Source organism: Oncorhynchus mykiss, chromosome 10, assembly GCF_013265735.2.
Source record: "Oncorhynchus mykiss isolate Arlee chromosome 10, USDA_OmykA_1.1, whole genome shotgun sequence".
In the NCBI taxonomy this organism is placed as follows: Eukaryota; Metazoa; Chordata; class Actinopteri; order Salmoniformes; family Salmonidae; genus Oncorhynchus; species Oncorhynchus mykiss.
This window is the reverse complement of record NC_048574.1, coordinates 26431230-26575408: the sequence shown is the minus strand read 5'-3', so window position 1 is coordinate 26575408 and position 144179 is coordinate 26431230. Positions and strand designations below refer to the sequence as shown.

Sequence of the window (144179 nt, the reverse complement as noted above, 5' to 3'; positions counted from 1 at the left end):
AGTTTAAACATGTAATAATAATTACACATAGAGAATTGATTTGATAAAATAAGTCTTCACATTTAAGGATACTAAAGACACGACACCTGCATTACAGTCCCCAGCCACTTGGAGCGCCTTATACAGCTCATTGAGTGCAGTCTTAGTGCCAGAATTGGTTTGTGGTGGTAAATAGACAGCTACGAAAAATATAGATGAAAACTTTCTTGGTAAATAGTGTGGTCTACAGCTTATCATGATATACTATTCCTCAGACGAGTAAAACCTTAATATTAGATTTTGTGCACCAGCTGTTATTTACAAATAGACACAGACCGCCACCCCTTGTCTTACCGGAGGCAGCTGCTGATGCACCGAAAACACAGCCCACTGTATGTTATCCATGTCGTCGTTCAGCTACGACTCGATGAAACATAAGATATTACAGTTTTTAATGTCCCGTTGGTAGTATAGTCTTGATCGGAGCTCATCCATTTTATTATCCAATGATTGCACATTGGCTAATAGGACTGATGGTAGAGGCAGATTACGTACACACCGTCGGATCCTTACAAGGCACCCCGACCTACATCCCCTATATCTCTGTCTCTTCTTCATGCGAATGACGGGGATTTGGGCCTTGTCGGGTGTCTGAAGTAAATCCTTTGCGTCTTTGTCCAGTACGAGGTGAGTAATCGCTGTCCTGATATCCAGAAGCTCTTTTTGGTCATAAGAGACCGTGGCAGAAACATATGTGCAAAATTAGTTACAAATAACGTGAAAAAACACACAATAGCACAATTGGTTAGGAGTCCGTAAACGGCGGCCATGTCCTCCGGCGCTATACTACTACACGTCTTAACAACATACACTACCGTTCAAAAGTTCTGGGTCACTTAGAAATGTCCTTGTTTTTGAAAGAAAAGCACATAGTACACATCATTGTACGAGATCTTCAGTTTCTTGGCAATTTCTCGCATGAAATAGTCTTAATTTCTCAGAACAAGAATAGACTCACGAGTTTCAGAAGAAAGGTCTTTGTTTCTGGCCATTTTGAGCCTGTAATCGAACCCACAAATGCTGATGCTCCAGACACTCAACTAGTCTAAAGAAGGCCAGTTCTATTGCTACTTTAATCAGAGCAGTTTTCAGCTGTGCTAACATAATTGCAAAAGGGTTTTCTAATGATTAATTAGCTAATGATTGGATTAGCTAACACAATGTGCCATTGGAAGACAGGAGTGATGGTTGCTGATAATGGGCCTATGTAGATATTCCATAAAAATAAATGAAATAAATCAGCCGTTTCCAACTACAGTAGTCATTTACAACATTAACAATGTCTACACTGTATTACTGATCAATTTGATGTTATTTTAATGGGAAAAAATGCTTTTCTTTCAAAAACAAGGACATTTCTAAGTGACCCCAAACTTTTGAACGATAGTGTTAATTAACCACCACAATCAACCAAAACACTTGCACACCTCATTGAATTCATCCATCATCAGTGTTCTAAACTGCCCTATTGGCACCAGAGATCCAAGATTGAATGATGTTTGTAAATTATTCTAAACATTTGGGGGCTTTAAAACTAAAGACTGATTTACATAGGTTGGTAGAGACACGAGGGCCCAACCCTGTGAGTGAGTTTGGTGCCCCGTATTTGTATACTTTAACAGAGAAGTGAGATATGTTGGAAGCTTGTGCAGAACAGCTTTGTAATCAAAAAGGGAGAAGTGAAGTGATCTATGGAAATTAAGAGAGGTCCAGCCAACCTTCTGATAAAGCATGCAGTGATGAGTATTAAACCTGTCACCTGTGATAAAGCGAAGTGCACTATGGTGTCCTGCATCCAGGAATTTAGAGAAGTGGCTGCTGCATTCTGATAAATGGTGTCACCAAAATCAAAAGCTGGCAGGAAGGTTGCCTGTACAACATGCTTCCTGCTGTTTAGGGAGAGGCATGATCTAGTTAAATAAAATAAGTCTATTTTAAATCTCAGCTTCTTAACTAGCTCATCCGTAGGTTTTTTTTTATTCAAATTTTTGTCAATCCAAAAGCCCAGATATTTATTGGCAGTAATCTGCACAATAAAATAACTATTCGATGCACAAATGTGTAAACCATTTGAAATATTTCTATGAGAATTAGAAAACCACATACATTTAGTTTTTCCTCATTAAGTACCAATTTAAATCAACAAGGCTTTGTGCAAGGCAACAAAATCTGATTGCAGCTCTAACATCCTGGTCAATAGTAGGGGCAAATGAGTACATAACAGTGTCTTATGCATACAGATGAATGTTAGAGATTTTTGCAGAATGACCAATATTATTTATATACAGTAAATATTAAAGAGGACAGGTCCCAAAATCTACCTCTGCGGGACTCCTTTAAAAATATTTAGGCAGCTTGACTTGACACCATCAGAAAGCACACATTGTTTCCTGTCTGACAGATAGTTCTCAAACCACTTGCAAGACGCCTGGTCGAGTCCCACTTCAGACAACCTCTGCATGAGTAGGAGATAGTCGACAGTATCAAAGGCCTTGGATAGGTCTGTAAATATGGCAGCACAGTAATACCTATGATCTAAGCAATTTAACACATCATCAAAGACAAGTGTAACTGCTGAAACGGTGCTATGTCAAGGTCTTAAATCAGGCTGGTGCACATTAACAATATCATTTGTAGTAAAAAAAAAAAATGTTGCTGACAGTTTGCCAATGACTCTAATATTTTTGGAAGGCAAGATAGTTTAGAAATGGAGTGGAAGTTATCTAGGTCAGAAGGATCCCCACTTTGTGAAGGGGGAGGACATGCGCCGCCTTCCAGATCTTAGGAATAGCACCAGAAGTAATTGTTAAATAAATAAAACATGTGGGTCAAATGTTCTACAATGAGGGGGGCAGAAAGCTGCAGTAGAAAGGGAGCAACCATTTTTTTGGCCCTCCAGCACTACTTCCAGCAGCATCTGGTCTCCCATCCAGAGACAGACCAGGACCAATACTGCTTAGCTTCAGAGGCAAGCCAGCAGTGGGATGCAGGGCGGTATGCATGCTGTGAAGTTTTCTTTTTTTAAAGTGCATTATTCTCTGCCATCTGTTTAGAGGTGAATAAAGGACTCCCTCTAGTGGAACATGAGGTATTTTCAGAAACCATTCTCCCAAAAAGATGGTCAGCTTAGACAAACGGTTATTAAAAGCACTACAAATGTTATTTTTGTCTGTTACAGGACCAAAGGCTGTCATAACCTGCTGGGGCAATAAGCTCCTATTACCACCGACGGCTGCAAATATTGAGGTGGCTTATTCTTATGGTAACCCAATACAACCCACTGGGCACAGACGTCAATTCAATGTCTATTTCACATTGGTTCAATGTAATTTCATTGAAATGACGTGGAAACAATGTTGATTCAACCACTGTGTGCCCTGTAGGAAATTAACACAGATTTAGCACTTTATTGCGCACATGTTAGGCTATACATCATGATATAACTTCATTGATTGAACAACATTATTTATTTAAATGTGACTGAAATAGGCCAATAGCCTACTGTTTATGTTTGACTGCAGTCATCTCTGTTTTCATTCGAAGCATCCTTTTATATGTTGCTTATTTGTATCAATTGCAAAGACATTGGCAACATTGTATTTGTAGTCAACTTTGTTCTGAAATTATCAGCAGTCACAGAGAGATGGATAAATCATGTTATTCTATGTTTAGTGGAGATCTTCTGTGTATAAAGTGATGCGAGAGAGCAAAAAAAAGCCTCTAACAACGCACTTGACTGTTCTACAGGTGGTCTGAGCCAGGTGCTAGACCACGATAACAATGGTTTTGGGAAACAGCTCAGAGATTTAACGATGCTCCTACGAAGGTTCTAATGATGCTTTGTGCAAAGCTGTGCAAAGCTGTCATCAAGGCAGAATATAAAAGAATATAAAATATATTTTGATTTGTTTAACACTTTTTTTGGTTACTTCACGACTCCATATGTATTATTTCATAGTTTTGACGTCTTCACTATTTTTCTACAATGTAAAAAATTGCAAAATAAAGAATAACCCTTTAATTAGTAGGTGTGTTCAAACTTTTGACTGGTACAATATAAATATAAACATACATACATATACACATATTTTTTAAATATATTTTCCTTAATTATTTTCCACTAACCCTACCACTCCTCTCCTACTTCAAGCTTAAACAATAACAATATTTATATTTTGTTTGTTTTTACTCCTATTATTCTGCTACCCTCAACCCATCCCCTCTATTTCTGAAGACCATCCAGTTCGATTTCTATTTGCCATATATTTTTAACTGTGCTGTTTCACAAAAGTTCCGAACCTATATACATTTTCTGGACACAGTATACATTATTGTTGTTATTAGTCCCACCCTTCAACTCCACTCAACCCCTCCCATCTATCGCTTAACACCATCTCTTTTGGATTTCTATTTGCCATATATTTTTCAACTGTGCTGTGATGTTTCACGAACGTTCTGAACCTTTCTATTCTCATTGTTTATACAGATTGTAAATTAAAGATACAATTTTTGCTAAAAGTATTATTCTATTATTGATCAATTGACTATGACTTTTCAAATCACCCAGTACTGCTATCTGCAGAGTTAGCTCCAGGTAAATGTTGCAATTATTCTGCCCTTCCTGGACCAAAAACAAGCTATATATGGACAGTCCCAAAACAAATTATCTAATGATTCTGTCTCTTCTAATGATAATGTGTGTGTGTGTGTGTGTGCGCATGTGTGCTGTAGTAGAAGAAACACTGCCTGTCAGGAATGTCTGGCCTAAGCCACAATGGACTGAGCGGAACTGAACTGTGCCATGTAGCCCCGTAGACCCAGAAGAGTTTATTTTAGCCTCGGTCTTTGATTGGACCAATCAGCCTTGATTCTGTTCCACCATGAGAGCCATTACCGGAGCCTGGCTGAGCTCGCTCTCTCTCTCTGTGGGCAGAAGCTCCACTGTATCGACATCTAGGCCTGGGAAGAAGAGCCTCTCTCTACTCTCTTCCCAGCTGTGTATGGTCTGCCAAAGTCAGGAGCAGCCAGGACGATCTGATGTAGGGAATTCAACCAACACTTAGATTAATCCTACTGAGCCTGTCCTTGGTCCTACAATGTCTGTCTATTGATATTGCAACCTTTCTCTGAGTGCATATTGTGTGCACAATGTCATGTGTGTTCAGCTGTATTGTACATATTGTCCCTTCATGGTGCACTTCATTTGGCACTCAATTAGTGTTACCGCTGTTATTTGAGAAAATAGAAACTAATGAGGGATGCCAACAGTGTGAAAAATGCCGTGCCTAGATGACCGTGCCATTCATCTATGGTGCCTGAAATCTAGATAACCGTGTCAGCCAATCTATTGTACCCTTCTGGTGGTTTTAGCGTAACAGACTTTAGCACCCCCCCCCCTCCTCAGATGGCGTCACAGGGTTCCTCTGAGCCTCCATTTTTGGTGCTCTGATTTTTCCTCTGCCACGGGTTACATGCTCCCATTTTTCCAGTGAGACGACTGGCTGGGGCTTCCTTCGCCTCAATCTGCCTGGAGGAAAGGTGAGAGTCTCATTCTAGAGGTGTCTCTGGGTGCATCTCCATAGTCTGAAGTGGTTTCCTCTCCACATTTACTCTCATTCATCTTCCCTAATTAGGAAAAGAACCAGGAACTTCCTTTTGACTGTCCAATTGATTTCCTATCAGTGCAAGAAGGAAATAAGAGGAGGAGAGGAAACCACTATAGTTGGATTTTCTTGGGGATTCGTCATGTCTTCATTCATTTGCTTCATATGTATGAGGCCAATATTGTGCAATGTAAATCACTACATATTATTATTTCCCTTACCCCATATTATGAGTAGACAAGTGATTGTTCTGGTCCCAACCAGAGTTGGAACCAGTTCAGGGAACATTTTGGGAGGAACAGAATCAGCACCACGAAATAAAGTGATCTACTGTATACTGTTTCGGAATATAACTGTTATTTTAAAACCATGGGAAATGGTTAATAACGTAAATTTACATTCCGGGAATTTTTTCCAGTCCCTCAAAAACCACAACAAAGCACCTATGCAAAGCCCTCACTCTGTCACTCTGAAACTTATTCCAGTGTCTGCCTGCCAGCTGAAAATCTTTGCCAGTGTGTGTTCATGTGTAGGCCCCTCCCCCACCGAAGCATAGTCAAATAGCCTGTTGACATTACAAGCGTGATTCAGAAATTAAGTTAATTACTATAGTTACCACATTTCACATTGGATTTATTAACTACAAAAAGGTAAGAAGTTTTTATTTGAATTCTTGTTCCCCTCTGTACACACAAGCTAGCTGGTCCAAGTTCAAAGACATTCAAAGTTGCTTCATAGAAGCCACTCCTCCATAGGTATAATTCTGTGGGCCTAATTCAGATAATACATGAAATAAAAGCTAGATGCCCTGTGCTTTCAGCCAGGCTTACTCTTTCACCCTCTCTCGCACTCTCTCCAGCTGCAAAATTTCAGTTGAATCTCGCGCCCAACACTCATCTGTAAATAGCTTGCGTGCTCCATAGCAAGCTGCACTATCCGCACTGATTGGCAATGAAGTAATTTAATGTTGAATTAATGTAAATTTCACAGGTTTAATGATGATGATTTCAGAGGTTTAAAAAGGAACAGAAAGGAACAATATAAATATTACTTTTTTGGTTCGAACAGTGGAAAGGAACAAAAAAACATAAGGGTTCTGTTCAGAACTAAACGATTGGAAAATAATTTAGGTTCCAACCCCTGGTTCCAACACAATATATTATGGCGGCACCTGCTCTTGAGGTGGAGGCCTAGAGAGGCATATCATAAAGCATTTAAATTGATCTCTGATGCGTACCTACAGTATGTTATACATACACTACAGTGGAGGCTGCTGAAGGATGGACGGCTCATAATAATGTCTGCCATGAAGTCAATGGAGATATATCAACCACATGGAAACCACATCTTTGATGTGTTTGTTACCATTCCATTGACTCCATTCCAGCCATTATTATGAGCCGTCCTCCCCTCAGCAGCCTCCAATGATACACTATAATAAACATACATAACATATCATATCTATCTGGTATCATAGGTGTTGTTCAAAGGGGGGCCCTTGGCTCTATCTGTGATAGTATTACAGATAGACTGTAGTATTATCAAAGAGAAAATGATGATGTATTGTGTAATGCACATGCGTGTCAAGTTTCATTTATCCTACCAGGATACCAATGAGGACACAGGGGAATGGCCCCGCATGGAAAAATCTGATTCGGGCAGGAGAAACCATTAACGCTCAGTCTGTGCTGCTGTCACTTGCCCACAGTATTGCTGTGACAAAGCAAGTAAGGATTTGTAGACCGGGAAAAGGCAATGGGGGATGGGTGTCAGGACTAAAATCCAGGGGGGAGTTGTAGAGCAGTGCATTATGGGTTGAAATACCTCAAACTAACTGGGGGAATCTCCAACGGCTTTCCATCCCAATCCCTGTGTGGCCCAAGGGCAAGAGAGTGTTCTGTTGAATCTGTGAAAACGCTGGCGTGTCTGAGCAAGAAGTAATCTCAGAGCTGTGCTGGTCATTCCTCATTTAAGACAAACTGAAATACTGTCAGGACTACGTACAATAGTCAGCTGACTGAAAAGGTGTGTGTGTGTTGCTATGTCTTAGGGTGTTAAGGTCACTTCTCATCATTGTTGTTTCACACATTTCAAGACAAAATGCTGTATTTGCACGTACTTATTAATAACTCAGGTTCGTTAGCTGTTGCCCGTACTGTACTCCATCTGCTCACCAGTGCATGCATGTCACAACCTACATTTCACATATGAACACTATCTATGCAGGCTGTGTCTGTAATAATACCCTAAAGCTCTGTGGATATCCTACAGAAGTATGTGCAGTTATAGTGCATTTGGAAAGTATTCAGACCCCTTGACTTGTTCCACAATTTGTGACGTTACAGCCTTATTCTAAAATGGATTCAATTGTTTTTTCCCCCTCATCAATTTACACACAATAATCCATAATAATGAAGCAAAAAGCTTTTTTTTTTTTTTTGCAGATATGTAAACATTTAAATAATACATTTACATAAGTATTCAGACCCAGACCCCGGCAGCGATTTCAGCCGCAAGTCCTCTTGGGTATTATGCTACAAGCTTGGCACACCTGTATTTGAGGATTTTCTTGCATTCTTCTCTGCAGATCCTCTCAAGCTCTGTCAGGCTGGATGCGGAGCGTCGCTGCACAGCTATTTTCAGGTCTCACCAGAGATGTTAGATCGGGGTTAAGTCCGGGCTTTGGCTGGGCCACTCAAGGACATTCAGAAACTTGTCCTGAAGCCACACCTTTTTTATTTTTTTTATAATTATTTATTACAAAAAACACAAGGAAGGGGCAACATTAAAGTATTAGAACAGGAAGGACAAACAATACAGCATCACGACACTATCAAACATGTATCAGTCTTTCCACAACAGAGCCATCCTTGTGTGAGGGTGCGTGTGCATGATAGTGATATAAAATATATGTCATAGTTTCCTTTTTCATGATCACAATCTTGTGAAGCCCGAACCCTCCAAGATCCCCCCACAGTTCCCCAATAGCTGTCCCTCAACCATTCGAGACCCCTCCCACAGTCCCACCCCCGGAAGAAAAAAAAGAAAAAATACAATTATTTCCAATCCCCACCCCCAAGAACCCCCCAATGCACCAACAACCAAGATAATTAACTAAAGAGAAAAAAGGAAAAAACAGAAAACAGCAAACAATGCAAAAAAATACAACAAAAGAATACATTTAAAACAAAGGGCATCAAGGACAACTGAAATCATAACATCAATTCCTACTTTATATGTTTGTGTGCATGTCTGGCACTATTACGTGTACAGTATGTGTGTGTTCTTGTATGTGTTTATTTGAATGAGAGTGTGTGTACATGCATGTGTACAAACACCTGTACGGCATCAGCCTCAGGCAAACCGGCATTAGTTGTAAAAACACTGCCACTTAGTGTCATTCAAATGTTATTTTATTATGTTTTATTTGGACTTTTTTCCTCTTTATCTTTTGACCATCATTTTCTCTTTCCTGAAGCCACTCCGGTGTTGCCTTGACTGTGTGCTTAGGGTTGTTAACCTGTTTGAAGATAAACCTGCGCCCCAGTCTCAGGTTCTGAGCGTTCTGGAGCAGGTGTTCATCAAGGATCTCTGTGTACTTTGCTCCGTTCTTCTTTCCCTCAATCCTGACTAGTCTCCCAGTCCCTGCCACTGAAAAACATCCTCACAACATGATGCTCCCACCACCAAGGATGGTGCCAGGTTTCCTCCAGGCTTGGATTTCATCAGACTAAACAATATTGTTTCTTTAGGTGACTTTTGGCAAACTCCAAGCGGGCTGTCATGTGCATTTTACTGAGAAGTGGCTTCGATCTAGCCACTCTACCATAAAGGCCTTATTGGTGGAATGCTGCCGAGATGGTTGTTCTCCCATCACCATTAAGGAACTCTGGAGCAGAGTGACCATCGGGTCCTTCGTCACCTCCCTGGCCAAGGCCCTTCTCCCCCGATAGCTCAGTTTGGCAGGGCGGCCAGCTCTAGGAAGAGTCTTGGTGGTTCCAAACTTCTTAGAATTTAAGAATGATGGAGGCCACTGTGTTCTTGGGGACCTTCAATGCTGCAGACATTTTTGGTACCCTTCCCCATGTCTGTGCTCTGACACAATCCTGTCTCGAAGCTCTAAGGACAATTCCTTTGACCTCATGGCTTGGTTTTTGCTCTGACATGCACTGTCAACTGTGGGACCTTACATAGACAGGTGTGTGCCTTTCTAAATCATGTCCAATCAATTGAATTTATCACAGGTGGACTTAAATCAAGTTGAAGAAACATCTCAAGGATGATCAATGGAAACAGGATGCACCTGAGCTCAATTTCAAGTCTCATGGCAAAGGGTCTAAATACTTACAGTTGAAGATTCCTGACATTTATTAGTACAAATTCCCTGTCTTAGGTCAGTTAAAATCACCACTTGACTTTGAATCCAAGATGGCGTAGCAGTCAGACGTCTTTGTCCTGTCGTGTCCCTTGTATATATTGTTTGACATATTTTTTGTCGCATATCCTTTAAAATATTTTGCTAAACCTCAACATCTAAATACTCTCCTGCAACCCGTCTCACCCAATATGGCGTGGATCTGCTTTTTTCCCCTAAAGTATTTATATTTACTTCGGATCTGGAATCCCTCAACTGAAGCTAGCCAGCTAACTACCAGCTATCAGTCAGCAAACCATTGCCAGCGGTCATCAGCTAACCTTCAGGTCGGAAAGCTCTCGTCAGTTTGAACAACGTGACTCTAAACAGAGTATAACGGACCGGTTATTTTTATCCCCAGATTCCTACCGCAAACTGAACATTTTCATCTGGATCTTCACAACTAGCTAACCACAATCCCGGATGACTACTCCTGGCTAGTGTTTCCATCCCAGAGCAAGCACCAATTAGCTTGAAGCTAGCCCGGCCAGGGCTCCTGTGCTACCACCGAAGTATAGTCCTGGGCTACCACCGAAGTATGCTCCTGTGCTACCACCGAAGTATACTCCTGGGCTACCACCGAAGTATACCTCTGGGCTACAATATCCGGACCCCTTCTACAGCCGGTACGGGGCATGGAACCCCGCAGATCCCCTTAGACTGGAATACCAACATAATCTGCCCGAGGACTCCCAACAGGCCCCTCAGGCGCGACGCCCGCTGAAGGCCCATTATGCTAACCAGCTAGGCCTGCTAGCTACCTAGAGCTACTTAGAACCCTACTAATTCCAAGACTGGTCTATCGACGTCACCACACGAAGAGGCAAAAACAGACTTACCCCCATCGCGACGTCCCCCAAAGGCTAACTTTCTAGCCCCTGCCATCTGCTTGCTTGCTAACCCGGTTGGCTAATTGCTAGCTTGCCGGGCCCGGTCTGCTAACTGCTAGCTTGCCTGCCCGGTCTGCTAACTGCTAGCCCTCGCTAACTGCTTGCTTGCTAACCCGGTCTGCTAACTGCTTGCTAACCCAGCCTGCTAACTGCTTGCTAACCCGGCCTGCTAACTGCTAGCTTGCCCCGGTCTACTAACTGCTGGCTGCCGGCCCCGGCCTGCTAACTGCTAGCTTACCTGCCCGGTCTGTAACTGCTAGCCCATGCTAACTGCTTGCTTGCTAACCCGGCCTGCGAACTGCTAGCTTGCCCCGGTCTACTAGCTGCTAGCTTGTTTAGCCCCAGCCTACTAACTGTTATCTTGTTAGCATCGGCCTGCTAACTGTCTGAATCGCTGTGTCCCCAGCCAGCCCACCCACTCACTGGACCCATGTGTTCACTTGGCTATGCATGCCTCTCTCTAATATCAATATGCCTTGTCCATTACTGTCCTGGTTAGTGATGACTGTCTTATTTCACTGTAGAGCTTCTAGCCCTGCTCAATATGCCTTAACCAACCATGTTGTTCCACCTCCTACATATGCGATGACATCACCTGGTATAAACATCTCTAGAGACTATATCTCTCTCTTCATTACTCAATGCCTAGGTTTACCTCCAATGTACTCACATCCTACCTTACCTTTGTCTGTACACTATGCCTTGAATCTATGCTATAGTGCCCAGAAACCTGCTCTTTTTACTCTCTGTTCTGAACGTGCTAGACGGCCAGTTCGTATAGTCTTAAGCCGTACCCTTACCCTACTTCTCCTCTGTTCCTCTGGTGATGTGGAGGTTAATCCAGGTCCTGCAGTGCCTAGCTCCACTCCCACCCCCCAGGTGCTCTCATTTGTTGACTTCTGTAAACGTACTCCTTAAGTTTGTTTTACTCACTGCTTTAGCACACTCTGCCAACCCAGATGTCTTAGCCGTGTCTGAATCCTGGCTTAGGAAAACCCCCAAAAACCTTGAAACTTCCATTCCTAACTATAACGTTTTCCGCCAAGATAGAACTACCAAAGGGGGAGGTGTTGCAATCTACTGCAAAGATAGTAATACAGAGCTCGGTATTACTATCTAAGTCTGTACCCAAACAATTTGAGCTTCTACCTTTCCAGAAACAAGTCTCTCACTGTTGCCGCTTGCTATAGACCTCTCTCTGCCCCCAACTGTGCCACCGGATACCATATGTGAATTGATTGCCCCCCATCTATCTTCTGAGCTCGTGCTACTAGGTGACCTAAATTGGGACATGCTTAACACTCCGGCCATCCTACAAACTAAGTTTGATGCCCTCAATCTCACACAAATGATCAACGAACCTACCAGGTACAACCCCAAATCAGTAAACACGGGCACCCTCATAGATGTCATCCTAACTAATTCGCCCTCCAAATACACCTCTGCTGTTTTCAATCAAGATCTCAGTGATCACTGCCTCATTGCCTGAATCCGTAATGCGTCTGCGACCAAACAACCACCCCTCATCACTGTCAAACGCTCCCTGAAACACTTCAGTCTAACCAGACACCCAGGTATTTGTAGTTGTCCACGTATTCTAAGTCAGTGCCTTCCAGAGTCGTGATGCTGGACGGGCGTGCAGGTGCGGGCAGTGATCGATTGAATAGCATGCATTTAGTTTTACTTGTGTTTAAGAGCAGTTGGTGGCCACGGAAGGAGACCTCTGACAGTCTCTATGGGTGTGCCACAGGGTTCAATTCTCGGGCCGACTCTCTTTTCTGTATACATCAATGATGCTGCTCTTGCTGCTGGTGATTCTCTGATCCATCTCTACGCAGACAACACCATTCTGTATACTTCTGGCCCCTCCTTGGACACTGTGTTAACTAACCTCCAGACGTGCTTCAATGCCATACAACTCTCCTTCCGTAGCCTCCAACTGCTCTTAAATGCTAGTAAAACCAAATGCATGCTTTTCAACCGTTCACTGCCCACACTCTCCCGCACTTTGATTTGCACTTTTCGCACCAGAGTATGTTCATCTCCAGAAGACAGAGCGCGTCTCCTTCATGAGCGGTATGATGGCAGTTGTCCCATGGTGTTTATACTTGCGTACTATTGTTTGTACAGATGAACGTGGTACCTTCAGGCATTTGGAAATTGCTCCCAAGGATGAACCAGACTTGTGGAGGTCTACAATTTGTTTTCTGAGGTCTTGTCTGATTTCTTTGGATTTTCCCATGATGTCAAGCAAAGAGGCACTGAGTTTGAAGGTAGGCCTTGAAATACATTAACAGGTACACCTCCAATTGACTCAAATTATGTCAATTAGCCTATCAGAAGCTTCTAAAGCCATGGCATCATTTCTGGAATTTTCCAAGCTGTTTAAAGGCACAGTCAACTTAGTGTATGTAAACATCTGACCCACTGGAATTGTGATACAGTGAATTATAAGTGAAATAATCTGTCTGTAAACAATTGTTGGAAAATGTACTTGTGTCATGTGTAACGGATGTGAAACGGCTAGCTTAGTTAGCGGTGCGCGCTAAATAGCTTTTCAATCGGTGACGTCACTTGCTCTGAGACCTTGAAGTAGTAGTTCCCCTTGCTCTGCAAGGGCCGCGGCTTTTGTGGAGCGATAGGTAACGATGCTTCGGAGGGTGACTGTTGATGATGTGTGCAGAGGGTCCCTGGTTCGCGCCCGGGTATGGGCGAGGGGACGGTGTAAAGTTATACTGTTACACATGCACAAAGTAGATGTCCTGCCCGGACTTGCCAAAACTATAGTTTGTTAACAAGAAGTTTGTGGAGCCAAACAGGAAGGATATAACCCCACCCACTTTGCCAAAGCACAGCCCCCACACCACTAGAGGGATATCTTCAACCACCAACTTACCATCCTGAGACAAGGCCGAGTATAGCCCACAAAGATCTCCGCCACGGCACAACCCAAGCCAACCCAGACAGGAAGATCACATCAGTGACTAAACCCACTCAAGTGACGCACCCCTCCTAGGGACGGCATGAAAGAGCACCAGTAAGCCAGTGACTCAGCCCCTGTAATAGTGTTAGAGGCAGATAATCCCAGTGGAAAGAGGGGAACCGGCCAGGCAGAGACAGCAAGGGCGGTTCGTTGCTCCAGAGCCTTTCCGTTCACCTTCACACTCCTGGGCCAGACTACACTCAATCATGTGACCCACAGTAGAGATGAGTCTTCAGTAAAGACTTAAAGGTTGAGACCGAGTTTGCGTCTCTCACATGGGTAGGCAGACCATTCCATAAAAATTGAGCTCTATAGGAGAAAGCCCTGCCTCCAGCTGTTTGCTTAGAAATTCTAGGGACAATTAGGAGGCCTGCGTCTTGGGACCGTAGCGTACGTGTAGGTATGTACGGCAGGACCAAATCAGAAAGATAGGTAGGAGCAAGCCCATGTAATGATTTGTAGGTTACCAGTAAAACCTTGAAATCAGCCCTTGCCTTGACATGAAGCCAGTGTAGGGAGGCTAGCACTGGAGTAATATGATCAAATATTTTGGTTCTAGTCAGGATTCTAGCAGCCGTATTTAGCACTAACGGAAGTGTATTTAGTGCTTTATCCGGGTAGCCGGAAAGTAGAGCATTGCAGTAGTCTAACCTAGAAGTAACAAAAGCGTGGATTAATTTTTCTGCATCATTTTTGGACAGAAAGTTTCTGATTTTTGCAATGTTACGTAGATGGAAAAAAGCTGTCCTTGAAACAGTCTTGATATGTTCGTCAAAAGAGGGATCAAGGTCCAGAGTAACGCCGAGGTCCTTCACAGTTTTATTTGAGACGACTGTACAACCATTAAGATTAATTGTCAGATTCAACAGAAGATCTCTTTGTTTCTTTGGACCTAGAACAAGCATCTCTGTTTTGTCCGAGTTTAAAAGTAGAAAGTTTGCAGCCATCCACTTCCTTATGTCTGAAACACAGGCTTCTAGCGAGTGCAATTTTGGGGCTTCACCATGTTTAATTGAAATGTACAGCTGTGTGTCATCCGCATAGCAGTGAAAGTTAACATTATGTTTTCGAATGACATCCCCAAGAGGTAAAATATATAGTGAAAACAATAGTGGTCCTAAAACGGAACCTTGAGGAACACCGTTGTTACAGTTGATTTGTCAGAGGACAAGCCATTCACAGAGACAAACTAATATCTTTCCGACAGATAAGATCTAAACCAGGCCAGAACTTGTCCGTGTAGACCAATTTGGGTTTCCAATCTCTCCAAAAGAATGTGGTGATCGATGGTATCAAAACCAGCACTAAGGTCTAGGAGCACGAGGACAGATGCAGAGCCTCGGTCTGATGACATTAAAAGGTAATTTACCACCTTCACAAGTGCAGTCTCAGTGCTATGATGGTGTCTAAAACCAGACTGAAGCATTTTGTATACATTTTTTGTCTTCAGGAAGGCAGTGAGTTGCTGTGTAACAGCCTTTTGTATATTTTTTGTGAGGAATGGAAGATTCGATATAGGCCGATAGTTTTTTATATTTTCTGGGTCAAGGTTTGGCTTTTTCAAGAGAGGCTTTATTACTGCCACTTTTAGTGAGTTTGGTACACATCCGGTGGATAGAGAGCCGTTTATTATGTTCAACATAGGAGGGCTAAGCACAGGAAGCAGCTCTTTCAGTAGTTTAGTTGGAATAGGGTCCAGTCTGCAGCTTGAAGGTTTAGAGGCCATGATTATTTTCATCATTGTGTCAAGAGATATAGTACTAAAACACTTGAGTGTCTCTCTTGATCCTAGATCCTGGCAGAGTTTTGCAGACTCAGGACAACTGAGCTTTGAAGGAATACGCAGATTTAAAGAGGAGTCCGTCATTTGCTTTCTAATAATCATGATCTTTTCCTCAAAGAAGTTCATGAATTTATTACTGCTGAAGTGAAAGCCATACTCACTTGGGGAATGCTGCTTTTTAGTTAGCTTTGCGACAGTATCAAAAATACATTTTGGATTGTTCTTATTTTCCTCAATTTAGTTGGAAAAATAGGATGATCGAGCAGCAGTAAGGGCTCTTCGATACTGCACGTTACTGTCTTTCCAAGCTAGTCGGAAGACTTCCAGTTTGGTGTGGCGACATTTCCGTTCCAATTTTATGGAAGCTTGCCTCAGAGCTCGGGTATTTTCTGTATACCAGGGAGCTAGTTTCTTATGAGAAATGTTTTTAGTTTTTAAGGGTGCAACTGCATCTAGGGTATTGCGCAAGGTTAAATTGAGTTCCTCAGCTCGGTGGTTAACTGATTTTTGTCCTCTGACGTCCTTGGGTAGGCAGAGGGAGTCTGGAAGGGCATCAAGGAATCTTTGTGTTGTCTGTGAATTTATAGCACGACTTTTGATGCTCCTTCGTTGGGGTCTGGCCAGATTATTTGTTGCAATTGCAAACGTAATAAAATGGTGGTCCGATAGTCCAGGATTATGAGGAAAAACATTAAGATCCACAACATTTATTCCATGGGACAAAACTAGAGTATGAGTCACTGAGCATGACTGTGACAGTGAGTAGGTCCAGAGACATGTTGGACAAAACCCACTGAGTCGATGATGACTCCGAAAGACTTTTGAAGTGGGTCTGTGGACTTTTCCATGTGAATATTAAAGTCACCGAAAATGTGAATGTTATCTGCTATGACTACAAGGTCCGATAAGAATTCAGGGAACTCAATGAGGAACGCTGTATGTGGCCCAGGAGGCCTGTAAACACTAGCTATAAAAAGTGATTGAAAAGGCTGCATAGATTTCATGACTAGAAGCTCAAAAGACGAAAACGTCTTTTTTTTTTGTAAATTGAAATTTTCTATCGTAAATGTTAGCAACACCTCCGTCACTAGTGTAAACAGGAGGTGAGGCCTCATTAAACACAGTAAATTCATCAGGCTTAAGCCATGTTTCAGTCAGGCCAATCACATCAAGATTATGATCAGTGATAAGTTCATTGACTATAATTGCCTTTGAAGTAAGGGATCTAACATTAAGTAGCCCTATTTTGAGATGTGAGGTATCACGATCTCTTTCAATAATGACAGGAATGGAGGAGGTCTTTATCCTAGTGAGATTGCTAAGGCGAACACCGCCATGTTCAGTTTTTTCCAACCCAGGTCGAGGCACAGACATGGTCTCAATGGGGATAGTTGAGCTGACTACACTGACTGTGCTAGTGGCAGACTCCACTAAGCTGGCAGGCTGGCCAACATTCGGAAACATCCACCCACAAAATAGATCCACCCACAAGTTGATCCAAGGTCAATTTTGTGTTTTTCCCTTGAAATTGATGAGGTTAGGTTTGGGGGTAAGCTGATCATAGATTTGTGTCTACGGACAACCACTATCTGGACAATATGACTCATTCTGAAAATCTTTGCTGTTTAAGACAGAGCATATCTTCAGGGACAAGAACATTATGTCTAAGGTGGTGGCTATTTGTACCATGTCACAATGTAACATGTTTCCCGAGTCAAAGGATCACTTTAGGGATCAAGTTCAGCGCTGACCCAAATCACATAGATACTAGAGGCAGAAGAAAAACAGTAAAACTCATAAAGCAGCCAATAGAAAATAGCCGTCTGAGGGATTAGACTTGGTCATGCAGTCTGGGTCCAGTTTATTTGTGTAAGCCACTCTGGGGCATTGGTAGGGCAGTCGGGCTGCTAATTTTAGAGGGAACATTGATCGGAGGAAGCTGAGTGTTCCAGGATCTGATCTCCCTAGTCACCCCTGCTAGATGATCAGGGTCGGACGGACAGACAGAAAGACGGGCAGACAGAAAGACGGGCGGACGAACAGACAGACAGGCAGACAGAAAAGATACTGTACACACAAACACATGCACACTTAATCACTTAGCTGACCATTGTCCGTCGAAAGCTGAAGACAACATTTGCCAACTGTTTAATGTGTGGACAATTGTTAAAGCACTAGGCTTTTTAAATGTATTATTATTATTATTTCTATTAATAAAATGTTGATTTATCAGGCGGTGCACCCTTACTTCCTCAATGCTTACAATGTTTACAGTCTGTCCAAAATCATTAGAAATGCGAAGAGGCACTGTTTACGTCAATGGAAATCTAGTGTTGATTAAATAATTTAAAAACCTACAATATATTTCAATATTAAATAGAGCTTTTCAATATAAAGGAGATTTGACATATCAAGAAACTCACCTCTACTGCAAAACAGTGAAGGAGGAACTTTCCACTGAAAGTGTAGAAAGTGTGAAGAGTTTGGCGCTCACTGTTTGGTGGTAGAGGTGCATTTCTGGATGCCTCTGCTACTGACTTGTCAGATGCTTGAGTTGAGAGTAATCCCAGACACAGCAAATGAAGTGGTTCTGAGGGAGTCCATTTAGTTTGTCAGGCATACGGAGATTGCTGTTGGAGAGCCTGAAACACAAGCTTTCATCTTCCCTCCACTCTGTTGTTTTCCCTCTCTTTAGTGGCACTGACATAGCCAGGCTGCAGGCGTCTGTCTTAAGGTCAGGAGTCTTGGTGTGAGCAGAGTGCAACAAAGCCACAAGCACAATGTTTAGAGGAGTGGTGAATCTTCTCATATGTGTACAATAGCTTTGACTGTAATTGCACATATAATACTATAACCAACTACGATGTTCCAGGTGGAGTGGATATCCAGCACAGGAGATCAAAGTTGGTTGATCACCTGAATAAGATTGCAATGATCACCGCCATGATTATTTGTGTGTGAATATTACACTACAACTTAGTGTGAACAGTGTGTTACAGGGAACTCGTAAAATAAAGAAAGCAACAGAAATAAACACTCTGAAAAAGGGCTCCTTGGACAATGGTATGGGTTGCCATGGTAATTTTGCTAACTTTTTAGGAGAATCAATCCAAAGTTGAGCTAATTATACTATCGGGATCACTAGAGCACTAGAGATTGCATCAGGTTGATAAGAGCAAAATCCATATCTACGTACTACTTTGAGAAAATACTCTTCAGTACTGGTAAAATCTCTCCTTGGAATCGGGTCTACTTCCAAAACCCTATCCAAACAATTGTAATACCTTGAATCTGGTGTGATTTTTTCTGGTTGTTTGAATAATTAATCTTTCTCAGGGTCATTAATCACACAACATGCAGCCTTCGCTAGATAGTTTCCGTAGATTTGTCTGTTCAATTATTTTATTTTTATTTTTATTTTTATTTCACCTTAATTTAACCAGGTAGGCAAGTTGAGAACAAGTTCTCATTTACAACTGCGACCTGGCCACGATAAAGCATAGCAGTGTGAACAGACAACAAGTTACACATGGAGTAAACAATAAACAAGTCAATAACACAGTAGAAAAAAAGAAAGAGTCTATATGCATTGTGTGTAAAAGGCATGAGGAGGTAGGTGAATAATTACAATTTAGCATATTAACACTGGAGTGATAAATGATCAGATGGTCATGTGCAGGTAGAGATACTGGTGTGCAAAAGAGCAGAAAAGTAAATAAATAAAAACAGTATGGGGATGAGGTAGGTAAATTGGGTGGGCTATTTACCGATGAACGGTTAGCTGCTCAGATAGCAGATGTTTAAAGTTGGTGAAGGAGATAAAAGTCTCCAACTTCAGCGATTTTTGCAATTCGTTCCAGTCACAGGCAGCAGAGAACTGGAAGGAAAGGCGGGCAAATGAGGTGTTGGCTTTAGGGATGATCAGTGAGATACACCTGCTGGAGCGCGTGCTACGGGTGGGTGTTGCCATCGTGACCAGTGAACTGAGATAAGGCGGAGCTTTACCTAGCATGGACTTGTAGATGACCTGGAGCCAGTGGGTCTGGCGACGAATATGTAGTCAGGGCCAGCCGACTAGAGCATACAGGTCACAGTGGTGGGTGGTATAAGGTGCTTTAGTAAAAAAACGGATGGCACTGTGATAAAATGCATCCAGTTTGCCGAGTAGAGTATTGGAAGCTATTTTGTAGATGACATCGCCGAAGTCGAGGATCGTTAGGATAGTCAGTTTTACTAGGGTAAGTTTGGCGACGTGAGCGAAGGAGGCTTTGTTGTGAAATAGAAAGCCGACTCTAGATTTGATTTTAGATTGGAGATGTTTGATATGAGTCTGGAAGGAGAGTTTACAGTCTAGCCAGACACCTAGGTACTTATAGATTTCCACGTATTCTAGGTCGGAACCATCCAGAGTGGTGATGCTAGTCGGGCGTGCGGGTGCAGGCAGCGAACGGTGGAAAAGCAGGCATTTGGTTTTACTAGCGTTTAAGAGAAGTTGGAGGCCACGGAAGGAGTGTTGTATGGCATCGAAGCTCGTTTGGAGGTTAGATAGCACAGTGTCCAAGGAAGGGCCAGAAGTACACAGAATGGTGTCGTCTGCGTAGAGGTGGATCAGGGAATCGCCCGCAGCAAAAGCAACATCATTGATATATACAGAGAAAAGAGTAGGCCCGAGAATTTAACCCTGTGGCACCCCCATAGAGACTGCCAGAGGACCGGACAACATGCCCTAGAATTTGACACACTGAACTCTGCCTGCAAAGTAGTTGGTGAACCAGGCAAGGCAGTCATTCGAAAAACAGAGGCTACTGAGTCTGCCGATAAGAATATGATGATTGACAAAGTCGAAAGCTTTGGGCAGGTTGATGAAGACGGCTGCACAGTACTGTCTTTTATCGATGACGGTTATGATATCTTTTAGTACCTTGAGCGTGGCTGAGGTGCACCCGTGACCGGCTCGGAAACCAGATTACACAGCGGAGAAGGTACAGTGGGATTCGAGATGGTCAGTGATCTGTTTGTTGACTTGGCTTTCGAAGACCTTAGATAGGCAGGGCAGGATGGATATAGGTCTGTAACAGTTTGGGTCCAGGGTGTCTCCCCCTTTGAAGAGGGGGATGACCGCGGCAGCTTTCCAATCCTTGGGGGTCTCAGACGATACAAAAGAGAGGTTGAACAGGCTGGTAATAGGGTTTGCGACAATGGCGGCGGATAGTTTCAGAAATAGAGAGTCCAGATTGTCAAGCCCAACTGATTTGTATGGGTCCAGGTTTTGCAGCTCTTTCAGAACATCTGCTATCTGGATTTGGGTAAAGGAGAAGCTGCGGAGGCTTGGGCGAGTAGCTGCGGGGGGGCGGAGCTGTTGGCCGAGGTTGGAGTAGCCAGGAGGAAGGCATGGCCAGCCGTTGAGAAATGCTTGTTGAAGTTTTCGATTATCATGGATTTATCGGTGGTGACCGTGTTTCCTAGCCTCAGTGCAGTGGGCAGCTGGGAGGAGGTGCTCTTGTTCTCCATGGACTTTACAGTGTCCCATAACTGTTTGGAGTTAGAGCTACAGGATGCACATTTCTGCTTGAAAAAGCTGCCCTTTGCTTTCCTGACTGACTGCGTGTATTGGTTCCTGACTTCCCTGAACAGTTGCATATCGCGGGGACTATTCGATGCTATTGCAGTCCGCCACAGGATGTTTTTGTGCTGGTCGAGGGCAGTCAGGTCTGGAGTGAACCAAGGGCTATATTTGTTCTTAGTTCTGCATTTTTTGAACGAAGCATGCTTATCTAAGATGGTGAGGAAGTTACTTTTAAAGAATGACCAGGCATCCTCAACTGTCGGGATGAGGTCAATATCCTTCCAGGACACCCGGGCCAGGTCGATTAGAAAAGCCTGCCCGCAGAAGTGTTTTAGGGAGCGTTTGACAGTGATGAGGGGTGGTCGTTTGACCGCGGACCCGTAGCGGATACAGGCAATTAGGCAGTGATCGCTGAGATCCTGATTGAAGACAGTGGAGGTGTATTTGGAGGGCCAGTTGGTCAGGATAATGTCTATGAGGGTGCCCATGTTTACAGATTTAGGGTTGTACCTTGTAGGTTCCTTGATGATTTGTGTGAGATTGAGGGCATTGAGCTTGGATTGTAGGACTGCCGGGGTGTTAAGCATATCCCAGGTTAGGTCACCTACCAGAACAAACTCTGAAGCTAGATGGGGGGCGATCAATTCACAAATGGTGTCTAGGGCACAGCTGGGAGCTGAGGGGGGTCGGTAGCAGGCGGCAACAGTGAGAGACTTATTTCTGGAGAGATTAATTTTTTTAAATTAGAAGTTCGAACTGTTTGGATATGGACCAGAAAAGTATGACATTACTTTAAAGGCTATCTCTGCAGTAGACTGCAACTCCTCCCCCTTTGGCAGTTCTATCTTGACGGAAAATGTTATAGTTGGGTATGAAAATCTCAGGATTCAGACACGACAAGGACATCAGTGTTGGCAGAGTGTGCTAAAGCAGTTAGTAAAACAAATTTAGGGAGGAGGCTTCTGATGTTGACATGCATGAAACCAAGGCTTTTTTGATCACAGGAGTCAACAAATGAGGGTGCCTGGGGACATGCAGGGCCTGAGTTTACCTCCACATCAACCGCGGAACATAGGAGGAGCAGGATGAGGGTGCGGATAAAGGCTATCAAAACTGGTCGCCTAGAGCGTTTGGGACAAAGAATAAAAGTAGCAGATTTCTGGGCGTGGTAGAATATATTCAGGGCATAATGCGTAGACAGGGGTACGGTGGGGTGCGGGTACAGCGAAGGTAAGCCCAGGCACTGGGTGATGATAAGAGAGGTTCTATTTCTGGACATTCTGGTTGTAATGGGTGAGGTCACCGCATGTGTGGGAGGTGGGACAAAGGAGGTATCAGAGGTATGAAGAGTGGAACTAGGGTCTCCATTGTAAACTAAAACAATGACAACTAACCTGAACAACAGTCTACAAGGCATATTGACATTTGAGACATACAGCGAGGCATAAAGTAATCGCAGGTGTTGATTGGGAGAGCTAGCTAAAACAACAGTTGAGACAACAACAGCTAATCAGCTAACACAACAACAGCAGGTAAAATGGCGATGACTAGGCAGAGAGGGTCGGATTAACTACACACAGAGCCTGAGTTCGCGGCTGGGGCGAACAGAAAAACAAAATAATAAACAGAATGGAGTACTGTGATTAATGGGCAGTCCAGCAGGCATCAGCTATGTAGCAAATTGATCATAGTGTCCAGGGACAGCAGTAGATGGAACAGGGAAGCCGCCACTACGCTAGCAAGCGGGCGACACGGCATTTAAAGTTAGTAGCCCGGGGCTAGTAGAAGCGTCTGCTCCGACGGAGGCCGGTTGAAGGCACAGCGGATGGAGTATTCGTCGGCAGACCAGTCGTGGTGGTGCGGCGGGGCGCCGTGTTGACAGAGAATCCAAGCCAGATGGCGAAAGAGGTATTGTAGAATTTAGTTTGCTTGCCGGGAGATGCGCTTGGCTCACGGCTAACTGGTGCTAGCTTCGTGGCAGTGGCGTTAGCCGCTATAGCCAATCGGTAGCAGTGTTAACCGGTGCCAAGGTCCAGAGTTTACAGCAAGGATCCGGTGGAGAATTGGGCTCTAGCCGTGTATGAGTGGGGTTCTGGTGAACAGCTGAGTAGGCCGGGAGGTGGGCCTCAGGGATAGCTTCGGTACTGGGTGCCACGTGAGTGCAAGCTAGCTCTGAGCTAGGTAGCTGCAAGCTGTGAGCTAGCTAGCTGCAAGCTGTGAGCTAGCTAGCTGCAAGCTAGCTGTGAAGATCAGAAGTAGTGGTCCAGGGATTACGGCAGGAATCCGGCGTTGTTGTGGAGACACATTCCGATACTGGTAGGCTGGCGATTATTATCCAGGCTAAAAACAGGGCTAGTATCTGTGCAGAAGGTAAAAGCCGCTAGCAGTGGCTAACAATGACTAAATAGCTTGTAGCTAATTAGCTGGTTAGCTTCTGGAGGTTCTTGAATGTGTTCTAAAATTAAAAATAATAGCGATTTCGTATCACATTGGGTGAGGCAGGTTACCGGACGGTATAATCAAATTAAAAATTGAAAAGAGATTTAAATCAAATTGAAATATATATACAAAAAATACGAAAAATACAAAAGTACACGAGAGGACGAACAAAACACGTCTTCACTGCTACGCCATCTTGGATCAGTCTTATTACTTTTCTTGCTGATAAATGACTAAGCCCCTTCTAAAAGTTGAAAGTTATGTTTATCGACAGGTTGGATCAGTTTAGATCAATTCAGCCATGAGTTTGTTTAATATTGTAATACTGTGTTTTCTGACATAGGGTATGCCACAAGAAGGGCAGTTATTAAACTATTCAGAAATATAAACATGATTATGAAACCATATTTCTTTAGCTACAGTAAATTAACTGAATACATTTTTTTGGGGACTTCTGGGAATTCTGTGGTACTGTTATATCAATTTGCTAATGGTATGCTAATCAGGTTTGTACATCAACATCTCTGAATCCTTTTCTCAACAGTTGATGTAAATGTTTTGTTATTGGTAGTATTCTGTCCATATACTGTACTATATATGTTGGTCTATAAATATCTGGTGAACAACATGTAAATGGTTGCAACTGTAGGCTACTGTAAACTGTGATTAACAGCCATATGTCCAAGCTAGCCTTACCATTTCTGTATTTAATTTTTTCTTTTTATTTATTAACCCATCTACCTCCCACCTCTTCAGAAGAAACATATATTGTTTGTTTTTTACAGCTTTTCTGCTACATACACAGTGGGGCAAAAAAGTATTTAGTCAGCCACCAATTGTGCAAGTTCTCCCACTTAAAAAGATGAGAGAGGCCTGTCATAGGTACACTTCCACTATGACAGACAAAATGAGGAAAAAAATCCAGAAAAATCACATTGTAGGATTTTTAATGAATTTATTTGCAAATTATGGTGGAAAATAAGGTCACCTACAAACAATCAAGATTTCACAGACCTGTAGCTTCTTCTTTAAGAGGCTCCTCTGTCATCCACTCGTTACCTGTATTAATGGCACCTGTTAGAACTTGTTATCAGTATAAAAGACACCTGTCCACAACCTCAAACAGTCACACTCCAAACTCCACTATGGCCAAGACCAAAGAGCTGTCAAAGGACACCAGAAACAAAATTGTAGACCTGCACCAGGCTGGGAAGACTGATTCTGCAATAGGTAAGCAGCTTGGTTTGAAGAAATCAACTGTGGGAGCAATTATTAGGAAATGGAAGACATACAAGACCACTGATAATCTCCCTCGATCTGGGGCTCCACGCAAGATCTCATCCCGTGGGGTCAAAATGATCACAAGAACGGTGAGCAAAAATCCCAGAACCACACGGGGGGACCTAGTGAATGACCTGCAGAGAGCTGGGACCAAAGTAACAAAGCCTACCATCAGTAACACACTACGCCGCCAGGGACTCAAATCCTACAGTGCCAGATGTGTCCCCCTGCTTAAGCCAGTACATGTCCAGGCCCGTCTGAAGTTTGCTAGAGAGCATTTGGATGAATGTCATATGGTCAGATGAAACCAAAATATAACTTTTGGGGAAAAACTCAACTCGTCGTGTTTGGAGCACAAAGAATGCTGAGTTGCATCCAAAGAACACCATACCTACTGTGAAGCATGGGGGTGGAAACATCATGCTTTGGGGCTGTTTTTCTGCAAAGGGACCAGGATGACTGATCCGTGTAAAGGAAAGAATGAATGGGGCCATGTATCGTGAGATTTTGAGTGAAAACCTTCTTCCATCAGCAAGGGCATTGAAGATGAAACGTGGCTGGGTCTTTCAGCATGACAATGATCCCAAACACACCGCCCGGGCAACGAAGGAGTGGCTTCGTAAGAAGCATTTCAAGGTCCTGGAGTGGCCTAGCCAGTCTCCAGATCTCAACCCCATAGAAAATCTTTGGAGGGAGTTGAAAGTCCGTGTTGCCCAACAACAGCCCCAAAACATCACCGCTCTAGAGGAGATCTGCATGGAGGAATGGGCCAAAATACCAGCAACAGTGTGTGAAAACCTTGAGAAGACTTACAGAAAACATTTGACCTCTGTCATTGCCATTGTATATAACAAAGTATTGAGATAAACTTTTGTTATTGACCAAATACTTATTTTCCACCATAATTTGCAAATAAATTCATTAAAAATCCTACAATGTGATTTTCTGGATTTTTTTTCCCTCATTTTGTCTGTCATAGTTGAAGCGTACCTATGATGAAAATTACAGGCCTCTCTCATATTTTTAAGTGGGAGAACTTGCACAAATGGTGGCTGACTAAATACTTTTTTGCCCCACTGTACATACATTTTACATACACATTTTGCATACACATTTAACATACATGGTAGTTTTCTATAAAGCAATCACATAACAATAATACATAAGATATTTAATCCCACCCCTCAGCCACTCTCAGCCCATCCCACCTTTCACCCTAGACCACTCTTGTTTGGTTTCCATGTATTTTTCAATTTTCCTGTGATGTTTTACATTTTTACCTTTCTAATCATATAGTATCCACAGATTGTGAGCTAAAGATGAAAACCTTTCCTAAGAGTATTATTATGTTATTTATTGTCTGACTTTGGCTTCCCAAATCACCAAGCTAACTTTGCCTATTACAGCTCTGCACACAGGGTCGTGGTTCACTGAATATGCTCCCAGCATGCTCCAGCTACAGATGTAGGATCTTAATTTGGTCTCTGTTTTGTTGCTGAGAATTTAATTGCAATGCAGGAACTGCAAACTTGTAGTGTATTTGAGTTTTAAAATGGATTCTAAAGTTTGTAATTTCCATTTTGAAATGTCATAATTTATCAACACCTTAAAAAAAAATGTCCATTCATTATAATTCACATAGTTATTAACATTTCCAGTTGCTGCGGGCTTATTTTCCTGCTGTAGAGAACTGGCTAAAATTAAGATCCTACATCTGTACAGAGAGCTTTTTCAGGGCCACAGACAATGGGAGGTATTCTGTTTTGTCTCGCTACAATCAAAAGTGTTTTAGCTGAACTGAGTCTACTGCACTGTGCTGTCCGTGTGTTTGTGTGTGTACACAAGGTACAGAAGTGGGTGTCTTTTGTGTTCACATGTGTGTGTGTGTTTGTTTGTGTGTGTGTGTGTTTGAGTGTGTGTGCAAATGTGTGTATTTTTCAGAAGTTGTGTCTTTCTGTGACAGTTACAGTAGTTCCTTTCTGCATCATGCTATGAAAAGCAGGTCACATAAAGTACATAGACCTGGACTAGATCAGGCTTATGACTGCACTGTGGTGTGAAGTTCTGAGCTATCTGACTGACAGTGTGTGTGTGGAGGAGGGTATAGTATTTCCTGGGGTACGTGACTGGGGGAGAGAGATAGCTGTCCTCATTTTATTTAACGGCAGCGACAGGCAGGCCCCCGTCTGAAAATAGCTCTGTAACTAGAACATGAAATTGTCATTTATGTCCTTCTTTACTCATGCAGTCTTAATCACACACAATAGCAGTTTATCAAGTAGTTTTAAATAATGCACACGTGAAAAATGGCATAAAGTACAGTGTTGGCTCCAGCCTTATAGACCATCCTGTTGTCCCTGTGGATAATAATACATACGGTAAACACTGTCTACCTCCCGTTGGTAAATAGTGTCTACCTGTCTGGAGGGAAAACCGTTAACACAAGGCTGAGGCTGAAAATGCAATGTAAAGCTAACATAAGGTCAAAATGTTCTTTCTTTCCGAGGCAGGGAGTAAACTCAGTCTGCTCTCCTAATTCTTATGTGGAAAGATGTGTGTGTGACTATTCTTTTTCTTTGTTAAGTCAGAACAGGTATACGTAACAATATGTTTCCAGACTTTAAAAGATTTCTCTGGAAGTGTTATGTGTGTGTGTGTCTGCATTTGTGCATTTTTTCATGAGATTTTCAAACAGTGGGGGGTCAGAGAGGAGGGCATGATCTGTGAAATGCTCAAAACAACTAAGACAACTAGCTTTTGGAAAGTCAAAGATGGTCGAGGACCTTTTACGAAAAGATTATGCAACATATCACAGAGCTAATTAGACTGATACACAAACTAATAGAATGTTTTCACAAAACATGAAAAGCATACAGAATGCAAATATCTATCCAGACACAAGCATCCTCAAACAAATATTTGATCTCTTCTCTATTAAGGATTCTATCTCAATCCCCAAATTCGTTGCAGATTAAGTCAAATCAAATCAAATCAAATGCATTTATATAGCCCTTCGTACATCAGCTGATATCTCAAAGTGCTGTACAGAAACCCAGCCTAAAACCCCAAACAGCAAGCAATGCAGGTGTAGAAGCACGGTGGCTAGGAAAAACTCCCTAAAAAGGCCAAAACCTAGGAAGAAACCTAGAGAGGAAGGCTATGTGGGGTGGCCAGTCCTCTTCTGGCTGTGGTCCTAGGGCTCAGGTCCTCTGAGAGAGAGAAAGAAAGAGAGAATTAGAGAGAGCACATGTGGGGTGGCCAGTCCTCTTCTGGCTGTGCCGGGTGGAGATTATAACGGAACATGGCCAAGATGTTCAAATGTTCATAAATGACCAGCACGGTCGAATAATAATAAGGCAGAACAGTTGAAACTGGAGCAGCAGCACGTCCAGGTGGACTGGGGACAGCAAGGAGTCATCGTGTCAGGTAGTCCTGGGGCATGGTCCTAGGGCTCAGGTCCTCCGAGAGAGAGAAAGAAAGAGAGAAGGAGAGAATTAGAGAACGCACACTTAGATTCACACAGGACACCGAAAAGGACAGGAGAAGTACTCCAGATATAACAAACTGACCCTAGCCCCCCGACACATAAACTACTGCAGCATAAATACTGGAGGCTGAGACAGAAGTACCCACTGGCCAGGCCTCTCCCTGACCCCAAAGCCATAATCAAACTGTTGCTAAATTCTGCCGGCCCATGGGAAGGATATACACTGCCAGGTCTCTGACCTCCTCCCTATAGGCTGTCTCATAGTTGTCGGTGATCAGGCCTACCACTGTTGTGTCGTCAGCTAACTTAATGATGGTGTTGGAGTCGTGCTTGGCCACACAGTCGTGGGTGAACAGGGAGTATAGGAGTGGACTAAGCAGGCACCCCTGAGGGGCCCACGTGTTGAGAATCAGCGTGGGAGATGTGTTGTTGCCTACCCTTACCACCTGGGGGCGGCCCGTCAGGAAGTCCAGGATCCAATTGCAGAGGGAGGTGTTTAGTCCCAGGGTCCTTAGCTTAGTGATGAGCTTTGTGGGCACTATGGTGTTGAACGCTGAGCTGTAGTCAATGAATAGCATTCTCACATAGGTGTTCCTTTTGTCCAAGTGGGAAAGGGCAGTTTGGTGTGCGATTTAAGATTGCGTCATCTGTTGGGGCGGTAGGCGAATTGGAGTGGGTCTAGGGTTTCTGGGATGATGGTGTTGATGTGAGCCATGACCAGCCTTTCAAAGCACTTCATGGCTACAGACGTGAGTGCTACGGGGCAGTAGTCACAGGTTACCTTCACTATTTTGGGCACAAGGACTATGGTGGTCTGCTTGGAACATGTTGGTATTACAGACTCATTATACCCTGATGAAGACAGCTTGTCTGCCGAAACGTTGGACATACATTTTTTTGCATCTGAGCTCCTAGAGTGTGCTGCTCTCCTTTATTTTAAGTGTTCCACTCCACTAGCCAGGACCTGGCCTAAATAGGTGTGTGTTTCTTTCGCCTCTAGAGTATTACAGACTCGGTCAGGGAGAGGTTGAAAATGTCAGTGAAGACACTTGCCAGTAGGTCAGCGCATGCTCTGCGTATACATCCTGGTAATTCGCCTGGCCCCATAGCCTTGTGGATGTTGACCTGTTTAAAGGTCTTGTTCACATTGGCTACAGAGAGTGTGATAATAATGTATTTTAGTGGGTGCTGGAAATTTTTCTGGACCTTATACACTCAAGGGGCTGGTTTCTTTCTTCCTACTGATCTACACTACATGACCCAAAGTATGTGGACACCTGTTAGTCGAACATCTCATTCCAAAATCATGAGCATTAATATGGAGTTGGTCCCCCCTTTGCTGCTATAACATCCTCAGGAAGGCTTTCCATTAGATGTTGGAACATTGCTGCGGGGACTTGTTTCCATTCAGCCACGAGCATTAGTGAGGTCAGGCACTGATGTTGGGAGATTAGGCATGGCTCGCAGTCGGCGTTCCAATTCATCCAAAAGGTGTTCAATGGAGTTGAGGTCTGGGCTCTGTGCAGCCCAGTCAAGTTCTTCCACACCGATCTCGAAAAACATTTCTGTATGGACCTCGCTTTGTGCACATGGTCATTCTGAAACAGGACAGGGCTTTCCCCAAACTATTGCCACAAAGTTGGAAGCACAGAATCGTCTAGAATGTCATTGTATGGTTCAGCGTTAAGATTTCCCTTCACCAGAACTAAGGGGTCTAGCCTGAAACATGAGAAAACAGCCCCAGACCATTATTCCTCCTCCACCAAACTTTACAATTGGCACTATACATTGGGGCAGGTAGAGTCCTCCTGTTATCCGCCAAACCCAGATTTGTCCATCAAACTGCCAGATGGTGAAGCGTGATCCATCATTCCAGAAATATGTTATGTGTTATATGTTATGGGTTATTTTGCTTCCACTGGTCCTGGGGCCCTTGTTAAGGTCAACAGCATCCTGAACTTTACCCAGTACCAGGACATTTTAGCCAAAAGCCTGGTTGCCTTGGCTGAAACTCGGCCGCAAGTGGATCTTCCAGCAAGACAATAACACCAAGCACACACAAAAATCCAAAAGGAGATGGTTACTTGACCACAAAATCTACATTTTGCAATGGCCATCTCAGTCTCCATACATGAACCCCATTGAAAACCTGTCGTTTGATTTGAATAACGGCAGTCCATAAGCGCAGATGAAGGATATCAAGGATATGGAAAGAATCTGTACAGACGAATGGTCTATGATCCCTCCCAATGTGTTCTCCAATCTCATAATACATTTCCTATCCTCAGGTGATGTATTGAAAGGTATTGAAAACAGGGGTGCCATTTATTTTGACCCCTATCTTTTTGAGAAAAAAGTGTATTACTTGTTAAACAAAATATTTTTCTATAAGCAATTGTATTAGTATAAAATATAATGTTCTGATTTTTTTTAGAAAATAATATTGTTATAATTAGGGCCCTGCTTTTTGGTGCGTAAATGGAGGCACTTGTCCGAACGTCTTGATAAACTCACTAGGTGTTAGGTTAAGGTCCCTACACTATGCCCCTCAAACCGGGAGAGTGTGTCCCCATGCTTCTCTATACCAAGTCGCTCACATGTACAGGCCTCTCAAATGGCATCACAGCTTCTGAGTCCATTGGAGAGGATCAGCTTGAGGTGTTGAATCACTAATATTATTCCCTGCCAAATAATAGGTTTTGTGTGATTAAGATTCGCAAAGCTACGCCTAACTTGGCTCAGATGATCCCCCCCGCCAAACACACACGCACAACCAGACATTGATTGATTGGAGACAGCTTGTCTCAATTACAGAACATTTCCCAGGTTTTTCTACCTGCAGCAACACTAATGCTGGAAATACAGATAAAAGCAAAGTGCCGCAATTTCCACACCAAAAAGCAGGACCCTAGTAATAATACATAGTAGATCAGGTTCAATAAGTGCAACATTGACTTATTTACATGTGATGTACAGGATAAGCACTTGTTTATGTGACATTGTTGACATGAGGCTCTGATGTGTCTAAATGTTTGCTTTGCCGTGTGTGTGTGTGTGTGTGTGTGTGTGTGTGTGTGTGTGTGTGTGTGTGTGTGTGTGTGTGTGTGTGTGTGTGTGTGTGTGTGTGTGTGTGTGTGTGTGTGTGTGTGTGTGTGTGTGTGTGTGTGTGTGTGTGTGTGTGTGGTCACTCTGCAGGTGTCCTCTTGTCTCCTTTGTAGGTCCCTGAGCCGCTCTCTGATGTGGATCACACACCCCGGCACATCACCAAGGGGGATGGGAGAGAAAGAGAGAGAGGAAGAGAGAGAGGAAGAGAGAGAGAGATTATTTCTTACATTATATCAGTCGGGCGTCTTTCATGTTTGAAACAAGTGCGTCACAAGCTAGTGTAAGTACCACAGACTGATGTCTCCCTGCTTACCAAGAGTGATACGCAGCCAGCTCCTGAGAGAGATTGAGTGAGACTAACTGTATAGCTTCATGAATTAGAATGATTTGTGTGCATGTACCCCAGTATAGAGAAGTAGAGAGAGAAAAGGGAAGGGGGATAAGAGATGGAAGAGAGGAGGAGATGGAGAGAAAGAGAGAGAGAGAGCGAGAGAAAGAGGAGTTGGAAAGAAAGAATGGGAGAAAAGGAGTGCATGAAAATGATAGAAAATAATAGAAAGCTTCTAGTTAAGCATATAAAGGTTACATCAATAGATAATATTTTACTATGGCCGTAAAACAAACCATTGTGTTGCAGTGTCACAGTAAAGTTTAAGACGAGGTAGTCGTGTAGCCTGCCAGCCATGAAAGACAACGTGACCCATCACTTATCACACGTCACATCTTTTATGCTTCGGAAGGCAGGTTGTTGAATTCATAAAATTGACTATATATATCCTGTTAATTTTTGTTTTTGGGTAATGCCCGAAAGCCAAACAAAAAATATAAATGGTCTTGTTCCCCTGGGTCTTACTGCCATTGTCTTGGATAGAAAAGATTTATGGGTAAAATGTGCCTCTGACAGGTATGCTATACAGTGATGTGTACAGCTAATTACTTTGGAGAGAGTTGTGTTACAGGTAGCAGTTCCGGAAAGACCCATGGGATGACATTTTCTTTGGAGCTTTTGTTTTATACACAGCAATAGCCATTTGTATTTTGTCATGTATTAAACTCAGCTAACCATGACTCCTGTGTCTTTTGGAACCTACATGCTCTTTAGTGTCATCACTCCATCAGTCCCCAGAACCAAACTAAGGAACAGCCATTGTCCTAATCTATGAGTGACAGCCCACAAATGCTCTTTCATCTAATAAACATAGTGTGTAAAAAGAGATCCTCTTATTATTTTAGCTTATTATTTTGTTTCTGCCAAGCAGAGGCCATTTAGATCATTTGTGCACAACATAATGAATGAATGACATGCTATCTTCTGATGACACAGTATATTAGCACCACTAAAGTAGCCTGTCTGTGAAGATGCAATAATGATTTCAGCAAACATTTGTCTGGTCTAACCTTACAGTCCAACATGCAGTGAGAGATACAGAAAAATATTTAAATGTTTGCGTTTGCATTTCCAGTATGTGGCACTGTTTTCAGTTGCATGGCATATATTCAGCCTACTATACACTAATGTGAAATTATCTGTTTCTTCTGTATTTGAATGACTTATTGATGACGTCCTCTTGTCTGATCTTTGACCTGCGTTATACCTCCCGGGTGGGTTGTTTCCACAGACCCTCTGTGATTTCCTCAATAGCCTACTCTTCCTTACTATTACATTGACAGCTCTGTCCATACATACAAAACAACCTGGATCTCATCTATTTGAAGTCCTCCCCCTCGGTCCCTCTTTCTTTCTTTCTTTCTTTCTTTCTTTCTTTCTTTCTTTCTTTCTTTCTTTTTTTTTTTTCTTTCTTTCTCTCTTTCTCTCTCTCTCTCTCTCCCCCCTCTCTCTTCACACACAAATAGCCTGCACTCTCGCTCACTCAAAGACACTCTTTTTCGCCCTTTCTCTCTATCTTCCTACTTGGTCGAGCTCAAAAGAAGGGGACATGACAGAATGACAGGAGATGGATGTTTCAACAAGATGAAGGGTGAAATGTGAAATTAGCAACTCATATTCCTCGCCCCTGTGTTAAACGACAACCATCGGGAACCAGGTGTAATTGTTAAACATAATGAATTATTAAGAGCGGCGTCTATTAACAAGGTAGGCTATGTAAATGTATTATTTTTCTTCTGCACGTTAGACTGGTTTTGTGGTGACTGAGAAATTACGGATAATACAAGGGGGAGTGGGGGATTGCATAACACATTGCACCGTGCTCCCGTTTTATCTTTCCTAATTTTTCCAAGTGCACGAGAGTATCGAGTTATCTATGAATTTAAGTCGTAGCCTAATGCTTTTTTTTTCCGGGAAAAAGCAACTGTCGGTGCACGCTTTGAATTTGAAATCATGACAACTCGATTGTTAATAACATGAACTAAAGGCACGTGAATAGGGAACAGTGGAATCTACAGAGGGTTTCCACATGCTCTGATATCCTTTAATTCTCATTTCTCAGACATTATTAACAGCAAGCTAATTGAATAATTGTGTGTATGTTATCAGAAGAATCAGTCAAAAAAGTACTCTAACAGTCTACATCTGTGTAGCCTATTTAGCCCATAGGCCTATTTTCCACTGCATATTAAGCACTTTATCTTCCTTGAAGTCTCTGAGTTAATTGTATTGTCAACCTTTCTAATAATGTTAGTGTACCATAAAAAACATGTCATTGTTAGTAATTGCAGTTTCCATTAAACTGCGTCTTGTTCTTACAAACACAGCGCTTACATTTCTTGATGTTCTAGAATATACGATTATTATATTGCGTGGCATGCATGAGTGCAGAGCGACCATAGGTAGAATCATTTCTCGTAAAAATTTGTGATCAAGACAATAGAGCATTTTGGAGCCAAAGAAAATGCTGAAGGGGCCGGCGTGGTGAAGCATTGTCGGTAAAAAAAAAGCGATACCTATTCTATTCTGGATAAAGAGCTCCCTCCATCTCCATGGCGACGTGGAGACGTGGATATCTCACATTCAAAACCATGCATCGTGCGCGCAGCTTTCTCGCTGAAAGGGGATCGGTTCGATGGCAGAACAAAGCGAAAGGTAGAGCGCTCGCACACCGCGCTGAAGAAAAAAAAACGATAGGGTCTGTTTTGGGAACGAAAAGGGGAACAATTCTGACACACAAGTTATCTTCATAGGAAAGAAGCCGGGTGAGTGAAACGAGTATTGTGAGCAAAGCCTGTTGCTTAGTCTAGGCTATCATATATTGAGAAAAGTATGTTTTTTTAGGCTATAGGCTAAGCTCCAGTCTGTTGCCGTTCTGCGACGGCGCAGTTTACCAAAACATTTCCACTAGCCCACAGTGATTTCCTAACTAACTTACTCAGGTGCATTCGTTACACCTGGAAAAAAAATCTAAAGCGATTAGCTAGCATACCCGTAACATCTATAGTGATTGACAACATAGGCTACGTAAATGGGCTGATGTTTCAGAGATGGGCTAACATTGAGTTGAATGGCTTACCTAGGCCACCTAGGTAGCCTGCAGGTCGTCCTACTTGTAACGTGACTTAACCCAGAAAGCAGGCGCGGAGGGTTGAACCAGTCCCTGTGTGTTAGAGACCTCTCTAACGACCATAAAGCTCAGATTCATACTCCCATTCACCAGCTCTGCAAGCGTTAGGGCCTATAATGTCAAACTACGTTCGTTGATCACCAAATAGGCAATGGAGTTTCGTTGAATAATTATTTACTACCGTAGGCTACTTCCAAAAAAGGTATGCTATAAATAAAAATGTACAAGTAACCCGAAAAAATGGCTCTTCGGCACCTCCGATGTCGCTTATTGAGCTGTTGTAGACTTCCAACCAGTTTGTGGCAGTAATTAGTGCCAAATATGCTTTTTTTTTAGCTTGCCTGTACATTTTTATTTAGACCTTTTTTTGGAAATACATCCCGGCCGTAGTAGGGGTAAATGAATATAGTTTCTCAGAGAAACTCCATATTTGGTGATCACCAAACCTATTTGGACATTATAATGCATAGAGATATGGTGAATGGGAGTTTGAATCTGAACTTTCCGGGCGTTAGACAGGTCTCTAACGCAATGATACTGGTTCAGCGGAGGATAATTGAACTACGCTGCTAGGGCCTATAACATGTAGGCTAAATTGTCACTTTACGATTTTACTTACAATAATAAGCTGTTTTGGTCCACCAACTTTCAGAAACTTGTTGCAAGTTGTTGTTGCACATGTTGCACCTGGCAACTTCATCATAGGTGTGCATGTTCTACTTCTCACTTACTATTGCAGTTGCCCGACACATTTAGCAAATGGACAAAAGCGCACACGTGAATTTACAGCACTTCTCCAATAGCTCACTGAAATCGTGGGAACAGTTTCAGGACCTTGGACAGCGAAAAAGCGCATGCTCTTACTCTCATCTTTACACTTCCTTCCTACGTCAGCAATACATGTTTTAAATCATAAAACGTCTTGACTATCCCCAGTTTAAAGTGCTATGCATAAGCATATGCTACAAGCAGGCCTGGTAATGTAGCCTGAATGCTGTTTGTCTTGGATAGGCTGTTATTAGAACATCATGGGTCGACTTATCAGGCTGTCATATTGCTTTGTCAGGCATGTAGGAAACATGTAGTCTAGCCTAAATGAAAGTTATGGTTGCTTCTCCCAAGCATATATCCTATGCCTTCACATGTAGGCTAGCAGGACAGATAGAATGCATTTTAAATGGTTGATATGATTTTGTGGACTGGAGTACCATGTATGTTGACTTAACTGAAAACCAAGGATACTTTTTTAAGTTGATGCTCATTTACTGCATTTCTACACCAAGAAAATTTGCTATTTCGAGAACAGCAAAACAACAAAAAAATCACCCCAGCCATTAATTATCACCGCAATATTAGGTTTAAAGGTACTGTATGTGGAACTGCGTGTACAATGTCAACCACTACTCAAGCATAAATTGACTCACTTACTTGTGGAACAACGCATTCAGTGCAACATGAAATAGATAACACATGCTATCTAGTCACAACAAGGCTGACTTCAAATGCCGACTTAAATGTGAAAGTAACTAGTGCATTAAACAGCTGACCATGAAAGCAAACTATGCCAGATAAATCATACACATGCAGTGGTGTAGGAGCCGGGGGGACTGGAGGTTGCCCCCAGTAATTCATTTGTAAATTGGGAGCTTCCGGTACCTCAAAGCCCCCCGGATAACTCCCCCCCCCCACCCCTTTCGCACTCACTCTGTGAAAAAAAGTGACAAACTCAATGTAGCAGCGCAGCAGACAGTGAACTGCCAAGTAGCCTTCTATCTATGGTGGTGAAATGGACAGCGCTCTCCAAGGTGCTGATTAATTAGAAGCATTTTAGACGTCACTGCAGAACATACGCATAGCCTATAGTATGCCCACATACTCGAGTATAGCGGTTGGGTTTACACAAGTCAGAATTTCTTATAGCCTAATTTTCAAGATATCAATTACAGAATCATTTTTAGATGTCACGGCAGAAGACCCACTATATGCACAGACCCGAATTTCATATGATTTTTAATCTCTTTTGGCGAAGGAATCGCTAGCGGGACACCTACGATAACATCCAGTGAAATTGCAGGGTGCGAAATTCAAAATACAAACATCGTAATATTAAACATTCATGAAAATACAAGTGTCATACATCATTTAAAAGCTTAACTTCTTGTTAATCCAACCACACTGTCAGATTTCAAAAAGGCTTTACGGTGAAAGCCTACCATGCGATTATCTGAGGACAGCGCCCCACACCAAAATACTTTTTCAACCAGCACAGGCGTCACAAAATCACAAATAGCGATTAAATAAATCACTTACCTTTGAAGATCTTTCTCTGTTTGCAATCCCAAGGGTCCCAGCTACACAATGAATGGTCGTTTTGTTCGATAAAGTCCTTCTTTATATCCAAAAAAGTCAGTTTAGTTGGTGTCAATGATCTCAGTAAACCACTCCTTCAACATGCATACAAACAAATCCAAAAAGTTACCAGTAAAGTTCCTCCAAACAAGTCAAACGATGTTTCTAAGTAATCCCCAGATACTCTAATATCTAAATTAACGATAATATTAACGGAGAATAGTATGTTCAATAAGGAAGATAAGTAACGAAGAGCACACACCTCATTCAGGCGCCAACAAGACAACTTTTCTAATGAGAGACACCTTGTAGTTCTTCCAACTTCTTGTTAATTAAAAAAAAACAAGTCTGAAACCCTTTCTAAAGACTGTTGACATCTAGTGAAAGCCATAGGAACTGCAACCTGGGTCCTTTCTATTTGCTTTTCCTCGGGTTTTCGCCTGTCATATCAGTTCTGTTATACTCACAGACATGATTTTAATCCAATTTTTTTCTATCCAATGCTACCAAGTATATGCATATCCTAGCTTCTGGGCCTGAGTAACAGGCAGTTTACTTTGGGCATGTCAGTCATCCAAAATTCTGGACAAAAACCAGTATGCTAATGAAGTTTTAAGACTTCAATTAGGCAGTAGAACAAATATCGTTTTTTTTACGTTGGTGGCAGAGGATGTTACTGTACGTTCCCACTCTTTTGCTAGTTTAATCCCTTTAATCTTTTCTAGACCCAAGCGCCCTACCTATTCTAAGACCACCTTAACATTTTGAATGACGAGCCAGGCACGGGATATACATTTGCTTGTTCTTGAACTGAGACTCCGTCCAAATTGCAACTGCTCTGATCACTTCCTCTGTGGATATATTGTCACTGTCTTGCTCGCAAGGTGGGAGGGGCTCCACCACAAAATTTTACTTAGGGCCCCCAAAAGGCTAGAGCTGGCTCTGACTGAATTTGTGGGTATGGATGTGGGTAAGCAGACCCAAGAGCCACTGCGGCCCCTCATGGTGAATTCAGATTTTTTAGTGGCTTCCATCCCCATCAAAGTTGCCCATCCCTGGTGTAGTGGGTATATTGCATGTGTTAACTTCATGCAGGAGAGAGGCAGCCATGATGATACCCACGGACAGACAGACAGGCAGAGAGGGAGAGAGAGAGGCCACAAACAAACAGGTAAGTTAGTGAGAAGTGTCTCTCCAAGCTCACAGAGTTCATAGACTGATGATCTGTCATAGGGTAAATCATTCTGAATGATCATATATGACCTCTGATGAAATGATAGCAGGTTAATAAGCATTTAAATCTTGCTATAAAATAAAAATGCGGGGGAATGCCCCCAGACTTCCCTAACAAAATGTGTCCCCCTCAATGTCAGAGTTGCTCCTGCGCCCCAGTACACATGCATTGAAATAAAAGGCATTGGCCTATAGCAAAGGACTTACTTAGGCATACAATCAACAAGGACACATGAAGACAAACAAACTTGACCAAAGAATGCAGAAAATCACAAAATAAAAATGGAAAATCTACACATGCCTTTTTAAAGGGAGCTAAGGCTCTTTACATGTCACCTTGTTAGCTCCGAGAACATTGATATTGGAACATAGTAGCAAATTTATCCCGGGCCAGCTTGTCACTGTTTTACATTATTGTTTTGCCTATGCAGCAGTTTCCGTATCTGGGTGCTCATTATATAAAACATCTACATTATAGCTAAATAACTTAGCAATATTTAATTACATTTTGCCTGCAAGATTGATCTGTTAGAATATCACATTTTAAGTCAGGAAGATGACAGGGACAGGTAGGCTACAGGAAGGGATTAGGGATGCATGCAGAAGTTGAGGATGAAGTAGACCTACAGAAAGAAGTTTAGAAAAGTTAGCCAAACTAAGTAATCATTAATGTTTTCCATGATCTCAATTATCATTCTATCTCTGCACGACAATGCATATAAAATCAAATCAAATGTGTATTTGTCACATGCTTTACAAACAACAATGAAAAAAAAAGAGAAATAGTAGAAAAGATTATAAAATAATAACACTAACACACTTCATTTGGACTATTTTCTATATTGTAGAATAATAGTGAAGACATTAAAACTATGACATAAGACACATGGCATCATGTCGTAACCACAAAAGTGTTAAACAAATCAAAATATATTTAACATTTGAGTTTCTTCAAAGTAGCCACGCTTTACCTTGATGACAGCTTTGCACACTCTTGGAATTCACTCAACCAGCTTCACCAGGAATGCTTTTCCAACAGTCTTAAAGGAGTTCCCACATATGCTGGGCACTTGTTGGCTGCTTTTCCTTCACTCTGTGGTCCAACTTATCACAAACCATCTCAATTGTGTTGAGGTCGGGTCATTTTTGGTTACTACATGATTTCATATGTGTTATTTTATAGTTTTGATGTATTCACTATTATTCTACAATGTAGATAATAGTCCAAATAAAGAAACCCACGAGTAGATGTGCCCAAACTTTTGATTGGTACTGTACACACAGGGCATTTGGAAAGTATTCAGACCCCTTGAATTTTTCAACATTTTGTTATGTTACAGCCTAATTCTAAAATTGATTAAATAGTTTTCCCCCACATCAATCTACACACAATACCACATAATGACAAAGCAAAAACAGGTTTTCATAAATGTTTGCAAAAAAATAGTTCAATCTTGGTTTCATCAGACCAGATAATCTTGTTTCTCATGGTCTGAGAGTCCTTTAGGTGCCTTTTGGCAAACTCCAAGCCGGCTGTCTTGTGCCTTTTCCTGAGGAGTGGCTTCCGTCTGGCCACTCTACCATGAAGGCCTGATTAGTGAACTGCTGCAGAGATGGTTGTTCTTCTGGAAGGATTTCCCATTTCCACAGAGGAACTCTGGAGTTCTGTCAGAGTGACCATCGGGTTCTTGGTCACCTCCTTGACTAAGGCCCTTCTACATTGATTGCTCAGTTTGGCCGCGTGGCCAGCTCTAGGAAGAATCTTGGTGGTTCCTAACTTCTTCCATTTAAGAATGATGGAGGCCACTGTGTTCTTGGGGACCTTCAATGCTGCAGACATTTGTTGGTACCCTTCCCCAGATCTGTGTCTGAACACAATCCTGTCTCTGAGCTCTATGGACAATTCCTTCAACCTCATGGCTTGGTTTTTGCTCTGACATGCACTGTCAACTGTGAGACCTTATATAGACAGGTTTGTTCCTTTCAAAATCATGTCCAATCATTTCAATTTACCACAGGTGGACTCAAATTAAGTTGTAGAAACATCTTAAGGATGATCAATGGAAACAGGATGCACCTGAGCTAAATTTCGAGTCTCATAAGTAAAGGTTCTGAATAGTTATGTAAATAAGCTATTTCTGTTTTTTATTTTTAATACATTTGCTAACATTTCTGTTTTTGCTTTGTCATTATGGGGTGTATAAATTGATGAGAAAAAAATTATTTGATCCATTTTAGAATAAGGCTGTGATGTAGCAACATTTTGAAAAGGTCAGAGAGTCCGAATACTTTCCCGAATGCAATGTATAGGTAGGGATAAAGTGACTAGGCAACATGATAGATTATAAACAGTAACTGCGTATGTGATGAGTCAAAAGAGGATAAAGAAAAAAGGGTCAATGCATATATTCCAGGTATATATTGGTTAACTATTTAACCAACTATTTAGCAGTCTTGTAGCTTAGGGGTAGAAGCTGTTCCGGGTCCTGTTGGTTCCAGACTTGGTGCATCGGTATCACTTGCTGTGCGGTAGCAGAGAGAACAGTCTATGACTTGGAATTCATTTTTAGGGCCTTCCTCTGACTCCTGGCATAGAGGTCCTGGATAGCAGGGAGCTCAGCCCCATTGATGTACTGGGCCGTATGAACTACCCTCTATAGCATCTTGCGGCCAGATGCTAAACTGTTGCCATACCAAGCGATGATGCAGCCAGTCAAGATGCTCCCAATAGTGCAGTTGTATAACTTTGAGGATCTGAGGGCCCATGCCGAATCATTTCAGGCTTCTGAGGAGGAAGAGTCATTGTCGTGCCCTCTTCACGACTGTGTTGATGTATTTGGACCCAGAGGAACTTGAAGCTCTCGACCTGTTCCACAACAGCTCAGTCAAAATGGATGGGGGTGTGCTTGGCCCTCCGGTTCCTGTAGTCCACAATCAGCTCCTTTGCCTTGTTGACAATGAGGCAGAGGTTGCTTTCCTGGCACCACACTGCCAGGTCTCTCGTATCGGGATTTCCTATAAGGGTCCAGTGTCCCGCTCATTGAAAGTGGCAGCTCTAGCTTTTAGCTCAGTGCGGATGTTGCCTGTGATCCATGGCTTCTGGTTGGGATTTGTATGTACCTGTAGGTCACTGTGCGGACAACGTCGTAAATGCACTTATTAATGAAGCCAGTGACTGGTGTGGTAAACTCCTCAATGCCTTCGTATGAATCCCGTAATATTCCAGTCTGTGCTAGCGAAACAGTCCTGTAGCTTAGCATCCGCTCCATCGCTCCACCACTTCCATATTGAGAGTGTCACTGGTACCTCCTGTTTGAGTTTTTGGTTGTAAGCAGGAATCAGGAGGATAGGGTTATGGTCAGATTTGCCAAATGGAGTGTGAGGTAGAGCTTTGTATGGGTTTCTGTGTGGAGTAAAGGTGATCTATTGTTTTTAGTTGCACAGGTGACATGCTAGTAGAAATGAGGTAAAACGGATTTCAGTTTTCTTGCATTAAAGTCACCGACCACTAGGAACTCCGCCTCTGGGTGAACATTTTCTTGTTTGCTTTTGGTCCTCGAGTGTGGTCTTAGTGCCAGTATCAGTTTGTGGTGGTAAATAGACAGCTATGAAAAATATAAATGAAAACTCTCTTGGTATATACTGTAGTCTACAGCTTATCATGAGTTATTCTAACTCAAGCAAGCACAACTTTGAGACTTCCTCAATATTAGAGATTGGGCACCAGCTGTTGTTAACAAAGAGACACACACCTCCTCCTCTGAGCTTCTGTCCTGCTGATGTATAGAAAAAAACAGCTAGATTTATATTTACCATGTCTTTGTTAATTAAGCGTTAGAAACATAGGGTATTACAGTTCTTCAGATCACATTGATAGGATAGTCTTGAACGGAGCTCATACAGTTTATTCTCCATTGATTGCACGTTCGCAAATAGAATGGAGGGTTGAGACAATTTTCCCAGTCTCCGACGTAGTCTCGTCAGGTATCCCGCATGCCGGCCTCTATAACGTCCTTCTCTGAGTCGGGATTTTTGCCTGGTCTGCGATAATTATTTTCTTTCTCCAAATGGAGGTGAGTGATAGCTGTACTGATGTCCAGAATCCCTTTTCTGTCATAGAAAACGATGGGGGGGAAATTATGAGCAATTTTTTTTTAAGATGAGTGCAAAAAAGACACAAAATAGCACAATTGGTCAGGAGCCCGTAAAATGGCCGCCATTCTCTCCGGTGCCATTATGTCCTATTTGTCGCATTTGTTAAAGCCTACTATTATTATTGTCTTTGGGGAAATAGTCTACATAGTTATTTGTTTAGTTGTGCTTACTTTCATATCAATACATAAAACCAAATTGCATTAGCCTACTGGGCAAATCAATTAAAATATCAACCTATACTTTAATAGCAATAAAATAGCTTTTGGTTTCGAAAGGTCATCAAAAAGGAAGGCTCCCCCACCTCCCAATTCCCAATTCAATGAACCCCTGGTTATTAGAATACAACAAAGCCAACATCAAAATCAAAGCAATCAGTGCACTGCCTAAGTGGCTAACCAGCAAAGTAAACTGGCATTGTCTCTACCTTTAAAAAGTGAGAGAAAAGGCTGCAGGCTAGCAGTCGCTCTCTGGGCCATGCTCTGCATGGTCCTAAAGCCACCCGCCAATTTGAATTTGGCATCAGTGTATTATGCCATTGTTAGCACTTGATGGATTGAGCTGTGCGTTGCCATGGACACCATTGCAGCTCGAGCTCATAATATTCCCTAGTGAAAGCGCAGGATTTTTTCCCCCTCAGAAAAAAACATACAAATAAAATTAATTCTATGGACAAAACTGCTAATATTAAAAGTGCTGATGTCACAAAAGGTGATCGATGATGATGTGCGTGTAGAGTTCGTGAGGCGCCCATAAATCTCAGGGTGCTCCCAAAGCAAACGCAGCTTTGAACATGCAACAGTCGCATGAGGCGACAGAGTCCTTTGCAGATGATCGCGCTACGCTCTGACACCGTATTCTTCTCTCATTAATATTTATGCTTTCCAAAGGTTGTTGTGAGGCCTGACTGTCTAAGCCTCTTGCGTAAATGTGAACTTTCCAGGATAAGCAGCTCACCCAAACTGTGATATAGATATAGCCTAAAGCCTACAAATAGCCATAGCATAGCCTTTGGCTCCTCAAATGAGAAATCTCAAAATCTTTCCAGGTTTCCATGGCATGCTCAGCGTGTTGTTCTCCTCCCTAGGTTAGTGTGTCTTCATGTTCTGTGAGTGTGGTGCTGGTAGTCCAAGGTGCTGGTGCCAGTGAGCAGTTCATAGCCAGGCATGAGGAGGACTGGAGCCGGGTGCGAGGCTTGGCCCTGACAGTCTTTGCTCAGGCCCAATGTGCCTGCCATTGAGTGCCCTCAACTTGACTGCATTTAATTACTGGTCTCCAGCAGGCACTCATACAGAGCCCACTTAATATTTAGTGACGCCACCGCTCACAGCCAGGCGGTCTTACCCACTGAGTGCTTGAGAGAGGGAGGAGAAAAGTTGTAGATCGGGCAACCATGTTCCAGAAATAGCCAAAATAGAATGTAAGATTAAAGATACAGTCTGGGATATTAAGCACAATAAATTCATACAATAGTGCATGATTTGTATTTTTTTTTTTTACAGGACTTTACATATCGTAAGAATTGGATGACGTACACTAAAAAAGGGGTTTTGGCTCGTGAGCGAGCACCACTTTCAAAACTAATGACTGAAATTATACCAAAGTTCTGGAGCATCACGTTAAAGGCCCTTGTTAGTTAGTGATGTAGGTCTTGGATTTCTACAAAGTGTCTATTTGTTCCTTGTTTGGCTGAGTATCACAATGTAGGCCGTCACATTTCATGATGTTAGCCTAAGGCTTGAGGGCTACTAAGGATACACTGGATGTAATGTTTGTAAAGACCTATGCCACAGCATGTGATCCATTGTAGATGATCACGTTTTTGTACTTTGGTTGTTTTCTCTCCATAGGCAAGCATAAGGGACTGGAAGAGAGGGAGCGAATAGAAGGAGTCTCTCTGGGATTGCTATTTGTTGAGCATCTGTTGCCTGTATTACAAGACTGACTGGCTTTTCACTTGACATTTCCAATTCCTTTCTGCTGAGTCAAGAGCATTTTCATAGCGAAGGCAAGCAGAGCTCTTTGAATTACCTTGTTTCCAGCTGTGATTATCTTTCCCTTAATGGATGAGAGAAGGGAAGACCGGGCACATCAGAACGATTGCCCCTGATATATAGGGGCAGAGACAGCTCTTTCTCAAGCATTAATCTGTACATCTCGCTTTCTGTTTTTCCTCTCTCTCTCACGCGAGCTGTCTCTCTCTAAACATGTTGTTTAAACTCATTGTCCACCATTAGGTTGAAGGGCCAAAGCTTACACATCGCCTGACATTTGGCTTAATGGACTAAAGTCATCACTTGTTCATCGGCTTTGATGTGATTTCCTCACACTGCTTTATAGACTGGGGATCAAAGAAAAACTTCTCTCCACCACTGGGCCATTAAATTGTGTTTTGTCTTTATGTCAAGTGGCAATAATTTAATTCAAGAGTGGCTGGCCTCTCAAGCAGTGACCGAGTTCGTATGGGCGTTTTGATAAGGGTCTTAGGGGAAATGTCAAACAAGATTCAGCTTGTTCTTGAGGGCCCTCGAGAGTTGAACCGCTCCAGTCAAAATGTCATTAGTTTGATATGACCAGATTATTGATTCAAGCTTTTTGAGGCTGGAAGTGAGATATGTTTTTGCTGAAAGAGCACAATGCACTGCTTTGATACATTTAAGCTTATAATAAATAAATAAAAATATGCAAAGTATCTACATAGTACATTGTACTATATGCAGTCCACCTTTTGTGTCTTCTTTCCTGTGTGTATGTGTGTGTGTTTTACCTGTGTGTGTGTGTGTGCGTGCGTGCGTGCGTGCGTGCTTGTACGCGTGTGTGTGTGTGTGTGTGAGCATGTACTAATATAGGCCTACTGTTCATGTACTAATATAGGCCTACTGTTCATGTACTAATATAGGCCTACTGTTCATGTACTAAAATAGGCCTACTGTGCATGTACTAATATAGGCCTACTGTGCATGTACTAATATAGGCCTACTGTGCAGCATGTACATGATAATGTATCTGAGTTAGATAGATATCTCCTGTCACTTCTGGGCTGTGAGAAAATCTATTTGACTTCGACGCTGCGTCACAAGTAGCACAATCAGAACCTGGATTTACCGGGCCAGAGGAAGAGGCTGCCTCACTACAGCAATATGATTGGTTCTAGGGCTCCTCGCATGGTGGCCACAGCTGATTAATGGCTTTGTGGCACTCACTCTACTGATTTAGTGAGGGACCGTGGCAATGAACTTAATGTAAAAAGATAGCGAGTGGAAAGGAAGGGCTCGGGTCAGAGACGGCGGCTCTTAATTGGACAGCTATTACAGCCGTTATGAATTAAGGGCATAATTCATTGTGTCATTTTTTTTTTGCTTCCTTGGGTTTGAATCATGCAAGCTATGGCCTCAGAGCCAGCAGGTTACCAAAAAAGATGTGCAGTTTCTAAAAGGACACCTCTCACACTATCAGCCAGATTCTAACAGTGTGTCAACCCCAGCAAACAAGGACATTTCATTATGAAAACCCATGGTTTAAGAGTTGTTGCGAAGGAAAGGGGGATCATGCCTAGGTGATTCAGATAAATAGACATTGTGTCTCATCTGGGAGGAAGTGAGAAGTACATGCACTGTCTACCAGATGGCCCCTTATATTAGACTGCAGCCTCAGCCTGCCACCTCTCTGGCTGTCTCTGATACGTTATGGCGGGCAGGCTCATTTCCTCTCCTATGTGGTATCATACTGCCCCCCCAGATCAAATCCTGAACCTTGTCAGCCACATAACAAGATCGGCCAGGTTTGATGAATTAATGACATAGTCATTGTATTGAAGGGTTATGATCTGCCCCTCAAGTCTCTCTTCTTAAACATTCCTGCCCATAATGTCCTCTCGAACACTATCCATTGGTTGGACATGAGTCACTCTCTTTTCATATGGATATCAGTCTCTCTTTATCTCTCTTCATGCACAACAGCTACAAATAGTGCGACACTCACATTCTGATGAAGGTGACCTACTGTCTAGCCAAAACACTAATAAGTGTCACGCCCTGATCTGTTTGACCTGTTCCTGTGATTGTCTCCACCCCCTCCAGGTGTGGCTTATTTTCCCCAGTGTATTTATCCCTGTGTTTCCTGTCTCTCTGTGCCAGTTCGTCTTGTATGTTTAGTCAAATCGACAAGCGTGTTTTCGCTGTACTCCTTTTGCTATTCTCTTTTTCTAGTCCTTCCGGTTTTGACCCTTGCCTGTTTCTGGACTCTGTACCCACCTGCCTGACCATTCTGCCTGCCTTGACCACAAGCCTGTCTGTCAATCTGTACCTCCTGATCTGGTTTGGACCTTTTTGCCTGTCCATGACCATTATCTTGCCTACGCCTTTGGATTATTAAACATTGTAAGACTCCAACCATCTGCCTCCTGTGTCTGCATCTGGGTCTTGACTTGTGCCTTGATAAATAAGTGATTTCATAATAATTTACCAAATCTGGAGAGTGCTTGTAAATTTTGGAAATCTGATGAGTGGTGTTTAATGGATATGTTATATACTGAACAAAAATATAAATGCAACATGCAACATTTAAAAGATTTTACTGAGTTATAGTTAATCTAAGGAAATCACTAAATTAAAATGAATTCATTAGGCCCTAATCTGTGAATTTTACATGACTGGGAATACAGATACAGTTGAATTCGGAAGTTTACATACACTTAAGTTGGAGTCATTAATACTTGTTTTTCAACCACTCCACAAATTTCTTGTTAACAAACTATAGTTTTTGCAAGTCGGTTAGGACATCTACTTTGTGCATGACACAAGTAATTTTTCCAACAATTGTTTACAGACAGATTATTTCACTTGTAATTCACTGTATCACAATTCCAGTGGGTCAGAAGTTTACATACACTAAGTTGACTGTGCCTTTAAACAGCTTGGAAAATTCCAGAAAATGATGTCATGGCTTTAGAAGCTTCTGATAGGCTAATTGACATAATTTGAATCAATTGGAGGTGTACCTGTTAATGTATTTCAAGGCCTACCTTCAAACTCAGTGCCTCTTTGCTTGACATCATGGGAAAATACAAAGAAATCAGCCAGGACCTAAGAAAACAAATTGTAGACCTCCACAAGTCTGGTTCATCCTTGGGAGCAATTTCCAAACATCTGAAGGGACCACGTTCATCTGTACAAACAATAGTACGCAAGTATAAACACCATGGGACCACGCAGCCGTCATACCGCTCAGGAAGGAGACGTGTTCTGTCTCCAAGAGATGAACGTACTTTGGTGTGAAAAGTGCAAATCAATCCCAGAACAACAGCAAAGGACCTTGTGAAGATGCTGTTGGAAACAGGTACAAAAGTATTTATATCAACAGTAAAATGAGTCATATATCGACATAACCTGAAAGGCCGCTCAGCAAGGAAGAAGCCACTGCTCCAAAACCGCCATAAAAACAGCCAGACTACGTTTTGCAACTGCTCATGGGGACAAAGATGGTACTTTTTGGAGAAATGTCCTCTGGTCTGATGAAACAAAAATAGAATTGTTTGGGGGTGGCTTGCAAGCCGAAGAACACCATCCCAACAGTGAAGCACGGGGTTGACAGCATCATGTTGTGGGGGTGCTTTGCTGCAGGAGGGACTGGTGCACTTCACAAAATAGATGGCATCATGAGGTAGGAATATTATGTGGATATATTGAAGCAACATCTCAAGACATCAGTCAGGAAGTTAAAGCTTGGTCGCAAATGGGTCTTCCAAATGGACAATGACCTCAAGCATACTTCCAAAGTTGTGGCAAAATTACTTAAGGAAAACAATGTCAAGGTATTCGAGTGACCAGCACAAAGCCCTGACCTCAATCCTATAGAACATTTGTGGGAAGAACTGAAAAAGCATGTGCGAGCAAGGAGGCCTACAAACCTGACTCAGTTACACCAGCTCTGTCAGGAGGAATGGGCCAAAATTCACCCAACGTATTGTGGGAAGCTTGTGGAAGGCTACCCGAAATATTTGACCCAAGTTAAACAATTTAAAAGCAATGCTACCAAATACTAATTGAGTGCATGTAAACTTCTGACCCACTGGGAATGTGATGAAAGAAATAAAAGCTGAAATAAATTATTCTCTCTTCTTTTATTCTGACATTTCACATTCTTAAAATAAAGTGGTGATCCTAACTGACCTAAGACAGGGAATTTATACTAGGATTAAATGTCAGTAATTGTGAAAACTGAGTTTAAATGTATTTGGCTAAGGTGTTTGTAAACTTCTGACTTCAACTGTATGCTGCAGCCTCAGTTGGTCACAGATACCTTTAAAAAAGTTTGTGGGATGGATCAGAAAACCAGTCAGTGTCTGGCGTGACAACCATTTGCCTCATGCAGCATGACACATCTGCTTTGCATAGAGTTGATCATGCTGTTGATTGTGGCATGTGGAATGTTGTCCCACTCCTCTTAATTGGCTGTGAATATTGGCGGGAACTGGAATAAGCTGCCGTACACTTCGATCCAGAATGCTAATGGGTGACATGTCTGGTGAGTATGCAGGCCATGGAAGAACTGGGGTATTTTCAGCTTCCAGGAATTGTGTACAGACATGAGGCCGTACATTAACATGCTGAAACATGGGGTGATGGTGGCAGGTGAATGGCACGACAATGAGCCTCAGGATCTCGTCACGATATCTCTGTGCATTCAAATTGCCATCGATAAAATGTAATTTGTTCGTTGTCCATAGCTTATGCCTGCCTATACCATAACCCACTGCCACATGGGGAACCCTGTTCACAGTGTTGACATCAGCAAACCACTTGCCCACACAACACCATGCACATGGTCTGCAGTGGGGAGGTCGATTGGACATACTTCCAAATTCTCTAAAACGACGTTGGAGGAGGCTTATGGTAGAGAAATCACCATAAAATTATCTGGCAACAGCTCTGGTAGACATTCCAGCAGTTAGCATGCCAATTGCACGCTCCCTCAAAATTTGAGATATCTACGGCAGATGAAGAAGCTGGATGTGGATGTCCTGGGCTAGTGCAGTTACACGTGATCTGCAGTTGTGAGTCCGGTTGGACGTACTGCCAAATTCTTTCAAATTACGTTTGAGGCCGCTTATGGTAGAGAAATTAACATTCAATTCTCTGGCAACAGTTCAGGTAGACATTCCTGCGGTCTGCATGCCAATTGCACACTCAAAGACATCTGTGGCATTGTGTTGTGTGACAAAACTGCACATTTTAGAGTGGGCTTTTATTGTCCCCAGCAATCTTGGCAAATGAGAAACGCTCACTAACAGGGATGTAAACGAATTTGTACACAAAATCCTACATAAATAAGCTTTTGGTGCATATGGAATATCTTTTATTTCAGCTCATGAAACATGAAGCAACACTTTACATGTTGCATTTATATTTTTTGTTCAGTGTAGTGTGTTATCAAATTGGATTGGTAAATTCAATCCTCCGCTTAAAATGCCTCCACTGTGCCATCAAATTTCTAACTTTTCGAGGGTGTAGCAGGCTAAGGCATTGTCAAAGGGGCAGTTACATCTGTTTGCAAGATCAAGGACCGGTAAGGATTTATGAGCGAGGAAGATGTACTGTAAAGCAGGGTTCCCCAACTGGCAGCCCGCTAAAGGTTTTATTTGGTCCCCAAAGTTTTCTGAGCAAAATATTATATATATACTATGATTTATTTTGTATATATTTTCATTGTTGGACATAAAATACTATAAAAATATAAAAACACCAGGAAATCAACTCCAAGTGATTTTAATTTTGGAAATCTGTTCACAAGTATTGCCACGTATAACAGAGAGATGTGATTGTATACAAACACAAGCAAGGTTTGAAACTATTATATATTTTGTCAAATATATCTGTTTGGGCTTCTTGCATCAATTTGCAGTTATTTGTATTTACCTCCCGGCCCCCCGACCATCCGCTCAAGAAATAATTGGCCCGCAGCTGAATCTGAATCTAGTTGATACCCGCCATAAAGCAAGCACAGCAACGTCTGTCACACATCCAACAGTTCATATTACACTATTCCTTTTAAAATAGTATTTATCGCTAGTCCTAACAGCACTATTGTGAACACAGCTCACTGAAATTAGAATCTATCTGATAATCCCCTAGGATTTTCTATTTTGTGTACATTGCATTCAGAAAGTATTCAGACCTCTTCACTTTTTCCACATTTAGTTACGTTACAGACTTAATCTAAATTAGATTTGTTTTAAATCCTCATCAATCTACGCACATAATGACGAAGCAAAAATTGGATTTTAGACATTTTTGCAAATGTATCAAAAGAAAAAAATGAAAATATCACATTGACATAAGTATTCAGACTCTTTACTCAGTACATTGTTAAAGCACCAATTACAGACTGGAGTCTTCTTGGGTATGACGCTACAAATTTGGCACACCTGTACTTGGGGATTTTCTCTCATTCTGCAGATCCTCTCAAGCTCTGTCAGGTTGGATGGGGAGTGTTGCTGCACTGTTTTTCAGGTCTCTCCAGAGATGTTAGATCGGGTTCAAGTCCGGGCTCTGGCTGGGCTACTCAAGCCACTCCTTCCTTGTCATAGGTGTGTGCTTAGGGATGTTGTCCTGTTGGAAGGTGAACCTTCACCCCAGTCTGAGGTCCTGAGCATTTTGGAGCAGGTTTTCATCAAAGATCTCTCAGTACTTTGCTCCGTTCATCTTTCCCTCAATCCTGACTAGTCTCCCAGTCCCCGCACTGAAAAACATCCTCACAGCATGATGCTGTCACCACCATGCTTCACTGTAGGGATGGGTTTCCTCCAGATGTAACGCTTGGCATTTAGGCCAAAGAGTTTGACTTTGTTTCATCAGCCCAGCGCCGACAGAGATGGCCGCCTCGCTTCGCGTTCCTAGGAAACTATGCAGTTTTTTGTTTTTTTACGTGTTATTTCTTACATTAGTACCCCAGGTCATCTTAGGTTTCATTACATACAGTCGAGAAGAACTACTGAATATAAGATCAGCATCAACTCACCATCAGTACGACCAAGAATATGTTTTTCGCGACGCGGATCCTGTGTTCTGCCTTACAAACAGGACAACGGAGTGGATCCTATGCAGCGACCCAAAAAAACGACTCCGAAAGAGAGGGAAACGAGGCGGTCTTCTGGTCAGACTCCGGAGACGGGCACAGCGCGCACCACTCCCTAGCATTCTTCTTGCCAATGTCCAGTCTCTTGACAACAAGGTTGATGAAATCCGAGCAAGGGTAGCATTCCAGAGGGACATCAGAGACTGTAACGTTCTTTGCTTCACGGAAACGTGGCTTACTGGAGAGACGCTATCCGAAGCGGTGCAGCCAACAGGTTTCTCCACGCATCGCGCAGACAGGAAAAAACATCTTTCTGGTAAAAAGAGGGGCGGGGGCGTATGCCTTATGACTAACGTGACATGGTGCGATGAAAGAAACATACAGGAACTCAAATCCTTCTGTTCACCTGATTTAGAATTCCTCACAATCAAATGTAGACCGCATTATCTACCAAGAGAATTCTCTTCGATTATAATCACAGCCGTATATATCCCCCCCCAAGCAGACACATCGATGGCTCTGAACGAACTTTATTTAACTCTCTGCAAACTGGAAACAATTTATCCGGAGGCTGCATTCATTGTAGCTGGGGATTTTAACAAGGCTAATCTGAAAACAAGACTCCCCAAATTTTATCAGCATATCGATTGCGCAACCAGGGGAGGAAAGACCTTGGACCATTGTTACTCTAACTTCCGCGACGCATATAAGGCCCTGTCCCGCCCCCCTTTCGGAAAAGCTGACCACGACTCCATTTTGTTGATCCCTGCCTACAGACAGAAACTAAAACAAGAGGCTCCCACGCTGAGGTCTGTCCAACGCTGGTCCGACCAAGCTGACTCCACACTCCAAGACTGCTTCCATCACGTGGACTGGGAGATGTTTCGTATTGCGTCAGATAACAACATTGACGAATACGCTGATTCGGTGTGCGAGTTCATTAGAACGTGCGTTGAAGATGTCGTTCCCATAGCAACGATTAAAACATTCCCTAACCAGAAACCGTGGATTGATGGCAGCATTCGTGTGAAACTGAAAGCGCGAACCACTGCTTTTAATCAGGGCAAGTGTCACGGCCGTCCTCCTCTTCATCTGAAGAGGAGAGACGAGATGGATCTGAGGACCAATACGCGGCGTGGTAAGTGTCCATGGCAAATCTTTAATCAAGAAAGACTGAACACTATACAAACGAGTAACAAAAACAATAAACCAAATTCGACCGTGAAGCTACAAAATGAGACCTGTGCTGAAACAAGCCATCAACATAGACAATCACCCACAAACAAACAGTGCAACCCAGGCTACCTAAGTATGATTCTCAATCAGAGACAACTAATGACACCTGCCTCTGATTGAGAACCATACTAGGCCGAAAACATAGAAATGCCCCAAAACATAGAAAAACAAACATAGACTGCCCACCCAACTCACGCCCTGACCATACTAAATAAATACAAAACAACGGAAATAAAGGTCAGAACGTGACAGTACCCCCCCCCAAAGGTGCGGACTCCGGCCGCAAAACCTTGACCTATAGGGGAGGGTCTGGGTGGGCGTCTGTCCGCGGTGGCGGCTCTGGCGCGGGACGCGGACCCCACCTCATCATTGTCTTAGTCCGCCTTATTGTCCGCCTCCGTGGCTTTCTCAGCATGACCACCCCTCTCAATGACCCCACTGGACAGAGGGGCAGCTCGGGACAGAGGGACAGCTGCTCGGGACAGAGGGACAGCTGCTCGGGACAGAGGGACAGCTGCTCGGGACAGAGGGACAGCTGCTCGGGACAGAGAGACAGCTGCTCTGGGCAGAGGGGCTCCGGCAGCGGCGCCGGACAGGCGGGAGGCTCCGGCAGCGGCGCCGGACAGGCGGGAGGCTCCGGCAGAGGCGCCGGACAGGCGGGAGGCTCCGGCAGAGGCGCCGGACAGGCGGGAGGCTCCGGCAGAGGCGCCGGACAGGCGGGAGGCTCCGGCAGCGGCGCCGGACAGGCGGGAGGCTCCGGCAGCGGCGCCGGACAGGCGGGAGGCTCCGGCAGCGGCGCCGGACAGGCGGGAGGCTCCGGCAGCGGCGCCGGACAGGCGGGAGGCTCCGGCAGCGGCGCCGGACAGGCGGGAGGCTCCGGCAGCGGCGCCGGACAGGCGGGAGGCTCCGGCAGCGGCGCCGGACAGGCGGGAGGCTCCGGCAGCGGTGCCGGACAGGCGGGAGACTCCGGCAGCGGCGCCGGACAGACAGGACCACCTGCAGGGAGGAGACAGAGAGACAGCCTGGTGCGTGGGGCTGCCACAGGTACCACCAGGCTGGGGAGCCCTTCAGGAGGCTTGGGGTTAGGAGGAGGCACCTGAAGGACCGGGCTGTGGGGGAGCACTGGAGCTCTGGTGCGCAACCTTGGCACCACCTCCCCAGGCTGGATAACCACTCTAGCCCGGACCGTCCAGAGTGCAGGCACAGGTTGAACCGGGCTGTGGGTAAGCACGGGAGATCTAGTGCTTACTACACGCACCTCTCCCTTCGGCTCCATTCCCACATTCGCCCGGCACGAGCGGAGCGCAGGCAGAGGACGCACTGCACCCTCCCAGCGCCCCGGAGACACAGCACGCAGAGCCGGCGCAGGATACCCTGGACCAAAACTGCGTACCGGCGACCAGACCCGCTGAGCAGGCACCATACGCCCTGGCTCGATGCCCGCACTCGCATGACACTCTCGGGGGGCTGTCCTATAGCGCACCGGGCTATGGACACGTACTGGCGACACCGTGCGCTTAACCGCATAACACGGTGCCTGCCCAGTATCGCGCTGCTTATAATAAGCACGAGGGGTGAGCGCAGGTCTGCTACCTGGCTTAGCTCCACCCCTCGTGTGCCCCCCCCAAACAAATTTTTGGGGCTGTCTCTCGTACCTGTCGCACTGCCGTGCTGCCTCCTCATATCGCCGCCGCTCAGTTTTCGCTGCCTCCAGCTCTGCTTTGGGGCGGCGATATTCCCCAGCCTGTGCCCAGGGTCCCTCTCCGTTCAGTATCTCCTCCCATGTCCAGGAGTCCTGTGATACCGGCCGCTGTTGTTGTTGCTGCTGCTGCTGCTGCTGTCGTCGCTGTTTTCTACCACGCCGCTTGGTCCTTGGTTGGTGGGTGATTCTGTCACGGCCGTCCTCCTCTTCATCTGAAGAGGAGAGACGAGATGGATCTGAGGACCAATACGCGGCGTGGTAAGTGTCCATGGCAAATCTTTAATCAAGAAAGACTGAACACTATACAAACGAGTAACAAAAACAATAAACCAAATTCGACCGTGAAGCTACAAAATGAGACCTGTGCTGAAACAAGCCATCAACATAGACAATCACCCACAAACAAACAGTGCAACCCAGGCTACCTAAGTATGATTCTCAATCAGAGACAACTAATGACACCTGCCTCTGATTGAGAACCATACTAGGCCGAAAACATAGAAATGCCCCAAAACATAGAAAAACAAACATAGACTGCCCACCCAACTCACGCCCTGACCATACTAAATAAATACAAAACAACGGAAATAAAGGTCAGAACGTGACAGCAAGGTGTCTGGTAACATGACCGAATACAAACAGTGCAGCTATTCCCTCCGCAAGGCTATCAAACAAGCTAAGCGCCAGTACAGAGACAAAGTAGAATCTCAATTCAACGGCTCAGACACAAGAGGCATGTGGCAGGGTCTACAGTCAATCACGGACTACAGGAAGAAACCCAGCCCAGTCACGGACCAGGATGTCTTGCTCCCAGGCAGACTAAATAACTTTTTTGCCCGCTTTGAGGACAATACAGTGCCACTGACACGGCCTGCAACGAAAACATGCGGTCTCTCCTTCACTGCAGCCGAGGTGAGTAAGACATTTAAACGTGTTAACCCTCGCAAGGCTGCAGGCCCAGATGGCATCCCCAGCCGCGCCCTCAGAGCATGCGCAGACCAGCTGGCCGGTGTGTTTACGGACATATTCAATCAATCCCTATACCAGTCTGCTGTTCCCACATGCTTCAAGAGGGCCACCATTGTTCCTGTTCCCAAGAAAGCTAAGGTAACTGAGCTAAATGACTACCGCCCCGTAGCACTCACATCCGTCATCATGAAGTGCTTTGAGAGACTAGTCAAGGACCATATCACCTCCACCCTACCTGACACCCTAGACCCACTCCAATTTGCTTACCGCCCAAATAGGTCCACAGACGATGCAATCTCAACCACACTGCACACTGCCCTAACCCATCTGGACAAGAGGAATACCTATGTGAGAATGCTGTTCATCGACTACAGCTCGGCATTCAACACCATAGTACCCTCCAAGCTCGTCATCAAGCTCGAGACCCTGGGTCTCGACCCCGCCCTGTGCAACTGGGTACTGGACTTCCTGACGGGCCGCCCCCAGGTGGTGAGGGTAGGCAACAACATCTCCTCCCCGCTGATCCTCAACACTGGGGCCCCACAAGGTTGCGTTCTGAGCCCTCTCCTGTACTCCCTGTTCACCCACGACTGCGTGGCCACGCACGCCTCCAACTCAATCATCAAGTTTGCGGACGACACAACAGTGGTAGGCTTGATTACCAACAACGATGAGACGGCCTACAGGGAGGAGGTGAGGGCCCTCGGAGTGTGGTGTCAGGAAAACAACCTCACACTCAACGTCAACAAAACTAAGGAGATGATTGTGGACTTCAGGAAACAGCAGAGGGAACACCCCCCTATCCACATCGATGGAACAGTAGTGGAGAGGGTAGCAAGTTTTAAGTTCCTCGGCATACACATCACAGACAAACTGAATTGGTCCACTCACACAGACAGCATCGTGAAGAAGGCGCAGCAGCGCCTCTTCAACCTCAGGAGGCTGAAGAAATTCGGCTTGTCACCAAAAGCACTCACAAACTTCTACAGATGCACAATCGAGAGCATCCTGGCGGGCTGTATCACCGCCTGGTATGGCAACTGCACCGCCCTCAACCGTAAGGCTCTCCAGAGGGTAGTGAGGTCTGCACAACGCATCACCGGGGGCAAACTACCTGCCCTCCAGGACACCTACACCACCCGATGTCACAGGAAGGCCATAAAGATCATCAAGGACATCAACCACCCGAGCCACTGCCTGTTCACCCCGCTATCATCCAGAAGGCGAGGTCAGTACAGGTGCATCAAAGCTGGGACCGAGAGACTGAAAAACAGCTTCTATCTCAAGGCCATCAGACTGTTAAACAGCCACCACTAACACTGAGTGGCTGCTGCCAACACACTGACACTGACTCAACTCCATTCACTTTAAAAATGGGAATTGATGGGAAATGATGTAAATATATCACTAGCCACTTTAAACAATGCTACCTTATATAAATGTTACTTACCCTACATTATTCATCTCATATGCATACGTATATACTGTACTCTATATCATCGACGGTATCCTTATGTAATACATGTATCACTAGCCACTTTATACTATACTATGCCACTTTGTTTACATACTCATCTCATTTGTACATACTGTACCCGATACCATCTACTGTATCTTGCCTATGCTGCTCTGTACCATCACTCATTCATATATCCTTATGTACATATTCTTTATCCCCTTACACTGTGTACAAGACAGTAGTTTTGGAATTGTTAGTTAGATTACTTGTTATTACTGCATTGTCGGAACTAGAAGCACAAGCATTTCGCTACACTCGCATTAACATCTGCTAACCATGTGTATGTGACAAATAAAATTTGATTTGATTTGATTTGATTTGATCTTGTTTCTCATGGTCTGAGAGTTCTTTAGGTGCCTTTTGACAAACTCCAAGTGGGCTGTCATGTGTGCCTTTTACTCAGGAGTGGCTTTAGTCTGGCCACTCTACTATAAAGGCCTGATTGGTGGAGTGCAACAGAGATGGTTGTCTTTCCAGATGAACTCTGGAGCTCTGTCAGAGTGACCATCGGGTTCTCGGTCACCTCCCTGACCAAGGCCTTTTTCCCCCGATTGCTCAGTTTGGCCTGGCGGCCAGCTCTAGGAAGAGTCTTGGTCGTTCCAAACGTCTTACATTTAATAATAATGGAGGCCACTGTGTTCTTGGGGACCTTCAATGCTGCAGACATTTTTTTGTTACCCTTCACTAGATCTGTGCCCCGACACAATACTGTCTCGGACCTCTACAGACAATTCCGTCGACCTCATGGCTTGGTTTTTGCTCTGACATGCACTGTCAACTGTGGGACCTTACATAGACAGGTGAATGCCTTTCCAAATCATGTCCAATCAATTGAATTTACCACAGGTGGACTCCAATCAAGTTGTAGAAACATCTCAAGGATGTTCAATGGAATCAGGATGCACCTGAGTTCAATTTTGAGTCTCATAGCAAAGGGTCTGAATACTTCTGTAAATAAGGTATTTCTGTTTTAAAATGGAATACATTTGCTAACATTTGTAAAAACTTTTCACTTCGTTATTATGGGTTATTGTGTGTAGATTGATGAGTATTTTTTTTGTATTTAATCCATTTTAGAATAAGGTTGTAACGTAACAAAATTTGGAAAAAGTGAAGGGGCCTGAATGCACTATATTTCTATGTGAAGAGGCTGTGTGATTATGTTCCCTTGTTGTAATTTTCCAGATCTGCTTTGCCTTGCTATTGTGCTAGGGTTTAATTCGTTGACAATGCCGCATTGGTTTTGTTGACTGAACAAACAAAATAAGTATATTGAATCATCGCATGTGAGCCTTCTTTTGGCACCAGGTTTGTGGGAAATCTATGCGCACTGTTTTGTGTGATTTCACTTGAATACTCCACTGAACAGTCCACTGTGGTTTTATACAAAGTCTGTTTTAAAAATTCTTTAAATGTGTAACATGTTACACTTTAGCTTTGTGCCTCTCCCTCAGAAATGTATGCAAGATTAATTTCCACATCAGATGATCCTTTCAACTGTATTACAGGATCTATTCTAAGATCACCTCAGTTGTGCTCTATTGGAAGCCACTGTTCAAAATGCATGCTCATTAATTTATGTTGGGAGGACAGTTCAGCCCTTGTTCCTGCCATGTCTTTCCCATATACACTGAGTATACCAAATATTAGGAACACCTTCCCCTTTTGCCCTGAGAACAGCCTCAATTTGTCAGGGCATGGACTCAACAAGGTGTTGAAAGTGTTCCACATGGATGCTGGCCCATATTGACTCCAATGCTTCCCACAGTTGTGTCAAGTTGGCTGGATGTCCTTTGGGTGGTAGACCATTCTTGATACACACAGAAACCTGTAAAAAACCCAGCAGCAGTTCTTGACACAAACTGGTGCACCTGGCACCAAATGTACTACTATACCCTGTACAAAGGCACTTAAATATTTTGTCTTGCCCATTCATCCTCTGAATGGTACACATACATGATCCACGTCTCAATTGTTTCAAGGCTTAAAAAAATATATTATAACCAGTCTCCTCCTCTTCGTCTACACTGATTGAAGTGGATTTAACAAGTGACATCAATAAGGGATCATAGCTTTCAGTTGCATTCACCTGATCATTCCATGTCATGGAAAGAGCAGGTGTCCTTAATGTTTTGTTTAATGTTGTAGATGTTTTCACAGGGACTAGCCTAGTAAGACCAACCTGTAAGCTTAGAATTCCAGCCTCCAGACAGCCAAATGACATCAAGCACACGTTCTCTGCCAAACTATTCAACATTTAAATGGGATATCCTTTTAAGCTTGAAGTTGTTCACTTCTGACGAATCTAGGAACTGTCATCAAGCTAATACGCAGCAGTGTGTCCCTGTTCTCCGAGTGGCATTGCTTTCAGGGAAACTTCCCTCCGCTCCCCAATAACAACATGTCATTGCAATATTATATCACCCAGCTAATATGTAACCTGGTCTCAGAGCATTTCATATTATTCTGTATGTAAATCCCAGACACTCCATTTAGTATGATATGTTATGTTTCGTATGGTATGTAATAACGTTAGCTTGCTGACTAACATTAGCTATCTGACTAACATTAGGGTTAGGGGCTAGGGTTAAGGTTAAGTTTAGGAGTTAGGTTAAATGGTTAAGGTTAAGGGAAGGGTTAGCTCACATGCCAAGTAGTTACAAAGTAGAAAAAAATAGTAAGTAGTTGCAAAGTAGCTAATTAGCAAAAATTCAAAAGTTGTCCGTGATGATATTCAAACTCACAACCTTTGGGTTGCTAGACGTTTGCGTCATATGCCCACCCATCAACCCCGACCAACCACCCTACTTTCGTTTTTGCCTTAAGTAACCATTTGTCTTATGTAACCATACCACACCTAACATATCATACTAATTTGAGGATCCGTATTTACGTTTCCTATGTTACGTCTAGTCTATGAGACCAGGCTGTAATATGACAGCCAAGCCTAAATGGCTTCATCATTAATGAATCGAAGGGGGTATCGATCATCTAATTTCCCATCCCCCTTGGTACTCTACGTCTTCTGCCTCGGTGCCACATCGTCACAAACACTATTCTCTCTGCCCCCCGCTTCTCGCTTTTGCCTCAGGGCTTTTTCTTTCTTCAGGACAGCTGGCTGTGGGAAGAGGACCATTCACGTTCAGTGTCATTCCCAACCCTGCCGACCTCTTTCTGTGGGTCTCTCTCTGTGGAGAGTGATTGTGATTGTAGACACAGCCACAAGGTTCTTTGGAACATGAAAAGGAAGTATTATCTCCCATACAGTGGCTAGTTATGAGTGTTGTTTCTCTTGCCGGCAGGATGGAGTGGTTTCTCATTTTTCTCTCTGTTTAGGCTATAAGGTAAAGAAATGCCAAATCTTGTCTGTCTGCATGGCTATGTGTGCTGGTAAACTGTATTTCTGTGATTTTCCATGTATGTTTGTGTTGTCTGAAATACATATCCTTAACTGCTGTGCAGTGTGGGAGCTTTAGCTAACAATCACATCACCATAGTATAGTAGATATCTGCGCTGCTCGAAACCCCAAACAATAAAGTTTCTCCAGTTGCACACAACAACGGAAATGTAAATGTGTTCATTTACATGGGCTACAGGATCTGCTTGTATATTTTTTAAAGGCTTCATGAATATCAGTTATTTTTGTGTTGTATTTATCAAGTTCTGTCTGTCAGGAAAAATTGACACGCAGCCACATAGCATAGAGGTTTGTCATTTTAGCATTTGAATAAACATGAGTGGATGTGAAATTCTCATAGCAAATCTTAAAAGCACAGTGTTTGTTTATGAGGAGAGGAAAAGAGGAAATGCAGATACAGAACTAGTGTTAACCCAGCTAACAATTCTAAGGAGAGAGAACGTTGTTGTAATGTTACCCATAATATTACCCTGATGACTGAGTGTCCAGTTTTTCATTAGTTAGTTACCAAAAACCTCCTGAGAACCTATTTAGCATGTTTAGGCGTTTGAGTTAGGAGAACATTCCCTTATTGTCAAACAAAACTTAGCCAGAATGTGGTTACCATGTTGTCAGAATATCTAATATTAATGCTATAATCCTTAATTGAAACAATAACAAAAGTGTCCTCCCTGTCCCTGTTTCGCTAAAAAAGGGATGGGGCTGGAGAAATGTACGTAAACACTCTCAGATGTAACCACTCTCAAATTCATAGACAGAACTATGGATGCAAGGACTGACCATCCATGATATCAAATGTATAGTTTTTACCATGTTTTGAGGCTATACAGTGTTTGTTTACATTTACGTGGTTTATAAACATTGGAGTAAAACAAGCTCATATTGTCACGATTTCCGCTGAAGTTGGCTCCCCTGCCTGTTCGGGCGGTGCTCGGCGGTCATCGTCATCGGCCTACTAGCCGCCACCGATCCCTTTTTCGTTTTTGGTTTGTTTTGTCTTATTAGTTGCACCTGTGTCTTTTGTGTTTGCTTGATGGGCTTCCTTATTTAAAGTTAGTATACCCGCCCTTGTTTTGTGCGAGATTATTCCTGTGTTACGTGTGTGTGTTATTAGGTGTGTTCGTGCTCTGGACCTGGTATCCTATGTTTTGGGTTGGTCCATATCCGCACCCTGTGTTGTGGGCATTGCTTTTGGTGCCGTATTAAAGTGCACGTCTTCCTGTGGAACTCTCTGCTCTGCGCCTGATTCTTCCTCATACACCTAGTCCTTTGTGGCACACATTTTGGGTTCTGATTGGGTACGACAGTTGAACTCAGCTAATGAGGAATTTCTAAGTTATATTCTTCAAGAATCAATGGTTAAATGCAATTTATGTATATGTCAAAAAATGGATGTTGCAAATAAGGATTCTATATTTAACGTTAGCATTTGTGAGAATCCAGAATATAAATATGCTTACATACTGTCTATACCAGATTCAGCCCGTTTATTAATCTAGGATGGCCATGTGATCAATTCTGAACAATTATTTTCCTCTAGAATTTTGCTTGTGCTTAGCGCCATTCCATTTCTTTTTATCATAAAAACTCCCTTGCCGATTACAAGCATACCCATTACATGATGCAGCCACTACCATGCTTGAAAATATGAAGAATGGTACTCAGTGATGTGTTGAGTTGGATTTTCCCCAAACATAAAGCTTTGTATTCAAGACATAAAGTACATTTCTTTGCCTAATTTTTTGAAGATTTACTTTTGTGCCTTATTGCAAACAGGATGGATATTTTGGAATATTTTAATTCTGTACAGGCTTCCTTCTTCTTTTTTATTATTGCGGCGTAACTACAAGGTTGTTGACATTCCTAAGTTTTCTCTAAAGGAAGGAAGCCTGATTCTATGTAGTTTGACTGGGTGTATTGACACACTTATCCAATGTGTAATTACTAACTTCACCATGCTCAAAGGGATATTCAATGTCTGCTTTTTTTTTACTCATCTACCAATAGGTGCCCTTCTTTGCGAGGCATTGGAGGTCCTCCCTTATATCTGAGGTTAAATCTGTGTTTGAAATTCACTGCTCAACTGAGGGACCTTGCAGATATGTGTGGGATACAGAGATGAGATGAAAAATCATGTTAAACACTATTATGTGACTTGTTTAGCACATGTTTACACCTTAACTTATTTAGGCTTGCCATAACAAAGAGCAATACATACCTATAGACTCAAAACATTTACATTTTTAATTCATTATATAAAATGTCTAAAACATAATTCCACTTTGAGATTATGGAGTGTGGTGTGTAGGCCAGTGACACACAATCTCAATTGAATCAATTTTAGATTCAGGTTGGAACACAACAAAATGTGGAAAAAAATCAAGGGGTGTGAATAGTTTCTGAAGGCACTCTATGTGATCTTAGGGTGGAGATAGTTGCTTTTTTCAGTGATTGCCACCACAAGAAAGCCAACACATATCTGGTGAAAATGCTTAATGAGGAGTTCAAATCAAATGTTTGTTTTTGGTGACATTTCAATCAATTTCATGGACTTCATTTGATATACAGGGGAAGGTTAAAACATTGACATAATTGAAAAATAAATGTGTTATTTTCTCCTCTGATTTGATCCCAAACAAAACAGTCAATTTCCCTACACTGCGCAATGATTCAGTCGTAAGTAAAGATCACCCCATGATGTCTGAGTTTTTAGATAAACTGAAAGCTAACTTTGCAACAAGATTTTTTGAGCAGACGTGGTGTAGTTTGTTATAGGGACCCATTCTCTACTGATGCAGGGGGAAAGAAACTTATCTGCAAAGCTAGTCAACTGATATATGCCATGCATAAAAGGTTTCTATATGTAAATAAAACTACAACAAGACAGAGAAAAGAACAAAATGATAAAGATATAGAAAATAGAACAGAATGTGATGCTGGTCAACTGTGATATGCCATTCCTAAAATGTTTCCTATGTGTTACTAAAAACAAAAGATGAAGCTATGTATATAAAATGAACAGGAAATTAGAAATTAATGAATGTGATGCAGGTCTACTGTTATACTAAACTCAGCAAAAAAAGAAACGTCCTCTCACTGTCAACTGCGTTTATTTTCAGCAAACTTAACATGTGTAAATATTTGTATGAACATAATAAGATTCAACAACTGAGACATAAACTGAACAAGTTGCACAGATATGTGACAAACAGAAATGGAATAATGTGTCCCTGAACAAAGGGGGGGTCAAAATCAAAAGTAACAGTCAGTATCTGGTGTGGCCACCAGCTGCATTAAGTACTGCAGTGCATCTCCTCCTCATGGACTGCACCAGATTTGCCAGTTCTTGCTGTGAGATGTTACCCCACTCTTCCACCACGGCACCTGCAAGTTCCCGGACATTTCTGGGGGAATGGCCCTAGCCCTCACCCTCTAACAGGTCCCAGACGTGCTCAATGGGATTGAGATCCGGGCTCTTTGATGGCCATGGCAGAACACTGACATTCCTGTCTTTCAGGAAATCACGCACAGAATGAGCAGTATGGCTGGTGGCATTGTCATGTCAGGATGAGCCTGCAGGAAGGGTACCACATGAGGGAGGAGGATATCTTCCCTGTAACGCACAGCGTTGAGATTGCCTGCAATGACAACAAGCTCAGTCTGATAATGCTGTGACACACCGGCCCAGACCATGACGGACCCTCCACCTCCAAAACGATCCCGCTCCAGAGTACAGGCCTCAGTGTAATGCTCATTCCTTCGATGATAAACACGAATCCGATCATCACCTCTGGTGAGACAAAACCACGACTCGTCAGTGAAGAGCACTTTTTGCTGGTCCTGTCTGGTCCAGCGACGGTGGGTTTGTGTCCATAGGCGACGATGTTGCCAGTGATGTCTGGGGAGGACCTGCCTTACAACAGGCCTACAAGCCCTCAGTCCAGCCTCTCTCAGTCTATTGCAGACAGTCTGAGCACTGATGGAGGGATTGTGCGTTCCTGGTGTAACTCGGGCAGTTGTTGTTCCCATCCTGTACCTGTGCTCTTCGGATATATCGATCATGTGCAGGTGTTGTTACACGTGGTCTGCCACTGCGAGGATGATCAGCTGTCCGTCCTGTCTCCCTGTAGCTCTGTCTTAGGCGTCTCATAGTACGGACATTGCAATTTATTGCCCTGGCCACATCTACAGTCCTCATGCCTCCTTGCAGCTTGCCTAAGGCACGTTCAAGCAGATGAGCAGGGACCCTGGGCATCTTTCTGTTGGTGTTTTTCAAAATCAGTAGAAAGGCCTCTTTCGTGTCCTAAGTTTTCATAACTGTGACCTTAATTGCCTACCGTCTGTAAGCTGTTAGTGTCTTAACAACTGTTCCACAGGTGCATGTTCATTAATTGTTTATGGTTCATTGAACAAGCATGGGAAACAGTGTTTAAACCCTTTACAATGAAGATCTGTGAAGTTATTTGGATTTTTCCGAATTATCTTTGAAAGACACGGTCCTGAAAAAGGGACATTTCTTTTTTTGCTGAGTTTATAAGTACAAATGTGTTCCATTATTCAAACAATTTGATGCACTGAATTAAAACATTTAAAATTAATTTTTATCAACATTTAATTTGAATACGAGTGCTTTATAAGATTATAATTGTGTTTCTGTATTGTTATGCCAGTCTTAGGAAGAGTAATCTCATGTTGAAAATGTCTGGCCCACCTGTAAATAACCTTTTTCAAATCTGCCCCCTGTAAAAATTTAGTTGAATACACACCACATATTTACACTGAACAAAAATGTTACGCAACATGTAAAGTGTTGGTCCCATGTTTCATGAGCTGAAATGAAAGATCCCATAAATTCAACATATTTCTCTCAAATTCTGTGCACACATTTTTTTCATCTCTCTTAGTGAGCATTTCTCCTTTACCAAGATAATCCATCCACTTGACAGGAGTGGCATATCAAGAAGCTGCTTAAACAGCATAATCATTACACAGGTGCACATTGTGCTGGGGACAATTAAAGGCTGTTAAAATGTACACTTTTGTAACAGAACACAATGCCACAGATATCTCAGGTTTTGAGGGAGCATGCAATTGGGACGTCTACCAGAGCTGTTGCCAGAGAATTGAATGTTCATTTCTCTACCATAAGTCGACATACAATGTTGTTTTAAAGAATTTTGCAGTATGTCCAACCGGCTTCACAACCGCAGACCACTTGTATCCACGCCAGCCTAGGACCAAATCCGGCTTCTTCACCTGCGGGATTGTTTGAGACCAGCCACACAGACAGTTGATGAAACTGTGGGTTTGCACAACCATAGAACTTCCTCAAAAACTGCCAGTGAAGCTCAGTGTCGTAACCGACTTCAGTGGGCAAACGCTTCGATGGCCACCGGCACTCTGGAAAAGTGTGCTCTTCACAGATGAATCTCGGTTTCAACTGTATTGGGCAGATGGCAGACACCGTGTATGACATCATGTGGGTGATGTCAACATTGTTAACAGAATGCGCCATGGTGGCGGTGGGATTATGGTATGGGCAACGAACACAATTACATTTTATTTATGGAAATTTGAATGCACAGAAAAACCATGACTAGTTCCAGAGGCCCATTGTCGTGCCATTCATCTGCGGCCATTACCTCATGTTTCAGCTTGATAATGCATATCCTCATGTTGCAAGGATCTGTACACAATTCCTGGAGGCTGAGAATATCCCAGTTCTTCCATGGTCTGCATACTCACAGGACATGTCACCCATTGATCATGTTTGGGATGCTCTGGATCGACGTGTGCGACATTGAAGAGGAGTGGGACAACATCCCACAGGCCACAATCAACAGCCTGATCAACTCTATGCAAAGGAGATGTGCTGCATGAGGAAAATGGTGGTCACCAGATACTGACTGGTTTTCTGTTCCACTCCCCTACCTTTTGTTTAGGTATCTGTGACCAACAGGATGCATGTCAAATCAAGCTTTATTTATACAGCACATTTCAGAAAAAGAAAAACAGAAAGAAAAAATGAATGACAAAAACTGAATTACTAAAGAGCACCCTAAGGAAAAGCAAAGCTAAAAAGACGTGTTTTAAGATCTCTTTTAAATATGTCCACAGTTTCGGCCCCTCTCAGGTTCTCTGGTAGGCTATTCCAGATGCATGGGGGGGGGGCTGCCTCTCCATGCCTTTTGGTCCTAGGCTTTGGGATAGTTAAATGTCAAGTTTTAAGGGACCTACTGAGTACATAACTTAAAAGCATGTCTGACATGTTCAAGGGACAAATAGTATAATCTTCAAATTAATTATTAAACTCACAGGCAGCCAGTGCAGAGACCTTAAAACCAGTGTAATGTGTGCTCTCAGTCTGGTCTTCGAATGTGTGATTGGAAATTGAGTTCAGAATCTTAAATAACACCTAGGTTTTTGAACTTTTTTTAATCGTTATTGTCCATTAATTAAAATGTGCGGCCAGATTTGCTCTTTGTACATTGGCTCCAACAATAAGTACCTCGGTCTTGTCTTTATTTACCTGGGGGATCTTGTGAGCCACCCAAGTATTTAAATCACTAAGACAGTCTAATAATTCATCCATGGAGCTAAAATCCTCTGGTGGCACAGAAATACAAAGTTGTATATCGTCTGCGTAGCAGTGAAATCAGTGCTGTGCTTTCTGATAACGCTGCCAAGGGATAAAATACAGTATATAGACTGAACAATACTGGACCCAAAATCGAACCTTGAGGAAAGCCACATGTGATATGTATTTTCTATGTATTATACAGTGCCTTGCGAAAGTATTCGGCCCCCTTGAACTTTGCGACCTTTTGCCACATTTCAGGCTTCAAACATTAAGATATAAAACTGTATTTTTTTGTGAAGAATCAACAACAAGTGGGACACAATCATGAAGTGGAACGACATTTATTGGATATTTCAAACTTATTTAACAAATCAAAAACTGAAAAATTGGGCGTGCAAAATTATTCAGCCCCCTTAAGTTAATACTTTGTAGCTTCGCCTTTTGCTGCGATTACAGCTGTAAGTCGCTTTTGGTATGTCTGTATCAGTTTTGCACATCGAGAGACTGACATTTTTTCCCATTCCTCCTTGCAAAACAGCTCGAGCTCAGTGAGGTTGGATGGAGAGCATTTGTGAACAGCAGTTTTCAGTTCTTTCCACAGATTCTCGATTGGATTCAGGTTTGGACTTTGACTTGGCCATTCTAACACCTGGATATATTTATTTTTGAACCATTCCATTGTAGATTTTGCTTTATGTTTTGGATCATTGTCTTGTTGGAAGACAAATCTCCGTCCAAGTCTCAGGTCTTTTGCAGACTCCATCAGGTTTTCTTCCAGAATGGTCCTGTATTTGGCTCCATCCATCTTCCCATAAATTTTAACCATCTTCCCTGTCCCTGCTGAAGAAAAGCAGGCCCAAACCATGATGCTGCCACCACCATGTTTGACAGTGGGTATGGTGTGTTCAGGGTGATGAGCTGTGTTGCTTTTACGCCAAACATAACGTTTTGCATTGTTGCCAAAAAGTTCAATTCTGGTTTCATCTGACCAGAGCACCTTCTTCCACATGTTTGGTGTGTCTCCCAGGTGGCTTGTGGCAAACTTTAAACTACACTTTTATGGATATCTTTAAGAAATGTCTTTCTTCTTGCCACTCTTCCATAAAGGCCAGATTTGTGCAATATACGACTGATTGTTGTCCTATGGACAGAGTCTCCCACCTCAGCTGTAGATCTCTGCAGTTCATCCAGAGTGATCATGGGCCTCTTGGCTGCATCTCTGATCAGTCTTCTCCTTGTATGAGCTGAAAGTTTAGAGGGACGGCCAGGTCTTGGTAGATTTGCAGTGGTCTGATACTCCTTCCATTTCAATATTATCGCTTGCACAGTGCTCCTTGGGATGTTTAAAGCTTGGGAAATCTTTTTGTATCCAAATCCGGCTTTAAACTTCTTCACAAAAGTATCTCGGACCTGCCTGGTGTGTTCCTTGTTCTTCATGATGCTCTCTGCGCTTTTAACGGACCTCTGAGACTATCACAGTGCAGGTGCATTTATACGGAGACTTGATTACACACAGGTGGATTGTATTTATCATCATTAGTCATTTAGGTCAACATTGGATCATTCAGAGATCCTCACTGAACTTCTGGAGAGAGTTTGCTGCACTGAAAGTAAAGGGGTTGAATAATTTTGCACGCCCAATTTTTCAGTTTTTGAATTGTTAAAAAAGTTTGAAATATCCAATAAATGTCGTTCCACTTCATGATTGTGTCCCACTTGTTGTTGATTCTTCACAAAAAAATACAGTTTTATATCTTTATGTTTGAAGCCTGAAATGTGGCAAAAGGTCGCAAAGTTCAAGGGGGCCGAATACTTTCGCAAGGCACTGTATGTTCACCAAGGGTGACAAAAAATGATTTACCGTTAAATATGTCCGAAACCAATTTAGAACTGGACCGGAGAGGCCAAACTACATCTCCAGTCTGTCCAGAAGGACATCATCGTCAACAGCGTCTATTGCAGCACTTAAATCTAAGAGTACAAGTACAGAGAGCTGTTTGGCATATGTGTTGGCTCTAAGATCATTTACCACTTTAACTAAGGCTGTCTCTCTGCTGTGGTGGGCATGAAAAACAGATTGGATGGTTGTCACTTAAAAAATAATTTATCTCTTTCGAAAACCAATTTCTCCAGAAGTCCATTCTTTAGAAAAATTATTGAGAGATAGATTTTTAAACAGCTAAATCATTTTTTGAGATTGGATAAAAATTGCTGAGAGCTGAAGAATCTAGATTACTTTAATTTAGAAGGGGTATGACCATAACAGTTTTTAGTGCAGTGGGGAAGGTGCCTGTGAACAGGGAGTGATTAACAACAGTTTGCACTTATTCAGATATGCAGTTAACTGTTTTGAAGACGGTGGTGGGGATAGGATCGAGAAAATAAATCCATAGTGCCTTTGTGTGCTATGTTAAAGCACAAATCATCAACATTCTCATCAGGTCTTGCTTGACTGATACCTAGCCTAATGTTGGTTATCTTATCTCTGAAATATGCTGCAAACCCATCATATTTAGATGTGGACGAAAGTTTACATAGGTTTGAGGGGGTAGGATTTATCAGGCAATCAATGGTCAAGAAGAGCACTCTCTCATTATTCTGATTAGTAGTGATCAAGTTAGAAAAATGAGCCCGTCTGGCATTTCTAATTGTCTTGTTATATATGCCAAGTTGCTCTCTCAGAATATAACAATGGACCTGGAACTTTGACTTTCTACACTTTCACTCTGCCTTTCTGCAATTTATTTTTAATTGATTAGTTTCCTCACTCATCCTCCATTTGGATGTGGCCTTTTACAACTTTACTGGAGCTATGGCATCAATGGTTGACCTTAATTTGCTATTAAAGTTATCAAATACATTGCCACGAGAAAGGAAGAATTGATGCTGTATTGTTCATATACTCAATAAAATGTGTAGCAACTTCAGAGGTGTCACGATCGTTATAAGGAATGGACCAAGGTGCAGCGTGGTAGGCGTACATTTTCCTTTAATAAATGAACACCGAACAAAAACAACACACTAGCAAGCGAAACGTGACGCTACTGGTGTGCACACAGGCAACTAGCTGTAGACAAGATCCCACAAATCACAATGGGGAAAATGGCTACATAAATATGATCCCCAATCAGAGACAACGATAAACAGCTGTCTCTGATTGGGAACCATACCAGGTCAACAGAAACCATTAATCACCTAGATGACCCACCCTAGTCACCATCACGCCCCAACCAACATAGAGAATAAACAGCTCTCTATGGTCAGGGCGTGACAAGAGGTAAGATAGCATTTCTTAATAATGTGTTATCCTGTGCTATGGGCAGCAAGATAGTACAAAATACACAGTGGTGATCAGATAAAGCAACATCAACAATAGATGATATGTCACTAGAAAGTCCCTTGGTAATAACCAGGTACGGAGTATGGCCATGGTTATGGGTGGGCCCAGTAACATGTTGGATAAAGTACATAGAGCTCAAAGGATTCATAAATTCAATGACCTTTGAGTCAGTCTCTTTGTCAACATGAATATTATATCACCCAACACAATGATTTCATCATAGTTCTCAAGGAGTAGTAGCTGTAGTCTAGGGGAAGGCTTTAAAAAGAGGGGCACTACAGTCTGATGACAGTCATGTTTCAGTGAGAAACATGCAATCAACTTTGCGCTCAGTAATGAGGTCTTTCATGAGAACGGTTTTACTAGTGATTGCGCTAACATTTAAAAGCTCCATATTCAATGAGTGTGGCCACTCTTCCCCTGGGGCATCTGCCTCGAGGTAACCAATGGAATAACAACCAAATTATTAATGTTTTCATGTCTCCAATCTAACAGAATGGTAGGAGATGACCGTTTGTAGAAACTCACTAGAAGGCGGAGTTGAAGGAACATAAATTAGGTTACTCACAATAACCACAGTGCCATTTCAAAGTCCTCTGTTGCTTATTCTGACAGGGAGAACTAGAGCACTACCAGACCCTGTCCATCAGTCTCTAAAACAGTTTGCGATGTTGCTGGAAATAATCCTGGAACCCATGCAGTTAGGGTGAATTCCGTCTCTTTCAAAAAGTACTAGTTGCTCCCCCAGCAAATCAAAGTTGTCACAAAAATAGACATTGCTGTTGTTGCAAAGTTCCGAATCCCTTCGCTAGCACGGGAGGAGGCCCGAGATAATTATTCTCTTTCCTGTGCTAACGAGTGTGTTTAAAAATAAATCAAATCTGTATTCTCAGTCGTGTAAAATCCATAGATTAGGGCGTAATGAATGTATTTCAATTGACTGATTTCCTTATATGAACTGTAACTCAGTAAAATATTTGAAATTGTTCCATGTTGCATTTATATGCAGTGTATATGCAGTGTATATTCTGGATTCTCACACATGCTCGCTCTAATATATCTACTTTGTATTGTTATTTCTTGATTTCCTGTTTAGATGTTTTTATTATTTGTGTATTTGCAAGAGATTTTACTGCACTGTTGGAGCTAGTTACATAAGCATTTTGGTACACCTGCTATAATACCTGCAAATCTGTGTACACGACCAATAAACGTTGAGATTAATAAAAAAAATTTAAAAAATACTGTATAAATGGACATGTACAATGTACTGTATTTAAGTTGAAAACATTGTATGTTAAAAGCATTGTTTGTGTGTCCCTAACCTTGCCCACAGACAAAGAGCTGAATGTTTCACCAATAAGGGCCTTGATGGGATCAGCAACAGTAACAAGGGCTATGAATGGATCAGTGGTTCACCAATCAGGGCCTTGATGGGCATGGCAACAGTAACAAGGGATGGTGTGTAAAGAAACACTTTTTTGTCTTCCGGAGGAAACATACTCAGAACATGGTTGCCATGTTGTCCAAATACAAGATATTAATGTTCCTGACATGTTTCATGGGAACGTTGAAAGAACATTTCTTGTCCAATGACATTTAAAACGTAGGATATTTTTACCAGCTTCTTCCGGGGACGTCCGTAAATACGTTTTGTGACGTTGATTAAATATTCTCCTATCCCCTTAAGAAAATTGGACACATGAATGTACCTGCAACGTCCCATGGAATGTATCTAGAACATTAATATCTTATATTCTGAGAATGTGGCAACCATGTTCTGCGTATGTTTGGTGTAACATTGAGGGATCAAATCAAATCAAATTTTATTTGTCACATTCACATGGTTAGCAGATGTTAATGAGAGTGTAGCGAAATACTTGTGCTTCTAGTTCCAACAATGCAGTAATAACCAACGAGTAATCTAACCTAACAATTTCACAACAACTACCTTATACACACAAGTGTAAAGGGATGAAGAATATGTACATAAAAATATATGAATGAGTGGTGGTACAGAACGACATAGGCAAGATGCAGTAGATGGTATCGGGTTAGGGTTAGGGTTAGTGCAATTTGTGCAAGTTCTCCCACTTAAAAAGATGAGAGAGGCCTGTAATTTTCATCATAGGTACGCTTCAACTATGACAGACATGATGAGAAAAAAAAATCCAGAAAATCACATTGTAGGATTTTTAATTAATTAATTTGCAAATTATGGTGGAAAATAAGTATTTGGTCACCTACAAACAAGCAAGATGTCTGGCTCTCACAGACCTGTAACTTCTTCTTTAAGAGGCTCCTCTGTCCTCCACTCGTTACCTGTATTAATGGCACCTGTTTGAACTTGTTATCAGTATAAAAGACACCTGTCCACAACCTCAAACAGTCACACTCCAAACTCCACTATGGCCAAGACCAAAGAGCTGTCAAAGGACACCAGAAACAAAATTGTAGACCTGCACCAGGCTGGGAAGACTGAATCTGCAATAGGTAAGCTATGATTTTTTAAAGTGGGAGAACTTGCACAATTGGTGGCTGACTAAATACTTTTTTGCCCCACTGTACATATGAGATGAGTAATGTAGGGTATGTAAACATATAAAAGTGGCATTGTTTAAAGTGGCTAGTGATACATGTACTACATAAAGATGGCAAGATGCAGTAGATGGTATAGAGTACAGTATATACATATGAGATGAGTAATCTAGGGTATGTAAACATTATATTAAGTGGCATAGTTTAAAGTGACTTGTGATACATTTATTACATCCAATTTTTAATTATTAAAGGGGCTAGAGATGAGTCAGTATGTTGGCAGCAGCCACAATGTTAGTGATGGCTGTTTAACAGTCTGATGGCCTTGAGATAGAAGCTGTTTTTCAGTCTCTCAGTCCCAGCTTCGATTCACCTGTACTGACCTCGCCTTCTGGATGATAGCGGGGTGAACAGGCAGTGGCTCGGGTGGTTGTTGTCCTTGATTATCTTTTTGGCCTTCCTGTGACATCGGGTGGTGTAGGTGTCCTGGAGGGCGGGTAGTTTGCCCCCGGTGATGCGTTGTGCAGACCTCACTACCCTCTGGAGAGCCTTACGGTTGTGGGCGGATCAGTTGCCGTACCAAGCGGTGATACAGCCCGTCAGGATGCTCTCCATTGTGCATCTGTAAAAGTGCTTTAGGTGACAAGCCGAGGTTGAAGAGGCGCTGCTGTTCCTTCTTCACCACACTGTCTGTGTGGGTGGACCAATTCAGTTTGTCCGTGATGTGTACGCCGAGGAACTTAAAACTTACTACCCTCCCCACTACTGTCCCGTCGATGTGGATAGGGGGGTGCTCCCTCTACTGTTTCCTGAAGTCCACGATCATCTCCTTTGTTTTGTTGACGTTGAGTGTGAGGTTATTTTCCTGACACCACACTCCGAGGGCCCTCACATCCTCCCTGTAGGCCGTCTCGTCGTTGTTGGTAATCAAGCCTACCACTGTAGTGTCATCTGCAAACTTGATGATTGAGTTGGAGGCGTGCATGACCACGCAGTCATGGGTGAACAGGGAGTACAGGAGAGGGCTCAGAACAAACCCTTGTGGGACCCCAGTGTTGAGGATCAGCGGGGTGGAGATGTTGTTACCTACCCTCACCACCTGGGGGCGGCCCGTCAGGAAGTCCAGTACCCAGTTGCACAGGGCGGGGTCGAGACCCAGGGTCTCGAGCTTGATGACGAGTTTGGAGGGTACTATGGTGTTATATGCTGAGCTGTAGTCGATGAACAGCATTCTCACATAGGTATTCATTTTGTCCAGATGGGTTAGGGCAGTGTGCAGTGTGGTTGCGATTGCGTTGTGGACCTATTGGGGCAAATTGGAGTGGGTCTAGGGTGTCAGATAGGGTGGAGGTGATATTGACTAGTCTCTCAAAGCACTTCATGATGACAGAAGTGAGTGCTATGGGGCGGTAGTCGTTTAGCTCAGTTACCTTAGCTTTCTTGGGAACATGAACATCTGCTGTTCCCACATGCTTCAAGAGGGCACCCCCTCTTGAAGCATGTGGGAACAGCAGACTTGGATAAGGATAGATTGAATATGTCCATAAACACACCAGCCAGCTGGTCTGCGCATGCTCTGAGGACGCGGCTGGGTATGCCATATGGGCCTGCAGCCTCACGAGGGTTAGCACGTTTAAATGTTTTACTCACGTCAGCTGCAGTGAAGGAGAGTCCGCAGGTTTTAGTAGCAGGCCGTGTCAGTGGCACTGTATTGTCCTCAAAGCGAGCAAAGAAGTTGTTTAGTCTGTCTGGGAGCAAGACATCCTGGTCTGCGACAGGGCTGGTTTTCTTTTTGTAATCCATGATTGACTGTAGACCCTGCCACATACCTCTTGTGTCTGAGCCGATGAATTGCGACTCTACTTTGTCTCTATACTGACGCTTAGCTTGTTTGATTGCCTTGCGGAGGGAATAGCTACACTTTTTGTATTCGGTCATGTTTCCGGTCACCTTGCCCTGGTTAAAAGTAGTGGTTCGCGCTTTCAGTTTCGCACGAATCCTGCCATCAATCCACGGTTTCTGGTTAGGGAATATTTTAATAGTTGCTTTGGGTACGACATCGCCGATGCACTTGCTAATAAACTCGCTCACCAAATCAGCGTATTCGTCAATGTTGTTGTTTGACGCAATGCGGAACATATCCCAATCCTGTTTTAGTCTCTGTCTATAGACAGGGAGCAAAGAAATGTAGATGTGGTCAGCTTTTCCAAAAGGAGGGCAGGGGAGGGTCTTATATGCGTTGCGGAAGTTAGAATAACAATGGTCCAGGGTTTCACCTGCTGATAGAATTTAGGGAGTCTTGTTTTCAGATTAGCCTTGTTAAAATCCCCAGCTACAATGAATGCAGCCTCAGGATATGTGGTTTCCAGTTTACATAGAGTCAAATATAGTTTGTTCAGGGCCATCGATGTGTCTGCTTGGGGGGGAATATACTGCTGTGATTATAATCGAAGAGAATTCTCTTGGTAGATAATGCGGTCAACATTTGATTGTGAGGAATTCTAAATCAGGTGAACAGAAGGACTTGAGTTCCTGTATGTTGTTATGATCACACCATGTCTCGTTAACCCCCCCGACCCCTCATCTTACCAGAAAGATGCTTGTTTCTGTTGGCGCGATGCGTGAAGAAACCAGCTTGCTGCATCAACTCCGATAGCGTGTCTCGAGTGAGCCATGTTTCCGTGAAGCAAAGAACGTTACAGTCTCTGATGTCCCTCTGGAATGCTACCCTTGCTCAGATTTCATCAACTTTGTTGTCAAGAGTCTGAACATTGGCGAGTAGTATGCTCGGGAGCGGTTTGCGATGTGCCCGTCTCCGGAGCCTGACCAGAAGACTGCTTCGTCTGCCTCTTTTACAGCGTTGTTGTTTTGGTTCGTCGGCTGGGATCCGATCCATTGTCCTGGGTGGTGGGCAAAACAGAGGATCCGCTTCGGGAAAGTCGTACTCCTGGTCGTAATGATGGTGAGTTGACGTTGCTCTTATATCCAGTTGTTCCTCCCGACTGTATGTAGTAAAACCTAAGATTACCTGGGGTACCAATGCAAAAAATAACACGTAAAATAACAAAAATACTGCATAGTTTCCTAGGAACACGAAGCGAAGTGGCCATCTCTGTCGGCGCCGGAAGTATTCTCATAACCCTCAGTAAACTGGACACTGGAATATTCTTGCAACGTTCCATTGATACATGTCTAGAATATTAATGTTGAATATTCTGAGAACATTTGTAAAATGGCGCCGGAGCAGAAGCCAGACGTTTTACGTGCCCCCAACCGATTGTGTTTATCTGCGATGTTTGTAACTTATTTTTTTACTTATTTTATACATAATGTTGCCTCTACCATCTCTTATGACCGAAAATAACTTCTAGACAGGATCTAGACAGATCAGGACTGTGATTACTCACCACGGACTAGCAGAATCCATTTTCGTATTTCACTACTCTGACGAGCCCAAGGCGGAGGATATACGGCTCCCTCGGGAACAGGCCCCGACCCCCGTGATCTTGTTGAAGAGGAAGTGGAGAAAGAGGGGCTGGATAGCAGGCTGCCTTCTGAGAATTCGAAGGTGATCAAATAAACCCACGCTTCCCTCAATTCTGCTAGCAAACGTGCAATCTTTGGACAATAAAATCAACGAGTTACGTGGAAGATTAAACTACCAACGGGACATTAAAAACTGTAACATCTTGTGCTTCACAGAGTCGTGGCTGAACAACGACAATATCAACATACAGCTGGCTGGTTATACGATGTACCGGCAGGATATAATGGCGGCGTCTGGTAAGACAAGGAGCGGTGGACTATGTACTTTTGTAAATAACAGCTGTTGCACTATATCTAAGGAAGTCTCAAGCTATTGCTCGCCTGAGGTAGAGTATATTATGATAAGCTGTAGACGACACTACCTACCGAGAGAGTTCTCATCTGTATTCTTCGTAGCTGTTTACATACCACCTCAGTCAGAGATTGGCACTAAGATAGCATCGAATGAGCTGTATTCCGCCATAAGCAAAGAAGAAACGCTCACCCAGAGGCGGCGCTCCTAGGAGCCGGGGACTTTAATGCCGGGAAACATGTGACTAATAAAGTTTGATTTGATTTGAACATGGTAACCACATTCTGGGTAAGTTATATTAAGGGAATGGTCTCTTGGAAAGGTCCTTGCACATCACTGGAACATTCCTATGAACATTTTAGGCAATGAGACTCCTAAGGGAATGTTCTCTAATGTTGTGGTAATGTTTGTTGTTAGCTGAGAAGCAGCAGATATTGGTCATCTTGGAGGGCAATGAAGCATTGGGTAGAGATGCTGTTTTTATCTAATAAAGGAATGGAAGGTTTCTTCTGGATCTGGATAAATTATTCAGTCATTACACACGCACACGCACACGCACACACACACACACACACACACGTTAAATAACTCCCCAATGCATAGTATGATGACATCATCCCTCTTTAGCTCCTCTTCAATGGAAACCAATCAAAGTCAGCGTGCTCCAACTTCGTTGTCCTCCTAATGATAGGAACATAGTTACAAAAGCCTTTACGTAAGCCCCTCTTTAGAGAAATAGAGAAAGGAGGCTAACAGTGGATTGACAGATCTGAGCAGAACTCAGGGAACACAACGGGTGGCAGGGAAGAAAGAGTAGAGGGTTTTGACTCAGCATTCATTTCAAGCTTCACAAAGAAAGAGGGTGACAGACGGGGAGAAGTAAGGAGGGCGCAGGAGAGGGATGACGGAAATGTATTGGGCTCATGTGATGGCCCGCTAAACGGCTATACAGGAGGGAGAGACAGAGGCAGCTAATGAATTACATCAACACATTTTACACATCTGCTGCTGTGCTGTGGCTATATTTTCCCTCCATTTAATTAGGATACTGAGGCTTTCCCCATAATGAAACTATTCTACAGTTAATGCGGATACAAAATAATTATGACGATGTAGGTGCTCTACTGTAGGTGAGAGTTTACCAACACTGGCATAGCTGGTAGATAGGAGTAAATGTTGCATGATGTTATGTAAGGCTATATATTTCAGCACTATTTACAGAATTAGATTTTTTCTTCGTCACTCGGTGCCGACTCTAGCATGCTTTAACCTTTAACTGCGCTGCTATTTTTGGTTCAGTCTCTGATGCTCGTTGTAGTGTTTTTATCAAGCTTTGATTACCGTTTCAAACTCAAAGTAGACAGCCTCGGCCCTAAACCCTCAGCCCTTGAATGACGTTTTACATCATCACATCCGAGTGTACCTTAAATGTCCCTTTCCCAAGCAAGGGAGAGTGATGATCGGAGACGCTTGGTGGAAATGTTGAAGTTGAGCTTAAAAACAACCAACCTAAAGCTATTAATGTGCTTAGTAAGCTAGTGAATCTGGTTAGCACTTCTGTCAGGTAACTAGCTATAGTTACCCATAGCTGGCTAGCTAGTTTTATAGTTTGGTCATTTATTCCAATAAATTAAAGACTTACAAAAAAGGTATTTATGAATCTAGCTATGTTTTATAGGCTCATCACTACGAGACTAAGCCAATTTTCCAACACTAAAATCAATGTCTAAACATATTTTTTAGCAAGCCCGCTTCATACTTCTCTTACAATTTTTGTTATTTTTTGTACTTAAATTGTTGGTCATAAAATCAAATCAAATTCTATTTGTCACATGCGCCAAATACAACCTTACCGTGAAATGCTTACTTACAAGCCCTTAACCAACGATGCAGTTCAAGAAATAGAGTTAAGGGGCCTCCCGGGTGGCGCAGTGGTTAAGGGCGTTGTACTGCAGCGCCAGCTGTGCCATCAGAGTCCTGGGTTCGCGCCCAGGCTCTGTCGTAACCGGCCGTGACCGGGAGGTCCGTGGGGCGACACACAATTGGCCTAGCGTCGCCCGGGTTAGGGAGGGCTTGGTCGGTAGGGGTGTCCTTGTCTCATCGTGTAAATAGTCAGTGTGGCCATTTGATTAGTTTAGGTGTTCAGCAGTCTTATGGCTTGGGGGTAGAATCTGTTTAGGAGGCTTTTGGTCCTAGACTTCGCGCTATGGTACCGCTTGCCGTGCGGTAGCAGAGAGAACAGTCTATGAATATGGTGGTTGGAGACTTTGACGATTGTTAGGGCTTTCTTCTGACACCGCCTGGTTTAGAGGTCCTGGATGGCAGGAAGCTGGGTCCCAGTGATGTACTGGGCAGTACGCACTACCCTCTGTAGTGCCTTGCGGTCGGAGACTGAGCAGTTGCCATACCAGGTGGTGATGCAGCCAGGCAGGATGCTCTCGATAGTGCAGCTATAGAACTTTTTGAGGATTTGTTTTGGACCCATGCCAAATCTTTTCAGTCTCCTGATGGGGAAAAGGTGTTGTCGTGCCCTCTTCACGGCTGTCTTGGTGTGTTTGGACCATGATAATTTGTTCGTGATGTGGAAACCAAGGAACTTGAAGCTCTCGACCTGCTCCACTGCAGCCCCGTTGATGGAATGGGTGCATGCTCGAACCTCCTTTTCCTGTAGTCCACGATCATCTCCTTTGTCTTGATCACTTTGAGGGAGAGGATGTTATCCTGGCACCAAACTGCCAGTTCTCTGACCTCCTCCCTATAGGCTGTCTCATCGTTGTCAGTGATCAGGCCTACCACTGTTGTGTCATCAATAAACTTAATGATGGTGTGGAGTTGTGCTTGGCCATGCAGTCATGGGTGAACAGGGAGTACAGGAGGGTCTATGGATGCACTCTTCACCATCTGGCAGTCCTACAGATGAATCTGGGTTTGGTGGATGGCAAGAGACGTTACCTGCCCCAATGCATAGTGCCATGTGTAAGGTTTGGTGGAGGAGGAATAATGGTCTGGGGATGTTTTTCATGGTTCGGGCTAGGCCCCTTAGTTCCAGTGAATGGAAATCTTAACGCTACAGCATACAAGCTGCGAGCCAGGCCTAATCGCCCAACATCAGTGCCCGACCACACTATTTCACTTGTGGTTGAATTAGTGAGTCCCCGCAGCAATGTCCAGTGGAAAGCTTTACCAGAAGAGTGGAGGCTGTTATAGCAGCAAAGGGGGGGACCAACTCCACATTAATGGACATGATTTTGGAATGAGATTTTCGACGAGCAGGTGTCCACATACCTTTGGTCATGTAGTGTATCATACTAAATTGATTTCTCAGATTTACGTAAAGAATAATACAAAATGCTCTAAGATCAGGTTGGTCGTGGAAAACTTGGGAAACATTCTACACTGAACAAAGATATAAATGCAAAATTGTGAATTGTGTGCAGACCCTTGCTACATGGGGCCATGCATTATCATGCTGAAACATAAAGTGTTGACAGCGGATTAATGGCACGATAATGGGCCTCAGGAGCTCGTCACTGTATCTTGGTGCATTCAAATTGCCATCGATAAAATGCAATTGTGTTCATTGTCCTTAGTTTATGCCTGCCCATACCATAACCCCACCCCCACCATGGGGTATTCTGTTCACAACATTGACATCAGCAAACAGCTTGCCCACACAACACCATACACACTGTCTGCCATCTGCCCAGTACAGTTGAAACCGTGATTCTTCCATGAAGAGCACACTTCTCCAGCGTGCCAGTGGCCATCGAAGGTGAGCATTTGCCCACTGCAGTTAGTTACGATGCCGAAAGGCAGTCAGGTTAAGACCCTGATGAGGATGACGAGCATGCAGATGAGCTTCCCTGAGACTGTTTCTGACAGTTTGTACAGAAATTATTTGGTTGTGCAAACCCACAATTTCATCAGCTGTACGGGTGGCTAGTATCAGACGATCCCGCAGATGAAGAAGCTGGATGTGGATGTCCTGGGCTAGTGCGGTTACACGTGATCTGCAGTTGTGAGGCCGGTTGGACATACTGCCAAATTCTTTCAAATTACGTTTGAGGCAGCTTTTGGTAGAGAAATGAACATTAAATTCTCTGGCAACAGCTCTGGTAGACATTGTAGACAAAACTGGTAGACAAAACTGTACATTTTAGAGTGGCCTTTTATTGTGCACAAGGTGCACTTTTGTAATGATTGTGCTGTTTAATCAGCTTCTTGATATGCCACACCTGTCAGGTGGATGGATTATCTTGGTAAGGGAAAAATGCTCACTAACAGGAATGAAAACAAATTTGTGCACAAAATGTGAGAGGAATGTTTTTTGTGCAGATGGAACTTTTCTGGGATTTTTAATGTCAGCTCATGAAACATGGGACCAACACTTTACATGTTGCGTTTTATATTTTTGTTCAGTGTACAAAAGAACATTGAAAAGTGGTGGTTGGTGGTTGGTTTTGGTGGTTTTGATTGATTGACCTCACACAATCTAACACAAAACAGCCCCAACACATGGGACTAAAGATAAACAACATGTTTTCTTAATCTTCTTTCCATCGTTTGCATTGCAGCAAAGCAGCTGAGGACAGACTCAAAATGGCGGATTATTGCTCGTGATCCTTAGATTGACAATTGAAAAAGTGTACACCTGATATAGGATATATTGGGTTTCTGAATCCTTCACATCTGAAGTCTTTGCTATATTGGATTTAGCCAAGAAGGTTTTGTAAGTTAGTTGGCCTTCAGAAGACCTAGGGAAACTCTAAGACAAATCATTACTTTCAGTCTCAAAGTTTTCTTAAATTTATTCTCTAATATTATTTATTTTTAAGTGGATCTCCACTTAAAACTGTGTTTATGCAGTGCATTCAGAAAGTATTCAGACGACTTTACTTTTTCCACATGTTGTTACAATTCCAGCTTATTCTAAAATTGATTTTTTTTTAAATCCTCATCAATCAACACACAATACCCCATAATGACGAAGCGAAAACTTTAAAAAATTAACATTTTAGCTAATATGTATATATACACTAAAAAAGTTTTTGAGCTCAGGTGCATCTGGTTTCCATTGATCATCCTTGAGATGTTTCTACAACTTGATTTGAGTCCACCAGTGGTAAATTAAATTGATTGGACACACACCTGTCTATATAAGGTCCCACAGTTGACAGTGCATGCCAGAGCAAAAACCAAGCCATGAGGTCAAAGGAATTGTCCGTAGAGCTCCGAGACAGGATTGTGTCGAGGCACAGATCTGATTTCTACAGCATTGAAGGTCCCCTAGAACACAGTGGCCTCCATCATTCTTAAATGGAAGATGTTTGGAACCACCAAGACTCTTCCTAGAGCTGGCTGCCCGGCCAAACTGAGCAATCGGGAGAGAAGGGCCTTGGTCAGGGTGGCAACCAAAAACCCCATGGTCACTCAGACAGAACTCCAGAGTTCCTCTGTGGAGGGGAGAACCTTCCAGAAGGACAACCATCCCTGCAGCACTCCACCAATCAGGCCTTTATGGTAGAGTGGCCAGATGGAAGCCACTCCCCAGTAAAAGGCACATAACGGTCCTCTTGGAGTTTGCCAAAAGGCAGCTAAAGGAATCTCAGACCATTAGAAACAAGATTCTCTGGTCTGATGAAACCAAGATTCAACTCTTTGGCCTGAATGCCAAGCGTCACGTCTGGAGGAAACCTGGCACCATCCCTCCGGTGAAGCATGTTGGTGGCAGCATCTTGGTGTGGGGATGTTTTTCAGCAGCAGGGACTGAGAGACTAGTCAGGATCGAAGGAAATATGAACGGAGCAAAGTACAGAAAGATCCTTGATGAAAACCTGCTCCAGAGAACTCCGGACCTCAGACGGGGGTGAAGGTTCACTTTCCAACCGGACAACAACCCTAATCACACAGCCAAGACAACGCAGGAGTGCCTTCGGGACAAGTCTCTGAATGTCCTTGAGTGGCCCAGCCAGAGCCTGGACTTGAAGCCGATCGAACATCTCTGGAGAGACCTGAAAATAGCTGTGCTGCGACACTCCCCATCCAACCTGACAGAGCTTGAGAGGATCTGAGAAGAATGGGAGAATCTCCCCAAATACAGGTGTGCCAAGCTCGTAGCGTTATACCCAAGAAGACCCGAGGCTGTAATTGCTGCTAAAGGTGCTTCAACAAAATACTGAGTGCAGCTGAGCTGAGCTGAGCATTGAGCATGCATGGCATGACAACGATAAGGATTTATCTCTCTCTTTTGATGTCCCCCTACGCTTTCCCCACTAATCATTATTAATTGAATAGGCCATTGCCCAAGCCCTTCAAACAGGATTTTCTCTTGGCCTCACTCTCACAAGGTCTGCAGATTAAGTTATTTTATTTTATTAGTCACATTTTCATGATATACGTGGAGTACGATAGCGCAACAAAATGCTGACTGCAGGTTCACTTCTCAACAATGCAACAACAATAGAAAAGTAATTAGGTTTATAAAATAGTGCAAAAAAATAACCGCTCAATGAATAAAAATAAATAAAAATGTAGCAACAATATCATACCAGAAGGCACTCTGGTAGTTAGGCAGTAGACTGTGGAGTAAAACTGTAAATAAATAGTAATTGTGCAGTAACATGAGTAGGAGTCCAGTAGCAGCGGTCATGGAGTGTGTGCGTGTGTGTGCATGCATGTGAGCGGGAGTGTGTTTGTGTGTGTGTTCGAGCCTATGTGTGAGTGTGTGTGAGTGAGTGCATGTGTGCAGGGTTAGGGAGTAACTGAATGCATGTAATTACTTACATGTAATCTGATAATAAAATAAAAATGTAATCAGTTACGTTACCTGCAAAAATATCAGATTACAAATACTTTTGAAAAACTAGATGATTACTTGGATTCCTTGTGATAAAATACATTATGACACCTTTCTGTTTTCAATTCAGCATTGAAAAAAGATGCAAGTTAAGTTTGTTTCACCTGAGCGAGTCTGACCACAAGTCAGAGAACACTATGATGACACACCAAATGTGTTTGATGGATCCATTGTGTCTTCTTTTAATGCCCCTTAAAGGGAAAGTAATCTGATTGCATTACTGTGTTTGAGTAATCCAAAACTTACATTACTTTCTACAATTTTGGACAGGTAACTAGTAACTGTAATGGATTACATTTAGAAAGTAACCTACTCAACCCTGCGTATGTGTTAAGGTGCAGGAAGTATGTGCAAGAGACTGTTGTTGTGCCAGCGGTCAGTCCCAGTTCAAGAGTTCAGTAGTCTGATGGCTTGTGCATAAAAACTATCTCTAAATCTGGAGGTCCGGGACCCGATGTTCTAGTACCGTCTGCCAGATGATGGCGCAGTGAATAGGGGTGAGCGGAGTCCTTGATGTTGTTGCAGGCCATCCTCAAGCACCGCTTGGAGTAAATATTCTGTATGGTGGGGCAGGGTTGGGGATAACACCTGTTATCTGATTACCAAAAAACTGAAACTCTAATCAGTTACATTACCAGGAAAAATATTGTATTCAGATTACAGATACTTTTGAAAAACTAAATTACTTCTGGAATTACTTTTCAATTCAGAAAGGATGTTTGTAAAAAAAAATAATTGACACCTTTCTGTATTCTCAAAGAAATTCAATTCAGCAATTAAAAAAAGTGCAGGTTTAAGTTTGTTCCACATGAGCGAGTCTGACCACAAGTCAGAGACCAGTATGATGACACACCAAATGAATTTGATGGATTTTTCTGTCTTTTTCTAATGCCTCTTAAGGGGACAGTAATCCAAAAGTAACTGAAAGTAATCAGATTACGTTACTGAGTTTGGGTAATCCAAAAGCAGTGGTGGAAATAGTACCCAATTGTCCTACTTGAGTAAAAGTAAAGGTACCTTAATAGAAAATGACTCAAGTAAAAGTGAAAGTCACCCAGTAAAATCCTACTTGAGTAAAAGTCTAAACGTATTTGATTTTAAATATACTTAAGTATCACAAGTGAATGTAATTGCTAAAATATACTTAAGGATTAAGTATAAATAATTTAAAATTCCTTATATTAAGCAATCCAGATGACACTATTTTATTTATTTTTTTCAGATAGCCAGGAGCACATTCCAACACTCAGACATATTTACAAGCAAAGCATGTGTTTAGTGAGTCCACCATATCAGAGGCAGTAGGTATGACAAGGAACGGTCTCTTGATAAGTGTGTGAATTAGACCATTTTCCTGTCTTGCTAAGCATTCAAAATGTAACGAGTACTTTTGGGTGGCGGCGGGGAAAATGAATGGAGTAAAAATTACAGAATTGCCTTTGGGAATGTAGTGAAGTAAAAGTTGTCACGAAATATAAATAGTAAAGTAGAGTACACATACCCCAAGAAACTACTTAAGTAGTACTTTAAAGTATTTTTACTTATGTACTTTACACCACTGTCCAAAGTTATGTTACTGACTACAATTTTGGACAGGTAACTGTAACGGATTACATTTAGAAAGAAAACTACCCAACCCTGGTGGGGAACATGGCTTTAGTGATGTACTAGGCCTTCTTCACCATCTGCTGAAGGGCCTTGCGGTTGTGAACAGAACAGTTTCGATGCCAGGTTGTGAGGCAGCCGATCAGGAAGCTCTCTATGGTGATGCGGTAGAATTTGGAGAGGTCCCAGGGGGACATGCCAAATTTCTTCAGCCAACTGAGAAAGTAGAGGAGCTAATGTGCCTTCTTGACCAGGGTGGTGGTGTTGTCAGTCCATGTGAGGTTCTCGTGGTGTGGACACAGAGGAACCAGAAACTGCTGACTCGTTCCACTGCAGTCCCGTCAATGTGGATCGGCGTGTCTTCTTTTCTGCTTCCTGAAGTCGACAATTAACTCCTTTTTTTTTGCTGACATTGAGGGAGAGGTTGTTGTTCTGGCACCACACTGCCAGGTCTCTGACCTCCTCCCTGTAGGCTGACTTGTCGTTATCAGTGATCAGACCTACAGCCATGGTGTCGTCAGTGAAGTTGAGAGAGGTCTCATTTTTGAGAAACAATGTGCTTTAAATATGGCCCAGGAGCTATGCTCAGTGCTGACTGTGAAATTAATAGGGGAATGGAATAGGGGTACTACAGTTGAAGTCAGAAGTTTACATACACTTAGGTTGGAGTCATTAAAACTTGTTTTTCAGCCACTCCACAAATTTCTTGTTAACTTTTTATGGCTGCAGGGGCAGTATTGAGTAGCTTGGATGAAAAGGTGCCCATTATAAACGGCCAGCTCCTCAGTCTCAGTTGCTAATATATGCATATTATTAGTATTGGATAGAAAACACTCTGAAGTTTCTAAAACTGTTTGAATTATGTCTGTGAGTATAACAGAACTCATAATGCAGGCAAAAATCTGAGAAATTCCACTTCCTGTTTGGATTTTTTTCTGGGGGTTGCAGATTTTCAACCAAGCTCTCATTGAAATTACAGCGAGATATGGATGAGTTTTCACTTCCTACGCCTTCCACTAGATGTCAACAGTCAATAGAACTTTATCTGATGAGTCTAATGTGAAGGGGGGTCGAATGAGACAGGAAATAGTCACCACTGCCACGAGTTGACCATGCTTTCACCAAGCTCGTTCACAGGGGAAGGACCTGCGTTCCACCGGTCATCTGAAGTCATTATTCAAGATATATGTAAACAACATTCTAAAGATTTATTCAGTACATCGTTTGACATGTTTCTACTGACTGTTACTTTACTTTTGGACATTTCGTCACGTTATAGTGGATTCCTAGGACTGCATTCTGATGAAGTTCATCAAAGGTAAGGAAACATGTATCATGTATTTTCAGGTTTCTGTTGACTCCAACATGGCGGCTAATTTGGCTACTGTTCTGAGCTCCGTCTCAGATTATTGCATGGGTTGCTTTTTCCGTAAACCTTTTTAAAAATCTGACACAGCGGTTGCATTAAGGAGAGGTATATCTATAATTCCATGTGTATAACTTGTATTATCATCTACATTTATGATCAGTATTTCTGTTGAAACGATGTGGCTCTGCAAAATCACTTAATGTTTTGGAACTAGTGAATCTAATACGCCAATGTAAACTCTGATTTTTTTATATAAATATGAACTTTATCAAACAAAACATGCATGTATTGAGTAACATGAAGTCCTATGAGTGTCATCTGATGAAGATAATTCAAGGTTAGTGATTCATTTTATCTCTATTTCTGCTTTTTGTGAATGCTATATTTCGCTGGAAAATGGCTGTGCTTATTGTGGTTTGGTGGAGACCTAACATAATCGTTTGTAGTGCTTTTGCTGAAAAGCATATTTGAAATCGGACACTTTGGTGGGATTAACAACAAGATTAACTTTAAAATTATATAAGACACATGTATGTTTTAGGAATTGCAATTATGAGATTTCTGTGGTTTGAATTTGGCGCCCTCTATTTTCACTTGTAGTTGTCATATCGATCCTCTTAACGGGATTGCAGCCATAACAAGTTAACAAACTATAGTTTTGGCAAGTCGGGTAGTACATCTACTTTGTGCATGACAGATAATTTTTCAAACAATTGTTTACGGACAGATTATTTCACTTATAATTCACTGTATCACAATCCAGTGGGTCAGACGTTTACATACACTAAGTTGACTGTGCCTTGGAAAATTCCAGAAAAAATATGTCATGGCTTTAGAAGCTTCTGATAGGCTAATTGACATAATTTGAGTCAATTGGAGGTATACCTGTGGATGTAGTTCAAGGGCTACCTTCATACCCAGTGCCTCTTTGCTTAACATCATGGGAAAATCAAAAGAAATCAGCCAAGTCCTCAGAAAAACTGTTGTAGACTTCCACAAGTCTGGTTCATCCTTGGGAGCAATTTCCAAATGCCTGAAGGTACCACGTTCATCTGTACAAACAATAGTACGCAAGTATAAACACCATGGGACCACGCAGCCGTCATACCGCTCAGGAAGGAGACATGTTCTGTCTCCAAGAGATTAACGTACTTTGGTGAGAAAAGTACAAATCATTCCCAGAACAACAGAAAAGGACCTTGTGAAGATGCTGGAGGAAACAGGTACAAAATGATCTATATCCACAGTAAAACGAGTCCTATATGGACATAACCTGAAAGGCCGCTCAGCAAGGAAGAGGCCACTGCTCCAAACTGCCATAAAACAGCCAGATAACGGTTTGCAACTGCATATTGGGACAAAGATAGTACTTTTTGGAGAAATGTCCTCTGGTCTGATGAAACAAAAATAGAACTGTTTGGCCATAATGACCATCGTTATGTTTGGAGGAAAAAGGGGGCGGCTTGCAAGCCGAAGAACACCATCCCAACCGTGAAGCATGGGGGTGGCAGCGTCATGTTGTGGGTGTGCTTTGCTGCACTTCACAAAATAGATGACATCATGAGGTAGGAAAATTATGTGGATATATTGAAGCAACATCTCAAGACATCAGTCAGGAAGCAAAAGCTTGGTCGCAAATGGGTCTTCCAAATGGACAATGACCCCAAGCATACTTCCAAAGTTGTGGCAAAATGGCTTAAGGACAACAAAGTCAAGGTATTGGAGTGGCCATCACAAAGCCCTGACCTAAATCCCATAGAAAATGTGTGGGCCGAACTGAAAACTTGTGCGATCAAGGAGGCATACAAACCTGACTCAGTTACACCAGCTCTGTCAGGAGGAATAGGCCAAAATTCACCCAACTTATTGTGGGAAGCTACTAGGCTACCCTAAACATTTGACCCAAGTTAAACAATTTAAAGGCAATGCTACCAAATACTCATAGAGTGTATGTAAACTTCTGACCCACTGGGAATGTGATGAAAGTGATAAAAGCTGAAATAAATAATTCTCTCTTCTATTATTCTGACATTTCACATTCTTAAAATAAAGTGGTGATCCTAACTGACCTAAAATAGGGAATTTTTACTAGGATTAAATACTGAATTTAAATGTATTTGGCTAAGGTGAATTTAAACTTCAGACTTCAACTGTATTTCACAAGTAATAGCCAATGTAGTTGACTGGCAGTCCTGTTACCAATTCTTCTTCCCCACCTACAGACTAGTAGTGAGGTTACTGAGGTTCAGTGCAGGCAATGCCCACTGGGACTGTGTGTGGTGGTACAGGCCAGGCAATCAGACTAATATGTGATGTCTAGATTTGAACCAAACAGATGCTGTCTAACAGCATTCCCCCAGAGGCTTCAAGGTAATTACATTATATGTTCACTGTATAGTCTGGCTAGCCTATGACATAGTGTTGATGCTATGACGTAGCATTTCACTGTAAGCTCTACACCTGTTGTATTTGGCGCATGTGACAAATACAATTTGATATGATTTGAACTATAGGTCTACATACAATAATGTTTTGTCATTTTTCTATCCACTTTGTCAATGCATAGCAGCTAATATATATTATAATGGATCCTTGTGTCAAATGCATGTTATTAACACTACTTGAAAATCATAGCATGTCAATCAGAAATGAGAAGGTATAAGCAAAATGGGCTAACTGGTAATGTTGTTAAGCTTCACGACGCCACACTTCTTTATTTAATGAGGCAATCTGCTATGGCTAAATAGGTTTTTGGACAAAATTAATATTCACATAAATGTTTTAAGAATACACAGTAACTTCAGCCTCATGAGCTTATTTCAATTGTGTTACCCCATCAGAACCCAAAATATAAGCTCCTTTGTCTGTATACAATGTAAACAAACACTGTATTGCCTCAAACATGGTTAAAACTATAATTTGGTCTCATGGATGGTCAGTCTTTGTGTCTTTGAATTTGAGAGTGGTTACATTTCACTCAGCTATTTACCAAATCAGTGGCGGGGTAGACGCTTTGTTATTGTTTGAACTGCAGATTTCCCCTTTAAATAAGAACCTAAAATGCATCTTAGTAGATTCCATAATTGTATTCCATTCGTTCATGCTCTACCAACAGTTGTGTGATATGGTCATTTTCTTCTGAAAGGATCTGCGGCATCAGGACAGCCAATGTGGCATTCGACAAGACCTTCATTTACTTGATATCGATAATATCATCATCATCATTATTATTATTATATCACTTACTATCTGTCATACACCATTAATGTGAGATGTGTCTTCTCTGTGTCTCTCTGTGTCTCCCATCACCACCCTGTCTGTCACACACCAATTCCACCATTAAACCCTCCTCACACTTCTCAGATTCTCTCTTTCTCTCTCCACTTTCCATTTATTATGCTCTCACTGGCCCTTTCATTCTCTATATTTTTTTCTCACACACAAACATGTATTGGCTCTTTCACTCACTCTTTAGCTGGTTTATTCTCTCTTTCACCCACCTCTCTTTTTGAGCCCATCATCTCCACAAACGAGGTTCCCGTCTCTTCCGCCAAGGTGTTTGTCACAGTGTCCGTCATCCCCCTGTTCCAGGCAGGGTAATGAGCTGGGCCTATAACTGTGTGAACTCAGACTCACCTTTCTCTCGCTCTCTTTCTCCCCGTAGCAGACAGACACACCACTGTCTCCCCCCTGAATGCCTGTCTGTCTGGGTTAGTCTCAGCCCACAGTGCTAGTAGCAAGTCTAGGGTGGACAGAGTTCTGGGACCAGGCTGAGGATTGGAGGTGAAGTTACACTTCAGATGTGATTTCAGGGGAAAGGGTGCGTGTGTGCATGTATGCGTGCTTACGCGCATGCTTGTTGTTCTGTTTTCATGGAGGCGAGGCTGTCAACGTTATTTCCTGCATGGTCCATTTACCTATATGGAGTTGTTGTTGTTGTCACGTCTGTTAGCAAAGCTACATGCTGAATTATCCGATCCAGTTTAGCAACTGAAAGCTATTCTCTATAATAACTCCAATACTGCCCACACAGATTAACAGACCTTGCAATTATAAATGCACTGCATGAATTATTGTACAAAAAGAAAAGAAAAACATTAGGTAGCTGTCTTTACTCATGTTACTACCACTGATTCAAAACCCCAGCAGTTCTATTATTTGACCTCTTTTCAGTCGTTTTTTTGTGGAATAATGGCCTAGATCTAGAGATTACAGTAATTAATCCTCAATCCATTACTGAAGTCTATTGTGTGTTATTTAAGATGACATTAATGGCAGAGAGTCGGCCGTAAAACATGGCTGGTGTCACCTTACCGCTCTCACATTAATCATTAGTTCAAGCTTTGGCTGCAACTGAGTCATGTAAGAAGAATTAAAGGCTTTTCTAATGTCCCCATGGCTGCCACATTGCCACAGTCCCCTTTCTACACAGACTGCAGGAATACTTTACTCTGGGAGAGGTGGAGAAGATATGGTTGGCATTGCACTGAATAACAAGATATACAGACAGTACGTCAGCGAAAGCCCAGAGTGAGATTTTGGTCGTAGTTTTTTTACTTTGTGTTTTTTTAGCTGTCTTTCTTATCAATATGCTTCCAGACAGAAAGGAAACCAAATACATAACCCCTTATTGAAGTCAGTTCAAAACATCACTATGGCCTGATAAGAGGAAAGTAATAAGAGAAAAGGAACAGCTAAGTCTCCATTAATTATTTCACGGAAGTGAAGGAGAATCCAAGAGATCAAACTCTCCGTCACAAGGCAAATCCTGAACAAGGCAGATTTGAGTCTTGTCAAAAAGATGAGGGCTCTTGAAAGTTTTCAGATAGAGAGAAAGGGGAAGAGTTGAGATCGGGGACTACAAATGCAGCCTGTCCTGTAAGCTCTTTCTCTGGCAACATGTGCAATGTGACGTGATGTTCATATTGACAGATAGCGTGCCTTGAAACACTCTTTTTCATTAGCCAGTTGTCAAGGGCCATCACTGTCACCTGGATGATGGTACCAGGTCCATGCCATGTAGTGTGCCCATAATCTCCACAAACAAGGTCCCCGTCTCCTCCACCAAGGTGTTTGTCACAGTATCATCCCCGTGTTGTCAAGTCTAAGAGGGTGCTGCACCTGCCTTACGGATGGTTCTTTGGCTTATCCGTTAGTAATTAAAGACATTACTGTCAGGGTTATCTAAGGCTTCTCTGATTGTTATTCAGTGAAAGGGTTGAGAGAGAGCATACCTGGGAGAGATATTGCATCACCATACACACATACTGCCGACTAATATGATAATACTGTAAATTCCATTTTGCAAATGCTTTTACCCCGAAGGAACTCAGTCATGCGTGCATAAATGTTACATAGGATGGCTAATCAAACCCACAACCTCTGGTGTTGTACGCGCCATGCTCTACTAACTGGGCCACACACACATACACACACACACACACACACACACTTACTTACTTACAGGAAGTTGTTTTTATTGAATTCAGCACAGGGCCACCTGAGAGCTGACAGTCTGTCTACAGCTAATGATCCCACATCCTCAGTCCTCAAATTCACACTACTTTCACATGGCTTTCTTTAAGACATGAGTTAATGAACTACTCTGTAACAGGATTGGTTCGTTTCAGATCTCACATTACCATCATGTCAGCATACATTATGTCAGAAACTGTTCAAACAAGGGGCATGTTTTTCAGGATCTTCTCCTCTGAAACCCATTTCTTTGGTCCTTGAAGTACTTTCCAAAATCATCATCACATTCCTAGATAGAACATTTTTTCTCCCAACTATCACTGGGGACGAGGGGACACGTCCCCCCCACATTCTGAAATTGCATTTGCCCCCCCCCCCCCCCCCCCCCCCCAACAGTTTCATTGGAATGTGATACAAAACGCGGTAATGGTGTGCTTTAGGACCATGCGGACGCCTCCGAGTGGTCGGATAGGCTGTTTGGAGTGTTTCATAATAATAATAATGTCCCCCCCACTTCTAAAACCAAATTTGCACCCCTGCCGTAGCTGTGGATGGATGAGAAACTGACTGTCCAGAAAAGAGACACTCATTAAGGGCATACATTGGATTAAACGACAAGAAAATGGCTTTTGATTCACATACTTTGTGCCCTGTGACAGCCATATATAGCATAGAAAACACATCAAAGCCTAGGAGAAATATTCAACAAATAGGGGTTGAATATGGATGTCTGCATTTTGAAGTGTCTACTGTCAAGGGCTGTGCTTCATAATGTTTTCTCCCTTGTCTCTGGATGGTACCTGGGGGCTGACATCACTTGAAAGGATGTGTGGGTCTGGGGATGTTGGCTGTTCCCTGAGGCGGACACAGAACAACGTACATACCCCAACCAGAAACCATGGATTACAGGCAACACCTGCACTGAGATAAAAGGTAGAGCTGCCGCTTTCAAGGAGCGGGACTCTAACCCGGAAGCTTACAAGAAATCCCACTATGCACTCTGACGAGCCATCAAACAGGCAAAGCGTCAATACAGGACTACGATTGAAACGTACAACACCGGCTCCGACGCTCGTCGGATGTGGCAGGGCTTGCAAACTATTAAGGACTACAAAGGGAAGCACAGCCATGAGCTGCCCAGTGCCACAAATCTACCAGATGAGCTAAATGACCTTTATATTCGCTTCAATGGCAAGTAACACTGAAGCATGCATGAGAGCATCAACCGTTTCCGGACGACTGTGTGATCACGTGATCACGCTCTCAGTAGCCGATGTGAGTAAGACCTTGAAACAGGTCAACATTCACAAGGCCGCAGGGCCAGACGGATTACCAGGACGTGTACGCCGAACATGCGCTGACCAACTGGCATTTTCAACCTGTTACTGAGTCTGTAATACCAACATGTTTCAAGCAGACCACCATAGTCCCTGTGCCAAAGAACACTAATGTAACCTGCCTAAATGACTACTGACCCGTAGCACTCATGTCTGTAGCCATGAAGTGCTTTCAAAGGCTGGTCATGGCTGACATCAACACCATTATCCCAGAAACCCTAGACCCACTCCAATTTGCATACCGCACCAACAGATCCACAGATGATGCAATCTCTATTGCACTCAACACTGACCTTTCCCACCTGGACAAAAGGAACACCTATGTGAGAATGCTATTCATTGACCACAGCTCAGCGTTCAACGCCATAGTGCCCTCAAAGATCATCACTAAGCTAAGGACCCTGGGACTAAACACCTCCCTCTGCAACTGCATTCTGGCCTTCCTGACGGGCCATCCCAAGGTGGTATGGGTAACAACACATCTGCCACGCTGATCCTCAACACGTGGGCCACTCAGGGGTGCGAGGTCAGTCCCCTCCTGTACTCCCTGTTCACTCATGACTGCATGGCCAGGCACGACTCCAACACCATCAAGTTTGCCGATGACACAACAGTGGTAGGCCTGATCACCAACAATGATGAGACAGCCTATAGGGAGGTCAGAGACCTGGCCGTGTGGTGTCAGGACAACTTCTCCCTCAAAGTGATCAAGACAAAGGAGATGATTGTGGACTACAGGACAAGGAGGAACGAGCACGTCCCCATTCTCATCAACAGGGCTGCAGTGGAGCAGGTTGAGAGCTACAAGTTCCTTGGTGTCCACATCACCAACAAACTATGATGGTCCAAACACACTAAGACAGTCGTGAAGAGGGCACGACAAAGCCTATTCCCTCTCAGGAGACTAAAAGGATTTGGGTCCTCAGATCCTCAAAAGGTTCTACAGCTGCACCATCAAGAGCGTTTGCATCACTGCCTGGTATGGCATCTTTTTCGGCCTCCGACCGCAAGGCACTTCAGAGGGTAGTGCGTACAGCACAGTACACCACTGGGGCCAAGCTTCCTGCCATCCAGAACCTCTATACCAGACAGTGTCAGAGGAAGGCCCTAACAATTGTCCAAGATTCCTGCCACTGCAATTGACTCTTTACCAGTACCACCTGAAAATAGCCTCTCTATCGTTATTTTACTGCTGCTGTTGATACATTTTTTATTTGACACTTTTTTTTTCTTAACTTCTTAAAGCATTGTTATTTAAGTGCTTGTAAGTAAGCATTTCACTGTAAGGTGAATTGCTTGTATTCGGCGCATGTGACAAATACAATTTGATTTGATTTGATTTGAGAACACATTTAGCCACCATCATGTCAAAACTAGAGTGCAGTGGTGCGGCAAGCCACTGAAACGAATCAAGATAATGCAAAGGCAGTTTTGGGGGGTATGGCCCTAGCCCTCACCCTCCTATCCAATAGGTCCCAGACACACTCAATAGGATTGAGAACCGGGCTCTTCGCTGGTCATGGAAGAACACTGACATTCCTGTCTTGCAGGAAATCACGCACAGAATGAGCAGTATGGCAGTAAGCAGTAAGCGGGGTGGAGATGTTGTTTCCTACCGTCACCACCTGGGGGCGGCCCGTCAGGAAGTCCAGGACCCAGTTGCACAGGGCGGGGTCGAGACCCAGGGTCTCGAGTTTAATGACGAGTTTGGAGGGTACTATGGTGTTAAATGCTGAGCTGTAGTCAATGAACAGCCTTCTTACATAGGTATTCCTCTTGTCCAGATGGGTTAGGGCAGTGTGCAGTGTGATTGCGATTGCTTCGTCTGTGGACCTATTGGGGCGGTAAGCAAATTGGAGTGGGTCTAGGGTGTCAGGTAGGGCGGAGGTGATATGATCCTTGACTATTCCCTCAAAGCACTTCATGATGATGGAGGTGAGTGCTAAGGGGCGATAGTCATTTAGCTCAGTTATCTTAGCTTTCTTGGGAACTGGGCTTATAGTGTCGTGTTGGATATGCCCATTTTAAGAGATTGGTTGATGGATGAAGGTCTCAAAACGAGAGAGAGAGAGAAAGAAGACAGTCTGTACGGCAGAGACCTGGAGGAGTTCTCCCATAAGGGAGGCATGGTAACCCATCTGTCTTACTCAGTGTGCTGTTACAGTGGAGGGATACACTCTGGGGCCTGAGCAACAGAGTTGTCATATCTCCTAACTTGTGAATGCATTGGCAAATAAAATGAAAGGACAATGATTAGGTGGGTGAGTGAAGTGCAAGTGAATCCGCAGGTAGGTGGGCTGACCCGAGGTCGGGTCTCTTTGACATCTTGGTGGGTGCTAACATACATGTTGCTCGTTGTGACGTGCACCTTTGCCAGGAAATGCTGCACCACTAATATGATTTGATAGCCACGTTAAATGGCATGACCTTTTAGAAGAGCAATAGTTTTTGGAGGCTGCCACTGTGCGTTTCCCCCTCCTCTGAAGCTGAACTTGAACACAACCAGCTTCCACACTTGCTCTTTTCAACAGAGTAATTATGATCTCAATTGAAATGGGGGGGACAACCTTCACATTTTTGTAGAGTTCATAATTACCACCAGTTAGAGAGAGAGAGAATCTGAGGGAAATAGCAAGACAGAAGAGAGAGAATGTGTTTGTGTGGCTCCTGAGTAGTGCAGTCGTCTAAGACACTGCATCTCAGTGCTAGAAGTGTCACTACAGACCCTGGTTCGATTCCATGCTGTGTCAAACCTGGCCGTGAATGGGACTCTCATAGGTCGGTGCACAATTGGCCTTGCATCAGGGTTAGGGTAGGCCATCATTGTAAATAAGAATATTGTTCTTAACTGACTTGCCTAGTTAAATAAAGGTTAAGAAAAAGGCAGTGGTGGAAAAAGTACACAATTGTCATACTTGAGTAAAAGTAAAGATACTTTAATAGAAAATGACTCAAGTGAAAGTCACCCAGTAAAATCCTACTTGAGGAGAAGTATTTGCTTTTAAATATACTTAAGAATCAAAAGTAAATATAATTGCTAAAATATACTTAAGTATATACTTCAAATTTCTTATCCTAAGCAAATCAGACTAATTTACAAACAAAGCTTTCGTGTTTAGTGAGTCTCCCAGATCAGAGTCAGCAGGGATGACCAGGGATGTTCTCTTGATAAGTGCATGAATTAGACCATTTTCCTGTTCTGCTAACCATTCAAAATGTAACTAGTACTTTTGGGTGTCAGGGAAAATGTATGGAGTAAAACGTATATTATTTTCTTTAGGAATGTAGTGAAGTAAAAGTAAAAGTTGTCAGAAATATAAATAGTAAAGTAAAGTACATATACCCCAGAAAACTACTTAAGTAGTACATTAATGTTAAGTTACTTAAGTACTTTACACCTGTCATGACATTGCCCTCTTTGGGTACAGCGAGCACCATCCCCCGCTCTCTGCTTCTACAACCAGACTGCTGTGGTCAGAGTGAGGTTCCTAGGGAAGACCCTGCCTCATGGCCACACAGTATAGAGAGAGAGTGAAGTTTCATAGAGAACAAAGGAATTTCTTCCACCTCACAGAACTTGAGGTCCGAACAACGTTCATGTTCCGGAGAAGGTATAAAAGATCAGTGAAGAATCCAGCTACGAACTGGTCCGTTGGTTACAACTTGGGGAAGCTCATGGGAGACGGTGCGGCCACATTACCATAACTGCTGTTTATATAATAGCCTCAGATATGAAGTTTACATATAATTGTTGTAAAAGCAGAATGAGTGATGATGATACTGTTTGTAAAATTGTGTAATGTGATTTTGGACTGTTTAATGAGTTGAACTAAATCAGAGGACCGCCCATGAGCCCAGTTAGGGTCAGGCATCCTGAGACAGCCCCTTTTCTGCAATTCCGAATAAAACCCAACTTTGAGAAATTCTCAGTAGACCATGTTTCTCTCAAACACCGGGAGGACAAAGGTTGCAAGCCATTGCTGAATCTTTTAACCATACCAAGTGGTTAAACTCTTAGACTATCGATACCGACAGAATAAGAACAAGTCTTTGATATTAATTACTAGTCTGGAGCTAGGAATTCGGTATCATTGAACGCGAAGAACGACAACCGCCGAAACATCCATTCTACAACAACATGAATGAATGTCACTGTGAACTATCCACTATAACCACGACAGAGAGAGAGAGAGCCGGACAATTCTACAAAATAAACAAACTTTTCAACAGCGATCAAGACAACACACTGAGCGTAAATACACTGCTCAAAAAAATAAAGGGAACACTTAAACAACACAATGTAACTCCAAGTCAATTACACTTCTGTGAAATCAAACTGTCCACTTAGGAAGCAACACTGATTGACAATAAATGTCACATGCTGTTGTGCAAATGGAATAGACAACAGGTGGAAATTAGCAAGACACCCCCAATAAAGGAGTGGTTCTGCAGGTGGTAACCACAGACCACTTCTCAGTTCCTATGCTTCCTGGCTGATGTTTTGGTCACTTTTGAATGCTGGCGGTGCTTTCACTCTAGTGGTAGCATGAGACGGAGTCTACAACCCACACAAGTGGCTCAGGTAGTGCAGCTCATCCAGGATGGCACATCAATGCGAGCTGTGGCAAGAAGGTTTGCTGTGTCTGTCAGCGTAGTGTCCAGAGCATGGATGCGCTACCAGGAGACAGGCCAGTACATCAGGAGACGTGGAGGGCAACAACCCAGCAGCAGGCCTTTGTGCAAGGAGGAGCAGGAGGAGCACTGCCAGAGACCTGCAAAATGACCTCCAGCAGGCCACAAATGTGCATGTGTCTGCTCAAATGGTCAGAAACAGACTCCATGAGGGTGGTATGAGGGCCCGACGTCCACAGGTGGGGGTTGTGCTTTCAGCCCAACACCGTGCAGGACGTTTGGCATTTGCCAGAGAACACCAAGATTGGCAAATTCGCCACTGGCGCCCTGTGCTCTTCACAGATGAAAGCAGGTTCACACTGACCACATGACAGACGTGACAGAGTCTGGAGACGCCGTGGAGAATGTTCTGCTGCCTGCAACATCCTCCACCATGACCGGTTTGGCGGTGGGTCAGTCATGGTGTGGGGTGGAATTTCTTTGGGGGACGGCACAGCCCTCCATGTGCTCGCCAGAGGTAGCCTGACTGCCATTAGGTACCGAGATGAGATCCTCAGACCCCTTGTGAGACCAAATGCTGGTGCGGTTGGCCCTGGGTTCCTCCTAATGCAAGACAATGCTAGACCTCATGTGGCTGGAGTGTGTCAGCAGTTCCTGCAAGAGGAAGGCATTGATGCTATGGACTGGCCCGCCCGTTCCCCAGACCTGAATCCAATTGAGCACATCTGGGACATCATGTCTTGCTCCATCCACCACAGACTGTCCAGGAGTGGGCGGATGCTTTAGTCCAGGTCTGGGAGGAGATCCCTCAGGCATTGTAGCGAGGTCATACAGGCACGTGGAGGCCACACATACTACTGAGCCTCATTTTTACTTGTTTTAAGGACATTACATCAAAGTTGGGTCAGCCTGTAGTGTGGTTTTCCACTTTAATTTTGAGTGTCACTCCAAATCCAGATCTCCATGGGTTGATAAATTTGATTTCCATTGATAATTTTTGTGTGATTTTGTTGTCAGCACATTCAACTATGTAAAGAAAAAAGTATTCAATAAGAATATTTCATTTATTCAAATCAACGATGTGTTATTTTAGTGTTCCCTTTATTTTTTTGAGCAGTGTAAATTGATTGATTGCAATTGTTCCAGAATGAGTAAGCGTTCATGTGTAAAGGATTAGCATATCAATTGTTATAATTATTAACTCTGTAGTGACTTCTTAGTCGACCCCCACTTCCCTTTTGTCTAACAAGCCGCCATGCCGGTTTAGCCCACTAGGGCACATTCTCCTATCATTTCTTGTAACCATATTTACTTTGTTGTTTTGTTTATGCATTTCTGTGAATTACTTAGTTAGTAATAAATAAATGATTTAAGACAAATTATGTATGGATGACTCATAGTGAAGACTGGGTTCGTGCAGATAACCAAAAATGTATGACGTTTGGAATGAGACTAACGTGTATTAAAATAAATCATTCATTAATCAGAAGACTATTGATCAGATATGAAAATACCTGAAGGGTTATATTGGGAAATTATAACTTTGTAATCTGAATATTTTCCTTGGTGCCCCGACTTCCTAGTCAATTATGGTTACATGATTAATCAGTTTGATCGCGTAATACTAATTACAGAGAATCTTTGATAAAAACTAAGTCTTCAATTTAATGATAATAAAGACACGACACACCACTGGTCAGAAGTCTACTCTATGTGTAATGGGGTGGGTGAGGGATGTGAGTATGAGTTTCAATGAGTATACTACAGTGTATTACTTTGAGTATGAGTGATCCTTGCAGTCACTACATTTTACAATTCTATATGTAACTACAATATATACAGTACATTATTTATTTATATACAGTCCCTTCAGAAAGTATTTATACCCCTTGACTTATTCCACATTTTGTTGTGTTACAGCATTAATTCAAAATTATTATTTTTCTCACCCATATACACACAATACCCGATAATGAAAGTGCAAACATGTTTTTAGAAATCTTAGCAAATTTATTGAAAATGAAATACAGAATTATCTCATTTACATAAGTTTTCCTACCCCTGAGTCAATACTTGTAGAAGCACCTTCGGCATTGATTACGGCTTGGTATGTCTGTATCAGTGTTGCACATCTGGATTTAGTTTTTTTCTCCCATTCTTCCTTTCAGATTTTCACATGCTCTGTTAAGTTTGATGGGAAGTCTTTCCACATAGTTTCAAAGCGCTTTGCATTCAGGCCAAAGAGTAACATTTTTGGTTCATCAGACCACAGAACCTTTTGCCTTATGCTCTCCGAATCGTTAACATGCCTTTTTGCAAACTCCAGTCATGCTGTCAAGTGCCTTTTTCTTAGGAGTGGCTACTGTCTGGCCATAGTCAGAGCTCTTCGAAACGTTCAACACTCTATACATTGTTTTATAACCTTCCCCAGATATATGCCTCATATCAATTCTATCTACGAGCTCTAAGAAAATGTCCTTGTACTTCATGGTAGTTTCTGCTCTGACATGCACGTCAACTGTCTTACCTTACATAGATAGGTGTGTTTCTTTCTAAATCATGTCCCAACAATTGAATATGTCACAGGTGGACTCCAATCAAGAAGCAACATCTCAAGGATGATCAAAGGAAATTGTATGTACCTGATCTCGATTTGGAGTGTCATAGGAAAGGAATGTGAATACTTCCAGTACGATTCAAAAGTTTGGACACACCTACTCATTCCACTCAAGGGTTTTTCTTTATTTGTACTATTTTCTACATTGTAGAATAATGGTGACGACATCAAAACAATTTTATTTATTTATTATATATATATATTATACATTTATTTATTATACATATGGGATCATGTAGTTACCCAAAAAGGGTTAAACAAATCAAAATAGATTTTATATTTGAGATTCTTCAAAGTAGCCACCCTTTGCCTTGATGACAGCTTTGCACACTCTTGGCATTCTCTCAAACAGCTTCATGAGGTAGTCACCTGGACTCCTTTTCAATTAACAGGTGTGCCTTGTTAAATGTTAATTTGTGGAATTTGAGTCAATCAGTTGTGTTGTGACAAGGTAGGGGTAGTATACAGAAGATAGATAGCCCTTTTTGGTAAAATACCAAGTCCATATTATGGCAAGAACAGCTCAAATAAGCAAAGAGAAATGACAGTCCATCGTTACTTTAAGACATGAAGGTTGAAAGTTTATTCAAGTGCAGTCGCAAAAACCATCAAGCACTATGATGAAAAGTTCATTAGAGGTTTGGTATTTGGTATTTTGGTATTTTATTAGGATCCCCATGAGCTGTTGCAAAAGTTGCAGCTTCTGAGTTACCAGCCCCAGAAATTGCAGCCCAAATAAATGCTTTACAGAGTTCAAATTATAGACACATCAACTGTTCAGAGGAGACCGGGTGAATCGGGCCTTCATGGTCAATTTGCTGAAAAGAAACCACTACTAAAGGACACCAATAAGAAGAAGAGACTTGCTTGGGCCAAGAAACATGAGCAATGGACATTAGACCTGTGGAAATCTGTCCTTTGGTCTGATGAGTCCAAATTTTACATTTTTGGTTCCAAATGCCATTTCTGAGTTTGTGAGACGCAGAGTAGGTGAACGGATCATCTACACATGTGTGGTCACCCCCAAAGCCAATTCCTACTTTGGTCGCCTTTCCTTCCAGTTCTCTGCTGCCACTGACTGGAACGAACTGCAAAAATCACTGAAGCTGGAGATTCCCATCTCCCTCACTAGCTTTAAGAACCAGCTGTCAGAGCAGCTCACAGATCACTGCACCTGTTCATAGCCCATCTGTATACAGCCCATCTATGTACCTCATCCCCATGCTGTATTTATTTATTTTGGTCCTTTAGCACCACAGTATCTCTACTTGCACATCCATCTTTTGCACATCTACCATTCCAGTGTTTAATTGCCATATTGTAATTATTCGCCACCATGGCCTATTTATTGCCTTAACTCCCTTATTTGACCTAATTTGCACTAACTGTATATAGACTTTGTTTTCTTTTTTTCTACTCTATTATTGACTGTATGTTTTGTTCATTCCATGTGTAACTCTGTGTTGTTGTATGTGTCGAACTGCTATGCTTTATCTTGGCCAGGTCGCAGTTGCAAATGAGAACTTGTTCTCAACTAGCTTACCTGGTTAAATAAATCAAAAATATTTGTAAAAATTCATTTTATGGTATTTTCATCCACATTGGATGAACCGTTTTGAAATTCCAACAGTTTTTGTACATAGTCCCGCCATTTCAGGGACCAAAACATTGTGACAAATTCAGTAACACTGCCTTCAGAAATTATTCTTACCCCTTGACTTCTTCCACATTTTGTTGTGTTACAGCTTGAATTCAAAATGGATTCGATTTGTCCCACCCATCTACACACAATACCTTAAATGACAAAGTGAAAACATGTTCTGAGAATTTTTTCGTTTAAACGAGAAATATCTTGTTTACATACAGTTGAAGTCGGAAGTTTACATACACCTTAGCCAAAAACATTTAAACTCAGTTTTTCACAATTCCTAATCCTAGTAAAAGTTCCCTGTCTTAGGTCAGTTAGGATGACCACTTTATTTTAACAATGTGAAAAGTCAGAATAATAGTTGAGAAAATTATTTATTTCAGCTTGTCACATTCCCAGTGGGTCAGAAGTTTACATAGACTCAAATAGTATTTGGTAGCATTGCCTTGAAATTGTTTAACTTGGGTCAAATGTTTCGGGTAGCCTTCCACAAGCTTCGCACAATAAATTGGGTGAATTTTGGCCCATTCCTCCTGACAGAGCTGGTGTAACTGAGTCAGGTGTGTAGGCCTCCTTGCTTGCACACGCTTTTTCAGTTCTGCCCACAAATCTTCTATAGGATTGAGGTCAGGGCTTTGTGATGGCCACTCCAATACCTTGACTTTGTTGTCCTTAAGCCATTTTGCCACAACTTTGGAAGTATGCTTGGGATCATTGTGCTTTTGGAAGATCCATTTGCAACCAAGCTTTAACTTCCTGACTGATGTCTTGAGATGTTGCTTCAATATGTCCACATAATTTTCCTACCTCATGATGCCATCTATTTTGTGAAGTGCACTAGTCCCTCCTGCTGCAAAGCACCCACACAAAATGATGCTGCCACCCCCGTGCTTCAAGGATGGGATGGTATTCTTCGGCTTGCAAGCCTCCCCCTTTTCCCTCCAAACATAACGATGGTCATTATGGCCAAACAGTTCTATTTTTGTTTCATCAGACCAGAGGACATTTCTCCAAAAAGTAGAATCATGTGCAGTTGCAAACCATAGTCTAGCTTTTTTTATGGCTGTTTTGGAGCAGTGGCTACTTCCTTGCTGAACAGCCTTTTAGGTTATGACGATATACTGTGGATATAGATTCTTTAGTACCTGTTTCCTCCAGCATCTTCACAAGGTCCTTTGCTGTTGTTCTGGGATCCATTTGCACTTTTCGCACCAAAGTACGTTCATCTCTTGGAGACAGAACGTGTCACCTTCCTGAGCGGTGGAGGTCTACAATTTTTTTTCTGAGGTCATGGCTGATTTCTTTTGATTTTCCCATGATGTCAAGCATAAAGGCACTGAGTTTGAAGGTAGGCCTTGAAATATATTAACAGGGTCACCTCCAATTGACTCAAATGATGTCAATTAGCCTATCAGAAGCTGCTAAAGCCATGACATAATTTTCTGGAATTTTCCATGCTGTTTAAAGTCACAGTCAACTTAGTGTATGTAAACTTCTGACCCACTGGAATTGTGAAACAGTGAATTATAAGTGAATGAATCTGTCTGTAAACAATTGTTGGAAAAATGACTTATGTCATGCACAAAGTAGATGTCCTATCCGACTTGCCAAGACTATAGTTTGTTAACAAGAAATTTGTGGAGTGGTTGAAAAATTAGTTTTAATGACTCCAACCTAAGTGTATGTAAACTTCCGACTTCAACTGTAAGTATTCACACCCCTGAGTCAATACTTTGTAGAAGCACCTTTGGCAGCGATTACAGCTGTGAGTCTTTCTGGGTAAGTCTCTAAGAGCTTTGGATTTCGCAACATCTGTCCATTATTCTTTTCAAAATACTTCAAGCACTGTCAAATTGGATACTGATCATTGCTAGACAACGATGTTCTGGTCTTGCCTTAAATTTTCAAGCAGATTTAAGTCATAACTGTAACTCGGACACTCACTGTCTTCTTGCTAAGCAACTCCAGTGTAGATTTGGCCTTGTGTTTTAGGTTATTGTCCTGCTAAAAGATGAAGTCATCTCCCAGTTGCTGGTGGAAAGCAGGCTGAACCAAGTTTTCCTCTGGGATTTTGCCTGTGCTTAGCTCCATTCCATTTCTTTGTTGTCCTGAAAAATTCCCCAATCCTTAACAATGATAAGCATACCCATAACATGATCCAGCCACCACTATGCTTGGAAATATTGCGCGTGATAGTCAGTAATGTGTTGTATTCTCCAAACATAACACTTTGTATTCAGGACAAAAAGTTTTTCCTTTGCCACATTTTGCTGTATTACTTTAAAGCCTGCTTGCAAACAGGATGCATGTTTTTAAATATTTGTATTCTGTACAGGCTTCTTTCTTCTCACTCTGTCAATTACGTTAGTATTGTGGAGTAACTGCAATGTTGTTGATCCATTCTCAGTTTTCACATATCACAGCCATTATACTCTGTACCGGTTTTAAAGTCACCATTGGCCTCATGGTGAAATCCCTGAGCGGTATTCCTTCTTCTCCAGCAACTGAGTTAGGAAGGATGCCTGCATCTTTGTAGTGACTGGGTGTATTGATACACCATCCAAAGAGTAATTAATAACTTCACTGCTTTTTTCCCACTGCTTTTAACATTTTTACCCATTTACCAGTAGGTGCCCTTCTCATTATTTGAGATATTGGAAAACCTCCTTGGTCTTTGTGATTGAATCTGTGTTAGAAATTCACTGCTCGACTTAGAGACCTTACAGATAATTGTATGTGTAGGGTACAGAGATGAGGTAGTCATGTTAAATACTATTATTGCACACAAAGTGAGGTCATGCAACTTATTATGTGACTGGTTAAGCACATTTTTACTGCTTGACTTATTTAGGCTTGCCATAACAAAGCTGTTAAATACTTATTGACTCAAGACAATTCAGCTTTTAATTTTTTATACATTTGTCAAAATGTTGAAAAGCATAGTTCCACTTTGACATAATGAGGTATTGTGTGTAGGTTATTGACAGACAAAAAAAAATCATAATTTAATCTGTTTTAAATTCAGGCTGTAACACAACAAAATTTGGAAAAAGTCAAGGGGTGTGAAAACGTTTTGAAGGCACTGTATATCAAATCAAGTAAAATTGTATTTGTCACATGCGCCAAATACAATAGTGAAATACTTACACGGAACCCAAACCTGCATACATTTATGCACGATGGGGGGGGGGGGGGGGCGATGGAAATTGTCTGGGTAGCCATTTTATTAGCTGTTCAGTCTTATAGCTTGGGGGTAGAAGGTGTTAAGAAACATTTTAGACCTAGCCTTGGTGCTCTGGTATTGCTTGACATGTGGTAGCACAGAGAACAGTCTATGACTAGGGTTGGCAATTTTTAGAGCCTTCCTCTGACACCGCCTGGTATAGAGGTCCTGGATAGCAGGAAGCTTGTCCCAGTGATGTACTGGGCCGTACTCACTACCCTCTGTAGTACCTTGCAGTCGGAGGCAGAGCAGTTGCCATACCAGGCGGTGATGCAACCAGTTGTAGAACGTTTTGAGGATCTGAGGACCCATGCCAAATCTTTTCAGTCTCCTGAGAGGGAATAGGCATTGTCGTGCCATCTTCACGACTGTCTTATTGTGTTTGGACCATGACAGTTAGTTGAAAATGTGCTCCACGGCCCTCCTTTTCCTGTAGTCCACCATCATCTCCTTTGTCTTGATCACGTTAAGGGAGAGGTTGTTATCCTGGCACTACACTGCCAGTTCTCTGACCTCCTCCCTATAGGCTGTCTCCTCATTGTCAGTGATCAGGCCTAGCACTGTTGTTTCATTGGCAAACTTAATGATGGTGTTGGACTCGTGCTTGGCCATGCAGTCATGGATGAACAGGGAGTACAGGAGGGGAAAGAGCATGCACCCCTGGGGGGCCCCCGTGTTGAGGATCAGCATGGCAGATGTGTTGTTGCCTACCCTTACAAACTGGGGGCAGCCCGCCAGGAAGGCCAGGATCCAGTTGCAGAGGGAGGTGTTTAGTCCCAGGGTCCTTAGCTTAGTGATGAGCTCTGAGGACACTATGGTGTTGAACGCTGAGCTGTAGTCAATGAATAGCATTCTCACGTAGGTGTTCCTTTTGATTGCATCACCTGTGGATCTGTTGGGGCGGTCTGCAAATTGGAGTGGATCTAGGGTTTCTGGGATAATAGTGTTTATGTCAGCCATGACCAACCTTTGAAAGCACTTCATGACTACAGACGTGAGTGCTATGGGTCAGTAGTCATTTAGGCAGATTACCTTTGTGCTCTGGGTACAGGGACTATGGTGGTCTGCTTGAAACATATTGGTATTACAGACTTGGTCAGGGACAGGTTGAAAATGTCAGTAAAGACACTTGCCAGTTAGTGAGCAAATACTCGTAGTACATGTCCTGGTAATCTGTCTGGCACTGCGCCCTTGTGAATATTGACCTGTTTAAAGATCTTACTCACATCGGCTGCGGAGAGCATGATCACTCAGTCATCCAGAACAGCTGGTGCTCTCATGTATGCTTCAGCATTTCTTGCCTCGAAGCACGCATAGAAGTCATTTAGTCTGGTAGGCTTGTGTCACTGGGCAGCTCACGGCTGTGCTTCCCTGTGTAGTCCATAATAGTTTGCAAGTCCTGTGACATCCGGCGAGTGTCGGTGCCGGTGTAGTAGGATTCGGTCTAGTCCTGTATTGATGCTTTGCCTGTTTGATGGTTCGTCGGAGTCCACAGTGGGATTTCTTATAAGCGTCCTGGTTAGAGTACCGCTCCTTGAAAGCAGCAGCTCTCACCCTTTAGCTCAGTGTGGATGTTGCCTGTAATCCATGGCTTCTGGTTGGGGTATGTACGTATGGTCATTTTGGAGACGACGTCATCGATTCACTTATTGATGAAACCAGTGACTAATGTGGTGTACTCCTCAATACTATCGAATTAATCCCGGAACATATTCCAGTGTTTGCTAGCAAAACAGTCCGCATTGACAAGTCACTGGTACATCCTGCCTTAGTTTTTGCTTGTAAGCAGGAATCAGGAGGATAGAGTTATGGTCAGATTTGCCAAATGGAGAGCTTGTACGAGTCTCTGTGTGTAGAGTAAAGTTAGTCTAGAGTTTTTTTCCTCTGGTTGCACATTTAACATGCTGGTAGAAATGAGGTACAATGGATGTAAGTTTCCCTGCATTAAAGTCCCCGGGCCACTAGGAGCGCCCGCCTCTGGGTGAGCATTTTCTTGTTTACTTATGGCCTTTTACAGCTTGTTGATTGCGGTCTTAGTGCCAGCATCAGTTTGTGGTGGTAAATAGACAGTTATATAGATGAAAACTATCTTGGTAAATAGTGTGGTCTACGGATAATCATGAGATACTCTACCTCAGGTGAGCAAAACCTTGACTTCCTTCATATTAGATTTTGTGGACCAGCTGTTATTGACAAATAGACACAGACTGCCACCTCTTGTCTTACCGGAGGCAGCTGTTGTATCTTGGTGATGGACTGAAAACCCAGCCAGCTGTATGTTATCCATGTCATCTTTCAGCCACGACTCAGTGAAATATAAGATAATACCGTTTTTAATGTCCCATTGGTAGGATAGCTTGATCAGAGCTCATCCATTTTATTATCAAATGACACTGTGGCTAATATGACTGATGGTAGAGGCGGGTTACCCACTCGGCGTCAAATTCTTACAAGACACACGACCTACGACCCCTATATCTCCATCTCTTCTTCATGCAAATGTGCAAATGACGGGCGTTTGGGCCTTGTCCGGTGTCTGAAGTAAATCCTTTGCGTCCGACTCCTTAAATAAAAAAATCTTTATCCAGTACGAGGTGAGTAATCGCTGTTCTGCCATCCAGAAGCTCTTTTCGGTCATAAGAGATGGTGGCAGAAACATTATGTACAAAATAAGGTACAAATAACGTGGAAAAATGCATTCAATAGCTCAATTGGTGTGGATCCCGTAAAACAGCAGCCATCTCCTCTGGCGCCATTGTAAAAATATGTGTGTATTAAAGTAGTCGAAAGAAAAGTATTTGGTCGTGTGACCCTACAAATTTGTAGGATGCATTTGTTGTTTGTTTTGGTTGTGTTTCAGATTATTTTGTGCTAAATAGAAATGAATGCTAAATAATGTATTGTGTCCTTTTGGAGTCACTTTTTGTCACGGTTGTCGTAAGAACGGGACCAAGGCGCAGCCGATGTTGAGTTCCACATATTTATTGCAAAGTGAAACTTAAGGAAAAACAATAAATCAATAAACAAACAAGTAAACGTGACTACGTGGTGCACATGCACAAACACAAAACAATATCCCACAAACACAGGTGGGAGAAATATCTACTTAAATATGATCCCCAATTAGAGACAACGATTATCAGCCGCCACTAATTGGGAATCATACAAAACACCAACATAGAAAATATAAACTAGAACACAACATAGAAATTATAAACTAGAATACCCCCTAGTCACGCCCTGACCTACTACACTATAGAGAAACAAGGGCTCTCTATGGTCAGGGCGTGACAGTATCCCCCCCCCCCCCCCCAAAGGTGCAGACTCTGGCCGCAAAACCTGAAACCAAATGGGGGGTTAGGGGGGGTGATTAGTGGCGGCTCCGGTGCGGGTCGTAGCCCCCCCCAGACCCCGGATCCGACCATGGCGCCGGGCAGGACGCTGTGCCTGGACTGGGCACCGGCACAGAGGAGGGCTCCGGTCATGGAGCTGGGTTGGACGCCGTGCCCAGACAGGCACCGGCGCAAAGGAGGGCTCCGGCCATGGAGCGGGACTGGACACCGTGCCTGGACTCTCCGGACCGTCGCAGGAGGTTCCGGACTGTGGACCATCGCAGGAGGTTCCGGACTGTGGACCATCGCAGGAGGTTCCGGACTGTGGACCGTTGCAGGAGGTTCCGGACTGTGGACCGTCGCAGGAGGTTCCGGACTGTGGACCGTCGCAGGATTTTCCGGACTGTGGACCGTCGCAGGATTTTCCGGACTGTGGACCGTCGCAGGAGGTTCCGGACTGTGGACCATTGCAGGAGGTTCTGGACTGTGGACCGTCGCCGGAAGCTCTGGACTGTGGACCGTCGCCGGAAGCTCTGGACTGGGGACCGTTGCCGGAAGCTCTGGACTGGGGACCGTTGCCGGAAGCTCTGGACTGGGGACCGTCGCCGGAAGCTCTGGACTGCGAATGCGCAGTGGAGGTCTAGTGCGTACAGCCAGTACAGGTGGCACCGGACTGGTGACACGCACTTCAGGGCGAGTGCGGGGAGGAGGCAAAGGACGCACGTGACTGGGGAGGCGCACCGGAGGCCTGGTGAGTGGAGCCAGTACAGGTGGCACCGGACTGGGGAGGCACACTGGAGACCTGATGCGTGGGGCCGGTACAGGTGGCACCGTACTGGTGACACACACTTCAGGGCGAGTGCAGGAAGCAGGCACAAGACGTACCGGGCTGGGGACACACACTTCAGGGAGAATGCGAGGAGGAAACACAGGACGTACCAGACTGGAGAGGCGCACTGGAGACCAGAAGGGTGGAGCCAGCCCAAGTTGCACCAGACTGCTAACCGAATCCCTTGGGCGGATGTTGAGCAGAACACACTTGCACAACATCTCTCTCTCTCCTAACTTCCCCAATGCCTCCCTGACCATCTCTGGCACTTCAGGGCGAGTGCAGGAAGCAGGTACAGGACGTACCGGGCTGGGGACACGCACTTCAGGGAGAGTGCGAGGAGGAGACACAGGATGTACCGGACTGGGGAGGCGCACTGGAGGCCAGATGCGTGGAGCCGGCCCAGGTTTCACCGGACTGATGACACGCTCCTCCAAACACCTGCGTTGCCGCATACTCCTAGCCAACTCCTTTCTCCGGTATCCCTCCTAACACTGTTCCATCGACTCCCAGGCGGGCTCTGGTCGACCGACCACCTCTCTATGTCCTCCCAGATGTTCTCTGGCTCTTCCCTCTGCTGTGCCCCCTCCCCCCCCCCAAAAAAATCTTGGGGTTTCTGTGGCCACGGTGTCATCGCCATCCTTCTTGCATAATCTGCGACTCCTGCCAAGGAAGGGTCTCCTGTCCTTCCATGATTTCTTCCCAGGTCCAACTTATTTTTCCCATCGTTGCACACTGCTTGATCCTTGGTTGGTGGGATATTTTATTTATTTATCCGTTATTTTACCAAGTTGACTGAGAACACATTCTCATTTGCATCAACGACCTGGGGAATAGTTAAAGGGGAGAGGAGGGGGATTAATGAGCCAATTGTAAACTGGGGATTATTAGGTGACCGTGATGGTTTGAGGGCCAGATTGGGAATTTAGCCAGGACACCGGGGTTAACACCCCTACTCTTACGATACGTGCCATGGGATCTTTAATGACCTCAGATAGTCAGGACACCCGTTTAACGTCCCCAATCACTGCCCTGGGGCATTGGGAAAACATTTTAGACCAGAGGAAGGACCAACCCTGCTCATCTTCAGAAGCAAGCCAGCAGTGGTATGCAGGGTGGTATGCTGCTGGCAAATATTCTGTCACGGTTGTCGTAAGAACGGGACCAAGATGCAGCGGATGTTGAGTTCCACATATTTATTGCAAAGTGAAAGTTAAAGAAAAACAATAAATCAATAAACGAACAACTAAACGTGACTACGTGGTGCACATGCACAAACACAAAACAACATCCCATGAACACAGGTGGGAGAAATATCTACTTAAATATGATCCCCAATTAGAGACAACGACTACCAGCTGCCTCTAATTGGGAATCATACAAAACACCAACATAGAAAATATAAACTAGAACACAACATAGAAATTACAAACTAGAATAACCCCTAGTCACTTCCTGACCTACTACACCATAGAGAAACAAGGGCTCTCTATGGTCAGGGCGTGACACTTTTATTGTAAATTAGCATAGAATATGTTTCTAAACACTTCTACGTTCATGTGGATGCTACCATGATTCGTGAATAATGATGAATGAGAAAGTTACAGAGGCGTGCTATGAATATGGGAACAAATACTAAACTTTAATACATATATAAATTAATTTGTTGTCACACCCTGACCATAGTTTGCTTTGTATGTTTCTATGTTTTGTTTGGTCAGGGTGTGATCTGAGTGGGCATTGTATGTTACATGTCTAGTTTGTCTATTTCTATGTTTGGCCTGATATGGTTCTCAATCAGAGGCAGGTGTTAGTCATTGTCTCTGATTGGGAACCATATTTAGGTAGCCTGTTTGGTGTTGGGTTTTTGTGGGTGATTGTTCCTGTCTCTGTGTTTGCACCAGAAAGGGCTGGTTTGGTTTTTCATATTTCTTGTTTTGTTAGTTTATTCATGTATAATGTCTTTATTAAAGTACCATGAATAACCACCACGCTGCGTTTTGGTCCGCCTCTCCTTCACCTCAAGAAAACCGTTACATTTGTCCCAATACCTTTGGTCCCCTTAAATGGGGGGACTATGTCAAAGTGCTGTCATTTTCGAAACAGTTTACCCGATATGGATGAAAATACCCTAAATTGAAAGCTATCAGTCTGCACTTTAACCCCATAGTCATTGTATAATTTCAAATCTGAAGTTCTGGAGTACAGAGCCAAAACAACACTAAATGTGTCACTGTCCTAATACTTTTGGAGCTTGCTCTATATCAATAACTTCAATGATTAATGCATGAATGGTTAAAGAGACACTGAAGCAAAGGTATTTGCTGTGATTACAGGGACAGTCTGTTTCATAGGTTGACTAAGGTTCTAGTTTTTAATTTATAATCATGGTACTGCCTATTTTTTTAAATTAGAGTTCAACCTGGTCTGTGGCCATGCATCTATGGGACCCAGGGTTGGAGAGAATATCCATGAAATATTAATAAACCAGAGATATGAGGATGGGATCTGAAAGCAATGAATATAGGAACACAACTCCACCATTTCAGGTTTTTGTGTATTACCTTTACCACTGTCATCTAGAATCTCAGATATGTCAACTACATGGTGTCAAGTACCTTGTATCCCAGCATCCTGTACTGTGTGTTTCTGAGGAAATGGAGCGGCACACGAGGTAGAAGGTCAGAGGCGGGTTATTGGGTGTCATTGTTGTAGCTGGTGGTCTCTTCTTCAGCTGTTGAATCAACGACAAACCCTATCTGATCGATGGATAGAACACGCATCTTGTGATATTTTATCATTCAGCGTCATTCACCTTCATCTGGTTGGTATTTGGTATTTTATTAGGATCCCCATTAGCTGTTGCAAAAGGAGCAGCTACTCTTCCTGGGGTCCACATGAAACATGACATAATACAGAACATTAATAGATAAAACCAGCTCTAGGACAGAACTACATAGTTTATTTCTCTTTTATTTCACCTATGAATCCTATTGAGATTGAATTGATCTTTATAAAGGAGATGTGGGCCATGAGGTAGCCCCGACAAGCATTAGCCTATGTTACAGTTCATCCATCCAACCATTCATACTAAAAAGCTCTCTCCTCTCTTCAGTGTAAATGAGACATCATGCTGTGGGTCTCTGGCTCTCTGGCGGTGGCCCGTTCTGTGTGTGACTCTACTGTTCCCAGGCCTAGTAAATCAGCAAAAGGTCAAACACATGTCCCTTCATCACCAACTAAATATGAACATTGGCCTCTTCATGGCCATACTTGTTGTGGGAACATAAATGTAGGCCAGACACAGGGGTCCCCATGATTTAGAATGCAGAGAACATAATGTCTTCCCTTATGGACACAGGCAAGCAGGACTTATGGGCCATTAACCCTCCTATGTGCTCTGCCTGTAGGGTCGTTCCATATGATTTCAATACATTTCTGACTGCACCCAATGTTATTTGAACAACACCTTCCATATATGTTTGTCCGTGGTAGAAGTGGTCATGAAGTGACTTTTTGGACCTGAGTGTCAAAACATTCAGGAGATAGAGGTGTTCAAAGTTGACCCGTTTTGCATACCACACCCTACCACTGAAAATTTCAGATGAGAAATCTGGGGGATTTGAAGAGGGCTTAGTGAAGCTGGACTAATTTAATTGTCTGTATGGCTGCCGGCGACCAGTGACACAGGAATTAGTCATGGACACAGAAGCCTCCTCTGCCCCTCTCTATGAACCAGGACCACAGCTTTGTTTGCCAAGGGATATCTGCATTTTTTCCCCCTAGTCTTTCATTAGATCCATGGAAAGCTAATCTAAAAGCATTATTGAGACACATTGGATTAATTTATTTTTTTTGGCTACTGCAGATACAGGTAACGGCCAAAATAATGGAAACACTTAAGTGAATGAGGGATACAAAGTATGTTGAAAGCAGGTGCTTTCACAAAGGGGTGGTTCCTGAGTTAATTAAGCAATTAACATCCTATCATGCTTAGGGTCATGTATAAAAATGTGGGGAAGCCCCCATCCACAGGGCACGAGTGGTCACTAAATGGTTTGATGAGCATTGAAATTATGTAAACCATATGCCGTGGCCGTCTCAGTCACTAGATCTCAACCCAATTGAACACTTATGGGATATTCAGGAGCGACGCCTGAGTCAGCGTTTTTCACCACCATCAACAAAACACCAAATTATGGAATTTCTAGTAAAAGAATGGTGTCGCATTCCAGACACCTCTAGAATCTACACTAAGGGACATTGAAGCTGTTCTGGCTTGTGGTGGCCCAATACCATATTAATATACCTCTACAGGATCGGTGGGTCCCCCGCGGGACGGTTGAGCTAACATAGACTAATGTGATTAGCATGAGGTTGTAAGTAACAAGAACATTTCCCAGGACATAGACATATCTGATATTGGCAGAAAGCTTACATTTTTGTTAATCTAACTGCACTGTTCAATTTACAGTAGCTATTACAGTGAAAGAATACCATGCTATGGTTTGAGGAGAGTGCACAGTTATGAACTTGAAAAGTTATTAATAAACCAATTAGACACATTTGGGCAGTCTTGATACAACATTTTGAAAAGAAATGCAATGGTTCATTGGATCCGTCCAAAACGTTGCACATACACACTGCTGCCATCTAGTAGCCAAAATCTAAATTGTGTCTGGGCTGGAATAATACATTATGGCCTTTCTCTTGCATTTCAAAGATGATGGTACAAAACAAATACAGAAAAAAAGTATTTTTCTTTATATTATCTTTTACCAGATCTAATGTGTTATATTCTCCTAAATTCATTTCACATTTCCACAAACTTCAAAGTGTTTCCTTTCAAATGGTATCAAGAATATGCATATCTTTGCTTCAGGTCTTGACCTACAGGCAGTTAGATTTGGGTATGAAATTTTAGGCGAAAATTTAAAAAAAGGGTCCGATCCTTTTAAGACACTTTATGTTGGTTTTTACTTTATTTTGGCAGTTACCTGTATCTTGTATTTACACTTATATTATTGTCCCTTCTGTGGATGGTGCAGTAGCTACCTCTTAATATGCCTGTCTCGGGGAGTGTGCTTTATCCAGTGGGAGCAGGGATGTAAAGGGCAGATTTGGAATCTGGCTGTGCCATTGCCCAGGGGACTGGAGAACAAACAGGTGTAAACACAATACCAGACAAGCTCTCATAGAGCAATGCTCCCTACCTCTCTCTTTCACGGAGTGAAGCATCACAAGTCCAGCACTTCAGAACGCACACATCCCTCATTCTGTCCCCCCTGGCCTTTTGTCAAGTGCTAGTTGCACATGTCTCTAGTGTTAGTGCTAGTTGAATGCTGAATTAAGTCTAGGCATAAAATGCTATATTCAATATAAACGCATGCCAAGCCTTTTCTGACATAAGCAGTTTGACACACATGGAGATTTTAAAACCCAGGAGCAGTAAAGGTGAATTGTCCTGCTGAAGAAAACAGCATAGACCAGCAAAGGCTGGTCCAGCATACAGTGCATTCAGAAAGTATTCAGATGCCTTGACTTTTTCCATTTTGTTACGTTACAGCCATATTCTAAAAGGGATTAAATATTTGTTTTTCCCTCATCAATCTACACACAATAACCCATAATGACAAAGCAGAAAGATAAAAAGCAGAAATATGACATTTACATAAGTATTCATACCCTTTAGTCAGTACTTTGTTGAAGCACCTTTGGCAGCCATTACAACTTTGAGTGTTCTTGGGTATGACGCTTCAGGCTTGGCACACCTGTATTTGGGGGGTTTCTCCCATTATTCTCTGCAGATCCTCTCAAGCTCTGTCAGGTTGGATGGGGAGCGTTGCTGCACAGCTATTTGCAGGTCTCTCCAGAGATGTTCGATCGGGTTCAAGTCCGGGCTCTGGCTGGGCCACTCAAGGACATTCAGAGATTTGTCCCAAAGCCACTCCTGCGTTGTCTTGGCTGTGTGCTTAGAGTCATTGTCCTGTTGGTAAGTGAACATTCGCTCCAGTCTGAGGTCCTGAGCACTCTGGAGCAGGTTTTCATTAAGGATCTCTCTGTACTTTGCTCCATTCATCTTTCCCTCAGTCCTGACTAGTCTCCCAGCCCCTGCTGCTGAAAAACATTGCACAGCATGATGCTGCCACCACCATTCTTCACCGAGTGATGGTGCCAGGTTTCCTCAAGTCGCGATGCTCGGCCTTCGGGAATCTTGTTTCTCATGGTCTGAGAGTCCTTAAGGGGCCTTTTGGCAAACTACAAGCAAGCTGTCATGTGCCTTTTACTGAGGAGTGGCATCAGTCTGACCACTCTACCGTAAAGGCCTAATTGGTGGAGTGCTGCAGAGATGGTTGTCCTTCTGGAAGGTTCTCCCATCTCCACAGAAGAACTCTGGAGCTCCACAAGAGTGACCATCGGGTTCTTGGTTACCTCCCACCTCCCTTGGTCTTGTTGGTTCCAAACTTTTTTCCATTAAGAATGATTGATGCCACTGTGTTCTTGGGGACCTTTAATGCTGCAGAATTGTTTTGGTATCCTTCCCCAGATCTGTGCCTGGACACAATCCTGTCTCAGAGCTCTACGGACAATTCCGTCAACCTCATGGCTTGGTTTTTGCTCTGACATGCACTGTCAACTGTGGGACCTTATATAGACAGTTGTGTGCCTTTCCAAATCATCTCCAATCAATTGAATTTACCACAGGTGGACTCCAATCAAGTTGTAGAAACATCTCAAGGATGATCAATGAAAACAGGATGCACCTGAGCTCAATTTCGAGTCTCATAGCAAAGGGTCTCAATACTTATGTAAATAAGTTATTTCTGTGTTTTATTTTAAAGAAATTTGCTACATTTGTGTTCCCTTTGTCATTATGGAGTATTGTGTGTAGATTGATGAGCAGATAAATGTATTTAATCCATTTTAGAATAAGGCAGTAATGTAACAAAAAAAGACAAGATGTCTGAATACTTTCCGAATGCACTGTAGGTGCTAGTATGCTGATGACCAGCCTTCGCTGTGTTTTTGCTGGTGCCTTCATTGTGTTTTCATATTTATTAAAGGTTTCTAAGCTCAAGTGTTTTGCTGACAATATAGACACATACTCTGCCAGTGTACTAGACCAGCATGGACCGGCTTGGTCACCAGCATACCAGCATCAACAGCATGAGCTGGTATGTGTCCAAAACACAGCGAAGGCTGTGCACCAGCAAAACCAGCTAGACCATGAAGCTTAGACCAGCTAGACCATGCTGGTCAGACCAGGTTGACCAGCATCAGACCAGCACTGACCAGCAAACAGTAGACCAGCATAAAACCAGCATGGTCTAGCTTGAAATGTATGCTGGGTTTTTTCAGTAGTGTGGAGTGAAGTGACTGCCCTAGTATATATCTTTATTGAAAGCAAAACACTTGAGCTTAGAGACCTTCAACAAATATAGTACTTTGGATAGAAAAAAAAGTCCTGTGACAGCAGAATAAAGTAAGTGGAATTGCATAGATAAATCAAATCAAATGTTATTGGTCACATACACGTGTTTAGCAGATGTTATTGCGGGTGTAGAGAAATGCTTGTGAAAAGTATTGTGGAAAAGCAACAAATATTGCAAACAATTCCATAATCTAGTCATCCCAATTTAACCTCTCACTACCAGTCGAGACTAAATGAGGTAGAAGGGCAGAAACCCTCATTGGATTCTTGACCCAGCCGACTAAGTGGAATGGATTAGCTTTAATTACAACATTGTGAGCATTTATTGTCTTCTTAGAAGTTCTCTCAGAGACAGAATGGATTGTGACAGCTCTCTAATCTGATAGTATCTGGAAATGCACTGAGTGAGAAGATGTGGTCATGGTTCAACTGGACGACCGTCCATCAGCCCTCAAAGGACCCCATGTGGAGATAGTTAGTGTTGGGCAGAAGCCTCACTATAACCTTACTCATCGCTCCTCTCAGCTCATGATGACCTAACCAGTACCTCCTCCATGATTCTATTTTTAGCTGGTGAAAAATTCCATATAACACTCCGCCAACCTCTTAAAATTTGAAGCACGACAGAAAATGTTGTAAATTGAAGAGGCTCTTCAAAAGTGCGTTGTCAGTATCCCCACCTGCTGTTATGACTGTGTTCAAAGCATGGGAAATTGCTTTGGTAAATATCATGCAATTTGGAGAGTATAGAAAATAGCATTGCAGAACCAGTGTATTAACCTGACAGATTAACTTTCTTTACTTAAAGGCCCCTCATGATTGAAATCTGTCTAAGATTGTCAGTGTATTATGCAATGACAAATTAGTCAAATAGACATTAAAAATATATTGTATTGCACTGTATGAAGACTAGGAAGTTAGTTTACAGGTTTTCTAAGAGAAAAAGAAAGTCTGTATTTTACAAAATAAATCAAACTGTAGCAAGATCCTACCATCTGTCTACAACATTTAGAGTGAGACATTGTGGGATTTGGGATGAAATTACCATCTAAAAGTTTAAGGTGTTGCAGTTCAGTAGTTGTGCCTCTGTCTTACCTGCCCTTTTCTTTTGTTGTCTTCTCTCTCTCTCTCTCCCTGTAGGCTTGACTCCTTCTTGAAGCCCCAATGGAGCAGGATGTGGAAAGTCCGGCAGTCACCACCCGAAAGCCCAAGCTACCCAAGCAGGCTCGCGAGGACCTGCCCAAGCAGCTGGTAGACCAGGTGCGGGCAAAGAGGAAGGTCCAGAGGTACGTCCGTAAGGACGGCAAATGTAATGTCCACCATGGCAACGTCCAGGAGACCTATCGCTACCTGACGGACATCTTCACCACACTGGTGGACCTCAAGTGGAGGTTCAACCTCTTCATCTTTGTCTTGGTGTACACAGTGACATGGCTCTTATTTGGCTTCGCATGGTGGCTCATCGCCTATGTCCGTGGCGACCTGGAACACATAGGGGACAACCAGTGGACTCCCTGTGTCAATAATCTCAACGGTTTTGTCTCAGCTTTTCTCTTCTCCATAGAGACAGAGACAACCATAGGGTACGGTTATAGGGTTATAACAGACCAATGCCCAGAGGGGATCCTTCTGCTGTTGATTCAGTCAGTGCTGGGGTCCATAGTTAATGCCTTCATGGTGGGCTGTATGTTTGTCAAGATCTCACAACCGAAGAAGCGGGCAGAAACATTAGTGTTCTCCACCAGCGCTGTCATCTCCGTAAGGGATGGCCGGCTGTGTCTGATGTTCAGGGTAGGGGACCTTCGGAACTCACACATCGTGGAGGCCTCAATCAGGGCCAAGCTGATCAAGTCCAAGCAGACCAAGGAAGGGGAGTTCATACCCCTCAACCAGACAGACATGAATGTGGGTTATGACACAGGGGATGACAGGCTCTTCCTGGTGTCCCCGCTCATCATCTGCCATGAAATCAATCAGAACAGCCCCTTCTGGGAGATCTCCCAGGCTGACCTTGACAAAGAGGACCTGGAGATTGTGGTCATTCTGGAGGGCATGGTGGAGGCTACAGGTAAGCAGCATCAAACATATAAATTACAGGTTTAATTCATCAACTTTTCCTTCTCTTTGTTTCCTAATCACAGATTCCACTGAAATTCAAACTGTCAAACTGAAACTTTAAACTTAAATGTTGCTCCAGTTTAATAATACATATTTAATTTGTGTGTGGGTGTTGTATTAACTATGACAATTATAGTAATTATAGCAATTTCATACAGTAGCAAAGTATATGCATATGCTCATCATCCCGTTACATGTTACCTCTGATTTGCATTAGCAGTTAATGGTTTATTCAGAAGTGAACAAGGATGTTTCATCTCTTATCATAATAATGCATTCATATGTGCTTCTTGTCTTTTTTTACCTTATTTTCCACTGAGGTTTGAGAGGGAGTCATTGAAAGGCATGAGGGAAAACAGACAAGGCGATATAATTCAATTAATCTAGATTCAGCCCTTGTGTGCACCATGGTGTTGCCCCACAGTCCTTTGTTAGGTTATGGGCTGCACAATAGGCTTATTGTGGGGGAGATGCAAATAAGATCAGATTTCATTACCAATAGGAAAAGGCAGGTGCATCCCTGGTTGTGTAACCACATGGACCATTGAAAACACTGTCTGCAGACACTTTTGCCTGATTACACAAGCAGTAAAGAGGCCATAGTCTTCAGTGTGGAATAAAACTATGAGGCACAGTGCAGCCAGGTGTGCACACAGGTTACAGATAGCACACATGTATTTCCTTTAGCATTGATATGAAAACACACACATATTACACACACACTATTTGACACAAGCTTACTCACGGTATCCATTGTGAGGTGAAAAAGACCTGTATGTTTTTCGTGCTTCAAATTGCTGGTTAGTTTGTTGGTTAGTCTAGCTTTACTGCATTCGATTTGGCTTGACCTCAGTGCATATCCATGTGTTACTGAAATCAAATGCACTGCCCTATCCAGAATTCCAGACTAATTACTTCCAGTCCAAATACCAGATGTATTGTGCATCTTGCTTGCAGACAATGCCCCAAAAATATTTGAAGGTTATGTTTACCAGCCTGCTTGAATCTCACTCAGACAAAACAAAACCGTCCGAGACAATTTGGAAGCAAGACATGGTGGTCAGAATAAAAGGATAAACACAAGCAGGCATTTTCATAAATTAAAACACTGTTTCAAAGAAGTTGCAGTGAGGATTTTCTAAGGCTCTTTTTGGAGGTGGCAGAAAAGCAGCTAAGTGACTTAGTGGGGTGAGAAGCAGGTCTCCACACCTGGTTCACACCGGAACCTAACAGGGCAGCCCTAAAGAGAGATAGACATGACCGAATTTGGCAGCTTGTCAGAAGCTGTGCACACACGTTACAAAATACAGGACCTTGTTAAAAAATGCTGCCAACAAAATGCCAACACTAAGCACATTTCAGGATGTTTTCTGGAACAATACTTCTGTATATGGCATCCTTGAAACTGGTTCTATACGGACCTAAGAGTTCAATAAATGCAGGGTGTTGTACTGTATGGCGTGTGAGTGAGCTTATATGATTTGCACAAAGACCATTTAAATGAAAAGTATGGTTTGTTTGTTGTATAGTGTTCTATTTTTCATCGCACAGGGTGCAGTGAGAGTTTGTCTGGCCTTGAGTTGTAATGTAAGAAATCATTACACTGTAGTTTCTGATACTGTTATTTTATAAATAACAGACAGAAAATCCTATGAAAATGGGAGCTCAAATACATCCACTCATAACATGCCCATTAAAGGTTGGGTCAAAGAGTGAACTAGAAATGATCCTGCTATGAAACTGCTCTGAGAGATATCTGTCCCCCGCTTCTTGACTCATCCTGTAACTCTCTGGCTCGGATCTGGAGGGCAGGCCAAACATATCAATCTCTTTCCTCCGTCTTTCCATTTCCTCCTTTTTTCTCTTTATGGATGATATCAGCTGATACATGTAAATGAGTCATAAAATAATAATATTGTATGTATTTATATCACCTTTATTTAACCAGGTAGGCTAGTTGAGAACAAGTTCGACCTGGCCAAGATAAAGCAAAGCAGTGTGACACAGACAACAACACAGAGTTACACATGGAGTAAACAATAAACAAGCCAATAACACAAACAAGTCAATGACACAGTAGAGAAAAGAAAGTCTATATACAGTGTGTGCAAAAGGAATGAGGAGGTAGGCAATAAATAGGCCATAGGAGCGAATAATTACAATTTAGCAGATTAACACTGGAGTGATAAATGAGCAGATGATGATGTGCAAGTAGAGATACTGGTATGCAAAAGAGCAGAAAAGTAAATAAAATAAAAACAGTATGGGGATGAGGTAGGTAGATTGGGTGGGCAATTTACAGATGGACTATGTACAGCTGCAGTGATCGGTTAGCTGCTCAGATAGTTGATGTTTAAAGTTGGTGAGGGAAATAAAAGTCTCCAACTTCAGCGATTTTTGCAATTCGTTCCAATCACTGGCAGCAGAGAACTGGAAGGAAAGGCGGCCAAATGGGGTGTTGTTTTTGGGGATGATCAGTGAAATATACCTGCTGGAACGTGTGCTACGGGGGAGTGTTGTTATCGTGACCAGTGAACTGAGATAAGGCGGAGCTTTACCTAGCATAGACTTATAGATTACCTGGAGCCAGTGGGTCTGGCGACGAATATGTAGCGAGGGCCAGCCGACTAGAGCATACAGGTCGCAGTGGTGGGTGGTATAAGGTGATTTGGTAACAAAACGGATGGCACTGTGATAGACTGCATCCAGTTTGCTGAGTAGAGTGTTGGAAGCTATTTTGTAGATGACATCGCCGAAGTCAAGGATCGGTAGGAAAGTCAGTTTTACTAGGGTAAGTTTGGCGGCGTGAGTGAAGGAGGCTTTGTTGCAAAATAGAAAGCCAATTCTAGATTTGATTTTGGATTGGAGATGTTTAATATGAGTCTGGAAGGAGAGTTTACAGTCTAGCCAGACACCTAGGTATTTATAGTAGTCCACATACTCTAGGTCGGAACCGTCCAGTGTGGTGATGCTAGTCGGGCGGGCGGGTGTGGGCAGCGAACGGTTGAAAAGCATGCATTTGGTTTTACTAGCGTTTAAGAGCAGTTGGAGGCCAAGGAAGGAGTGTTGTATGGCATTGAAGCTCATTTGGAGGTTAGTGAGCACAGTGTCCAAGGAAGGGCCATAAGTATACAGAATGGTGTCGTCTGCATAGAGGTGGATCAGGGAATCGCCCGCAGCAAGAGCGACATCATTGATGTTTACAGAGAAAAGAGTCGGCCCGAGAATTGAACCCTGTGGTACCCCCATAGAGACGGCCAGAGGTCCAGACAACATGCCCTCTGATTTGACACACTGAACTCTGTCTACAAAGTAGTAGTAGGCAGTCTTCAGAAAAACCAAGGCTATTGAGTCTGACGATGAGAATACGGTGATTGACAGAGTCGAAAGCCTTGGCTAGGTCGATGAAGACGGCTGCACAGTATTGTCTTTTATCGATGGCAGTTATGATATCGTTTAGTACCTTGAGCGTGGCTGAGGTGCACCCGTGACCGGCTCGGAAGCCGGATTGCACAGTGGAGAAGGTACAGTGGGATTCGAAATGGTCAGTGATCTGTTTTTTAACTTGGCTTTCGAAGACTTTAGATAGGCAGGTCAGGATGGATATAGGTCTGTAACAGTTTGGATCTAACGTGTCACCCCCTTTGAAGAGGGGGATAACCGCGGCAGCTTTCCAATCTTTAGGGATCTCGGACGATACGAAAGAGAGGTTGAACAGGCTGGTAATAGGGGTTGCGACAATGGCGGCGGATAGTTTTAGAAAGAGAGGGTCCAGATTGTCTAGCCCAGCTGATTTGTATTGGTCCAGGTTTTGCAGCTCTTTCAGAACATCTGCTGTCTGGATATGGGTGAAGGACAAGCTGGGGAGGCTTGGGCGAGTAGCTGCGGGGGGTGCGGAGCTGTTGGCCGGGGTTGGAGTAGCCAGGAGGAAGGCTTGGCCAGCCCGTGAGACATGCTTACCTAGCCTCAGTGCAGTGGGCAGCTGGGAGGAGGTGCTCTTGTTCTCCATGGACTTTACAGTGTCCCAAAACTTTTTGGAGTTAGAGCTACAGGATGCGAATTTCTTCTTGAAAAAGCTAGCCTTTGCTCTCCTGACTGACTGCGTGTATTGGTTCCAGACTTCCCTGAACAGTTGCATATCGCGGGGACTATTCGATGCTATGGCAGTCCGCCACAGGATGTTTTTGTGCTGGTCGAGGGCAGTCAGGTCTGGAGTGAACCAAGGGCTATATTTGTTCTTAGTTCTGCATTTTTTAACCGGGCATGCTTATCTAAGATGATGAGGAAATTACTTTTAAAGAATGACCAGGCATCCCCGACTGACAGGATGAGGTCAATATCCTTCCAGGATACCCGGGCCAGGTCGATTATAAAGGCCTGCTCGCAGAATTGTTTTAGGGAGCGTTTGACAGTGATGAGGGGTGGCCGTTTCACCGCGAACCCATAGCGGATACAGGCAATGAGGCAGTGATCGCTGAGATCCTGATTGAAAACAGCGGAGGTGTATTTGGAGGGCAAGTTGGTCAGGACAATGTCTATGAGGGTGCCCATGTTTACGGATTTAGAGTTGTACCTGGTGGGTTCCTTGATGATTTGTGTGAGATTGAGGGCATCTAGCTTAGATTGTAGGACTGTCGGTGTGTTAAGCATATCCCAGTTTAGGTCACCTAACAGAACAAACTTTGAAGCTAGATGTCCAGGGCACAGCTGGGAGCGGAGGGGAGTTGATAGCAGGCAGCAACAGTGAGAGACTTATTTCTGGAGAGGTTAATTTTTAAATGTAGAAGTTCAAACTGTTTGGGTATAGACCTAGAAAGTATGACAGAACTTTGCAGGCTCTCTCTGCAGTAGATTGCAACTCCAGCCCCTTTGGCTGTTCTATCTTGACATAAACTTTTGTAGCTGGGTATGGAAATCTCAGAATTGTTGGTGGCCTTCCTAAGACACGGTAAGGACATCAGAGTTGGCGGAGTGTACTAAAGCAGTGAGTAAAACAAACTTAGGGAGACTTCTGATGTTGACATGCATGAAACCAAGGTTTTTTCGATCACAGAAGTCAACAAATGAGGGTGCCTGGGGACACGTGGGGCCTGGGTTTACCTCCACATCAACCGAGGAACAGAGGAGGAGTAGGATGAGGGTACGGCTAAAGGCTATCAAAACTGGTCGCCTAGAGCGTTGGGGACAAAGAATTAAAGGAGCAGATTTCTGGGCGCGGTAGAATAGATTCAGGGCACAATGTGCAGGCAAGGGTATGTTGGGGTGCGGGTACAGCGGGGGTAAGCCCAGGCACTGAGTGATGATAAGAGAGGTTGTATCTCTGGATAAGCTGGTTATAATGGGTGAGGTCACCGCATGTGTGGGAGGTGGGTCCACGGCTGGGGCCGGCAGATAAAAAAAAAAAATATTTAAAAAAGATTAAATGTAAAAATAAATAAATAAATATATAAACAGAATGGAGTACCGTGATTAATGGACAGTCCAGCGAGTATCAACTATGTAGCCAAGTGATCATAGGGTCCAGGGGGCAGCAATAGATGAAACAGGGAGGCCGCGGAGTAGTCGTTAATACGCTAGCATGCGGGCGACATGATGTTTAAAGTTAGTAGCACAGGGCTAGTAGAAGCGTCTGCTCCGACGGAGGCCGGTTGAAGGCACAGCGGATGGAGTATTCGTCGGCAGACCTGTCGTGGTGGTGTGGCGGGGCGCCGTGTCGACTAAGGATATAAGCCAGGTGGCGAAAGAGGTATTGTAGTTGTAGTAATTATGTTTTCTATACGGGAGATGCGCCTGTCTCACGGCTAACTGGTGCTAGCTTCGGGGCAGAGGCGTCAGCCACTATAGCCACTCGGTAGCAGCGGTAATCCGGTGCCAAGGTCCAGAGCTTACGGCAAGGATCCGGTGGAGTAGTGTGTTCTAGCCGTGTTTGGGTAGAGTCCGGGTGAACAACTGAGAACAACTGAGTAACCCATGAGCTCAAATGAGAGAAGCCTGCTGTTTTGAAAGGGGAAGCCTCTTCGCCTATTGCTCTGTTCTTTTTCCGTTGTCATTTTCTATTTGATTCCGCCAATATTGGTTTGAAGCATGTCAGCACTTTGATGATGTAGTGAAACAATATTTGATGTATGGACTATATTATATACAGTGCCTTCAGAAAGTATTCAGACCCATTGACTTCTTCCACATTTTGCTACGTTACTGCCTTATTCTAAAATGGTTTCTAGTTTACATAGAGTCAAATAGAGTTTGTTCAGGGCCATCGATGTGTCTGCTTGGGGGGGAATATATGCGGCTGTCATTTTAATCGAAGATAATTCTCTTGGTAGATAATGAGGTCGACATTTGATTGTGAGGAATTCTAAGTCAGGTGAACAGAAGGACTTGAGTACCTGTATGTTGTTATGATCACACCACGTCTCGTTAATCATGAGGCATACCTCCCGCCCCTCTTCTTAGAAGAGAAGGATGTTTGTTTCTGTCGGCGCGATGCGCGAAGAAACCAGCTGGCTGTACCGACTCCGATAGCGTGTCTTGAGTGAGCCATGTACCCTTGCTCGGATTTCATCAACCTTGTTGTCAAGAGACTGGACAATGGCGAGTAGTATGCTCAGGAGCAGTGCGCAATATGCCAGTCTCCGGAGCCTGACCAGAAGACCACTTCATCTGCCCCTTTTCCGGCGTTGTTGTATTGGTTCGCCAGCTGGTATCCGATCCATTGTCCCGGGTGATGGGCAAAACACAGGATCCGCTTTGGGAAAGTCGTATTCCTGGTCGTAATGATGGTGAGTTGATGTTGCTCTTATATCCAGTAGTTCCTCCCGACTTTATGTAATAAAACCTAAGATTACCTGGGCTACCAATGTAATAAATAACACGTGTAAAACAAAATACTGCATAGTTTCCTAGAAACACGAAGCGAGGCGGCCATCTCTGCCAGGATGTCTTGCTCCCAGACAGACTAAACAACTTCTTTGCTCGCTTTGAGGACAATACAGTGCCACTGACACGGCCCGCTACCAAAATCTGCAGACTCTCCTTCCTGCAGCCGACGTGAGTAAAACATTTAAACGTGTTAACCCTCGCAAGGCTGCAGGCCCAGACGGCATCCCCAGCCTCGTCCTCAGAGCATGCGCAGACCAGCTGGCTGGTGTGTTTATGGACATATTCAATCAATCCTTATCCCAGTCTGCTGTTCCCACATGCTTCAAGAGGGCCACCTTTGTTCCTGTTCCCAAGAAAGCTAAGGTAACTGAGCTAAACGACTACCGCCCCGTAGCACTCACTTCCGTCATCATGAAGTGCTTTGAGAGACTAGTCAAGGACCATATCACCTCCACCCTACCTGACACCCTAGACCCACTCCAATTTGCTTACCGCCCCAATAGGTCCACAGACGACGCAATCGCAACCACACTGCACACTGCCCTAAACCATCTGGACAAGAGGAATACCTATGTGAGAATGCTGTTCATCGACTACAGCTCAGCAGTTAACACCATAGTACCCTCCAAACTCGTCATCAAGCTCGAGACCCTGGGTCTCGACCCCGCCCTGTGCAACGGGGTCCTGGACTTCCTGACGGGCCGCCCCCAGGTGGTAAGGGTAGGTAACAACATCTCCACCCCGCTGATCCACAACACTGGGGCCCCACAAGAGTGCATTCTGAGCCTTCTCCTGTACTCCCTGTTCACCCACGACTGCGTGGCCATGCACGCCTCCAACTCAATCATCAAGTTTGCAGACGACACTACAGTGGTAGGCTTGATTACCAACAGCCGACGAGACTGCCTACAGGGAGGAAGTGAGGGCCCTCGGAATGTGGTGTCAGGAAAATAACCTCACACTCACACTCAACGTCAACAAAACAAAGGAGATGATCATGGACTTCAGGAAACAGCAGAGGGAGCTCCCCCCTATCCACATCAACGGGACAGTAGTGGAGAGGGTAGAAAGTTTTCAGTTCCTCGACGTACACATCACGGACAAACTGAATTGGTCCACCCACACAGACAGCGTGGTGAAGAAGGCGCAGCAGCGCCTCTTCAATCTCAGGAGGCTGAAGAAATTCGGCATGTCACCAAAAGCACTCGCAAACTTCTACAGATGCACAATCGAGAGCATCCTGTCGGGCTGTATCACCGCCTGGTACGGCAACTGCTCCGCCCACAACCGTAAGGCTCTCCAGAGGGTAGTGAGGTCTGCACAACACATCACCGGGGGCAAACTACCTGCCCTCCAGGACACCTACACCACCCGATGTCACAGGAAGGCCATAAAGATCATCAAGGACAACAGCCACCCGAGCCACTGCCCGTTCACCCCGCTATCACCCAGAAGGCGAGGTCAGTACAGGTGCATCAAAGCTTGGACCGAGAGACTGAAAAACAGCTTCTATCTCAAGGCCATCAGACTTAAACAGCCACCACTAACATTGAGTGGCTGCTGCCATACATGTAAAAAATGTATCACTAGCCACTTTAAACAATGCCACTTAATATAATGTTTACATACCCTACATTACTCATCTCATATGTATATACTGTACTCTATACCACCTACTGCATCTTGCCTATGCCGTTCTATACCACCACTCATTCAAATATCTTTATGTACATATTCTTCATTCCTTTACACTTGTGTGTATAAGGTAGCTGTTGTGAAATTCTTCGGTTAGATTACTCGTTGGTTATTACTGCATTGTCGGAACTAGAAGCACAAGCATTTCGCTACACTCGCATTAACATCTGCTAACCATGTGTAGTTGACAAATACATTTTGATTTGATTTGAAATCGATTTTAAAAAACAATTTCCTCAGAAATCTACACACAATACTCCATAATGACAAAGCGATAACAGGTTTTTAGACATTTCTGCAACTTTATTAAAGACAAAGAACAGAAATACCTTATTTACATAAGTGTTCAGACCATTTTCTATGAGACTCGAAATTGAGCTCAGGTGCATCCTGTATCCATTGATCATCCTTGAGATGTTTCTACAACTTGATTTGAGTCTACCTGTGGTAAATGCAATTGATTGGACATGATTTGGAAAGGCACATACCTGTCTAAATAAGGTCCCACAGTTGACAGTGCATGTCAGAGCAGAAACCAAGCCACGAGGTCGAAGGAATTGTCCGTAGAGCTCCGAGACAGGATTGTGTCGAGGAACAGATCTGAGGAAGGCTACCAAAAAATCTTCCTAGAGCTAGCTGTCCGGCCAAACTGAGCAATCAGGTGAGAAGGGCCTTGGTCAGGGAGGTGATCAAGAAACCGCTGGTCACTCTGACAGAGCTCCAGAGTTCCTCTGTGGAGATGGGAGAACCTTCCAGAAGGACAACCATCTCTGCAGCACTCCACCAATTATGCCTTTATGGTAGAGTAGACAGACGGAAGATACTCCTTAGTAATAGGCACATGACAGCCTGCTTGGAGTTTGCCAAATGGCACCTAAAGGACTCTCAGACCATGAGAAACAATATTCTCTGGTCTGATGAAACCAAGATTAAACTCTTTGGCCTGAATGCCAAGCATCACATCTGGAGGAACCCTTGCACCATCCCTACGGTGAAGGTTGGTGGTGGCAGCATCGTGCTGTGGGGATATTTTTCAGCAGCAGGGACTGGGAGATTAGTCACGATCGAGGCAAAAATCAACGGAGCAAATTACAGAGAGATCCTTGATGAAAACCGACTCCAGAGCGCTCAGGACCTTAGACTGGGGAGAATGTTCACCTTCCAACAGGACAACGACCCTAAGCACACAGCAAAGACAACGCAGGAGTGGCTTTGGGACAAGTCTCTGAATGTACTTGAATGGCCCAGCCAGAGCCTGGACTTGAACCCAATCGAACAGCTCTGCAGAGACCTTTAAAATACATGTGCAGCACCGCTCCCCATCCAACCTGACAGAGCTTGAGAGGATCTGCAGAGAATAATGGGAAAAACTTCCCAAATACAGGTGTGCCAAGTTTGTAGTGTCATACTCAAGAATACTTGAGTCTATAATTGCTCCCAAAGGTGTTTCAACAAAGTACTGAGTAAAGGATCTGCATACTTACGTAAATTTGATATTTCTGTTTTTATTTTTAATAAATTGGCAAAAATGTCTAAAAACCTGTTTTTGCTTTGTCATTATGGGGTATTGTGTGTAGATTGATAAGGGGAAAAAAAGATTTAATCAATTTTTTAATATGGCTGTAACGTAACAAAATGTGGAAAAGTTCAAGCGGTCTGAATACTTTCCGAAGGCACCGTATAACTAACATAATTCCCTTGATAGGACTATGCCATTAATATGATCAAAGTCAGTTAAAACTGAATATCTGACTCCATTAAGAGGATTCGTAGAGACTATAGTTGAGTTACAGGAATTGGCTATCAAGAAAGTTCTGAGAATTGTCTGTCAAAGGAAAATAAACTAAAATATAAATGTAACATGCAACAATTTCAAAGATTTTACTGAGACAGTTCATTTAAGGAAATCAGTCAATTGAAATAAATTAATTAGGCCCTAATCTACAGATTTCACATGACTGGGAAGACAGATATGCATCTGTTGGTCACAGATACCTTTAAAAAAAGGTAGTGGCATGGATCATAAAACCAGTCAGTATCTCGTGTCACCACCATTTGCCTCATGCAGAGCGACACATCTCCTTCGCATAGAGTTCATCAGGCTGTTGGTTGTAGCCTGTGGAATGTTGTCCCACTCCTCTTCAATGGCTGTGCGAAGCTGGATATTGGCGGTAACTGGAACACGTTGTCGTACACGTCGATCCAGAGCATCCCAAACATGCTCAATGGGTGACCTGTTTGGTGAGTATGCAGGCCATGGAAGAACTGGGACATTTTCAGCTTCCAGGAATTTTGTACAGATCCTTGCAACATGGGGCCGTGCATTATCATGTAGAAACATGAGGTAATGGCGGTGGATGAATGGCACAACAATGGGCCTCAGGATATCATCATGGTATCTCTGTATATTCAAATTGCCATCCATAAAATCCAATTGTGTTTGTTGTCCGTAGCTTATGCCTACCCACACCATAACCCCACCGCCCCCATGGGGCACTCTGTTCACAGGGTTGACATCAGCAACCCGCTCACCCACAAGACGCCACACACACAGTGTGCCATATGTCCGGTACAGTTGAAATCGGGATTCATCCGTGAAGAGCACACTTCTCTAGCATGTCAGTGGCCATCAAAGGTGAGCATTTTCCCACTGAAGTCAGTTACGACGCAGAACTGCAGTCAGGTCGACGAGGACGACGAGGACGACGAGCACGCAGATTCCCTGAGACGGTTTATGCACGTGGTCTGAGGCCAAATTCTCTAAAACGACGTTTCTGACAGTTTAAGCAGATATTCTTCAGTTGTGCAAACCCAGAGTTTCATCAGCTGTCCAGGTGGCTGGTCTCAGACGATCCTGCAGGTGAAGAAATCAGATGTGGAGGTCCTGAGCTGCTGTGATTACACATGGTCTGCATTTGTGAGGCTGGCTGGACATACTGCCAAATTATCTTAAACAATGTTGGAAGCAGCTTATGGTAGAGAAATTAACATTCAATTGTCTGGAAAGAGCTCTGGTGGACATTCTTGCAGTCAGCATTCCAATTGCACGCTCCCTCAGAACTTAAGACATCTGTGGCATTGCGTTGTGTGACAAAACTGCACATTTTAGAGTGGCCTTTTATTGTTCCCAGCACAAGGTACACCTATGTAACAATCATGTTTTTTAAAATCAGTTTCTTGATATGCCACACCTGTCAGGTGAATGGATTATCTTGGCAAAGGAGAAATGCTCAGTAACAGGAATGTAAAAAAAAATGTGCAAAAAATGTGCATGCAGTGTTGAGATTCACTCTAAACGAATACAAGTTACCACAGAGATCATACGTACAGAGTTCTCCTCAGGGGACAAGTCTCAGATAAATTCCAAACATGGATACAATAGAATCCCTAACACACATTTCAATAGTCAGTCCGCTTGATGCTGTAAGAGAGAGAGAGAGGCATTTTGGCCTCTTGAAGGGCTGATAGGCCCTTGAGTTTTTTCCCCTTGTTTTTCTGGACCATTTGCCATGCAGACTCAGAGGTGACAGAGAGCACATAAGTTAGGGTCGAGCCTACAATGATAAAAGGCCAATAAAATACTAATGTAATTGTGTGGGTTGTAAAATGTGAATTATCTTCTCTCTTTGAATAAAAAAAACGTTTTACAATTCATATTTTCCGCCTCTCTCATGCCTGTGGGCATTTACAACAAAAGGTTTCTCAGGAGATGATGAGAGGGGGGATTGTTGGAAGCAGTGGAAATTGCTTGATCATTCTAATCTCCCAATGGTCGTTATCAGCTGTTAATAAATACATTGACCCTCTTACTTGAGGACCCACAGTGTTGAGGAGTTGACTGATTGGATCTGGTGTTATCATTTAGATCCCAATATACTGCTGTTCATTGTTTCTTAACTGTTTAAAATGTCCAAGAGAGGAAGGCTTTGCTGGCTGGCTGACTCTGGAGGGGCAGTCAGCAGGCCCTAACACATCCCAGCTGATTTTGTTCTCTTATTTTTGGTACCTAGCATACCACATCTCTGGCATACCATTAGGGTACAGACAAAGATATATAGATCAAACAAAGTGAGATTTGGTGTCAGAATGAACCAGTTCTATTTTTTTAAGCTTTGTGCATTTCAGTGAAAAGATATACGTAGCTGCAGCACAGGCAGTGGAAGGAAGTCAGATGGTAATCACTGACAGGAGCCAGTGATTACACTGTTTGATGAAGTGGCAGTTAAGCAAATTTTGACTGGGTTTAATTAACATAAATCTATTACAGTCTATGTTTCTCTGAGAGATTACCACAATAAGCAACATTGGCTGCATGATCTATATTCATTCATAACATAATGATAGATAGCACATGTACCACCACAAAGCACTGCGTTATAGCAATATCAGACCGATTATTCTGATAGGTTGGTTGATGTTTCTTGATGTTTCTGGTTTGATTTTGTTGTACCCATAGTACATATGTTAAAGAAAGTTAGAATGAGATTATGTGTCTTCAGTGTCTCAGCAGCCATTCGGTCAAACAGTCACATTACTCTTCGGTCAGTGGAGGGAGTGATGAGGTTGAAATAAAGAGTGTAGAGATGCAATAGAGAAGCAGGCTTCTGGTTTGCTGCATTTGGCCCTTTCCACTTCACTTAAATCAATACCAGTGGTAACTATCCCAGATGCACTATACCTCGGGTACCATTACCAACAGAGGTAATACTTTAGAGCAGTGCTCTTCATCACTTCTACCGTATCTGTATCAAAGAACAGTGAATATTTCGGTTAGACATGGAAAAAGAGCTGCAGACAAGGATCATTCCCCATCTTGTTGTTGGAACATGAAGAAAAGTCCACCCTCCTCCCTCCTTCTGCTTCTATCTCCCTCTCTAAGCGACAGTGATGGTTTGTAAGGTTGCCGTGGCAACTGCGGTTACTGTGTGCATGTGTGTGTTTGTGTGTGTGTCTGTGTGCGTGTGTGTAAGACAGACAGAGACAGAGAGTGTAAAGCTTGACTCTCTGTGAGCATACGAAGTGAGCAAGCAGGAAAGCCCACTGTGGTTATGTAAGCTCTATTATCTAAACAGCAGGCCACACCAGCCAATAGCTATCTGATTATTAGAGCTATTATCTTCCAACAATTCTGCTTGTGGGTAGTTGCTTTACTTTAGGCGAGAACTCTGTTCTTACAGAGGGAGATTTATTGTACGTAGGAGCACATGTTCTATTTTGATTGTTTTTAATATGACCAATACTTTGATATGGTGTTGCCATGTGGTACATGTTTGTCTCAAATTCTGTCAATTATACAGTCAGGTCCGTAATTATTGGTACCCTTGATAATAGATGAGCAAAAAAGACTGTATAAAGTAAATAATACTAACACTGAGCTACATTGTATGCAAAAAAGGGGAAATTATATTATTTTATACTAGCAACTGTTCAGAGAAATATATTTTAAGTAATTAAAAAGATAGTGTTCAAAATTATTGGCACCCCTGTTTCCAATACTCTAGGACCCTCCCTTTAACGACACTGAGCCTTTTTCTACAATATTTTATGATATTGAAGGATACGTTGGGCGGGATCATAGACTGTTCCTCCATACATAATCTTTCCAGATCCTTGATATCTTTTATCTGCCCTCTTCAATTCAAACCACAAGTTTTCAATGGGGTTCAAGTTTGGAGACTGAGATGGCCATTGCAAAATGTTGATTTTGTGATCAATTAACAATTTATTTGTGGATTTTGATTAGTGCTTGGGGTTATTGTCTTGCTTGAATATTCCCTTGCGGCCAAGTGTCAGCTTCCTGGCAGAGGCAACCGGGTTTTTGGCTCAAATGTCCTGGTACTTGGTAAAGTTCATGATGCCGTTGACTCTAACAAGGGCCCCAGGACCAGTGGAAGCAAAATAGCCCATAAGATCAAAGATCCTCTACCATATTTACAGTAGGAATGAGGTACATTTCTGCATATGCTTCTGTTTTTCAACGCTAAATCACCTAGGTGTCGGGGGAAGAGGGCAGAGGGGGGCACACTTTGTTTCATTGGATAATGACTGTTTGCGAGGGGCCAGGCTGCATGTGTAATTGTCCCGTTTGTAGTCTCTGATTAGCACCATTGTGAGTAAAGTATATGAGGAGCCGGAGATGGACAGATGGAGATGCCAACTTACAGTGCATATAATCAAACCCCAACATTGTCAGAAAAGGAGAGAGGGGGGGGGGGGGGGGGGTTTAGGTGTTGACTGACTGCCATTACTACTCTCTGGTATCACAGACCCAATATGCAACCAGTTTACTGTGTGTCCCCCTTTGCCCCAACACCTTGGTAGTTTGAGTGGATATGGCGCCAGTCTTTCTCATCTCTACATGTTAAACTAATAACTGAGGTTAGGTAGAGAACAGTCATTGTTGAAAAGTAGCTGATATTATCTACATTCAAGTCAGATTTACCTAAATAGACAGGTGCAACCACAGATAACATTTGAAACCATCAATTTACTCCATTCCCCCTAATTTGAAGGTTCTACTAGACTTCTATACTTTGTAAAAACTGGTGATGTGAACATTGTGAGGCCAGACTCATTGTTGAATCATTTCTCCAGTGTGTTATTGTGGAGGTGGCAGTGGCCTGTATTGCATGCTCAACTGATGTCATTGCAGATGGATAGTGGGAGCGGTGCCTTGTCATTCAGCCCAGGGCATGTACAGACCGGAGCAGCAGTGGCGTGAAGGAGAATGTTTCGGGTGACAGGGAAGGGGTCACAAGGTTGTGGAGGGCATGATGAGAAGCAGGACCAGCTTGTGGCCATTTTCACGGCTGACCTGTTCTGTGTTATGAGGGCTGTGAATGTACAGTATGCAACACAAACACATACACACATGTAGCCACAGCAGGATGAGGAGACTGTGTGGTCATAGACTACGTGTCCCCCAGACATTTATGTTCCAGGTTTGTCTTACTCACGTGCAGACAGACGCACACATGCACGCACACACACACACACACAATCACACACACACACGCGATGCAATGAACTTGAGTGTTAGGAATGAGGAAGAAGAGTTTGCTCCTCAGATGTGAGTCAGGACTTTAGAAGGGGGATTTCTCTTTCTAATCTCTCCCTCTGCATCACCAATGTCCTTATTAATTGTCATTGCCACAGTCCAAGTGGGAGTTAGTGTTCATTCAGGATAGGGTTTGAAGATAACCCCATTGCCAGGCCTATCCATACTAAACATCAGTAGTAAGTTGGGTGTCTTTCCAGTTATAAATGTCCTCCCTGACTTAACAGACAGACCCTTCTCCCTCTCACTGCCACCTTGCACTGACTTACTGTAATTTATTGGGGGATTTAAAGTGAAAGTCTGCTCCTGATTGATAACAGATGCAGTCTGAAACAGCTAGCTAAAGGACTCTGAGCCTCACAGATCTCCAATTCAATAGCAACATTGCCGACATTTTAAGCTAGCTGTTCCTATCTCCGTTACACACGCACATGTGCCCACAAGCACAGACACACAGAGGCACACACAAACATGCATGCACACACACACACACACACAGTGAAATCGGCCCTGGCGCTGGGGCGTGGGTTACATAAATGTGCTCAGCTAGGACTGTGTGTGGGTGTCTGCCTGCCTTTCTCTCCATTCACCTTTGGGCTGTTGCTGTTGTTCGTTGAAATTCCTGCGTTTGAGCACGTCAGTGTTTTTCTCCTGTGTCTTGCTCAGGGGTCTCAGCTGTGAGAGAGTAATCAGCCACTGATGTACCTATCGACTGCACTGTGAGCCCCCTTTAATGATGTCACAGTCTCAGGCCCCCATTCAAGGCTTCACATCCTCGGTAGCCCACTCCCCTGCCTGGTTTAGTTCAGGTTGTGTAAAGACACTGGGCCAGTGATTGGTATAGTGTCAGGATCAGGAGGGGGCTTCCTGAAGCTGAGTAATTGTTGGGTCTGAGTAACACCTACAACAATTGCTGTACTCCACTCAATTTGTCTCCATCTTGGGCGGCTGGGAATTCTCAACCAGTTTATATGTATTTGAATCCACCCCTTGTATGTCTTCATTGAATACATTATTAAACTGCTGTAGCGAGAGAAATGCAGATGTTGCACTTTGTCGAATTGAATTTGAATAAAGGCTCTGGACACTTTTGAAATGTAGAGTGCATGACAGGAACAACAGTTTGTAATGGTTTCCAAGCAGGATAATTATAGAACTTCTTCTCTACAATTTCTATAAACACTATTTTTGTCTGTGTTGTAGTTTGAGAGACCGGTGTGTGTTACACCTCAAAGCAGCAGATTTTATTCAACGTCCATGCTTAGACATAGTTGCTGGAACCCTTAAGGTACAGTACGCCATATTGTTTCTGCAGCGCACCAGCTGCTCGTTGGTTCTGCACATTTTCAGGATAATCTTCCAAATGGAGCTGCAGTACGAGATGTACCAGCCCTCCCTCCACCACCATGATACAGACACAAACACACTATTGATATAGTCCTTTATACCGTCTCTTCGCTTTACTCAATATCCTGTTGATGGCTGCGCTCCAGAGCACCAATTATTCTTGAATTGCATGTTCATTATGAATCCCCCATTGACCTCCCTCCACTTTTGATGCTATAATCTCAATAATTGTGCCATTCCGATGCCCTGCAGCATTAAACGTGTCAATGGGGCTGGTTAGCCATGACAACTATCTAAATTGGGATATTGCTTGTCATTCAGTGCCTGTTTAACGGTTTCTTATTAAGATGTCTTATGAAACCTGCCGGTTAGGGGAAAAAACGTAGGTCAAACGAGGCCACTCATCACTAAGTTATGAGAGGGCTAATCTATTCATGATTATAGGCTCTTCCTCTTGTGTAAGTATTACTGTTTAAATTTTTTCGGCAAATGTTTCAGAAGATGGTTTCCTGTAAAATGAGGAAAATATGTTAAATGGCCAACTTGAATTTTCTCTAATGAGGCAAGGAATTCAGAGACTTTCTAGAGTCATTTTTAACATGTCATTATATTTGACCCAATAACTTATTAATTGAAGTAGTAGCCTGTTTTCCTTGAGAAATATAATAAATGGTGGCTTCACTTAGCCTACACACAGAGCCTAGCAGCACCATTCATTCTAATGAGTGACAATCAAATCTGGTCAAAGTGCTTTGGTTTGGTTTTGTGATTGTGAAAGATGACAGACAATGCTCAGTAGTCAACAGTAAGACCTAAATCATGTTATTGTAATTCAGATCATGTTGGGGAATTTCAAATGAGCTGGCTTATCAACTTCCAAATGCAAAAAGGAAAGTGAGGTTTTACCCACCACATGCACTAAGTAAATAATAAGTACTTGGACAGCTGCTGTGCTTGTATACCACATGTATGTCTTCTGACTATACATGAGCAACGCAAGCTTTAACAAGCCAGCCGTACCACTGTCCACAGAACTTAGACTTAGAGTGCAGCCTTGCACGTGAATGATGAGGATATAAACGCTTACTGTATGTCTCTGGGGTACATTTAGTGTACTGCTGCATCAAAGCTCAAACCAGAGCCTGGTTAGTGTCTCTGTTCATAGTTAAGAGTTATTAATAGTCTCTGTACAGTATGTTCAATACAGCAACCCTTCCTGAGTGTTGTGTGAACTGGATAGGGCTGGATATATTAATGAGTGCTCAGTTTTGAGTGTCCAACTGTATCATCAATGAATAACTTACGTATGACCCTAGCCAGAGATCACTGATTGCTAACACTTAACAATGTTTATTGACATGATAACATGATACAACATTATTGCTCATAAAGTTCCTGTATGCCTGTGTGTGTCATTATCTTGTAATGACGCTGACATTAAATGAGCCATATCCACAACTAGACAGTGTTTTTGTCCATCTCTAGAGGAGGCTAAGTGCCCTCTGCTCTCTGTCCCACAGGGATGACGTGCCAGGCCAGGAGCTCGTACGTGACTAGCGAGATCAAGTGGGGCTACCGCTTCATGCCCGTGCTCACACTGGAGGATGGCTTCTACGAGGTGGACTACAACAGCTTCCACGACATCCATGAGACCAACACACCCAGCTGCAGTGCCAGAGAGCTGACCGAGATGAATTGCCGCGCCCGCCTGCCCCTTACCTGGTCCGTGGCCAGCAAGCTCAGCCAGCAGGGGGTGCTGGAACCTGAAGGCCGCGAGAAGAAGAGTACTACTACCCTGGTAACCCAGGAGGAGGGGCTGGAGGAACAGACAGAGAGGAACGGTGACATTGCTAACATAGAGAGCGAGTCCAAAGTGTAAAGGGGAGCGAGAGAACCTAGAGCCAGGGGGGCTGTGTGAACCGTACTGTGGCATCTCTTCTCATGACTGGCTGACCAGGTGAGCTGGTCCCAGGTTAGAGGTCAGGGCCAGGGCAGAAAAGGGGGCGGTCTAGCCCGAGGAGCCCTGCAACAAAGACAGCTTAGGCCCTCATCGGGTCATTTACTCTCCAAAGATAGCTGGTAAACGACAATGGCTGGACTGGAAATCTCTGCGGGCAATTGCATGTTTTGAAAACATTTTAGTTCTTCTTCAAAATACAAATTCCTATTATTATTATACATTTTTTATTCGAATATTAAAACCTATATAAAAGTATATATTCTAGGGCATTTGCATTTGTATTTTTTGTATGTACTATTTGTTTTGTTGCTGAAGTGTGAATATTTGACAGGAAGATGTTTGATACTGATTCATTTAGACCAGGTCTGTACATATTCTATGCCTTATGTACGAAGCTTTCTTTACATTAGGGGTTTTCAGAAATATATAAGCATGTACAAAAACTGTAGTTAATTTATTCTATATTGTGTACATAAGAGAATAATGTTGATTGTAATAGGCAAGACAAAATAACTCTTAACAATTCTGTATGCAAGCCCTATAGACTATTAGACCAATGGCATCCTCACATCCTTGCCCACTTGGCAGAGATGTGTTAGACCCTGACTGTGCATGTCCACTAAACATACCACCAAGAGGTAGTGGGAACTGACGCCCATGACCCTCAAGTATCATCAGTCCAAGTCTCCCCTCCTTGAAGACCTTTTTGTGCTCATAGGATAGGCTTGATGCAATACCCTTTAAGTTGGGAATGGAAGCTGGAAGGGAGAATGAACTGAAGGGAGTTGAACTAAGTTGCACTTCGGAACCGAGTTGATGTCTGTGTGACTGTTTTCTCTCCATTTGTTTTGGCCGTATTTCTGTTTTGGTCATATAACTAAACATTAAAATCAACATATGCCCAAATACTACTTTCAAATATGATTTAGGAATTTCTTCATAAGAAAATGACATAGTAAATAACATGTTGGGAATACAGGGCTTTCACGTGACATTATCGCTGGAGAGTGTGGTGGAATCTCAGTCTTATATGGCAGTACTGTACCTCACAGTAAGGAGGAGGAAAATGACAGGAAGGAAGTACATGCTCCTTTGTTCAGTAGTTGTCTGGCCACGAATCAAAGCTCCGTTATGAAAAACTGACCATCAGAGGCTGTCAATGTACATTGTTAAAGCGTAATATTCCCTTACCGAGATGCCTATTATCTGAAACCCAGTATTATTTTAATGGTGTCTGTAACCAGCCAGGCCAGACATGAATGTAGGCAACTGTATGTCAGCTGAAGATATGGAGGTTGCCATGGGGATGAGGTGGTCTTGTTATGCTACAGACCACAGGCCGGAGTGAGTGTCGTGGATAGCCACCCAGTGGAAAGTTCCATGCAGGCCCTCTAGTTACTGGCACTGTAGGGGTTCATGATATAATGATGGTACTGTGTAGGGTCTCACTGAAAGTATAACCAAGGCAATGTAAACATAGGTCTTGGAGGGGAAAGGGGCTGTCTCTATTAGAGGTCGACCGATTATGATTTTTCAACGCCGATACCGATACCGATTATTGGAGGACCAAAAAAGCTGATTAATCTGCCCATTAAAAAAAAATATATATTTGTAATAATGACAATTACAACAATACTGAATTAACACTTATTTTAACTTAATATAATACATCAATAAAATCAATTTAGCCTCAAGTAGATAATGAAACATGTTCAATTTGGTTTAAATAATGCAAAAACAAAGTGTTGGAGAAGAACGAAAAAGTGCAATATGTGCTATGTAAGAAAGCGACACGTTTCAGTTCCTTGCTCAGAACATGAGAACATATGAAAGCTGGTGGTTCCTTTTAACATGAGTCTTCAATATTCCCAGGTAAGAAGTTTTAGGTTGTAGTTATTATAGGACTATTTCCCTCTATACCATTTGTATTTCATTAACCTTTGACTATTGGATGTTCTTATAGGCACTTTAGTATAGCCAGTGTAACAGTATAGCTTCTGTCCCTCTCCCCGCTCCTCCCTGGGCTCGAACCAGCAACACAACAACAACAGCCACCACATCGAAGCAGCGTTACCCATGCAGAGCAAGAGAAACAACCACCCCAAGGCTCAGCGCGAGTGAAGTTTGAAACGCAATTAGCTAGCCATTTTCACTTGGGTTACACCAGCCTCATCTCGGGAGTTGATAGGTTTGAAGTCATAAACAGCGCAATGCTTGAAGCACAACGAAGAGCTGCTGGCAAAACGCACAAAAGTGCTGTTTGAATTAATGTTTACGCGCCTGCTTCTGCCTACCACCGCTCAGTCAGATACTTAGACTGTCTTTCTGCCCCCAAACGAGGCAGTTAACCCACAGTTCATAGGCCGTCATTGAAAATAAGAATGTGTTCTTAACTGACTTGCCTAGTTAAATAAAGATTAAATAAAGGTGTAAAAAAAATTAAAAATCAGCTAATCGGCGCCCAAAAATACCGATTTCCGATTGTTATGAAAACTTGAAATCGGCCCTAATTAATCGGCCATTCCGATTTATCGGTCGACCTCTAGTCTCTATGGACACAGGCAGATGGACAATGATTTCAATAAAGCTCCTATCGTCGCTGACGAACATGCTCACTTTTCTAATATGAAGGAAAGGCTTCAATCTTTCAGTGTGTCTCTGAGGTGAATCCCACTGTCGTGATTGGCCCATAGCGAACAGATGAAAGCACACTGGGACTATGTAAAGAAACCATGTGAGGGGAAGTTGGGGAACAGCATTCAGGCCTACTCCGACAACTTTAACAAAGTGCAGATCGAGGCTGTTATTTTTCTTCTTTTCACATATTTTGCCCACTTTATTTCTGCTGCAGAACTACTTTTCTAAAAGCAATTTATTTGTGTTTCTGGCAAAATGTTTGATTTGAAAAATGAACAGTGTAATATGACCTAACAATGTTATCACTTTACAACAGTGTGAAATGTCTTTACTGCAGAACGTTTTAGCTCTGCTTGTCACTGATAGCACACTTGTGTCAATGAAGAACATTTGGAAACACTTTACATTAAGTTGCCCTTATATGATGCAGTTAGTCTATAGCTATTTCAATTGTTTTTAATTGTAATCCATATTTGTTACAGGTGTAGTTACTGGTAAATACTTTGATTTTATAAAAAGAGTTGATATTTCAGCTATGTGGTATTTAAGCAGCTTAATGTAAAGTGATCGACATGCAGGCATCAACATGCAAGTCATTTGACTTCTGTCCATCTCCGAACAAAGGCTGAACTAAACAGACATGTTTATTATATTGACTCCTTTATTTGACTGTATTTATTAATTTGTCATTTTAATACCAATCATGGTTGTATTAAGTTGTAACTTTCACATGATTACATTCCAACATACTGGTTCATAAATCAACTTCAACAATACTTCTCACCGTCTTTTACTGATAAAAATCGTATTCTACCTTTTGTGTGGATTTAATGAAATTGAGAAATATATTCATACTGTGGTCAATATTGTGAGAATTATTCATTGAAAGGAACAATCCTATTCAATCTAAAGGGCGGGCACCTTTTAAACCATGTGGTACAGTACAGGACCAATAAATGGTAGAGCTAGAGTTTGGGAAGACCCACTATTTTGGAATGGGGTGTGATTCTCAAACACTGAGGGTTGCCCAATGCAAAGCACACCAACCCATTATTTACGTAAATTACAACCAACCAGCACCCAAACCCCAAGAGGGGACTGTGTTTGCCAGCTCTGCTTCAGTGATGTACCAAACAGCACCCAAACCCCAAGAGGGGACTGTGTTTGCCAGCTCTGCTTCAGTGATGTACCAAACAGCACCCAAACCCCAAGAGGGGACTGTGTTTGCCAGCTCTGCTTCAGTGATGTACCAAACAGCACAGCTAAGCTAAAGTCCTGTTCTTCCAGGACTGCTTGTTACTCGAGCTTCTCAACTCTCATGCCATGCAATTGATTTGAAGTATATAAAATGATGACAGTAGAAAATTAATCTGTTTTGTCTCTCACAAAATTATCCAAATCAGAGTTGAGAAATGCCACCAAAAGAAACTGCAACAGCACAAAGTCGAGTCGATATTCATTTAACAAGACTTGTCATTAGCACTCTATACAGCTTGAAAAAGTACATAGTATATTGTAATTATGGCTGGGTATGGACTTAAGATAGTTTAGCAGCATTAATGCTTAACTTCATAGTACTTGCATTGAATTGCTTTATTATGCAAATGCTCAACTAATGAGCTAGTGGGACCAATCAGCACTACAGTACATATTACAGCTTTGATTGAGACCCCAATACATGTATTGTTAAGCCTTTTATCTATGTTGAACTGGTCTTCTCTGAATTGTGTTGTGTGTAACAATAAGGTTATACTCGGACAATAGACAAGAATAGAGGTGCCGTAAATGTAAAGATCCGCCCGCCCCTTTTCTTCAATTTCAGCCAAAACTGACATACCCAAATCTAACTGCCTGTAGCTCAGGCCCTGAAGCAAGGATATGCATATTCTTGGTACCATTTGAAAGGAAACACTTTGAAGTTTGTGGAAATGTGAAAGGAATGTAGGAGAATATGACACAATAGATCTGGTAAAATATAATGCAAAGAAAAAACAACCATTCTTTTGTTTTTGTAGCATCATCCTTGAAATGCAAGAGAAAGGCCATAATGTATTATTCCAGCCCAGATGCAATTTAGATTTTGGCCACTAGATGGCAGCAGTGTATGATCAAAGTTTTAGACTGATCCAATGAACCATTGCATTTCTGTTAAAAATGTTAAATCAAGACTGCCCAAATGTTCCTAATTTGTTTATTAATAACTTTGTTCATAATTGCGCACTCTCCTCAAACAATAGCATGGTATCATTTCACTGTAATAGTCACTGTAAATTGGACAGTGCAGTTAGATTAACAAGAAATTAAGCTTTCTGCCAATACCAAATATGTCTATGTCCTGGGAAATGCTCGTTACTTACAATCTCATGCTAATCGCATTAGCCTACGTTAGCTCAAACGTCCCAGGGAAGGAACACCGATCGCAAAGAAGTTTTAAGCGTGACTATGTGTGTATTTGCGTATGTGCGTGTCTGTTCCCCAGCTAAGTGAATGATTTTCAAGATAATGATACATTCCTTGTGTCTCTCTGATCTAAAAGCCCGACTTCAAGACTGTGGCTCTGAAATACCAGTTTCAAATTGACTAGATATGTTTCTCCCTCATAGCGGGGACCCTTTCAACATCCACCAACTCAGTATCTTCAGCATCACATCAGCATGTGTCAAAACGCCTCTGCACCATTTTGATTTAATATAGATCAGACTTGATTTTTCATAACAACATGGGCCGGAAACGGGCTTGACAGTTAAGCAAAGCAATAAAGCAACGCACTTTGCCCCTGACAACAGTCAAGTCGGATGGCAGTTCATTGTTTCTGTTGCAAGCAGAGGTGGGAGGCGGGGGTGGGGTGGACGGCCTACCTGGGGAAGTTTTCCATTTCCCAATGCTGAAACCAAAATGCTATCTGCTATCACACAAACGCACACACAAGCTCACAGCTGCACCCAGATGCGCACACGCCCACACACATTTCAGTCACAATCTGAGGTGAAAGTGAATGTAGCCTACTTTATGGCTGAATTTCAGGACCTTCAGAACGGGGGATTTTATCAGATGTCCATTATATTACTCA

General features: G+C 43.1%; 1 protein-coding gene across 2 annotated transcripts; it reads left to right on the top strand.

Moving 5' to 3' along the window:
* The first annotated feature begins 33438 nt into the window (after positions 1–33438).
* Positions 33439–140091, top strand: LOC110533559 (potassium inwardly rectifying channel subfamily J member 6). Of its 2 annotated transcripts, none has more exons than XM_021617892.2 (3): positions 33439–33685; positions 118554–119481; positions 138033–140091. In XM_021617892.2, the coding sequence occupies exons 2-3, from the start codon at positions 118578–118580 to the stop codon at positions 138389–138391; spliced, it is 1263 nt and encodes a 420-aa protein (XP_021473567.1). In that variant the 5' UTR covers positions 33439–33685; positions 118554–118577; the 3' UTR covers positions 138392–140091. The 2 variants fall into 2 exon arrangements, with proteins under 2 accessions (XP_021473567.1, XP_021473568.1); XM_021617893.2 differs by lacking the exon at positions 33439–33685 and adding an exon at positions 34493–34743.
* Positions 140092–144179: the final 4088 nt, after the last annotated feature.

What these genes read in the sequence shown, in the direction of transcription:
- LOC110533559 (XM_021617892.2), top strand. Translation starts at nt 118,578, where the DNA reads ATGGAGCAGGATGTGGAAAGTCCGGCAGTCACCACCCGAAAGCCCAAG. An exon ending in GGGCATGGTGGAGGCTACAG is followed by an intron (nt 119,482 to 138,032) that starts GTAAGCAGCATC and finishes TCTGTCCCACAG; the next exon opens with GGATGACGTGCCAGGCCAGG.